At 53.0% G+C, this 131,031-nt stretch overlaps 4 protein-coding genes across 8 annotated transcripts; 3 read left to right on the top strand and 1 right to left on the bottom strand.

Annotated features, from left to right (window-relative positions):
* Nucleotides 1-1,098: 1,098 nt before the first annotated feature.
* LOC115642055 (CCN family member 1-like) lies at nt 1,099-10,266 on the bottom strand. Its single transcript, XM_030545432.1, has 5 exons — nt 10,080-10,266; nt 8,735-8,948; nt 5,792-6,106; nt 3,819-4,018; nt 1,099-2,904 (listed from the first exon to the last, which is right to left on the bottom strand). The coding sequence occupies exons 1-5, from the start codon at nt 10,128-10,130 to the stop codon at nt 2,596-2,598; spliced, it is 1,089 nt and encodes a 362-aa protein (XP_030401292.1). The 5' UTR covers nt 10,131-10,266; the 3' UTR covers nt 1,099-2,595.
* A 31,897-nt stretch (nt 10,267-42,163) lies between these two features.
* On the top strand, nt 42,164-52,744 carry LOC115642053 (volume-regulated anion channel subunit LRRC8E-like). Its single transcript, XM_030545430.1, is given in 6 exon segments — nt 42,164-42,220; nt 47,019-47,161; nt 50,410-50,928; nt 50,930-50,990; nt 50,993-51,229; nt 51,232-52,744. Coding segments are annotated over 5 exon segments (2,388 nt in total). The 5' UTR covers nt 42,164-42,220; nt 47,019-47,023; the 3' UTR covers nt 52,665-52,744.
* Nucleotides 52,745-59,016: 6,272 nt separating this feature from the next.
* Nucleotides 59,017-65,973, top strand: LOC115642054 (volume-regulated anion channel subunit LRRC8D-like). The gene is made up of 2 exons (XM_030545431.1): nt 59,017-59,093; nt 62,239-65,973. Exon 2 carries the CDS (start codon nt 62,241-62,243, stop codon nt 64,614-64,616), a length of 2,376 nt encoding a protein of 791 aa, XP_030401291.1. The 5' UTR covers nt 59,017-59,093; nt 62,239-62,240; the 3' UTR covers nt 64,617-65,973.
* A 5,159-nt stretch (nt 65,974-71,132) lies between these two features.
* On the top strand, nt 71,133-129,654 carry MAP2K7 (mitogen-activated protein kinase kinase 7). Of its 5 annotated transcripts, none has more exons than XM_030545358.1 (13): nt 71,133-71,323; nt 84,248-84,295; nt 108,008-108,149; nt 108,686-108,752; nt 109,483-109,596; nt 110,175-110,294; nt 110,566-110,673; nt 111,206-111,409; nt 112,131-112,211; nt 114,157-114,299; nt 125,748-125,793; nt 128,069-128,202; nt 128,464-129,654. In XM_030545358.1, exons 1-13 carry the CDS (start codon nt 71,200-71,202, stop codon nt 128,624-128,626), a joined length of 1,494 nt encoding a protein of 497 aa, XP_030401218.1. In that variant the 5' UTR covers nt 71,133-71,199; the 3' UTR covers nt 128,627-129,654. The 5 variants fall into 5 exon arrangements, with proteins under 5 accessions (XP_030401218.1, XP_030401220.1, XP_030401219.1 ...); XM_030545359.1 differs by having other exon boundaries at nt 71,137-71,323; nt 111,230-111,409; XM_030545360.1 differs by lacking the exon at nt 84,248-84,295.
* Nucleotides 129,655-131,031: the final 1,377 nt, after the last annotated feature.

Genomic DNA, 131,031 nt, shown 5'->3' with positions numbered 1-131,031 from the left:
GACCCCACTGCCAGCCATATGCACACTAGCGGTGCTCTGGAGGTATAGCACTGGTACAGTGTAGGGGTAAAGTGCTGCAAGCATGAATGTGATCAATCAGTCCAGCTTTGTGCTTAGACCAAGCCTAACAGTCCTGATTCTTCGGCCAAGCTGTGGGCCAGAAGCAACTGCTCCTCTTTCTGCCCTGGGTGCACACTCATGGGGAGGGGGGGGAAGAAAAGAGCAGCAAACCCCAAAACTAGCCCCAGCTGAGTTTTCTATAAAATAAACTTCTGTTTTATTGTGTAAAAGAAAAAACAAAAATCCACCCACCTTCCAAAAACCTTCAGCTCTGTTATTTATATCCAAAAATAAAAAAAAATAAGCTGCTTTTATTGTGATAAAAACATATAGAATACACTGTGATAAATACATATTTATGAACAGGGCACTGTACACTTTAGACACAGAAACAGCTGTGCTGAGAGGTAGCAACTGACCTGGACACAGAACAGACTTTCTATGCCCCCCCCCCCCCGGCTACCAAGCTCAATTAACTCTCTAGTAGCTGTTTAACCTCTCAAGACAAGGGGGAGGCTGCCTCTACTGAGATGTCCCCAGCGGGGGTGGCACCAGAGAATCTAGAAGCAGGAGAATCTACTGACTGCTCTGTAGCATTTATGAGCCTCTATACATGGTTCAGGCATGAAAGGGCGACAAGGCTGCTCAGGGTGGGTTACATGTAGGCTTGGAAGAATTCAATTTCCATCAATAAGTCTCAGTAAACATGAATTGCACCAGCCACAAAAACATTGCTTCGGTACATTTCAGTTATCAGTGATGATTGGCCGTGGCTGAAAAATGCTGCTTCACTCTCCGACTTTGATTTCAGGCGGTTTCCTGTGTATAGTTTAACAGGGGGAGTTGGCCATTTGTGTTTTAATTGTGAACAAGCTTTAACTTTTTGGAATCTCAACAGCTACTGTAATTAATTAAAAGCAGCAAAGAGTCCTGTGGCACCTTAGACTAACAGACATATTGGAGCAGGAGCTTTTGTGGGTGAATACCCACTTTGGATTCACCCACAAAAGCTCATGCTCCAATCCATCTGTTAGTCTATAAGGTGCCACAGGACTCTCTGCTGCTTTTACAGATCCAGACTAACATGGCTACCCCTCTGATACTTGTAATTAATTAGCATCTGACCCCCCCTAGTGTTCCACAACTGGGAAAATTTAAAACTGAAAAAACCACCCCAAACCACCATTATCTATTGAAATTAAAATCAAATGCTGCCAGACTTAGTTAGATGCACTGAAGGGGAGATCCTGGATAAATACCCCCCCCCCCCCATCCCAATCCAGAGGAGTTTGAGAAACAGAGCTACCCTTCCCTCATATGCCATTCCTGTTCTAAGAGAAACTAAGCAGAGAACTGGCCTTCCTGAAGCAGGGAAGAGACAGCTGGTCTGGTGGTGTAGTTCAGAAGACCAGTAAACTTTAGAGAGTTTGGTGGATCCTGATCTGACATTTGCAGCTGGCTATCTAGCCAGGGACTGGAGCAGAAGACCAGCTTCTAAACTCCCTTCCAATTTTTTTTTTTATTTGAGGGGGGCTGGAGCAGGACACAGTATGATCGAGATACAAGTTTGCAGGGTGTCTGGGAATTCCCCTCCCCTCACAAAGCAATTATATCCACCAGCAAGAGAGAAGGGACTTGCAATCATGGCAACAGTCACTATAAACAGTATGGGGGAGGAGAGAAGGGGAGAGAATTAACTATGCCTGAATTTATTTATTTTTTTAAACAAGGTGGGGGATAGATGAGATGGGCTTTGTTACAAAGCCAACAGCCATCGCTCCAAGCTGAGTTTGAATCTGTGTGTCAAAGAAACAAACAATTCTCCCCCTTGTGCAACACTATTGTGCCTGTGGGTATAAAGCTACCCAGCAAGGGGTGACAGAGCAGGCATGAATCCAATGCATCCTTCCCATGGGACTACCAGCCCCTTGCCTCTTGGCATCCAAGGTATAATTAAAAGTGCTTTAATGAGGCTGGGGGGAGAAGAGAGAAGAGCCTTTTGGATTATTAGAGGGTGGAGGCAGCTGTCTATAGCCGCCATGTGGTTCAAATGACACCTACTGTCTTCCACCAGGGACAGAGAGGGTGTCCATGGGACGGCTCACCACCAGGGGGCAGTGAGTGTGCACACGGCAGAGGCAGACAGCACGCCGGTCTGGAGGGGACTCCAGGTAGCAAGGTTGGGGGTGGGGTAGATGTGGGTGAGATTCCCCCACCCCCAGGAGGAAGTGGGGATGCACAGCAGGGTTCCATGGGGTAGGAAGTGGAAGTGGGGGACACAGAGGGGCACAGGTGGAAAGATGTACCATGGGACAGGAAGTGGAGGGCAGGAGTGGACACGGGCAGAAATACAGGCTAGAAAGGGGCTGCCACGTGGGTCAATAGCTTCCCCACTCCTGCCCCCCACCTGTCATCTTAGAAGCCCACAATCTATGGGTGGAGATCCAAGTCCTTAAAGTGTCATTTGAGTGGGGAGCATCCCTCCCCCTACACCATCACCAGGACCCCCACCCACTCTGGGGGTGCTGGCACCGCTCACTCCAGGAACTTGTGCGTGTCTCCATCTAGCCGCTGCTGGGGGTGCATGGCAGCCTTGTTGAGGGGCTGGCAGTGGGCCAGCCCGCACTGACACGAGTGGATCACCATGACGCTGCGTGTGAAAGAGTCCCCATCAGAGCAGCGGAAGGGCACGGCCAGGGTGCGGGTGTGCAGGGGCACGCAGCAGCGCCCGTCCAGGCATGAGCCGCAGTAGCTGGGCTGGTACTTGTGGAGGCTCTTGCACCCGGCGTAGGTATAATGCACTGGCTCCTGCACCTTGTGGGTCCGGAGACACTTCCTGCCCTTCTGTGGGGGGGAAGGGGAGAAACACCCCAGTTAGATGCAGCTGGAGGGGGAGGGAGGGAGGGAATGTGGTGGGGGCTGGAGCTGCCTGTGTGTCAGCCTGATATCTATAGCTGCAGCATGGCATGAGTTTGCCATGTCTCAGCCAGAGAGGGGGATGGGGGACCCAGTTGGATGCATCCAGAATGGAGTGAGTGTGCCAGGCCTCAGCTGCATCTGGGAGATGGGACATGAGGGAATCCTGGGAATGGGTGTGTGTTGGGGCTCAGTTCAGTTTGGCTGGGCAGGAGAGACACTCCCAGCACTGGTGGAGATCCAACCCACCACTCAAAGGCTGGACTAAGGCTCCAGACCCCTAGCAGGGAAGCCTGGATTTCCATGGAGCCATTTAAAGCAGCAGAGGGTCTAGACCCTCATGGCCCCCACCCCCCAGCCAGCTGCCAAGCTCCAGCATGGCAGGAGCCAGCCCAGTGTGACTCTGCATCAGCCCCTTAGTTCGTCACCAGCCCCCACCCCTTAACTGGTGTATTGGGCCCTGGATGCAGCCTTCATGTGGAGATGGGGCCTCAGCAAGCCTCTTGATCTCCATGATAGATGGAGAAATGGAGGCACAAAGGGAAGGGACTATCCCAAGGTCACAGCAAGTCAGTGGCAGCACCAGGGAGAACTTGAGTCCTCCCCCCCTTCTCTAATCACTAGACACCACTCCCCCCAGAGCTGGAAATAGACCCCCAAAAGTCCTGATTCCCAGCCCCTCCTGCTCTAGCCACCCCCTTCCCCCCCCCTAAAGTCCTTTGCTAGGGTAGCAGGCTCCTTGTTCCAACAACTTCCAGGGGCTGTCCCTACCTCCCTTGGCAAGGTCAAGGACCTCCCACCATATCCCTTCACTGCCCCACAGGCAGAGATCACGGCCCCACCTTCAGCTTGGTGAAGTCAGGCTGGCCACAGGGTCGTATCTGACACAGCTGTGTCTCCTTGGCCAGCTTGCACTGGGGGTTGTTGTTGGTGACCCGGGTGGAGGCACCTAGGCCACAGGTCTTGGAGCAGGGAGACCAGTCCGTGTTCTGGCTTAGGCATTTCCTCAGCACAGAATGGGCCTTGAACAGAGGTGGCCAGGCTGGAAAAGGAGAGAGAGCTCAGTTAATACAGGCTCACCAGCAGGGGGTGCTTGCCATCAAGCCAGGACCTGGGAATTTCAGGTAACCCTTCAGTCACTCCCCCACCAAAGCCAGGCATGAGCTGCAAGGCATGCTGGGAAATGTTCTGGTTTCAATCCCAGCCCATTATTCTACAGCCAGGCAGGTGGCTGAGTTCTGCCCCAGATCCATGCTCCTCTTGTTCCCCAGCTCAGATCAGAGCTGGGGCAGGTGACTGTTCAGGCCATTAGCACCATCTGGTAGGCCTGGGTAGGACACCGCCCTCTCGCCCACTAGGGAATCAAGCTATATTAGCTGATGCCATTGTCAGGGTGGACCCATGCTCACCAGTTGGCAACCAGGGGTTGTTCCCCTGGCCCACCAGTCTCCCAACAACCCCAGGTAGCATGAGACCCTCGTATGGCGATGGCAGACTAAACGCTGCCATCTGTCCAACCCCATTCCTGCCGGAGCTGGTCCTAGAAGGTAAGAATGGAAGTGCTGTCTGCTCACCACCCCTTCACAGCGAACACAAAGTCCTGCACTGCCCCAGGGACTCAGCAGCCTGGATTCTGGGTCCAGTTACTCAGCTTCCTCTGCTACCCTGTTGAGCATGAGGGGGTGGGATTTAGCTGGTGGCCATTGGGGCCACCTCTTGAGCAGTGGCCAAGCCAGGATTTGTAACTGGGGGGTGAAGTAGGTCACTCATGGGGGGGTGCTGGAGAGTGAGTCCAGCCCACTCCCATCCAGCTGCAGGAGCTCCTACCCATGGGGCCAGGCCCAGCTTCTTGTGTTGCAGCGCCATGCAGGTTTGGCCCCACCGGCCCTCAGGGATGATGGGGGCACCACCTGACCCTGTGCCCCACATTACAATACCAGGAGCAGGGAGCTGGAGCAAAGCCCAGCCCCGGGGACATGCACTGTTGCTGCCAGGCAAGGGCACTCTCCAGCCCCATGTGAAAATTGGGGGCGAACATCCCCCTTCTGAACATAATCCACTTGAAAAGGTGCCACACATCCCTAAAGGCTGCCATGCCCTGCTCCCCTTGCCCTCCTACTAACTTTGCCACTGCTTCCAGGTAGCTGTGAACTGAGCCTTTTGGGGGCCAATGATCTCAGCATCTGCCATTCCTGGGCACTCAAACACCTAATGTGATTGTCAACTCTTTGGGGCAGGGACTAGCCTCCAGCCTTATGTTCCCACTGCAGCCAGCAGAGTCCCAGTCTAACTTAAATGACCACAGACATATGTGCCTAACCCATGCAATACAGGGAGGACTGGAGGCAAAGAGCTTCCAGCCCAGCCACAGATGTGCAATTAGAGCAGCCTAGAGGCTGCTCTAATTTACACTTTGTGGTCCTTGGGGAGCAGAGTATAGTCACAGCACAACATGCTCTGGCTGTGTCCTGAGTCATTCCCTACCGTGAGAGCAGAGCCCTTTTGCCAGTTGAGGAAGTTCCCTGAAGGTGGGAGAATAGGGTGGGAGGGCAGGGAGATTCTCCCAGAACTGACAATCAGGCTAAACGACAGGAGGAGTTTGAGCATTAGCCTGGGGAGGTGGGGGGAAAGCACCATTTCTAGCCACCCCACCAGGGCAAGTACATCAGACTTGAGCTTGGTGCTAGCTGGTGACAGCACCCTACAAATCAGGGGTTATCCCACCACACCCACTTCTTGCCCAGCCCTGGCATCTCATCCTGGGCTCTTAGGTAGGTGAGCATCCCCTCCCTAGCCCTTCATCAGGGGCACTCACCTGGCAGATTTTTCCAGTGCTGGTCCTTGCCCACATAGATGAGCTCATTGCTTTTGGTCTCCCCGCCCTCAGAGGCCTCCCCAAACCTCTTCACTCCCTTGCCGCACACGAACTTCTTGCAGCACTGGCCAGGCACCTTGAACAGCTGTGGGTCAGGGCAGCTGAGAGAGGCCAGGGGCAGCTCCAGGGGGCAGAGGGGCAGGCAGCCCACAGCACCATCAATGCAGCTGCACTGGTGCTTGCAGCTGGGCTGGAAGTTCTCACCATTCTGGTAGATCCGCCCGTTGTATTCGCACGTCCGGCCTTCCCGTTTGGCTGGGGACATAGCAGGGCCCCCGAGGGTCTTGTTAGTCAGCTGCCCAAGAGGGACCCCCGCTCCCTAGCAGATTCCCCCCCACCCCCTCACATCAAGATATCAATTGTCCTAGGAACCTACTGCTGGGCTGCCTGACTCCTAACCCCTCTCCCCTTTCCCAGCCACATGCTGGCTTGGCATTATGGCCCCAGAGCAGCAAGTGTCTCTGGGTACATCGCTGCTCAGAAGCACTGCATTATGGGAGAGGGGCAGAACTATAGCAGTGGCCAGACAACTTGCAGCATCAGCTGCACCATGTGGAACGGGGGTCAGCAGCACTCTGGCACGGTGCTTGGGCACCCCACCTGGCACAGACCTATGCCCAGCTGGGGATTGTTGTGCAGGCATCAGCTGTGATCAGAGGAGACTTGGGGGGGAGGGGCATCCTGCACTGGGGAATAGAGACAACTTGGGGTTCAAGCCCTTTAAAGGGGGAACACAGCACAGCTCAGGATTGGACCATTCCCATCAGAAGTCCATGGCTGGAGCCCCCTCCTGGGCATGAGTCATTTGGGGGGCACCCTAGTCACCACCTACAAATAAGGAAGGAACCTCACCTCTGAGGTAATTCACAGCCCATTGCCAGAGCATTCCAGGCCCTGGCGAGGCCAATGGGAGCTGCTGATGCAGCATGACCTCGGGGGATGAAGGACCTGGATGGCTCTCAGGGGGTGTGGGGGGAGGTGGGATCCAGGTCATTCATCCTTAGATGGCACAATTGGGCCAGACCCAAGTATTGGAGCAGGGACTGAGGCTGCTGCTCCCCCTAAGGGCCCAGGAGTGGGAAATTTTAGAAAGAGGAGCCCCAGCTTTAAATAGTTTCAGAAAACAGGATGTGGGCCAGGATCACAAGGGCCAGGAATGGATCATTTTGCAACAGCAGCTAAAAAAACCAAAACAAACCCACCCTCATGCTGGATCCAGGCTCCCCCGCCTGCCGGGACTAGGGGGACAATACCTCTCCCCCCCACTCCCGAAAGGGTGAGTGGGTGGGGGCAGATTTCCAAGGATGGAGGGGCAAATGTATAATCCCTGCAGGAGTGTGGCTGGCTCAGGATCCCTGGCCCAACTTTTCACTTCCTGGACACATTTGTGAGCCCTGAGCTCAGAGGCCCCAGCTTCCCCCTCCCCAGACCTGGGCACGAGCCAATCCACACTGGGGGCAGGGGATACAGGTTAGCCATGCTCTCCCACCCCGAGCCAGCAGGGGGGACCCAACACCCCCCTACTTGCTCTGTGGTCTCCCTGTGCTTTAGTGAGCTGCTGGATGCACTCCTCTTTCTGGGCTCTGTGCTGTGCTGCCATCCCCCACCACACACGTCCCGAAAGTTTACATGGTTGAATCCCAGAGAAGCACATGTGTATTGCCAGTTTCCCATATGACCTGTCCCCACTCCTAGGCCAGCCAGCCATTCCCCCCAGTATTAATGACACACATGCGGTCGAAGGAGACAGTTCAATCTGCCACCTTCTCCCCAGGGCTGTCAGCTCTGGCCTGGCAGGGGTGTGTTGGGATGGCCCCTGGAAGGCATCAGCATTTTGGAGACGGGTTTTCAAAACACACTGAGTCCGACTGCCTTCTCAGCCAGTCAGATCTTGAAGGGGGATCCTCCCTCCCCTTTACACCCATTGTGAACTCCTCTGGGGCTGGCACTAACCCATCCCACTGCCCCACAGGGCTGGCTCTAACATGCTCCCCCTACCCTGCCAGCACTAACATGACTTCCAGGTTCTATTCCAAGCAGGGAGAGGAAGTGTCAGTCAATCACTGGGGTTGGTGGAGCATCAGTGACACACATCCCCTCCACCGTCCTGGGCTCCGCTCCTCTCCCTCCTCCTACTGACACACACCTCATCCAGCCCTGCCATGCCCCTGTGCCTCTCACCCTGACCAGCCCCCACACCCCTGCACCTAGAGCACCTCCCTCCCCCCAGAGGGAGTGAGCATTAGATCGCCACTGGAACAGTTTCCCTGTGTAGCCCTGGAATGCCCCAAGCTGGCTGTCCCCAGAGCTCCCTTAATGGGGTGCAGGAGGCAACACATTCCTTCCACTAGCTCTCTGTATATAGATGCCACCTGCCCATGCGGTGCATCAGCTGGACATGGTTATTGAAGAACCTACACTAACACCACGTCACTCTTTGACAATCAGCTTCCAGGAGACACTCCAGGCCCTGTCATTGCCCCAGGGATGGGAATTCCACCAGTTCAGTCAGGTGGACACCTCCCCCTCCCCCCAGTTTGGTACCTCACTAATGCCCTCCCTAGACTAGGGCAGGAGCTAGATCTGTTGGACTTAGGGGGAGGGAGGAGTTCATGGTCCCCTACATTCTTTGCCCCAAAAAATCCTCTCATTTGGCTCAAGAACCGGGGTGAGGGTGTTGCCAGGAGGGTCTGTATGTGGGGGCTCATCTCACTCTTTTGCGGTGGAAGGATTGTCACAAGCAGGGTTTATATTGAGGTGTGGGTATTTGCCCCCCCCCCAGTCTTCTCTGATGATCTGGAGCAAGGGTACCCCCCCAGAGATGCAGACAGAAGGTAAACAAGGACATGCCCCCCCCCATGCCAGTCCCAGCAACCTGCTTACCCCGACAGATGCCCTTGCTGGCCAAGGGGTCTGCCCCAAAGTTGCATTCCAGCCCCCTGTGGGGGTCACACGGCCAGTGCTTGCTGCAGTTGTCGTTCAGCTGCCTGGCACAGACTTTGCAGCACCCGCAGCCATCAGGCACCGTGCTGACCCCGGGAGCACAATGGGGCAGGCTAGGGGGGCAAACACACTGCAGAGGGCAACGACACACCACCTACAGGCAAAGAAACCCCACGGATGAGGGATAATGTTTTGGCAGGACCTAGAAAAAAAATGAGTCACAGCTGGTTTTGAATAGACACCATGTTGGTGGGAGGAATAGGTAAAGAATAACATTTCTGTAGGTCCAACAAAAATGTTTTGCAAGTTTTAAATAGGCAAGCCCTGCCGAGCCCAAACATCCCCCTCCACCCCCCATGAGCAGACATACTGGGCAAGCACTTCAACTAAGGGACTATTTTGGGATGGATGAGCCGGTCCTCTTTTTATAGGAGGTGGCACTAAAATAGTTTCCTAGGTGCAGCTGCATTTCTCAAAGGATCTGCATTCCCCCACCCACACATTAAACCACAACAATAAAAATCCAGCCAGGATCAAAGTCACCACCATGGAGACAGGCAGGGAAGAGAAGAGATAAGGATTCAGGGAAGTAATAGAAGAAAAAACAAACACCTCAGAATCAAATTCTGCTCTCAGGCTACGGCACGACCTACTGAGTTACTCCTGTTCTTGTTTACACTAGTTTAAATCCAGAGCAGCAGCACAGGAAGTGACTCCAAGTTAGGGTGACCAGATGTCCTGATTTTATAGGGACAGTCCCAATATTTGGGGCTTTGTCTTATACAGGCACCTATTACCCCCCACCACCTGTCCAGACAGCAGGTGTGACAAATCAGGTCACCCTACTCCAGGTTTATACCAGAGCAAGTGAGCTCAGAAGGCTGGATCTTCAGCTAGCCTAAACCACTGTCACGCCCACTGATGGAGCAGAGCATCTAGAAGAAAAATCCTCAAATTCAAGAGCCTAAAGTTAGGCACCTAAACGAAAAAAGTCAGTAGCCAGGTTTGCAGACCACTCAGCGCCGCATGAAGTCAACGCGAGCAGGCTCTGAAAGGCCCGGTCAGTTCTCAACATGATCCAGTTCTTTAGCTGGGATCCCTCAGAAGTTACCCCATATGGGAACGTACTTCTGAGACAGGGACGCAGACTTTAGACCCGCAAAGCGAGCCCCCTCGGCCAGTGTAAATCAGCCTCACTGCCGCGATTGATTTACACCAGCTGAGGATCTACCCGTCCATCCCCAAGGGGAGCTGGGATCCCGAAGCCGGAAGATTCCCCACTCACCAGAGCAACGCGCAGCAGGAAAACAAAGCTGAGCAGAGCCGCTTGTTCCATCGCGGATTTAAACGGGCCAGAGGAAAGAACTGCCCAGAGGGGCTCAGGGGAACTGAGTCACAGCTGATCCAAGCAGCCAGCCAATCTCAGCGCCACCACCGCGCAGCAACCCCCACCTACACAAGTAGCACATGCACCATACAACCACACCAATAGCATCTGCACCAGCCCCTTTCGGCTCCCCAGTTATATAGCCACCGTCACCGCCACCGCCAGCGCCCCGCCCACCTGCCTTGGCCGGCCAATAGCAAGGGTGGCGCCCTTCCAGACATTCCAGGGGGAAGGGGCGGGGCCTGCGGCTGTGGGAGGGGCCGCATGAATAGAGTCATTCATAAAACGAGAGGTGCTGCTGCATTCCAGGGCCGCGCGTGGAAAGCGGCGCATTCCGCTCGGAGCCAGGCGCTGCCGCGGAGCCGGCTGAATGCGCAGCGCTGCCTAGCTGCCTTTGCTCCCCGTGCCACACACATACCAGGGCGAGGAGCAGCGCCGGCCGCAACCATCCCTGCAATGCGCGAAAACAAACTCCAGGCGAGCGGGCTGCAGCAGGCGCGACAGAAAACGGAGAAAGGAAAACAAACAGCGCGCCGGTGGTAGCGCGAGCCAGCGCGGCTAAGCTCTCCGGGGGGCGCATCAAAAGGGGGGGTAGGAGCAGGTCTCGGGGTGTCACTAAGGTAGGGTGGGGGGGCATTTGTCTACGCCTCCCCCGCTGCTCGGAAGCACTGGGTTATACGGGCCCGTAGGCTCTGCTGCCGGCCATTGTTCATCGAAGTTAAGGCCCCGAGGGACTACCAGCCCATTGACTGACCAGCACCCTGGAAAGCAGGCCCCAACCCCAGTGTTTGAGCCAGAGGTGCAAGCAGGATTTTCTGCTAAGGATCGGGGCCGAGTTGCCTACCGGCCCCCCCTAAGTTTGAGTGGCATTGTGACCTGGTGCAGGAGGTCCAATGCCACTCAAATCTGGCCCAGCTGCCCCCGTCATGCAATGCCTCCCTTGGGGGCTTCCCCCCCCCCCCGGACTCTGGAGAATGGGGGCATTGCTCTTGCAGCACCACTCAAAGTTGTCCCCCACCCACTGAAATCAGAAACTGCACCCCTGCTCAGCTCCCTGGGTGTAAATCTGGAAGCCAGAAGAGTTGTTTGGGAGCCACCAGACAGAACTGGGAACAATAGGTTTATTCCCAATTTACACCAGGGCAGAGAGGGAGGGATAGCTCAGTGGTTTGAGCATTGGCCTGCTAAACCCAGAGTTGTGAGTTTGGCCCTTGAGGGGGGTCACTCAGGGAGCTGGGGCAAAATCAGTACTTGGTCCTGCTAGTGAAGACAGGTGGCTGGACTCAGTGACCTTTTGGGGTCCCTTCCAGTTCTATGAGATAGGTGTATCTCCATATTAAGGAGAATCAGGCCCCCTGGAGTTACTCTGGATTTACACTGGAGTGAGTGAAAGGGAAATCAGGATCTAGGGAGTTACTCCAGATACACACTGGTGCAAGAGGAGAATCCGCTCCAGCGGGGTTACTCTGGACTCACACAAGGGTGAGCAAGGAAAGGTGAGTCTCCACTCAAAAGCAACTGTTTCTCCTCCTACTGGGTTAGAGGGCTCTCAGCTTTGCTGGTGTGGATCTGGAGTAACTCCATCAGTATCAGGGGAGTTACTCAGGATTTACACCAGCCTAACTGAGAGAAGAAGCCTTCCCACTTCCTCACTGGGTTGCAAATCAGGAGCAGCTCCAGTGAAATCAAGGGGCCCCATTCTCATCTCACTTCATATTAACACTTGACAAACCCCAGCAGACTGACTCCTGATTTGCACCAGGTGTGAGTGAGAGGACACTCATCCCTTGTGCAGGTACACCAAGGATCATCTAGTGGGGATTAGCTCTGTACTCAGGGGCCCAGACACAAAGGGCCAGATCCCCACATGGGGTAAATGGCACTTGCTCCATTGGAGTAATGGGGCCAGATCCCCATTCAGTGGAATGACACTAATTTGCACCAGCTGAGGATCTGGCCCAGTAATTTTTTGGGGGGAGTTGGCCAGTCCTACTCCACTCCTAGGCTAGGAGAATTAATCAGCTGCTGCCTGGCTTATTCCAAAGGTAGCTAAATAACTCTCTGTTCCTCTCAGCTAGATAAGTCCCTAGTGTATAAAGGGAGCATCCAGAGAGGGAAATAACCCACAGCAGGGATTTCCCCCTGTGCCAGCTTCAGAGCTGTGATCCACCAGTGGAATGATTTATAGCTCGACATTCCTGCCTGTTATTTCCTGCAGTGGCTTCTTTGGTTAGCAGGGTCTGGCCGGGGTTTTCACCTTGATCTGTTTTTCACCCTGACTGAGTGGGAGGAAGAGGAGACATTGCTAATATCCCAGCAGCCCCAGGGGCAGGCGTCAGTGGAGTCCTGGGCTCGGACTGGGACCAGGTGCTAGCTAGCTGGCAGACCCTGTGCTAGCTGCGAAGGGACCTGGACATTCGGGGTCTCTGGGCTCCCACTGGAATCCAGACCCTCAAGCTGCAGATAGGAGTTTGCAAGCCCTGTATACTGGGGCCCTCACTGGGATTAAGGCAGCTTTAAACCCCCCATATCTGGGGCCCTGCCTCTCAGTGCTCCCCATCTGGCACATATGCCCCCATCACACCTGCCCACTGCTCTGCCTGAATCTCTCACACAATGCTCAACTGCTGTTCCTTCTGTCACTGTGGAGCCAGGACTCCCCTGCCCTCCTCCAGCCTTGTATAGCTGCCCAATGAGGTTTGGCTCCATGCACACACCCTTAGGAAGTATTAGCACCTGCAAAGTCACTGAAGACATGCAAATTAACTCAGGAGATCATTTGCATAAAATGTCACATGCAGAGCTGCACAAAACTTGGCAGCTATGGGTAAGTTAGAGCTGCCTTGTGGCTGCTCTAACTCATGCTCTTCCTCTTATGGCTCCTGGGGCTCAGAGAACAGCCACAGCTCAGTGTGCTCTGGCTATGCTTCTGATCCACCTCATGCCTGTGCTGGGAGCAGGGTGAGTGCAGAATCCTTGTGCCAGCCAGGCAGGACCCTCTGCAGGAGAGAGGATTGCACCCTCTTTACACTGCCAGAGTGGCCCTTTGGGTCCAGCCACAATGGCGATAGCCCACAGGTTCCTGGCCTGTATCACTGCAGGTGACAAGAGTTGCTCCCAGTAAGTGTGGCAGCAGCTGATTTGGTTCTAGCTGGCTTGCCCAAATCTATCCCACAATGCAGTGCTTTACCCAGAAGACCATGCTGCCAACTGCAGTTCTGGGCCTGGGCACCATTGGACAAGTGTGCTGGTACAAATGCAACTCAAAGTCCCCAGCTCTTAATGACAGACCCTGGAGCCTGGACCCAAAAATCCGAGATCTCACTCCCCTCCCTGAGCCAGGGAGAGAACCCAAGAGTCCTGGCTCTACCCATTAAACCCTACTCCCCTCTCAGAGCTGGGCATAGAATGCAGGAGTCCTGGCTCCCAGCTGCCTGGTTTTACCCACTAGACCCTACTCCCCTCTCAGAGCTGGGGAATGAACCCAGGTGTTATCACTCAGACAGACATTCCCAATAAGGAACAATCAACATGGATTCACCAAGGGCAAGTCATGCCTGACCAACCTGATTGTCTTTGATGATGAGATACTTGGCTCTATGGATATGGGGAAAGCGGTGGCTGTGATATATCTTGACTTTAGCAAAGCTTTTGCTACAGTCTCCCACAGTATTCTTGCCTGCAAGTTAAAGAAGTATGGATTGGATGAATGGACTATATGGTGGATAGAAAGCTGGCTAGATTTTTGGGTTCAACAGGTAGTGATCAACAGCTTGGTGTCTAGCTGGCAGCTGTTTAGGGCAGAGTGTCCCAGGGGTTGGTGCTGGGTCTGGTTTTGTTTAACATCTTTATTAATGATCTGGATGATGGGATGAATTGCACCCTCAGCAAGTTCGCAGATCACACTAAGCTGTGGGGAGAGGTAGATACGCTGGAGGGTAGGTATAGGGTGGAGAGTGACCTAGACAAATTGGAGGATTGGGCCAAAATAAATCTGATGAGGTTCAACAAGGACAAGTGCAGAGTCCTGCACTTAGGAAGGAAGAATCCCATGCGCTGCTACAGGCTGGAGACCAACTGGCTAAGCAGCAGTTTTGCAGAAAAGGGCATGTGGATTACAGTAGATAAAAAGCTGGATATGAGTCAGCTGTGTGCTCTTGTTGCCAAGAAGGCCAACAGCATATTGGGCTGTATTAGTAGGAGCATTGCCAGCAGATCAAGGGAAGTGATTATTCCCCTCTATTCAGCACTGGTGAGACCACACCTGGACTATTGTGTCCAGTTTTAGTCCCGCATTACAGGGATGTGGACAAACTGGAGAGAGCCCAGTGGAGGGCAGTGAAAATAATTAGGGGGATGGGGCACATGATTTATGAGGCGAGGCTGCAGGAACTGGGGTTATTTAGTCTGCAGAAGAGAAGAGTGAGGGGGGATTTGATAGCAGCCTTCAACTACCTCAAGTGGGGTTCCAAGGGGGATGGAGCTCAGCTGTTGTCAGTGGTAGCAGATGACAGAACAAGAAGCAATGGTCTCAAGTTGCAATGGGGGAGGTCTAGGCTGGATATTAGGAAACACTATTTCACTAGGAGGGTGGTGAAGCACTGGAATGGGTTCTCTAGGGAGGTAGTGAAATCTCCATCCTTAGAGATTTCTTGCACCCGGCTTGACAAAGCCCTGACTGGGATGATTTAGTTGGGGTTGGTCCTGCTTTGAGCAGGGGATTGGATTATGTGACCTTCTGAGGCCTCTTCCAACCGTAATATTCTATGATATCCCCACTAAGCACTGGAGTCCCGCTCCAGCCCACTGCGCGTTCCTAGCCCGAAAGGCTCAAGTAGAAAGGACCCTGTGCTGGCCCTTGTGCCCTGAGCGCTCTGCTGGCTGGCATGTCCTTCACTGACCCATTCCTCCTCCCTGGGTGTAACACACGTTGGAGACACAACTCACCTGGGCCACCCTCTGCATGGCCTGCACATTAGCCAGGGCGAGACAAGGGGGCTAAGTACAGTCAGGGGGGCAGCTCAGGGAGCTTCTGTCCCCCTCCCCGGACTGTATAGCTGCATCCTCTCCCTTGGCTCAGGAGACAGTTGAGGTCACAACACAATTATTCTGTCCCAGATGGCTCAGAGCGGTGGGGTGAGGTGGGAGTGCACACACAGGTCTGTATCCTCCCGCACCTATGAGCAAAGCTGCCGGGTCTATGACTCAGCCCTTCCGGCAGCTTGCAAGAGGCCCTTGGCATTACTCACCCTGCAGCCGGGTGGGCCCAGGAAGGACCTGCTCACCATGAGTGAATGTGCTGGCGGGAACCAGGCTGCTCCAGATGTGCTCCTGCATTGGGGTGACCCAGCCTGGGTGATGGAAATGACTCCCCAGTCCTGATCTCCTGAATGGCTGTGCCCCATGCACACTGTGTCTAGTGCAACCCCTCTCTCTGCCTAGGCCTCTATGCACCCACCTACCCCTCCACCTACCTCTCCATCCACCCACACCGCTCTGTGCATCCATCCCTCCACACCCCTCCACCTACCCCTCTATGCACCCACACACCTCTATCCATCCACCGACACCCCTCTATCCACCCACCGCTCCACCTATCCGTCTACCCACCCCACCCCTCTGTGCATCCCTCCACCTACCCCTCTATCCAGCTACACTCCTCTATCCATCCACCGACACCACTCTATCCACCCACCGCTCCACCTATCCGTCTACCCACCCCACCCCTCTGTGCATCCCTCCACCTACCCCTCTATCCAGCTACACTCCTCTATCCATCCATCCATCCCTCCACACTGCTCCACCTACCTCTCTATCCACCCACACCCCTCTGTGTATCCAGCCACACCCCTCTACCCACCCCTCTGTGCATCTCTCCACACCCCTCTGTGCATCCAGCCACACCCCTCCACCCACCCTACCCTTCTGTGCATCCGACCACATCCATCCACCACCCCTCTATGCACCCACGCCCCTCTGTCCATCCCTCCCTCCCTCCACACCGCTCTACCTACCCCTCTATGCACCCACACCCCTCTGTGCATCCACCCACACCCCTCTACCTACCCCTCTATCCACCCATCCCTCCACACCCTTCTGTGCATCCTTCTACACTGCTCCACCTACTCCTCTACCCACCCCACCCCTCTGTGCATCACTTCACACCCTTCTACCTACCCCTCTATCCAGCCATACTCCTCTGTGCATCCTGCCACACTGCTCCACCTACCCCTCTGTGCATCTCTCTCCACCCCTCTACCTACCTCTCTAGCCACCCTACCCCTCTATCCATCTATCCCTCCACACCCCTCTACCATAGAATCATAGAATATCAGGGTTGGAAGGGACCTCAGGAGGTCATCTAGTCCAACCCCCTGCTCAAAGCAGGACCAATTCTCAACTAAATCATCCCAGCCAGGGCTTTGTCAAACCTAGCCTTAAAAACCTCTAAGGAAGGAGATTCCACCACCTCCCTAGGTAACCCATTCCAGTGCTTCACCACCCACCTAGTGAAATAGTGTTCCCTAATATCCAACCTAAACCTCCCCCACTGCAACTTAAGACCATTACTCCTTTTTCTGTTTTCTGGTACCACTGAGAATGCACCCCTCTATCCATCCCTCCACACCCCTCTACCTACCCCTCTATCCACCCACACCCCTCTGTCCTTCCATCACCCCTCTACCTGCCCCTCTATCCATCCACACCCCCCTACCTAACCCTCTATCCACCCTTACCCCTCTGTCCATCCCTCACCCCTCTACCTACCCCTCTATCCATCCATACTCCTCTACCTACCTTTCTACCCACCCCACCCCTCTGTCCCAGTCCCTCTACCTAGTTACTCAGCCATGCAGATCCCACATCTAAAGCCCTCTACCATACCTCTAACTGCCTATCCATCAATCATCTGCCTCTTCCCCTCTATTCCTAGATCCACACCCGTCTAGCCATCCATCCACTCATCCACACCCCTCTAGCCATCCATCCATCCACACTTCTATTTATTTATCCCTCCCTCTGAACTCCTTTGCTACCAATCTGTCCATCCTTCTATTGCCATTTGTCTGTCCCTCTATACAAAGTCCTCTATCGAATTAATCGCAGTGTATCTGTATCTTAACAGGGAGAAAATCCCAGGTACCGAATGGCTCTTCAGTCTAGCAGCGAAAAAGCAGAACAAGTCCCAATGGCTGGAAGCTGGCACCAGACAAATTCCAACTGGAAACGAGGCCCAGATGTTGCCCTGCCCGACTATTGGAACAAACTCACAAAAGAAGTGGTGGATTCACCATCTCTTGACGTCTTCACGTCCAGGCTGGAGGCCTTTCTGGAAGAAACTTTTAGGCAAAGCCAAGTTACTGGGCTCAGTACAGAGGAACTGGGTGAATTCTCCACCATGGGTGGGTCAGACTAGGTGATCAAATGGCTTCTCGCCATAAAACCTACAAATCTATCCCTCTATCCTGACCTCTTCCTAAGTTCCTCTAGGCATGCCCCCTTTTCTCTCTGTCTCAGGTGTTATACGGCTCTTCTGCTCATGGGGGGCCCTGCCCTCAGGCCTGGCAGGACACACATGGGTCAGAGGGCATCACTGCAGGCCACTCCACTGCCCCTTCTTCTGCATTTGGAGAACACCCCTATTTTTTTTCCTGGATCAACCCAGAGATTCTGGTTATCCCCAAGCCGTGCCCTGATCCAACCAACAGCCCCACCAGAATCTGACCCTTACTTGGAACCTCAGAGTCAGGAGCCTGGGCCTCATCTGGAAAGGAACGGCTCACACCAAAGTCCATTCCAGAGGCACAGAAAACCAGCCCAGGTTCCCCTCCTCCTGGGGGATGCTGCTCCAAGACTCCGTTCCAGGGGGGCAGAATTCCAGTCCATGTTTCCTCCTTATTCTAACCCAGTTGTTCCCAAACTGGGGTTCACAAAATGTTATAGGGGGTTTTCGGGAAAAAATTCCCTAATGGTGGACAGAGCTGTTCCTAGGGACCCCGGGCAGCATGGGCCAGCAGCCCAGAGCCCCTGGACTTCCAAGAGCTAAGCAGATCAAAGCCAGCTTCTCTATCACACTGAGGAGAGTTAAACTTCAAGACTCCTTATAAGTAAGAGAAAGGGAGGTGGATATTTGTTGCTGTTTTTAAAATTAAATAGGCAGCTAGTATTGTTTTTAAAATTATTAAGAAGAACAAGTTTAAGCTTTGTTGTAACGTGCGTTGTTTGCCCGGACTGCTCAAGCCCTGAATGCTTGTGTAGGAGGAACTCTTTGAGTTGGCTTCTTAAATCCCTTCTTGCTGTTTCACATCTGACACTCCTTGACAAAACATAGGAGCCTGGTCTTATAACAGGCTTATTCAAAGGATACAAGCTGCGAAAGTGAGATCTTGGAAGAGTGGTGTTGTTTTCACAATGTAATAAAAATACTGTGATGATAAATAAATAATAATAAATAGTGTGTAATAAGCATGTCATAAAAACCAATGTAATATTTCCAAGATCACTGCTTTTAAAACTTATGCTCAGGTAAAGGAGAAAATCCTTGGAAATATTCATTTTTAGGAGGGGGTTCACGAGACTTGACATTTTACTGAAAGGGGTTCACAGGTTGGTGCAGTTTGGGACCCACAGACTCCGCTGATCAATGGCTCCTCCAGCCATGCCCCACAATGTAGGTCTCATGTGGGCAAGTAACTAGCAAATCCTGGCCTGGACTTTTTAGCCTGGATTCATCCATGCACCTGAGCTGTGGCAGTGGGTGCTCTATGCTTTGTGCCTCCCCTGTTCTGGGCCTAGTCCCCTCGGCTGCCTCTGCGGCCTTTGCAGCAGCTGGAAATAGTCACAGCACATAGGGTTGGAAGGGACCTCAGGAGGTCACATAGTCCAACCCCGTGCTCAGAGCAGGACCGACCCCAACTAAATCACCCCAGCCAGGGCTTTGTCAAGCTGGGCTCTAGAAACCTCTAAGGATGGCGATTCCACCACCTCCCTAGGTAACCCATTCCAGTGCTTCATCACCCTCCTAGTGAAAAAGTTTTTCCTAATATCCAACCTAAACCTCCCCCACTGCAACTTGAGACCGTTACTCCTTGTTCTGTCATCTGCCACCACTGAGAACAGCTGAGCTCCATCCTCTCTGGAACCCCCCTTGAGATAGCTGAAGGCTGCTATCAAATCCCTCACTCTTCTCTTCTGCAGACTAAATAGCCCCAGTTCCTGCAGCCTAAGTCCTGTGCCCCAGCCCCCTAATCATTTTCGTTGCCCTGCACTGGACTCTCTCCAATTTGTCCACATCCTTTCTGTACAGGGGGACCAAAACTGGATGCAATACTCCAGGTGTGGCCTCATCAGTGCCCAATAGAGGGTAATGATCACTTCCTTCGATCTGCTGGCAATGTTCCTACTAATACAGCCCAAAATACTGTTGGCCTTCTTGGCAACAAGGGCACACTGCTGACATATCCACTTCTTGTCCGCTGTAATCCCCTGGTCCTTTTCTGCAGAACTGCTGCTTAGCCAGTTGGTCTCCAGCCTGTAGCAGTGCATGGGATTCTTCTTTCCTAAGAGCAGGACTCTGCATTTGTCCTTTTTGAATCTCCTCAGATTTCTTGTGGCCCAAACATCCAATTTGTCTAGGTCACTCTCGACCCTATCCCTACCCTCCAGTGGATCTACCTCTCCCCCCAGCTTAGTGTCATCTGTGAACTTGCTGAGGGTGAAATCCATCCCATCATCCAGATCATTAATAAAGATGTTGAACAAAACTGGCCCCAGGATCGACCCCGGGGCATGCCACACCCTATTCCCCAGACATGCCCCCACCCAAAGGGTCTGTGCCATCTCTCTGCCCCCAAGTGGTGGAAACACACCCACAGTCTGCCCCACCCAACCCTGCTGTGCCCAGGAGTGCTGGGAGCAGGGCCTGGGTCCATGGGTGAAGTCACTGCACTGGGGAGAGTGCTGGGCTCAGACATTGTTCCTGGGGGTGTTGAGAGGCAGAGGAGTAGGGGATGTGGAAGGCACAGAGAGGAGGTTTATAGTGGGATGAACTCCCAGCTCCAATTTTTCCACAGTTCCATTTCTTTGTTCCTGTGAGGATAATGGGAATCAACTGCCCTCTGCTGTAACCATTGGAGCCCACTCGCCTCCGAGCTGGAGCCCCTCTCTCCGCCCCCCCAATTCTCAATCCTCTCCCCAGTCAGATCTGTCCCTAGGGGGATCCCACTGAACTCAATGGCATCCCCATACCCAGGCCCTGAATCCCTGAGCCCTTCCCTCCCTGGGCTGCGGGAGGGGGGCTGGCTGCATGGCCAGAGGGGGAGGGGGTCAAAGCAGTGCCCTGGATAGGACAGACATATGGACAGAATTCTGCTCCCCCCTCCCCGAGTGCTGGCTTCCAGCCCCTTCCCTGACCCATTAGACCCCACTCTCCTCCCCAGAGCTGGGAATAGAACCCAGGAGTCTGACTCTCCCCTCACCCACAAACCATCTGACCCCACACCCACCAGCCACACCCCTCTGTGCCCTACACCCTCGGCAGGGATCTGGTGGACTCAGGCCCATGGACTGAGGCCAGGGGAAGGGAACGAGTGGGGGGAGCGGAAGTGAGATGGAGATGAGGGAATGAGTCAGACAGGGGAAGGGAGGTGGATGGCTGCAGGGTGGAGGGAAGGAGATGGGGGGAAGTGGTGAAAGGAATCTTGACCCTGTGCTTCTGGCCTGGGACCAGCACCCTTCCCCCCACCGCTCCCCCCGAGGCAATGACCGTCCCCCATTGGGAGTGGGTCTGGGCTGGACTCATTGTCTCACTCCTTCCATTACCAGATGATGTGCTCACCCAGAGGGCAGGGGGTGAAGCAGCACTGGGATTGATTTTGCCTGGGACATGGGGGTGATGCTATCCTTTGCCTCTCCCCCCACCTGTCAGATCTGTCCCTCGGGGGAACCCACTGAACTCAAGGGCATCCCCCACTCAGGCCCTGAATCCTGAGCCTTCCCATCCTAGGGTGGGGAGGTGGGGGAGGAGCACTGCCAGAGGGGAGAACAGAGCAGTGCCCTGGACAGGACAGAATTAACTCCCCCTTGCCCCGCTCAGCCCTCCACAGGGGCTCCAGAGGGGCAGCATTGCCACAACCAGGGATAGAACCCAGGAGTCCTGACTTCCAATCCCCACCCCCTGAAAATCTAAAAACGCTGGGCTTCTGGGCGAATCAGATGTGGGGGAGGAGAGCACCAGGGGACTGAGCTCCCCGCTCTTGGGAGATCTAAGCAGCTGGGGAGCCAGGCTCTGCCCCATACTCTGCTCCCTGGAGCTGAAGACCCCCAACAGGCACCCCCTGTGCACTGTGACTGAGCCCTCTCCCTCGCCCCCACAAATCCAGTCCCTGGACACGGCTCCCCACACCTCCAGGAGGGAAAAGCAGGACCAGAGTGAAAAAAGTCACAACCCCAAATGGAGGGAAGTGCGGGGGGAGGGCCTGACAAGGGAATATTGCGCACTGGGAATGAGAAATATCCTTGGTATCTTTCCAGGCCCCAGCACCATCTGGGGCTCCCCCAACCCCTCTGGGCATCCCCACCCCTGCTCATCTCCTCCACCCCCTCTGGGCACCCCCACCCCTTCTCTCCCCCAACCCTCTGCACAACTCTGCACCCACAGCTCCAGGAGTTGGGGTTGGGGGGAAGATGTCTCCCAGTGGCCCCCAGCACATATGACATGGTGTGGGGGAGGTCTGCCAAAGGAGAGGAGACAGAATGGAGTGGGGGAAGGGGAAGGGGTGCAGCTAGGTGAGGAGTGCCAGCAGAAGGCCGTGTCTGTGGGTGGGGACGGAATTGTGAGGGGGGGGCTGTGATGTTAATTTCCACATTTGAATGGGGGCTGGGTGATCAGGGTTTCCTGGGAACTTGGATGGAGCCAAATGCCTCCAGGCTGGATGGCAGCCAATGGAAAGGAACCTGCATCTGGGCGCCACTCCCATGGGTGACTCCTGGAGGGAGGAATCCATTATTCCCCCCTGCACCTTGATCAGACCCATGGGCCCATGCAGCCGCACTCCTGCCCTGGGAGCATCCAGAGGCAACTTGGAGGTTGGGCCCCTCTCCAACTGTGCCTGTATCTCAGCGAAGGGTGGGGAGGAGGTTGTATCTCACCCATGGGGTGAATGACCCACAGGAGCTGATGAGGCAAGGCGGGGGGCGGGGAGCGGGACCGAGCTAGATGAGCACATGGGTCCAATCTAGGTGGGGGCAAGGAGGGGCAGATACAGAGCTGCCTGGGTCCATGGGTCCATGCTGATACCAGAGAGCAGTCCAGTCCCATGGGACTCCCTGGGAACTTGGGTAGGACCCTCTGGGGGCCCTGCGAAGCCTCCTTCTGTGCGAACCCAGACTGATGGGAACCACTGGAGCTTAATCCCTCCTCTCCCCCCTGAGCTAAGGGCAGGGCTGTCCTGGAATTACCCGCCAGCTTCCCTGGAACCTGTCCTGGTGGGTCGAGTCAGAGCTGGCCAGGGAATCCGGCATGACAGTGCCACAGGATGAGCTGGGCACAGCTGGTGGCATGTGATGGGGGGGCGCTGCTGGTTCCAGCTAGTCTGGGCATGTTAAACCTGCAGCTCAGGCTGCTGAACCATCCCCCCTGCCCCAGTGTGCACCCTGCCTGCCCCCTGCCCCGGCCTCCAGGAACTTGACTGCCCTGAAACCATCTGAGCTAACCCCCTCCCCACACACCCTGTGGGGGAGCTGAGCGGTGGGCAGCCCTTGTGGAGTGGGGGACCCTGCTGGGGGCTGGTGCAGAGACACTGGCACCAGGGACCCCATCTGGCTGAAGAGGGAGGGAGCCAGCCCATAAATGCACCCACTGTGGAGAGGGGCTCCAAGCCACAGCGCCGGGGGTTGGGGGTGATGGGGGGAGATGAAAATAGCCCCACAGCTATTCGGGGGCTTTGTAAGTCCCCAGCATTCCCAAGCTCTTCGGAGGTCTAGCAGGTTAGAGCAGGGGGATGAGGAGTCCCTGACTCCTGGGTTCTGTTCCCAGTTTAGGAGAGGGAGTAGGGCCTAGTGGTTAGGATGATGGGGTAGGGGCTGGGAGTCAGAATTCCGGGGTTCAAGTCCCAGCCTCTCTCAGTGTAGCTAACCTTAGAGAGAAGCTCTGGCTCTGGCTGACTGAGCCCCCAAAAATGAGGGGGGTGGCTCAGCCACAAAGGGCAGGGGGGGTGGGGCTGCTCTCCCTTCTCCCCTGCAGATGGAGACAGCTGTGAACCTGGAATCTGGACCCTGGGCCCCGCCCTCCTGCCATTTGGATGCAGATTGGAGGGAAGCCAAGGGTCCTAAACCTTCCGGGTTTAGTCCTGTGATGGCTCCCCCTGGATCCTGCCCAGGAGAAGGGAAGCGACACCCACCCCCACCCCCAGCAGCTGGAGTGGCCTGGCCCAGCAGGGATTCCAGGGATGTTTGTGGAAGCTTCAGGCAGCTTCCTCTAGCCCTGGCTGGACAAAGAGTCCTGTGTGCTCCCCGCTCCCCCCCTCCACACCTCTGCCACGGGGTGCGTAAGCAGTGCCCCCCCCCCATGAGGGTTAGCAGGGGGCTGCGGGTCAGGAGTGAGGGGCACGAGCAGAGCTGGCTTGGGGGGCCCAGGGCTGGAATAGCAGGGGTTGTGGGTCAGGATTGAGGGGCACGAGCAGAGCTGGCTTGGGGGGCCCAGGGCTGGAACAGCAGGGGTTGTGGGTCAGGAGTGAGGGGCACGAGCAGAGCTGGCTTGGGGGGCACAGGGCTGGAATAGCAGGAGTTGTGGGTCAGGAGTGAGGGGCACAAGCAGAGCTGGCTTGGGGGGCCCAGGGCTGGAATAGCAGGGGTTGTGGGTCAGGAGTGAGGGGCACGAGCAGAGCTGGCTTGGGGGGCACAGGGCTTGGACAGCAGGCAGCTGCAGTTCAGGATTGAAGGGCACCAGCAGAGTTTGGGGGGCAGTCCCCTGCATGCTCCTAGTGTTCCAACTCCCACCCCCATGATAAAAGAAGCCCCTGCAGTATTTGTGTTTAGGGGTTTCCTACAAATGGATAAATGGGGTGCGCTGAGATCCCATTACCGGCTCCAATTACATCCCTAGCCCGACACCCGATCCCACCTGCATTAACAGCCCTGACAAACACAGCGCCTATTGCGGGAAGGAACCAGACGCAGACAGCTTGTGTGATCAGGAGAGCGCGCCGCCGTGAGGCGTGGCAACCTTTTTATTCTTTCAGTTACAGCATCATGCATAGCTTACAGCCTTGTTTACTTGTTTCGCATTGGTGGAGGATTCTTTCCTCCCCTCGTCCCCTCACCCAGTGCATGTGGGCAGAGCGTGCGGTACTTTCCAAATCTTGTGATAATATAGAGTCAGCATTCTGAAGCAAATCAGCATTCTGTGGCAAAGGCAAAAGGGGGTTTTGCAGAGGCGGTTTCTGGTGGCCTGCCAGCCAGGACCGATCCCTACATCTCCACCTTTTGTTTTTTAAAAGGAAAAGGCAGGCTTTTGTTTGGACCATGGGCACCCTTGGGTGCACAATGAAATTAAGGAGGGAATGCACTGAATGCCACAGCAGGTGAGCACGAGGAATAAGAGGCAGAGTCCTCCGTAGGTTATTAGCTGATGTAGCCAACCCCATCCTGGCAGCCAGCTAGCCAGCCAGTCCCACCAGGAGGAAAATGGGTCATTGTCAATTTGAATTTGAGCAGTAAGATTCTTAATAATGGCTAATTGGTTTTCAATAGCATGAGAATGATCAGAAATATTAAAACAGCACATATCATTAACTTTTTCACAACCATAATAATGCAAAAGCAAAAGATAATCAATAGCAGCTCTATTTTGCAAAATACCATGGCGTAACTGCATTTATTCCTCATTAAGCAATGCCACGGCAATAGACGTGGCATTAAGAGCTTTAGCTGCTAAACAGGCTAACCAATTAAGATTTTTGCTATTCATAATTGTTAAGCCAGGTATACCAACCAAAGAAGCAGCCAGAGCCACATATTCAGTTTTGGACAGGAGATCGACTTTGGAGTTGCAGTCAGCTGATAGCTGAGTGTGTGAACGCTTTGCTCGTGGTGTATGCTCAGACCGGGGGATAAGAATGAGGGATAGACGGCTAATGCAGCAATAGGTGCCATCAGTAAGATTAGCTGGGATATAGTTAAAGGTTCGGTCAGTGCATGTCCAGAACCATCCAGGGGGCAATTTTATGTGCTTGTAAAGGTAGGAAATATTATATGGCCTGGAACAATTAAGGGGGGTGGCAGGGAGAGTGACACAGGTGTGTGCTGTGCAATTGGTCATACGTGCACAGCTAGCATTTAAATCAGCAACATAAGGGGTAAGCAACTGAACAGCCCCATCTGGAAGACGTTGGGACTGGGGTCCCCAATTATGATAGGCTGAAAAGCCCAAATTCTTAATTGTGGTGTTGCTTTCCAAGCTGGAGTAAAACCAGGTGCTATTTTCTATCTCATTGGCATTATGGCAAACTGGAATAAGACATGTACCAAGTAATTGTCCTACTGCTGTTTGCTGGGAAAGGCAAAAATCAGTACGATTAATAGAAAGAGCCAGAACCTCCCATACATTGGTAGCTGGGGAATAGGGGGAATGTGTTGCCCCGGATCCCAAGGGCAGACAAACAGCAAATATCATTATGCTCAATAAAATACAAGAATTAGCATGCAAACAAGTAATAAGGGCAAGCAACAAGTTTTCTGGGGACTTCTCCTTATCTTGTTGTTCTAGCAGGTGTTCAGCTTGCCGGGAGAGGGACTTTATTTGCCCCCACGTCACTGGAGCATTGGGTGGACCACGGCGTCGCTCGTGAGACAGAGTCACTGTTGTGGTCACTAACGAGTTAAAGTTGGGAATAGGATTGTTAAGGCCCTGGTGCCATGCCATGCTGTGGGTTGCAAGTGGGGTCCTCCTTCCACGGACGTATGTAACGAGCTGGGACCCACACCGGTCCTTGTGGTGTGCTGACGGCCGCGTATCCCCGCCCCCAGGTTATCAAAGGAACTGGGGCACTCCACGTAGTGCCGGGAAGCTGCCGATACGTCACTTTTGGGGCGGGGAGTTCCTCCTTGCACCTAAAATGTTTTTGTAAGCGGGAAACATAATGGGTACCATCAAAAACAAGATTTAAATGATTGATTGTATATAAGACGTGTGCCAACCACTCCTCCTTGTCTGGCAAGGTGGGCGGAATTCCCTCTTTTGTTTTTTGTTGGAGGAGAGCTGTTTTTAAGGTGCGGTTGGCACGTTCCACAATGGCCTGCCCCTGTGAATTGTAGGGGATGCCAAAGGTGTGCACAACGCCCCAGCGGGAGCAAAATGCAGCAAATTGCTGAGAACAGTATGCAGGCCCGTTATCTGTTTTGAGCTTGGCTGGGATGCCCATAACAGAAAAGCAACGAACAAAGTGATTGATAACGTGTCGAACACGTTCTCCTTTATGGGGTGTGGCCCACAGGTAGCCTGAGTAAGTGTCGACAGTAACATGAAGAAAATTCCAAGGGGAAAAAGGGGGAAAACGTGTGACATCCATTTGCCAAAGCTGATTGGCACCGAGGCCGCGGGGGTTAACGCCAGTGGGAGGGTAGGAATGGAGGGAGGAGCACTGTGGGCATTGTTGGACAACAGCCTTAGCTTCGTCCAATGGGATGGAGAATTGGTGTGCAAGCGCTTTAGCATTTTGATGATGAAAGGCGTGGCTGGAGGTAGGGGAGTAAACCCAGGAAATGCGCACTTGTGCATCAGCATAAGCGTTGCCTTCAGACAACATCCCGGGGAGGGGGAGGTGGCTACGGATGTGTGCAATGAAGAATGGATGGGTCCGGGCACGCAACAATTGCTGGAGGGTAAGGAATAGGGCAAGGAGTGACCGCTCCATGAGTGGAGTAACATAACTTCCAGCTATAGCAGTACCAACATTTGCAACATAAAGACTGTCTGTAATAACATTAAGTGGGATATTGGGGAAGTAAGAAAAAGCTAGGCAGAGAGCAGCAAGTTCCGCTCGCTGAGGGCTGGTTTGGGGAGTAGTAAATTTTGAATGCCATTGTGTGTCAGAACGCCAGGAAACCACACCGCGGGTGGGGCTGCCATCAGTAAAAACTGTAAGTGCATTAGCTATGGGGGTATGTTGGCAAAGGTTACAAAACTTAGTGGGAATGTGACGAATGGCATGTAAGCGGGGGTCCTTGCTAGTGTGATAGGAAAGAGAACCCACAAAACCCGCCAAAGCCAGTTGTAGGGCATCAGAAAAAGCAAGGGCTGATTCGGTGCTGCGCAATGGGAGAGGAAGGACAATTTCCACAGGATCTAATGCAAAAAGGGCGCGGCAACGGTGTCGGCCTTTGGTAATGAGCTGGGCAATCATGAGCTCCAAGGGGGACAAGGTATTAGGAGGAGAATGTGGGAGGTAGAGCCATTCAAGAATATGTAGCGGGGCAGCAGCAGGCTCCTGAGCCACAATGGCGCAGGGTTGCAGGGTGTCACAAAGACAGATTAACTTTGGTGGCACATTTTCGCAGGCACGATCCACCCAGCGTTGGGCTAAAAGTTGATTTAATGCAGTTAAAACAGCCAATTGTTCGGTAGAGAGGGTAATAAGATCTGAGGGATGTTTACCCTGAGTGAGGGCCATAAAGAGGGGACGCAGTGTCTGAGTGGTAATCTGATAGTAGGGGCGGAGCCAATTAATAGCTCCCAAAAGCTGTTGCAAAACCACATAAGTGACAGGGTTGGGGATGTGGAGAGAAGGAAGGATTGGTACGGAGTAGGTGGCGTGAAGCTTATGGCCCAAATATTGAAAGGGTTCATGGATCTGAACCTTTTCAGGGGCAATTTGGAGCCCGTAGCTCTTCAAAGAAGAGGTTAATTGACTAAGCCACTCCTTCGGGAGGACAGGGGCGGCAACCAAGATGTCATCCATATAATGATAAACAAGGAGAGAGGGGAACTTTTGCCGAAAGGGGGTTAGGGCAGTGTTTACATAATGTTGACACAAGGTGGGGCTATTAAGCATGCCTTGAGGGAGTACAGTCCACTGATAACGTTGAGTTGGGCAAGAATTATTAAGAACAGGAACTGTAAAAGCAAAATACTTTTTATCTTGGTTTTGGAGTGGGATGGAGAAAAAACAATCCTTCAAATCAATTACTGCCAGCTGGAAACCTTGGGGGATAAGATTCGGATTTGGGGAGCCGCATTGCAGGGGGCCCATGGGCTCTAGGATTTTATTGATGGCTCGCAAATCATGCAGTAGCCGCCATTTCCCTGACTTCTTTCTTATCACGAAAACAGGGGTATTATAGGGACTGGTGGTGGGTTCAAGGTGTCGGGCTGTGCATTGTTCCTGAACTAAGGCATTGAGTGCGGCCAGTTTTTCGGCGGGGAGGGGCCACTGTTCCACCCAAACAGGGGAATGAGGTTTCCATGAGAGGGCTAAGGCGGTGGAAGCAGCTGCCATATGAGGGCAGAGAAAATTACCTTAATTAAATGGGTGGATAAAGAGAGAATTCACGATAATGTTGGTCCAACTGATCCCAGTCGGGAGGTAGGGTACTTAAGGCTTGGCACCAGTCACGGTCCTCGCCGTACTCCTCCTCATAAAACGCCGCAGGCGGCTGGGCGGCCGGATTGGTGGTTATAAAGTATACTTCAAAGTGGCCCCCTATTTGTCGAATATACAGAAATGGGCGTAGGGCCGCAGAGCAGGAGGTTTGTGAGTAAGAGCGTCGGACAAACAACCGGTTGCGGTAAGAGGGGTCACATATTACTCTATAGGCATTTTGTGCAGTTGGATCGGAGTCACCGCAGTGTATGCCATTATTAAGGAGGGGGCTAACAAAAGCCGTATAAACCTCGGTCTCAGGCCAGCTTTCGTTGTAATAATGATTGTGATATGGGTGCATGAGTTTAAGGAAGTACAAGCGTAGCTCCTAACTGAGAAAGGAGATCTCGGCCCCACAAGTTAAACCCAATGGGAAGAATACAGGGTTTAATTTGAGCCACTGTTAGTTGTGTGGCAGGGTCCACCACGGGTAGCCAGTTGCTGCTTCGCTTGGAGGCTTGGCTACCTCCAACACCCCACACCGAAGGGGCCACCTCGGAGGGCCAGGAAGGGTCCCACTCCTTATCTGCTATTACTGAGACGTCAGCCCCAGTGTCTAAGAGCCCCGTCAAAACCTTACCGTGGATCTGATAAGAACAGGTAGGCTTACGATTGTGTATGTGTTGGAGCACGGCGGCGACCTGAGGGTGGTAAGTTAAGTCAGGTGTTACCTTTTCGCCGGTGGTGGGTTGCAGGGGGTCAGCGCGTGTGGAGCCAAATCCCCCTGTGCGTTCCTGTAGGGAAACTGCAGGACAATGGTAAGGAAGCAATAACAATTGGGACCAGGACTCCCCTTTCTTGAGGGACAGCGGAAGCTGTCCCCAATATTGGGCATAGATGGTACCAGTATAATCAGCATCAATGACCCCTGGGACGGTCATAATGCCTTTATAGTGAGCGGAAGAACGGGGGAGCACAAGCCCCACCGTTCCAGGAGGGAGGGGGCCCCGAAGTTGAGTGGGCATTAGGAGTACCTCCCCGGGGAGCTGAGAACTCATGTCTTGTGCGTTTTCCAGATCGATGCCCGCACTGCCAGAGGTGGCAGGGGGAGGGAAACCGCTTGCTCCCTCGGTTAGACCGGGGCCCGAGGGGAGCCCGACTGGGAGTTTCCCGAGGGGGTAGAGCGGCACTGATTAGCCCAATGGAAGCCTTTGTTACACTTGGGGCATTTTTTGTTCGGGCGGGTTCCACCCCCTCCTCCTGGTGGTTGTCCCCGCTCGCGGCTAGCTCCTCCCCCCGGCGCCCGGCACTCTCGGCGAAAATGGCCTGGCTTGTTGCAATTAAAACAATTGCCCAGAGGTTTGTTGCCGGTGCGCAAGGCTCCGGCAAGCAATGCCATGGCGTGGGTTTGTGTTCCCACCTCGGCACAAGCCTGGATCATGTCCGCCAAAGAGTACTGCGCGCGGTGAATGACTGCTTGGAGAATGCGGCGACAATCGGCATTAGCCTGCTCTGCCGACAGCCGACGAATGAGCTCTTCTTGGGCTTCTGGGTTATCAATTTGTCGGGCAATGGCTTCTTTTAATCTATCTACAAACTGGTGGAATGGCTCAGAAGACCCTTGCCTAATGCTGGTAAATGACGACAAGGGCTTGCCAGTCGCGGGGACGCGACGAAACGCTCGCATGACGCAGAGTGCGGTGCGTTGGAAGGATTCTTTTGGGAGTACTATTTGTGCCTCCACCTCTGCAAACTGTCCCGACCCATAAATTTGGTCAGGAATGTTTGCCGCAGAGGAGCAGGCCACTGCTGCAGCCCGGAACTCACTGTCCCACACACAATACTGGGCGGGAGATAAAATCATTCGGAACAGGTGTTTCCAGTCTGTCGGTATCATGGTATAAATTGTGCCTATTGCCTCAACGAGACCCTCCGCATAAGTGGACTTAATGCCGGATTGGCGAATCCCGTTATTCAGTTCGTAAATAACTTTGAATGGCAATGGGCTATGTGTAGCAACGGTTTCCCTGGCCTCGTTTAAGCTATAATTAACTGGATAAAGGGCTGGGAGTTCTCCCTCCCATTCCCCCAACAAGGGGGAATCTCCTGTCGCCATCGCCTGCTGGAGAGCGGCTTGCACCGCGCTCTGAGCCGGCGAGGGCGAAGGGGAAGGAGAAGGAGGCGGCGGCAATGGGGGATCAGAGAGGGTAGGACTGGGAGCCGTCGCCTTAAGGGGAGGACAAGGGGATGTAGGTTCCGTGACCTGGGATGAAGTTGGGGCAGGGGTGGGAGAGGCAAGCGGGGGCGCCTCCTTCCACAAGTGCCCGATTGCCTCTGAGCAGCGTTGCCACAGCAAGATGTGTTGGATGGGCGCTCGCGGCTCTTTTCGAAGCCGTTCGCCTATCTTTTGCCAGTCAGAAACCTCGAGAGACCCGCTCTCGGGGTACCAAGGGCACTTAACCTCTATAACATGGAGTAAAGCCTCCACATGTTGCTGTGCTGCTGTTATGCGACCAGTTACCTTGAGTAACTTAACCAGCTCTTTTGCATGAGCCTTCTGTTGCACGGACAAGTCCCCCCCCATACTCACGAGGGAGTGCGCAAAGACGCACTGAGGTGCACCACGGCTCGACCGGCCGGTGGGTACGGAGGGCTGGAATCACGTCGGGGTCACCAGATGCGGGAAGGAACCAGACGCAGACAGCTTGTGTGATCAGGAGAGCGCGCCGCCGTGAGGCGTGGCAACCTTTTTATTCTTTCAGTTACAGCATCATGCATAGCTTACAGCCTTGTTTACTTGTTTCGCATTGGTGGAGGATTCTTTCCTCCCCTCGTCCCCTCACCCAGTGCATGTGGGCAGAGCGTGCGGTACTTTCCAAATCTTGTGATAATATAGAGTCAGCATTCTGAAGCAAATCAGCATTCTGTGGCAAAGGCAAAAGGGGGTTTTGCAGAGGCGGTTTCTGGTGGCCTGCCAGCCAGGACCGATCCCTACACCTATTAATAGCAGCAGGGAGAGTCTGCCTGGGATACAGCAGCCCCCCAGGAGGGGCAGAACCCAGGAGTCCTGACTCCCCCAATCCTGGATCTACCTGTCTAGACCCCACTTCCCACCCAGAGGGGGGAGAGAACCCAGCCCTCAGCCCCAGCTCTAACCCACTAGCCAATGCTGCCTCTTGGAAAGTCCATCCCTTGGCCAGAGAAAGGAAGCCCCCTCCTCACAGTATAGGGCAGAAGAGGCTGTGGGGCAGAGAGATAAAGAGAGAGCCCTTCTCAGTGGGGCTGTTGGGAGCCTGGGACGGGGAGGGACAGCTCCTCACAGTATGGGGCAAGGAGGAAGAGAAGGAGGTACAGCCCCTCTTGGTATGGGGCAGGGGGGCTAGGGGGAGGAAGGAGAGGGAAAACCACCCCAGTATGGGATGGGAGAGGGCTATGGGACAATTTTGGTGGCCAACCCCACTAGCTCCCTGTGCCTGGGTGGGCTGGGGGATGACATGTCCTCCCCACCTGTCCCTTTGGCCCCGCCTCCTAGCTGCTCCCACTGGGAGCAGAGTGTAAGGGAACCAGCCTTAGGAGTAGCTCAGGCCCGGAGGAGGGGAAGGGCAGACAGAGCAGGCACCATACTATAGGGCCACCCCTGGCCAGGTGGGGGAGGGGCACAGACCCAGGGGCTCCATCCCCGGGTGCCCTGGCCAGGAAGGTCATGATCCCTGGGGCCTGGTCCTTTGCTCAGTTGGTCAGGCCAATTTAGTCCCATTGATTAGAGGGTAGGGGCCCCTACCCTGATCAGCCTGCACTCCCCTCCCCAGGGGATTTAGTGCCCAGAGGGGGCCTTGCTGGAAGGATTCATGCCTTTAACAACCTCCCAGCCTGGAGCTCCCCTCCCCGCAGTATAGCCCACATAGCAGCCGGGCAAGCTCTCTCCCTGACCCCTGTTCTCTGCCTCTGAACATGCCCCTGCCCTGATGAGAACTAGATTAAGACCCAGCACCCCCTAGAGGGGAAATGCCCCATGTCCCATTCCCCAAGCCAGACAGCCCCTGCCCCTATAAGGGCAAGGCCCCACGTCCCATTCCCTGACTTCTGTCTCTTGGCCCTCCCGGATCCATGATGGTCCAGATTGATTGTTCAGCAATCCAAAGAAATTAGGGCTAGGGTGTGTGATGAACTAGGAATGTTCTTAATGTTTTCTCTGAATACTGTCTTGGTGCCTCAGTGTCCCCATGGCAGTTCTTAAGTATCTGGCAGAGCAAAGGGCCAGTGCACCTAAATGCCTGAAACTTTGTCTCCTAGCAGCTGATGGCCTGGGCCCCTCCTCTGCAAAGGTGCCAACTGAAAGTGTTGGAGACAAAGAGATCAGGTGACCTCCTGGCCCGGGAAAGGAACTGAGCAGAGGAAGAGGGGCTGGAGGGGGTTGTTAGTCTGGAGCTGGCTGGGGTCAAGGAGTGAAGTGCAGACGTGGGGGGTCTGGCTCACTGCCCCCCAGAATGGACCTGGTTGAGGGGTCCGGTTCGCTGTATCTACAAGCTCTGTTTTAGACCCTGTTCCTGTCATCGAATAAACCTCTGTTTTACTGGCTGGCTGAGAGTCACATCTGACTGCAAAGTGGGGGTGCAGGACCCTGTGGCTTCCCCAGGACCCCACTGGGGCGGACTCGCTGTGGGAAGCGCACGGAGGGGTAGAGGATGCTGAATGCTCCAAGGAGAGACCCAGGAGGTGAAGCCGTGTGAGCTTCTTGCCCTGAACAAGTCTGCTCCAAGGGAGAGGAGGCTCCCCAAAGTCCTGCCTGGCTTGGTGGGGAGCAGTTCCAGAGCATCGCCCGGTGACTCCGTGACAGGGTGTTATTAGATATGGACCCCACCAGTGAGTAATACTGGGTTACAGCTACCGAGAGCCCTTGGAAAGATGATGCCCTCAGGGCTCTGGCTCTCAGGAGGGTCCAGGCAGGGTTTGCAGGGGGCTCTGGGGTCCAGGGCTGGCTTCTCCCCAGTTTTCAGGGCTTCCTGCTGGCCTCTCATGCGCTTCCCTGAGTACTCTAGCTAAGCTAGGCAGGACCAGGTTAGTGCTTGGATGAGAGACTGGGTGCTCCTGGGGGAAGGGTGCTCAGTAGGGGGCGCTCTCTCCTTGCCATCACTGCTGGCCCCACTGTCCCAGTGCTATACTAAGGGGCACTGTGCTGCAGGGAGTGGGTTGGGGGATCAGTAGGGGCTGAGAATCCATGCATGATGCAGCTTTAATCACCCCAGAACTGGCTGCATTTCAGTGGAAGGGGTGAGATATCCCTATGTGATTTTCAACATCCAAAAGAGGGACTCTGCTGATATTTTTTTAGGGGGTCTGAAATATTAATACAAAAGACAAGACCCCCTTCCCCCAGACACACCTCCACTCACTGCGTGCAAGTGTCACTGCTCCCAGCTGCTGCCTCAAAGTCGGTCTTATATATTTACAGATTTCAAGGTCTGCGTGAGCCATTGGATCATCTGCCCTCCTGTACAACCCAGGCCAGCAGGGGCGGCTCTAGACATTTCGCCGCCCCAAGCAGGGCGGCATGCCGCGGGGGGTGCTATGCCGGTCGCCGGTCCTGCAGCTCCGGTGGACCTCCTGCAGGCGTGCCTGCGGAGGGTCTGCTGGCCCTGTGGCTCAAATGAAGTCGCACGGAACCAGCGGATCCTCCGCAGGCATGCCTGCGGGAGGTCCACCGGAGCCGCCTGCCACCCTCCCAGCGACCAGCAGAGTGCCCCTTGCGGCATGCCGCCCCAAGCATGCGCTTGGCGTGCTAGGGTCTGGAGCCACCCCTGCAGGCCAGAGTACATCACCCAGGCCAGCTCCCTCGTACTGAGCCCGGTAACTTGTCTTCACCTACCGCGCCTTCCAGAAAGGCAGCCAGTCTGGATTTGCGGATGGCGAATCCACCTGTCCCTTGGGCATTAGAGCCAATGGTCACTCGCCCACACTATCATACATTTGTGCCTTATTTTCAGTTAGGAATGGGCTGGCTTCAGCTTCCAGTCATAGGCTCGTGTTTTACCTTTTTCTGCTAGGTTAAAATGCCCTTTAGTAGCTGGGATTTAGGGTGGACAAATTTCCAAGGGGGGAAGATTTCAGCCAGCCCCTAGTGTCTGAATGAGCCGATCATGAAACCCTGAGTTCAGATTCATCCTGCAAAGGGTCAGCTCTGGTGACTGTCTCCTTGTGCTCCTGCATCTGTCTGCACCTGGAGTCTCTTATCTTATACCCAGATTGTCAGCTCTTTGGGCAGGGCCTGGCTGTTTGTACAGCACCTAGCACTCTGGGGGCCTTGGCTATGACTGGGCCAAGGCACTACTGTAATACACCCAATAAATCATCATAATCATAAAGCTGCCAGTGCTGATGCCTGTCCAGATCGCCTCCAGTCCAGATGCTGCCCCTCAGGCTGAACACTGTTGGGCTGTGCTTGCAAACACTGAGCAAGACAGCTTGACTCCAGCAGTTTGTACCCGAGTTCTCAGGAATGGTATCAGTGAAATGCTGCTACAGTAAAATGGCCTTTTTTCCATAGAAACTGCTCATAAAAATTGTCTTTTTTTGGGTTAAACTGTTTCTTTTCCCCCCAACCAAGCCCGAACATTAACATTTTGACCTTTTCCCTATTTTCTGACTTCCCCTCTCATGGAATTGCAGTGAGGAAATGAACGAAGGTGTCGCTATCAATCTGGCACCGGGGCGCTGCAGTGCTGTGAGTGGCATTGAAGCACATAGACAGTGCAGGATAGACAGGGGGGGCTGCTGACCCACACCCAGAATTGGCACAGCCCCCTGCCCTGCACAGCATCTATAGACCAGAGCCTGCAACTGGACCCTAGTTTTGGGAAGGGAGTGGGGCCTAGCAGTTAGAACAGGGGAGATCTGGGAGACAGAACTCCTGGAGTCTATTCCTGCCTTTGTGAAGGGAGCAGTGTCTAGTTGTTAGAGCAAGGAGGAGGACCTGGAATTTAGGACTTCTGGGTTCTAGTCCCAGCTCTGTGTAGGGAGTGGGGTCTAGTATTTAGAGCAGTGGGGGCTGGTAGTCAGGACTCCTGGCTCTATCCACAGCTCTGGGAGGCGGCACAAACGGATTTTTGCAAACACTTCCGACAAAATGAAAACTGTTCATTCTGAACCAACAGAACGAAGCTTGGTTTGGAATGTGCAGGTTTTAAATGCAAACGTTTGACCGTTTTTAAACTAGGCTCGATTTTATCGCTTTTCCTTTTAAAAGCCAAGTATTTTCAGTGTTGCCAACAATAGGGGTTTTATCACAAATCACGCAACATGTGAATCAAGCCCTGGAGTGCCAGGATTAAGGGAGAAACTCTCAGCTTCCGTTGAAAAAAAGCCAGCTTCTAGCCCTCATGGGAAGTAGCTCCTGCCCTTAATTCAATTCAGCAGGCCTACAGTGGTCTGACAAAATCCTTAAAGAGTCAGGGACCCCACCCTACCCACCCCTGACAGCAACCCCCACCCCGAAGTTGAACTGAAACTGAATTTTAAAAAATCTAGTGATTTCTGAAGCCGATCCCATGATTTTTCAAGCTGATCTCGTGATTCATGATTAAGGCTATGATTTTTTCATGGCGGTTGCAGAAGTCACAGAATCTGTGACTTTCAGGGACCTCCGTGACTTCAGTCTGTGGCGGCCAGGAGCTTCAGGGTCCCCCCAGTTGCCCATGGTAGCCAGATGGGGGACCCCAGAGCTCTGGGCCATGGCAGGGGGACCCTGGAGCTCCAAGCTGCTGCTGGTGATGGGGGCCCCTGAAGCTCTGAGCGGGCCCCTGCAGATGCCTAGCTTCCCATTTTGTCATGGATATTGTTAGTAAAAGTCAAGGACAGGTCACGGGCTTCCATGAATTTTACTTTATTGTCCGTGACTTTTACTAAAAATATCTGTGACAAAATCTTAGCCTTACTCATGATCTTTGAATGACTGGGGCCGGCGACGTTCTAGTTTGCTTGAGGAAATGGCAGACCAGGATGTGGAGTTCCCAGGGGGATGTGGGGGGGTGCTGGGACATCGGGTGAACAACTAGACCTGTCCCACGCAAACCAGGACCCTGGGTGCTTTGACCCCTTCCTGAGCTCCTGCGGCTGGGAGAAGGCCTGTGACCATGTGTGTGCTGCGCCCCCTAGTGGGGGTTCCCAACAGTGTCCTCTGTTGGATTACACGGGGGTAGGCAACCTATGGCACGTGCGCTGAAGGTGGCATGCGAACTGATTTTCAGTGGCACTCACACTGCTCGGGTCCTGCTACCGGTCCGGAAAGCTCTGCATTTTAATTTAATTTTAAATGAGGTTTCTTAAACATTTTAAAAACCTTATTTACTTTACAGACAACAATAGTTTAGTTATACATTATAGACTTATAGAAAGAGACCTTCTCAAAATGTTAACATGTATCACTGGCACGCGAAACCTTAAATCTGAGTGAATAAATGAAGATTCAGCACAGCACTTCTGAAAGGCTGCCAACTCCTGGATTACACTGTGACCAGCCAGATCCTCAACAAGGGCCGGTCTGACTCTGTGCTGCTGGAATGAGGGTGACGCGTGGGCGACAGGGAGCCATGAATCTCAAAGTCTCTGGAACATATGGAGAGCACCCTGGACACCCAGCCAACCGAAAACACCCTGTCTATCTCCATCCACCCCCGTTGTGCTATCTACCTATCCCCATCCACCCCCTCTATCTTACCATATATTGCTCCTTCCCCTGGACTCTGATCCCCCTTCTTCCCTTCCCAGCATTGTCTTCCCTCTCAGCCAGTGCCCGGGGTGACCTCTGCCAGCCACAGCCCTCTCCCACTTGTGTGTGAACTGGGAGGGGTCTCCCTGCCCTCTCAGTTGGTAGAGTGGATGGAGGGGGGGCAAGAGGCTTCTTACAGGAAAGGACTAGCCGGTAGCTCCAGGAATCCTGGCCCTGGGGGCTCCTGAGGGGGCTTGGGTAGCTGGATTGGTTTGAAGCTCAAGTGGCCCCACACTGCCTTTGGGCTCATGACTCTGCTTCTAGCCACCACTAGTCAGCCAGAGATGTGTGGAAAGGGGGGAATCTCATCCTCCTTGCTGCCCCTAGGGCCCAGGGCACCTCTGCTGAAGGGAAGAGCACAGCCTCCAGCTGGGGTGCCCAGGGAGGAGGGGCTGAACCAGGACTGTGCTTATGAACTAAGTTCTAGCACCTCCCATGGGTACCCCAATAATGCACCTTCCAGCCACCCCATAAACTCCAGTCCCCCTTCCATCACACTGTTGGGGGATTTCTGGGGCAAGATGTTCTGGAGTGGAGGGGGGAGTGAATAGGGGGCAGAAGCACAGGAGCTGGGGACCAGAACCATCCGTGAGGACTCCACACTCAGCATTGGGACCCCCCACCTGGAAGGCCAACACCCCGCAGTCCAGCTGCCTCCACCAATTCATGACCTGTGTTAAGAAAAACTGGGTTCTCACTAGCTCCTTCCATATCAGGGGACCCAAGGTCTGTACAGCTTGTGGATGCTCAGGCACTGAGATGCAGCCACCTCTGGGGTGGGGCACAGAGGAATTTATACAGGGAACCCTCACCTGGTGCTGAAAGGCAGCCACCTCTAGTGTGGGGTGCAGAGGAATGTAGGATTCCTCGGCTGGTGCTGAGATGCAGCCATCTCTGGGGCACCAACATTGAAGAAGAGTCAATCCAAACTACAGCATTTGTGGCACAGCGCCCCCTAGTGCCACACGGGGCATTGCAGCTGGCACTAAGGCCTGGTTCACACTACGCTGTTAAACCGATTTTAACAGCGTTAAATCGATTTAATGCTGCACCCGTCCACACTACACTGCTCTTTATATCGATTTAAAGGGCTCTTTAAATCAATTTCTGTACTCCTACAAAACGAGAGGAGTAACGCTAAAATCGATGTTACTATATCGATTTAGGGTTAGTGTGGACGCAAATCGACGTTATTGGCCTCATTCTTTTACAGTAGCTACCCACAGTGCACCGCTCCAGAAATCGACGCTAGCCTTGGACCACGGACGCACACCACCGAATTAATGTGCCTAGTGCGGACGCGCACAATCGACTTTATAATATCTGTTCTATAAAATCGGTTTAAGCTAATTTGAATTTATCCTGTAGTGTAGACGTACCCTGAGAGGAGCTCATCCCCCACAGAGCTCCTACCGTGTTCCCTGCAGCACAACGACCCCTGGTGCCACACAGGGGCTCTAGGTTCAGCACCAACAACTCAGGGAATGCCCCAAACTGAGGCCCCACCCCACTCCCTGCATTTCCCCTGGGCTCTCCCAGGCTTTCATATGCAGATTTGGTCTCTGACACACACACACACCCCACTATCCCCACTGGAATGGGTGCACTGGCTCTTTAAATATCCTTGCCAGTCCCGGCGCAGGACCTGTGGGAACCTCAGGAAATGACTATTTCCAGATAATTATAGGCTGTGCTGGGCCCTGCCTGCTGTGGCCGGGTGAGTTAGTTATAGGCATATAGACAGGATGGGGGGACAGTGCATGGAGAAGGCAAAGGAGAGGGGCAGAGACTCAGGTGTTCTCGTCCAACTTGAAGGGGGGGAGTGGAGTCCAGTGGTTAGAGTGGGGGAGGCTGGGGCTGGGCTCCATTCCCAGCTCTGGGCAGGGGTGGGGTCCAATGATTAGGTACTATTATCCCTCTGCAGCCCTGAGTAGATTCCATTGGCCCGTCTCAGCTGGCGCACTCAGCTCCTATCTGTGGTGTTTCCAGCGTGCCCTGCTTGGAGAGGCTGGTACTAGGCACCTGCTGAAGGTTGGCCTGGGTTCCCACCAAAGTGAGACCTTCAGTGAAGGACACCAAGTGACCTCAGGTAGACGCGCTGGCTGTTCTCGAGGCAGCGCACTGGACATAGCAGTGTGGACGCTGCCGCACAGGCTGCGGTATGGGGTTGCTGCCTGAATATACACTCTCAGCTGCTGTGCAGACATCCCCTCCGGGGGTCTTGATTCCCCACACTCTGGCTGTAACCACTGGACCAGGGGTGGGCAAACTTTTTGGTCTGAGAGCCACATCGGGGAATAGAAATTGTATGGCAGACCATGAATGCTCAATAAATTGGGGTTGGGGTGTCGGAGGGAGTGAGGGCTCTGGTTGGAGGTGCAGCCTCTGGGGTGGGGCTGGGGATGAGAGGTTTCAGGTGCAGGAGGGTGCCCTAGGCTGAGATTGAGGGGTTTGGAGAAGGGGAGGAGGATCAGGGCTGGGATAGAGGGTTGGGCCATGGGGGGAGGCTCAGGGGTGCAGGCTCCAGGCGGTGCTTACCTCAAGCGGCTCCTGGAAGCAGCAGCATGTCCCTTCTCCGGCTCCTATGTGGAGGCGCAGCCAGGCAGCTCTGCATGCTGCCCCATCCCTGAAGCTCCCAGTGGAGTGCATAGGAGCCGGAGTGGGGCCATGCACAGCTTCCAGGAGCTGCATGGTGCTGTCCTGACCCTGCACCCTGGCTGGAACGAGGCAAGCCCCAGACCCTGCTCCCCAGCGGGAGCTTGTGATCGGGCTTAAAATACCTCATGGGTGGATCTGGCACCCGTGGCATAGTTTCCCCACCCCTGCCCTAGACACACCACTGTCTGCCCAGAGCTGGGAATAGAACCCAAGAGTCTTGACTCCCAGCCCATTTTGTCTGAACACTCTCTTCCCAGAGCCAGGGCTGATAACAGCAGTGGAAAGGGGGGAACAACTGTACTGCCCCCCCAACATCTGTAACGGGTGAAATGGGAGGGTGTGTGGCCCCAGTGAACATGATGTATTGGAGCCCCAATTTCTCTTGATTGGCCTACCAGGAACAGAAACAAGGAGTCCTGACTCCCAACTACCCTGCTCTAACTACTAGACACCACTTCCCTTCCAGATCTAGGATCAGATTGCAGGCTCTGGGGTATAGATGCAATGCAAGGCAGGGGGCCAGAACGCACAGGGTGAAGCTTTCGCAACCCTCCGGCCTGATCCTGGCCCTGTCACACGGCCCCGTCCACGTCCTCTGTGCATTGGGGGAGTGAGACGAGCAGGGAGCCAGGTCCCAGCAGCCATAGCTGTGGGTATCAGGCACTCATCCCCCCACATGCCCTCCGCCCCGTGAGCACCAATAGAACATGATAGTTCATAGTTCATTTCCTTGCTGTAGTTCCCAGATCCCTGGAACAAGGGGTAGCAGGTTGGGCTTTTTGTCCCTTGGCACTTTCAGTCCCAGAATCTCAGGTCCCAGCACAAGGCTGTGATATCTGAGCGGCAAAGGGGAAGATTTTCCTTCCCAAACACCCGCACCATTGATTCTCATCCAAACATCCCCAGCTCACCCACCCCATCGGATTGTCTCCAGAGTTGGGCTGTGCGGAGTAGCTGAGGGGTAGAATTTCACCCAGACAATAACAGGCTTTGAGACCATTACAGTCTCTGCCTGCTGCAATGATCCACTTCCTTGAGAACATAAACAAGAGCTTTTTAATAAGCCCCTTTCCTCCCATGACAAAACCCTGCATTTAGTACAGCTCCCAGAGGGCTTCTAACCCACCTTGCTGAACATTTTTCAATGCAATGATTGGTTGCACAATTGTTCTTGTGCAGTGTTGCTGTGCGCTGTTAAAAGCCTGCCCTGTTCCACCCTAGAGCTGGCCGCATTTCAGTGCTCCGTGAATGATCCCTGTATAGAGTCACTGCATGCTGTTAAACACCTGCTGCTTCCCACCTCAGAAGTGGCTGCATATGTTTCATTTTCGGGGAACGAAGTGATCCTTATAAGTAGTTTGCAAAGTACCTGGCATGAGAGAAGCTGCAGAAATGTTAGATTGTTATCGCAGACGCTGAAATCTTCTCCGGTCCATGAGCAACAGCCATGGGCTGACTTCAAACCACAATTCCGGTGAGAGATTAAATAATCAAATAATTGTAATGTGCAGTTACCGTTCCTGTCACCTGACGAGCCAAAATCCTTTATAAAAGGTAGTGGCGCTGCCCACACGCACCGCTGGGGAATCGGAGGCGGAGTAGAATGGATGCCCCTCAGGGGGGCTGGTGAGACTCTGGCAAAGATGGGGGAGTCCTGGCTCCCAACCCCCTGCTCTCACCACTAGCCCTCACTCCCCTCGCGGAGCTCGGGACAGAACCCAGAGTCGCGGGTCCCAGCTGTGCCTGGGCTGTTCTGTTTTGTGTGGGTCGCTGCCGCTTTGTGGCTGGTGCTGCTGGAGGAGCTGCATGTTTGCTCAGTCCCGGGTCTCCTCCCTCCCCAAACCCAACCCAGTGCCGGAGCTCTCAGGCAGGGTGAGTCACTCCCGCACCGGGGGTGCGTGTCAGGGAGCCAAGGCAGCAGGCAGCCCTGGAGGAACCCGTCACCGCCGCATGGGGCGGGGGGCGCAGCGGGATCCCCCGGACCGCGCCCCGCTAAGCCCCGGGGAGGCTGCAGGCTGGACAGTGGGAACGGAGAGCTGGTAAGTTACACGGGCAAAGCGGGTGGGGGGAGTGGTCGCCGCCCCCGCGTAACGAGAATCCGGATTCCACACACCCAGGATGGGAGGAGGAAAAGGGGGGGGGAATCTGAATTTACACCTAGCAGGAGGAGTGAGAGAATCCGGATTTACTCCCCAGGAAGGGAGGAGGAACAGTCGGGGCAGGAAGCCAAGAAGAAGTCCTGTGGCACCTTAAAGACTAACAGATTTATTGGGGCATAAGTTTTCATGGGTAAAAAACCCACTTCTCAGATGCAAGGAGTGAAAATTACAGACACAGGCAGAAATCTATATTGGCACATGAAGAGAAGGGAGTCCCTTCTCTTCATGTGCCAAAATAGATTTCTGCCTGCATCTATAATTTTCACTCCATGCATTTGAAGAAGTTGGCTTTTTACCCATGAAAGCTTATGCCCCAATAAATCTGTTAGTCTTTAAGGTGCCACCAGACTCCTCGTTGTTTTTGTGGACACAGACTAACACGGCCACCCCAATACTCAGGGGCAGGAAGGGAACTTTAGTGAGACCTGGATTTGCCCATGGGTGAGATGGGGCAGTTGGGGCTGATCCCAGGAAGGGTGGGGGGTCGGTTGGATCCCCAAGGAAGGGGGAGAGGGGAATTTGTCCCTAGGAAAAAGGGGACAATTTTTTGGGGGGAGGGAAATCTGGATTTACTTGGGCGCAGAAGGGCTGGAAGGGTTTGCACCTGTTGGGGGCGGGGAGGGTAAGCAAGTGCTTGTTTGCCTCAGGAGGGAGAGTTTTTTGGGGGCTGCAGATTTTTCTCTGGGGGTGGAGGAGGAGAACGTGGCATTTCCCCAGGAAATGCATCCTGCCCCCCATGGCCTGTTTGGTGGTACCCTACTTCACTTCCCCTCATCCCTACCAGCCCCCCCTTGAAGAGAGGAGCAGGCCCCAAGCCACATCCTAGAACATATGTGAAAAAGTGGGGGGTGAAAAAGTGGGGGCTGGGGTGCCTGGAGGTTGGGTATGGCTGGGGAAGCAGGACCTGGGTAGGGGTGCCCAGGAATGGGTAGAGGCCCTGGGCATGGCTGGGGGTGTCCAGAAATGGGGATCAAGGGGATTGGTAGGAGGTGCCTAAGGATAACAGGTGCTAGGTGTGCCTGAGCACTGGGCTTGATGGGGGGGCAGGAATGGGGGGACTGAGGATGAGTAGGGGGTGCCTAGGGGCTGGGCATGGCTGGAGGTGTCCAGGACCATGTGGGAGGGGGAATGGGAATGGGAATGGCTTGCTTGGAGCCTGGGCCTTGCCGGGATACCTGGGAGGATGAGGGACCTGAGCTGGGCAGAGGGCAAGGAAGGAAGGAAGGAAGAAGAACTCTCCTCTGGAAGTCCCCAAGTGTTCACTTCCTGGCCCGGGGGCGGGTGTGCGCACAGACAGCCCCTGGGACTCGCTGATCACCCCTGCTGCAATGGTGCCGATACAGGTGACGGTAGGGGTGGCTCCTCCTGGGCAGCAATGCCCCTGGTTGCTCGCAGAATGAACCTCTTGGCTCCTGCATGCCAGGAGCAGCTTGGGCCGTGGGACCTCCTGCTCTGGAATGAGGTTCCCTCAGCCTCCCTTCCTCCCATACCGGCCCCCCGCATGCCAGAGGTTCTGTGTGTATCCTCCCTTGTCCCCTTGCACTGATGCCAGGGGCTGTGTGCACCTATCCCCCCCCCTTTCTATCTGGGAGATCAGGCATTTGGGATGCCAACTGGGTACCTGGGAGGAGGATGCACAGAGATGACTTGGGGTGTTAGAGGGAAAGCTGTTAATGGGGCCATCAGCCAGTTCTCTGAGACAGACAATCACAGAGGTGCTGGAGGCTGTGGCTGTGCTGCAGAGATGGCAGGGGCTGCATGGGTCCCCTCTTTAGGTTTTCTGATCTCCCCAAAATTCATTGGGTTCTGCCCTTTGATGCATTTTGGGATAGTCTGAGGGATGCTCTAAGGACTGCAGTGAGACAGGGGTGCTGGATAAGTCCTGATCCCTGCAGGGCCTAGCAGATGCTAACTGGTTCCCCTGAACTGCCTCTTAGAGGCTGGAGAGGGTGATCATATATTCACAGCTGCCCATGCTGGACAAGGTTTCCGGGGCTGCCCCCACAGGTACTGCCACACCCCACACCCCCTGGCCTGAAGTGGTTCCCATCATATGCAGGGTTTACAGTCTGGTTCAATGGCTCTCAGCTCCCCCACTATACAAATTGTTCCAGGACACCTTGGCTGTCCCAGCTACCAATGCCTCTTCCTTCCCCTGTAGGGACCTTCCCAGTGTCAGGATCCCTGAGAGATCCAGCTGGTTGTAAGCTCCAGGGATGCTGGAGGAATCAGGCTGTTATGTTCTGGGTGTTATTTCACTAGTAACACCTGGCTTAGCCAAACATGAATGTCAGATATAATGACACTGGGGTGTGTGGGATATGGGGTTATACAGGTACACCCACTGCCACCCTTTGCTGAATGGAATCAGGGTGTCATAAGGCTAATACTGTATTGCTAATGGTGATTCTCCTCTGGCAGAGCAGAAGGATCTGTCTCTGCTCTGCAGCATAGTGACTGCCCCCCCAAGCCCTAGTTGGCAGTGGGTTTGTACCATGCTCAGCTCTTTGCCTTTTCCCAGGGGAAGGGAGTTGCCCAAGGCTACACTTTGGGTCAGTGGTGGAGTTGAGAGTAGAACCCCGGGGTTCCCGGTTGTGTGCTTGGGTGCTAGTACCTTGTGCCAGCCCCCCCCCACTCCTAGGGACTTTATATTATAAAAATTAGCTGGGGAGAAGGATAGTACTGGCCCTGGCAGGGGAGTAGAGTCTACTGGTTAGAGTGGGGGGGCAGGACTCCTAGGTTCAAGCCCCAGTTCTGGGACAACAGGGGGGTCTAGTGGTTAGAGGATGGGATAGGGAGTCAGGATTCCTGGGTTCTATCCGCAGCTCTGTGCAGGGCTGCCCAGAGGATTCAGGGGGCCTGGGGAAAAGCAATTTTGGGGGCCCCTTCCATTAAAAAAAAGTCGCAATACTATAAAATACTATATTCTTGTGGGGGCCCCTGTGGGGCCCAGGGCCTGAGGCAAATTGCCCCAGTTGCCCCCCCCCCCGCGGGCAGCCCTGGCTCTGGGAGGGGAGTGGGGTCTAGAGCTTAGAGCAAGGGGGCTGGAAATTAGGACTCCTGGCTTCTATCTACAGCTCTGCATGGGGAGTGTGGACCAGCAGTTGGAGCAGAGAGTTTCTCCCACTAGAACTTTAGTTTTCCCTGGAAAGTTCCAACCCTGCTCTGAAAATTCCCGTTAAGTGTCTGAATTCTCCATATTGCCCCAAGCTGCCTTCAGCTTTCTCTGCTGCTCCCCGGCCTGAGGCCCAGCGCTGTCCATGGAAACATTTACTCCACCATGCAGGCACACATACAAACCACAGGGAAGCAGTTGCCGGGACAGCATCCCCTGTGTAAGAGCTGGCTTGGGGGACGCTCCAGCCTGAGCAAAGGGAAAGGCATTTCCTCTGGGGAGCCGGAGTAGCACCCGACAGGGTTGGAGGGGAAATGTCTAGGCATAGGAATCAGTTTCCCCACTGGTCGTCAGTCCCCATGTAACACCCATCCGTTAGTCAGTGCAATAAAATGACCATGCTCTGCCTCCTGCCTATGGAGAGCAGGCTGACCTGGGGGTCAGGACTCCTAGGTTCTATCCCCAGTTTGGAGGTGGGGGGGTCTAGGGGTTTGTTAGAGGGATGCAGAGGCTGGAAATCAGGATTCCTGGGATAAATTAAGAATTTTTCCCTGCTGCACAACACTGAGGCTGGAGTCTGGATTACCACCCCCAAGTCTGGGTTACTGGGCCAGGGTAGGTAAAACCCAGCACTGCGATCAGCATCGACACATCTCACTCCTGTAACCCTCAGCAACTGTCACCCCATCTCTGTTGCCTGGGGGAGGCCACAGGGCATTGATATGTTGCCTGGAACCCCTGCTCTGAGGTGGCAGGTTCCAGGGCCTGGGCTGGCCGGGGCTCCCCCATTGCTGGGTCGTTAAGCCCCACCGAGCGTCCTTGGTGCCAGGTGATTTGGGCTCATCCTGAGCCAGCAGAGGGGAGAAATCTACAGCTGGCTGTATCAGTTTTCAAAGGGATGCTGGGGGGGAAGTGGGACCCCAGTGTCTCCCCTTGGCCTTCTCCAAGATCCCACTCCCTGCCCATACTGATGTCCTGGATCAACCTTCCCAATGACTCTGTGGGTAGCCCCCATCCAGTGTCTGAAGGGAACAAAGCCAGGCAGGAGGGGAAAGGTGGCTCAGTGAGACCGGTGTGGGGAGGAAGTGGTGTGGGTGACCAGCAGGGAGCGCTGTGCTGCAGGGAGTGTGTGCGGGCAGGGGCCTCTCCTTGAAGTCACTGCTGACCCCGAGGTCTCAGAGCTGCACCAGGGGAGCTGTTCTGCAGGAAGCAGGGGGCTCAGTCAGTGGGGCTCTCCCCTCGCAGTCAGCTCTGGCCCCAAAGCTGCACTGCAGCATGAGACCGAGGCACTGACCTTTTGTGGTTATCAGAATGGCCATTCTTCCCAGGAGTCAGGGTGTGGCTCCTGGTGTCCTGCCCAATTTCCAACATGAGTAATCCCCTTCTGCCTCCTGACATCCCGCCCTGGAAGTTGCACTTTCAGAACAGGGCTCTCCTGTCTCAGGCTGTTGGGGGGCTGTGTCCCACCCCAGAGGTGGCTCCACTGGACCTGAGCTGGGATTTAAACTGGCGTCTCTAGGGAGGAGAGGCCTCCATCAGCCTAACCCCACCTTCTCTCTGCAGACAGGATGATCCCTGTAGCTGAGTTCAAGCAGTTTACGGACCAGCAGCCGGCCTTCAAGGTGCTCAAGCCCTGGTGGGATGTGCTGGCTGAATACATCACGGTGGCCATGCTCATGATCGGGGTCTTTGGCTGCACCCTGCAGGTGGGTACTGGGCTGGGATGTGGGCTGGGACCACCCTCTGTGCGACCTCACCCATGCAACAGCAGGGATAGGACCTGGGACCTCTAGATCCTCCTCTCTCTGGAGCTGAAGGAGAATCTCCAGCAGCAGCAGTAGAAAGTTCTATCCCCAGCAGCCAGGTGATGTGCTCATGCCGGTCAGTCTGGTGCCCATAATAGCATGATGCAGACCCCACAAACTGGCCAAGGGCAAGAGTGGAAACAGAGGAGAAGCCAGCTGGCTGGGAAGAACACCCCTTATCCTGTGCCCCTTCTGCCTGTCAAATCACTGCTGGGACAAATGGAGTCCCTTGTCCACAGTGGATGCCCTGCTGCATTGTAGGAGGGACATCCCAGCAGGCACTCGGCCGTGTGACGTGAGGCAGCTGGAAGATGCACCCCTGGGGAACTGGGAACTTTGGATCAGAACCTCTGGGGTTTGGCTCTGAATGGCTGGGTGGGTGAATGCCACCTTCCTGCTGGGAGAGGAGAGGGTGGGCCCAGGCTCGAGGGAAAGGGGAGCAGGGGGAGGATAAGGGCCATCAATACAGATCCTAAGATGGAGTTTGCACCCTTCCCCCGATCTGGATGTGGTGCCTCCTCTGGAGCTGCCAGTCCTCCCAGGAGATATTGTATCAGTGCAGGTGCTGCCAGCTCACTGCAGGGGATCCGCGCCCAGGCAGGAATCTTGCCCCAGCATGTCTGGATCGTGGGCTGCCCTGGGAAATGGGAGGAAGGTGGGGCGCAAAGGCTGTGGCTCAATAACAGGAATGAAAGGGGCTGAGATGAGATGAGCCCGTCTTGTGTGAGCCTGATCAGAGACAGGCTGCTGAGCTAGATGGGCCCAGTGGGTTGATTCAGGTGGGGAAAAAGAGAGCTGAGAATAGAACCCAGGAGTCCAGATTCCCAGCCCCTCCCCTTATTCTTACTCCCTTCCAAGAGCTGGGAACAAAACCCTGACTCCTACCCTACCAGCTCTAACCGCTAGACCCCACCTCAAAAATGCTGGACTTGAATTTTAGTGGTTAGCTGATGGGCCAGCAAGCTTTGCATTCTGGGGTGGAACAGGGGGAGATGGGAGAATGACCCCCCATCTCTTTCCCCTGCATGAGCTACCCCTCCTCCACCCCAGCCCTGTTTTAGGCTGGGTCTGTCATCATCATTGGGTTGGGGAGGTGCTTGGTCACCCCCCCGATATTATGGAGAGGAGTCTGTCCATACAGAAGCCAAGCAGCGGGGTGCACAAGGCAGCAGTCCTGTACATCATCTGTCTCTTGTGGCAACAGGGAGAATATCCGTGGCAATGAGTCCCATAGGCAAAGCTCCAGGGCCATTTGGGAGGAGGACGGGAGTGAGATTAGTTCCCTGCTGGCCCCCTCTTGAGTTAACCATTCAGGCACCTGCCACACTGCCAACCAGTGAGATGCCAGGGGATGGTGGGATCTGTCAGGGAAGTACATAGAAACCCCCTTGAGATGGTGGCTAAAGCCAGGGGGCTGTGAGCCAGGTCTTCTGGATTCTCTCCCCCGCTCTGGGAGTCAGTGGGGTCTACTGGCTTAGACCAGTGGGGTGAGGAGTCAGGACTCCTGGGTTCTGTCCCCAGCTCTGTGAGAGGAATGGGATCTAGGCATGGTGAAGGCAGAGGAGCAGCAGTAGTGGCAGGCAGGACTCCTGGGTTTCATTCCCAGCTCTGCCATTGACTTTGGAGTGACCTCAAGCAAATCCCCTGTATGCATATGTTCAGACCCTGCTGACACTGGGACCATCAGCACAGCACTCTATTGCTTTAGCTGAAGGAGCAGCTCCATCAGCTGTCACAGTAGGAGGTTGGTCACCCACAGATGGGGAATGTCACCTACACTGCACAGGTGGGTTTGGCTTGCTCAGAACCAGGGACTGAAAGACAACTTCTGTAACAGGAAGTCACGTGGTCCTGGGGCTGCAGTAACCAGGGGCTGGAGGATTTTATTTTGCATTCCACTGAGCCAGCTCGGGCTCTGCAGAATGAGGGGCAATAATTCTTTACAGCACCTTGATCAGCTTGTCTCTGCTTCCTGCCACTTGCCCTCCCCTGCTCTCCTACCTAACAACATCACTGCGGGGCCTGTTCCCTTCAGAGTCAGGACTCCTGGGTTGTGATTAGCGAGGGCCTGGCTTAGCATGGGCCCTGAATCACAGGAGTTCCTCGTGGGATTGGTGTGTGCCAGGTGCAGCGCACGCATTCACAGGCTGAGCTCATGGGACGCTCTTTCTGCTCTCTAGCTGTGAAGTAAGATGCCAGCGTGAACTAGCATCTCATTGCCTTCCTCTAGTCCCATTTGTCTTAGCCTCCCCAGGTGCTTTCGAAACTTGCTGCCTCCCTGGAGTTGGTAAATGCCATTTTATGGAGGTGGAAATGGAGGCACAGATTAAAGAGAGCAGCCCAAGGTCTTAGAGAGAGGCAGTGGTGGAGCTGGGGATAGTACCCAGGAGTCCTGACTCCTCACCCCACTAGTCTGAGCCACTAGACCCCCCTGCCCTCCCAGAGCTGGGGAGAGAATCCAGAAGACCTGGCTCACAGCCCCCCCCCCTCTAACTACTAGACCCCACACTCCTCCCAGAGCCAGGGATAGAACCTAACTCCAAGCACCTGAGCTCTAACTACTAGACATGCTTCCTCACCACCAACTGTGCTTCTTGGACACTGTCTCCTCTGTCCCAGGGGTGGCCAGAGTGGGGCCAGAATGGGTCGTACCCACTGCTGCTCCAGAGGCGCAGCCCCCTGAGACTGCAACTCCCAGCACACCAAGTGTCACTGAACCCATAGCATTCCCACAGTGCAGCACCTCTGCACTGAGGGTGTGCTGGCTGGGCTGCAGCCTGCTCTGGGCAGCAGTTAGTGGCCACCCTTGGCTTCTGTCTCATGGACATTGCATTGGGTGCTGGAGTGTCTAAGCTATATCCGGGGCTTCTGGGTTGGGCAAGGCTTCGGTGCCCCTGTTATCACTATTGCCCTGACATACGCGTGAATGCAGCCTGCAGTCGGTGCTCAGGGGGCAGAACTGTGCATGGACCATTGCATGACATGCAGGGCCAGACCCCCAGCGGGTGTCAATTGGCCATAGCTCCATGGGAGTCCACAGCAGATGTAAATCAGCTCTATTGGAATCAGTGGAGTCAGATCCCCAGCTGGTGTGAATCAGCATCCCCCATGGTCTCCTCACCTGTTCCCTTCTGTGGCCATATCCCCAGGTGACACAGGACAAAATCATCTGCCTTCCCAACCATGCCCCCGCTGGTGCCCCCCTCTCTGACGAAACGTGCCAGAATTTCGCCAGGAAGAGCCTCAATGCCTCTGAGCCAGACACACCCCAGTCCTCCCGGGAGATGAGCGGCCTGCGCAACAACCTGGACATCCAGCAGTACAGCTTCATCAACCAGATGTGCTACGAGACAGCTCTGCACTGGTACGCCAAGTACTTCCCCTACCTGGTGGTCATCCACACCCTCATCTTCATGGTCTGTGCCAGCTTCTGGTTCAAGTTCCCCGGCACCAGCTCTAGATCGAGCACTTCTATCTCCATCCTCGGCAAGTGCTTTGACTCACCCTGGACTACCCGGGCCCTCTCTGAGGTCTCTGGGGAACCAGGAAGGGATGAGCTCAAAGAAGGAAGACCAGCAGAGGAAGGGAATCAAGGACGAATGCCCAAGCCCCACCCTGCTCTACAGCCCGTCCAGTCCATCTCCGAGAAGAAGGTAGCGGAGGACTCCTGCAGTCAGCCTGTTGGACAAGAAGGAAGGGGAGCAGGCCAAGGCTCTGTTTGAGAAGGTGAAGAGTTCCGGCTGCACGTGGAGGAGGGAGACATCCTCTATACCATGTACATCCGCCAGACGGTTCTCAAGGTCTTCAAGTTCCTGATCATCACGGCCTACAATGCCGCCTTGGTGCAGAACATCCGCTTCATCGTGCCCTGCAGTGTGGAGATGGAGGACATGACAGGCTATGACCACTTCTGCTGCAACCACACCAAGGCTCCCCTCTTTTCCAAGCTGGCCATCTGCTACATCTGCTTCTGGGCATCTATGGCCTCACCTGCCTATACACGCTGTACTGGCTTTTCCATCGGCCCTTGAAAGAGTACTCCTTCCGCTATGTGCGAGAGGAGACGGGCATCAGCGACATCCCCGACGTCAAGAATGACTTTGCCTTCATGCTTTATCTGATCGATGAGTATGACTCCCTCTACTCCAAGCGCTTCGCTGTCTTCCTCTCCGAGGTCAGTGAAAGCAAGCTCAAGCAGCTCAACCTCAACCATGAATGGACGGAGGAGAAGCTGCGTCAGAAGCTGCAGCGGAATGCCCTGGGCCGCCTGGAACTCCACCTCTTCATGCTGTCCGGCTTGCCTGACACAGTCTTTGAGCTGACCGAGGTGGAGGCCCTGAAGCTGGAGATGCTCAAGGATGTGACTTTCCCACCACTGGTGGCCCAGCTTGTCCACCTCCAGGAGCTCTCCCTGCTGAACTGCCCCATCAAGCTGCCATTTGCCTCCCTGGTCTTCCTGCGGGACCACCTCAAGGTGATGCAGGCCACCTTTGATGAGATCAAGGATGTGCCGCTGTGGGTCTACAGCCTGCGCGGGCTGGAGGAGCTTCACCTCTCCGGCCTCTTCAGCCAGGAACTGGGGAAGACGTCTGGCTTGGAGAGCCTGCGAGAGCTGAAGAATCTCAAGGTGCTCTCGTTGCACAGCAACATCTCCAAGGTGCCGCCCAGCGTGACTGATGTCTCAGCTCACCTGCAGCGCCTGTGCATCCTCAACGACGGCACCAAGCTGGTGACGCTCAACAACCTCAAGAAGCTGGTCAATGTGCGGGAGCTGGAGCTGGTCAACTGCAACCTGGAGCGCATCCCCCATGCCGTATTCAGCCTGGTCAACCTGCAGGAGCTGGACCTGAAAGACAACCAGCTACGCTCCATTGAGGAGATCCTCAGCTTCCAGCACTGCCGCAAGCTCGTCTGCCTTAAGCTCTGGAACAACCACATTGCTTATATCCCCGAGCACATCCGGAAGCTCAAGGGCCTGGAGCAGCTATACCTCAACTGCAACAAAATAGAGACCCTGCCCTCCCAGCTCTTCCTCTGCATCAAGCTCCGCTGCCTTGACCTCTCCAACAACAGCATCCAGGTTATCCCCCCGGAGGTAGGTGTGCTCCAGAATCTCCAATACTTCGCCATCTCCTCCAACTCAGTGGAGACCTTGCCCGATGAGCTCTTCTTCTGCAAGAAGCTGAAGACTCTGATGGTGGGTCACAACAAGCTCTCCACCCTCTCCCCCCGCCTGGGTAACCTCTCCTTGCTCAGCAAGCTGGAGTTGAAGGGGAACCGTCTGGAGGCCTTGCCGCCTCAGATCGGGCGGTGCCAGGCGCTCAAGCGCAGTGGCTTGGTGGTGGAGAGCACCCTCTATGAGACGCTGCCCACGGACATCCGTGAGAGGCTGGAGAGTGAATGAGAAGAGGGGACAGTCAGCAGCAGGGGCAGGCTCTTTGGTCACCTGCAGAAAGACTCTCCCGGATGACTAGAGCTGGGAAGTGCCTGGTGTGTTCCTCTCCAGTGCACATGTTGCTCCTAGGCTGGAGCTGCAAAGGCACCTGGGAGATCTCACACCAAGTCTTACCAAAGAATCGTCCCTCCTGGCCATAGCTATAGAGTGGCTCAACTTTTCATACCAGTGCAAATGTGCACAGTCAGTCATCCTGTATGGCAGGATTGTTGTACAGTCAGTGATCCTCTATGTCAGGGCTGCCATGTTGTATCCTGGATTGCAGGGGAGAAATGACTCTATTTATACTTATTTTTTAGTGTTATTAACAAGCAGCGTTTATTGCTTTTAAAAAAGGGTAATTTGTGTGTGTGTGTGTGTGTAAATAGTTCATGTTTTAACGTGCTAGATCTCCGGCACACCTTGGTCACTGCCCCATAAACTATACCCCATCCCACAGTCTATCCTACGAATTTCCAGGCCAATTTGATGGGTAATCTAGAGAGGATGCAAATGTGGGTGTTTAACTGAAATTTTGCTGTGGCTTTGACCATGGGAGAGTCTTTCCTCATTCCACAGCTCCACCTAATCCACTGATACAAAGGGATGCCTTTTTGGCATCATTAGCCAGTGGAACTCATTGTCACAAGATGTTACCGAGGCCAAGATCTCATTAGGATTGAATTTCATTAGTGTTTGGTCACATCTCAATTTCGCCAGCCCACACCCACTATGCTGTAACCACATTCCCAAGGAAGGTTGCAGCTGGCTTTGTGGGTTATCTGCCCTGGAGCAGGGAAGGAGTGTTACCGGGTTGAAGCATCTAATGGATTTACAGTACCAAGAGAAGCTGGTTTTGCCACTAGGTGTGGTATGTGCTTATCATACAAATTGAGATGGGTGAGTGTGGCTCCCATTGACCCCTCCCCCTTTGGGTGTGGCTTCTCCTGCTGTGACATGCCTCCTCCTTGCCGCATGGTTTTCTTCACCAATGACATGGCTCTCATGGGCTCCTCCCCTGAGTCCAACTTCTCTGTGGCTGGATTCCAGATAGGTCTTGATTAGGGCACTGATTTCCCCTGTGCTGCATGTATCTGAGTCTGGAGCCCTTACTCAGGCAAAGGTCATGGGAGGATTTCAGGATCGAGCCCTTTTTTTTTATATTAAAGGATGTATGGGGGGAGTGGCAATCGAAACACCTGTTAATAGCAGTGGGCCTGAATCAGGGCTCTGGTTCTGTGCAGCTGGAGGGGAGAGGTTTGAAATCTGACCTGTGCAAATAGCCTTTATCTCTGCACCGAGCTGGGTGCAGCACTCCAAGAAACCCCAGTCTGAGCAATGTCCCAGCCTCCTTCGCAGCTGCTCCCTGAACCGGGGGAGCACTCCTAGGAACTTCAACATTGGACCCTTCTTGCCCGGTAGCCAGCGGCACGGCACTCTGCAGTTATGGGAGAACCTCCATCAGCTCTATCCTGGAGCCAGAGGACATATGGGCCGGACCCGATATCAGTATTATCATAGTAATGGGTAAAGGCCCCAACAGAGCAGAGCCTCCATTGTGCTGGCTGCTGCACAAACACCACCCCCACAATGCGATCGGGGCCCCCTGTGGACCAGCCACTGCACAGACCCCTTCCCCAACCATGATTGGGGCCCCCATCGTGTTGGGTGCTGTCCAGGATCAGAGGCTTCATTGCATCAAGCTCTGCACACACACCTAGTGAGGAAGAGTCCCTGCTCCAACAAGTGCATGGTCATACGGAAAAAGGGTGAGAGAGGAAACTGAGGCAGAGGGAAGGGAATAACTTGCCTGAGGTCACACAGCAGATCAGCAGCACAGCCAGGAATTGAAGCCAGGCTTCCCGAATTCCAGTCCAGTGCCTTATTCGCTAGGTCACACTGAGAGGCATAGGCAAGGCTCTGTCCGAAAACCTATGTTCTCTTTCCCTGTGATCGCTCTGGATATACTTGGTGTATCAGACCTTCCCCTCCCTGAGGCTGGTTGGTATCTAAGGGTACGTCTTCACTACCCACCGTATCGGCGGGGAGCAATCAATTGCTCGGGGATCGATATATCGATCCCCGAACGCGCTTATATCGATTCCGTAACTCCACCAACCCGAACGGAGTTGCGGAATCGACAGGGGGAGCCGCGGACATTGATCCCGCGCCGTGAGGACAGTGAGTAATTCTATCTTAGATACTTCGACTTCAGCTACGTTATTCACGTAGCTGAAGTTGCGTATCTAAGATCGATTTTCCCCCGTAGTGTAGACCAGCCCTAAGCAAGGCTGCATCTGGCAGATAAAACCCCTGAACCCCACTGATGGAAGTAGGGTGACCAGATCACAACACTAAAATATCAGGACACATTGGGGTGCCATCAGCCCTGCCCACAGCCCACCCCTACTCCTCCCAGGCTCCGCCCCACTCTGCCCCAGGTCCCGCCCCCTCCCTGCTCCCCACCACCCCATGCCCTTCATCATCTCCCAGCCCCCTGCGGCCTTGCTGCATCCCTCCTCAGTCCTCCACCCACCTAGGGTGATCAGACATCCCGATTTTATCAGGACTGTCCTGATAGTTACTTGTTTGTCCCACGTCCCCACCGATGTTCGGTCAGGACACGAATTGTCCCAATATTTTGCCCTCTGGTGCACAGGCGGAGGGGGCTCATGGCCCCCCACCCCAACGCCACCCCAGCCCTGCCCTGACTCCGCCCCTCCCTCCTCCATTGGATCCCTCCCAAATCCATGCCCTGGCCTCGCCTCTTCCCCAAGCATGCCACATTCCTCCTCCTCACCTCTCCCTCCCAGGCTTGCACTAATCAGCTGTTTGGTGGCGCTAGTGCTGGAGGGAGGGGGGAGAAGCAGGACGCGGCAGCCGGCTCAGGGGAGGTGGAGGCAGAGCGAAAGCGAGCTGGTGCGGGGGGGCAGGGCATGGAGCTGCCGGTGGGTGCCTAGCCCCCACCAATTTTTCCTATGCTCCATCGGCTCTTGGTTTTTGTTTGTTGCTCCGCCAGCCCCATCACCCATGCATCCCGAATTTCACGTCTCTCATCTGGTCACCCTACACCCACCGCTCACCTTCTCACCCCCCCTGCTTTCCCATCGCTCCCCACCCAACACTCGCCTCTTCCCCCTCTTTGCCCACCACTCACTCCTATGACAGTGACTTCCTCTCTTCCGGGTGGGTGCTCGCACACCCCTGCCTCTTCCCGTCCAAGCATTGGCCCTCGCTTCACCCCCATTTCACCCCCTTTCCCCTAGTCCCTGCCCCTGCCCTGCCTCTTCTCCACCTTCTCTCCTGAGCGTGCTATGTCCCCACTCCTCCCACCTCCTTCCTGGAAAGTGCTAAGTGCCACCAAACAGCTGTTAGGCAGTGGGAAGCACTGGGGTGGGGGGGGGGGATGTGGTGCTCTGTGAGGAGAGGGGAGAAGGAGGCGAGGAGGAGGGAGCTTGGCTGCAATTTTTCCCCGTGGTGAGGAGCCTGAAGAGACCTGGTGTAGAGCCTGCATTCTGGGCTGGGGGTGAGTGTGGGATGACTGACGGGAAGCTGGGACTAGCACTGGTGCCACGGGGTTTGGAATGGCTGTTAAAGATCAATTCAAATAGGTGGCAATTCCCCCTCCCCCCCTAGTGCAGGGCTCCTGAATCCAACAGCCTGGTGGCAAGTGCTGGGAGAAGCTGAAACTGGCCAGAGCCAGGAAGGGAAATTGACCAGGAGTGGGTCTGTCCCCTGCAGCAGGACATGCATGTGAAAAGCGGGGGCTGAAACTAGATTGACTCAGCAGAGCTCCAAAGTCCCTCAGTAGAGCCAGCGACGGCAATGGGATCTTTCCTCTGAGTTCAATCGCAATCAGATTGAGCTTGCCATGCAGAGGTGCTGACTGCCCGTGGTGCCATCGGTCTCACCTGGCCTTTCTCCCTAACCCCCACCATCTAATCCCATAGTTTCAAGGGGGGGGGTCACCAACCTCCCTGCCCTTCCTCAGAGAGGCACAGATTTTCAGGCCAGAGGGGACTATCTAGTCTGACTTCCTGTCTATCACAGGCTACCAGAACCCACACACCAAACCCAACTGCGTAATGAGACCAGAGTACCACAGGAGAGCAGGCTGCTGACTATTGCGTGCCACAGGGCCAGGCACAGGAGAGGAGGGACTGGGGTGCACCAGGGCCCGAGGCCTCCGCGATGGCAGGGAGATGTTTAAGTGAGTTATGCCCAGATAATCCTGGCAAGTGACCTGCACCCACATGCTGCAGAAGAAGGTGGAAGCTCATCAAGGTCCCTGCCAATCTGACCTGAGGGAAAATTCCTCCCTCACCCCACATATGGCCATCACTGGACCTGAAGCACGTGCACAAGAACCACCAGACAAGCACCTGACAAAGGGAGAATCCCTGGCTCACCCTGCCCACTGCCTGTCTCCAGCTCTGATGCATCAGAGGAGGGAGATTAAAACAAAATCTTCCCAGAATACATGGGGGCGGTGGGGAAGGAATCCCTTCCTGAACCCTGCTGGTGGCCAGCTGTAACCCTGAGGCACATGCTGTTAGGAACAATAAGACCCAGGGGTGCTGAGCCCTGCTCTCCACCATCCCCAGCAACCCCATCACACAACTGCCCTTATCAGTGTGTCCAGCTCCCTCTTAACACCAACTCATCCCAGCCCCTGTGGCCTCCCTCCACCCCCAGCCTCCCTTCAGTTATCCTGTTGCTCACCCCAATCCCAGCCCTTCTTCCCCAGTCTTCCTTCCTAAACCCATAGGATACCCAACAGGGGGCATTACACCCCCCTTCCCCTGCCACCATCCAGCCCTGTCTGCATCCCAAATTCCCTTCAGCGGGCATCTGATGGGGCAAGGGGTTCAGCTGCTCGCTCCCCCACACTGCATGTGGGCCCCAGGCCAGGCCAGAGATCTGACAGGAACCAGCCACACCCCACTCGTATGGCAACCGGCCAGGAAACACTCCAGGACAGGGCCCAGCCCCACTGCCTCCTGCTCCATCTCTCACGGCCTGGCTCTGAGTCACCAGCAGGAAGGCGCTGGGGGAAGCTAGGGATGGAGAACTGGAGCTTTAGGGCCAGGGTTGAGGGTGCATCTCAACCTAGGCCCAAGGTGGCTGCCTAGGGGGCGCTTTGCCACTGGCCGGGGGTGGAGGGGGGTTAGGAATTGAGGTGCTAAACCCCCAACACAAGCCATTCCCACCCCTATCTCTGCCTTATAGACACACAAGCTCCCTATCCCCCCAACAACCCTTACACACCCCACACATCCATCTCAACACATACACCTCACCCCCACCCCCTCCCCAATAGACCCTGCCCCCCACTAGCTCTTCCATGCCCTGGGGTGCCCTGGAGATGGCTATCCATCACCATCTGCTGGCCAATGCTGCGCAAGCTGCACCCAGAGCCCCGTCTCCTGTTCCCTGGCGTTTGTGGATCAACTCAGCAGCGGGAGCTCTTCACCGCTCTGGATCCCACCCCCAGGTTTGTGTTAGAGTGCGTTCAGGGATTGGAGTCATTTTTTCCATTAGCCAAAGGACTGAGCTCGTGATCCCAGCAGCTCCACCCCAAAGCACTTTCTACAGTCCCTCAATCCCACTGCCGGCCTCGGCTGAGAATCGTTACCCTTTGGATCTACTGGGAGCTGAGGGCAGGATGCCACAGGCTGTGTCTGTTGTATTATAAATGGGAGGGAAATAAAAACAATCCAGAAGAGACCCTTGGATCCACCCCCACAACAGAGTTAGGAAGAGAACCCAGGAGTCCTGACTCCCAGCCTTCATCCCCCTCTCCTCTGCTCTAACCACTAGAACCTACTCCTCTTCCAGCATTAGGGACAGAACTCAGGTGTCCTGATTCTCCCTGCACTGACCACTGAGGGCCTACAGCTGGGTACAGAACCCAGGAAATCCTGCCTCTCAGGCCCTGGTCTAGTGGCTGGAGAATGGGGAGCTGAGATTCAGGACTGCCTGCATCCTGTTGCCAGCTCTGTCGCTGACATGCTTTGTGATCTTCAGCCTTCTGTGCCTCAGTTTCCCCATCTGTCCAAGGGGAGGAGTGGTCATTACCTCAGCGGCGGGTCTAATGAGGGAAGTGCTTTGGATTAGAGTTGGCTGGATCGTTTAGTTAACACAGCTCTCCCCAGCCAGCCCATGAAACAAATGAGGAAGTCATGCTCCCTCCTTCCACAATCCTTCCCCATCTCCCTGGAGCTGCCATGGAGACAGGAGAGAGAGCCACTCCAATGGGCCGGATGTGAAGGGCTCTGCCTGGGGACAAGCTGGGCCCCTGGCCAAGATTGGGGGGGCCGGAGGAGACTCTTCCCGGTAGAGAAGAGACTTGGTGGAGCAAGGATCTAGGGCAGGCGGCAGCCCCAGGCTGAGCAGCAGGTGAGGGGAGGGGGCCTGGAGGAGGAGAGGAAGAGCGGGGAAGGAAAGGGGTTGAGGTACTCTGGGGCGGTTCCCAGGGCTGGAGAGTGGGGCCAGACCCCCTGCTGCCAGGCAAGATCAGGCCTGAGCGGGTGGGGAGGCTGCTGGGTATGAGTCAGGGGCTCCCCCCAGGACTGGCGTGGGACAGGAAGCGGTTAGCAGGGCTGAGGGGTCATAAAGAACTCAAGCTAGTTAGCTGCCGGGAGAGAAAACTTTGTTTACTTCTGGGTCACGGGCTGTTGCTCTCCTTCTTTCTCTCTCCTTCTCTATTCTCCACCCCGCCACCCCCACCAGCATCCCTGGGCTAACCCCAAAGGGGGCCAGAGCCAAAGTCACTGTTGGAGAGGGTGTCCCAAGGTGACAGGGATCCGGCCCCAGAAAGACACGGATCTGGTTCCGTTTCCCCCGCCACGGGGAGGGGAGGCGCCTGCACCATCCTGGGTGCTGGTGATAATTCCAGCTGGTAGGAGCTGCTGGCTGGTTGGGGAAAACGATCCTGTTCAGAGCACTGGATGTGCCAGGGATCCAAGCTGGTTTACATGCCTGGCCCTGGGTCAGCAGGTGGCCAAGGGCAGCCGTGTGATTAGCGCATTTGTCTGTGGTTCTGGAGTCCTGGCTCTGCCAGCCCATCCCTGTGTGAGGCTGGGCACATCACAGCATGGCTCTGTGCTGCCCACGGTGAGACAGGCGCGGGGATTTGTCCCCTGGCTGGGACACTATCAACTCTTTCTAATGAGAGGGCCAAGAATTGTTAGAATTGCATTTAATACTCTCACCCCCAACTGCCCTTCATGTGGTTTGAAGCAATAACCGTCCCAGCAACAGTCCTGACACGCAGCCCCCCCGCTCTAACCATTAGACACCACTCCTGTCCCAGAGCTGGGGATAGAACCCAGGAGTCCTGACTCTAGGCTTCACCACTCCATCTAAGATCTAGCCTTTCGGATATCAGTGGGTCACACTCCCGGCATGAGACCGAGGTGGATCTGAGTAGGATGGAGGGAAATCAGGGGTCGAAGTGAGTGATCTCCTTCGTGCTGAGGGCGGAGAAGGCAGGAGAAGATCCATAAGTCCAAGGGCAGCCTGGGGCCTAACATGGAGACTGTCAAGGCTCCTTTGGGGCTGCTCAGCCCCACTAGGGAGGGATGGGGTGCGCAGGAGCTCAGACTCTGGGAGGTGAAATACCTTCCTCCATTGGCTGCCTGATGCTGGCTCCGGCTCCCAAGAGACCTGGGTTCGGGTGTCCCACACGAGAGGGGGCTGGTTCTCCCAAGAGGAGCTGGGCACTTCGCACATCCACCTCCTTTGAACAGAGCAGCGATTCACACGCAGAGCCTGGACTGAACCTCCCACCCGACAGCAGCGCAAAGCCAGGTGGCTGCCTCATGAGCTAAGGGAGCCACTCCCAGAGCCAGCAGCAGCAGTAAGTCCTTTATCCCCTGGGTGGGAGCAGTCATGGGACGTGACTGCTCCGCCCTCCCTGAGACATAGAGCTAGGGCACCGCTCCATAGGCAGAGTGCAACGTTTAACCCCTCCTGTGGTGTGTCATTTCCTCCTCTCAGACATTCCTGCTCCTGTGCATTCAAACTGCAGGGTAGCTCTTCCGCCAGGTTTATCCCTCTCTCTGCTGAGCAGGATCCTGTGGGCAGGTGACAGAGAAAAGGGCTACAGCGGCAAGATGGTTATTAAGGGGATCACCTGGTCCAGAGTTCTGAATCTACCAAGCCCAGGAGTGGGTGCCCCGCGGGACTGCAGGCTGGCACTGTTACGCCCCAGCTTTTAAACAGGGCCTTGGAGGACCCCTACAGTGTGGTAGAGCCCCCAAGGGGTCCCACTCTTCCTTTAGGTTAGCCCACATGACCTCCCTGTCTCTGAGACTGAGCCCCTGGCTCCAGCCCTCCTGCTTCACCCCATGAGCTTTGCCTGGAGAATCCAACTGGGACATACGCCAGGCCAGAGACTTGCCCACTCCTCAGCGTCCAGGGCATCCTGGGAAGGATTTGCAGTGACACCACGCAGCCTTTACAAACAGTCAGGTCTATTACACAGCACGGGAAGTCCTTAGGTGAGCACAGAGAAGCAAAGGTTAAGACATATCCACCTTGCCAAGCCAGCACCCCGCCCAGCCAAGTGGCCGTGGGCTCCATTTCAGGCTCGCTCTCTGTCAGACCCAGGTGAGAGTCCTGGCTACAGCACTTGCCCTGCAACCTGCCCCCTTTCTCTTTGCTCTTGAGCTGGGGCCATGGACTGACAAGTGAAGACGTGGGGAACTCCCCCCTGGTTGCTGGCTGTGGACATGCTGGCTGCTGGGGTTCCCACTGTCTCTTTGTATTTGCCACTGATATGGGTTGGTTTCCAGCCAGTCCTTCAATGAGCCTGTCACTCTACCCCAGACAGCAAGGGGAGACACACGTCGTAGGGCTCGAGTGCTGGCCCCTTTCCCCACTAGTATGGAGGGAAACTGAGACACACACAGCAAAAAATTCCCCCTTCATCACAGGGCCCCAGCTGAGTTCTGGGTTCTCAGCTTCTTTGACCAGCAGGCCTTGAAGTGTCTCCTAGAAGACAGAGGCAAGAGGAGAAGGGTGGGACCTCATTGAGCAAACATGGAAGCAGCATGTGGTCCCGCCTCTGGGTTCCTCCCATCTGGGGGGTGGCACAAGGACAGGGGACCCTGGGGAAAGCCCAGCACCCACCCCTCATGTTTCTTCACTACTGTGAACCACCACATTCAAGGCTTTCTATGCCATCATCTGTTTCTCTATTAGGTGTATTATGGGAGCATTTAGAGGCTCCATTGTGCCAGGTGCTGCACAGACACACAGTCAGTGACAGTCCCTGTCCCAGCTGAGATCATGGCTCCGTTGTGCCAGGCGCTGCACAAACACAGTCAGAGACAGTCTCTCCAAAGAACTCACAGACTAAATAGACAAAAGGAGGGATTGTTATCCCATTCTACAGATAGAAAAAATGAGGTACAGGGAGATGAAGTGATGTGACCAATGTCCCAGAGGAAGTCTGTGGCAGAGCCAGGATCTTCCCAAGGACCAACCCAGGCTCAGAACTCCTCTAAGCCACTGACCCTTATTCTTTCCCTCCCATCAGCCATGTTTTCCCTGACAGAAGTGGCCTCCTTGAGTGACAGCCGGGCCCCGTTCAGTACTCTGAAGCCCTGGTGGGACGTCTTCACAGACTACTTGGTCCTGGCAATGTTGGCCATCTCCATCATTGCAGGGACCCTGCTGATCTCCACGGATCAGGTGGTGTGCCTGCCTGTCGGCAGGACCAGCATAGCTGCAAGTGGGTCCCTGGCTCCCAGACCTGCCTTAGGGCCTCTGGATGGCCCAGAACACGACACTACTCTGGTCAGCACCAGGAGGGAACTTTCTGCTGCCAACAGCAGACACCCAACCAAACTTGACTACCAGCAGTACCTGTACATTGGCCAGGTCTGCTACCACCAGGCGCTGCCATGGCACTCCAAGTACTCCCCCTACCTGGCCCTCCTGCACGCACTGCTCTTGATGGTCTGTAACAACTTCTGGTTCATATACCCCAAGACCTCCTCCAGGATTGAGCTGTTCCTCTCCATCCTCCGGAAGTGCTTCCAGTCACCCTGGACAACCAAGGCTCTCTCAGAGACTGCCTGCCAGCCCTTGGAAGGCAACCTTGGACGAATGAAACCCTGCTCTGTCCAGATCTCTCAGCCTGGGGCTGACTCCCAGGTGGAGCAGGTGTCCTTCTCCAATGCCACCATCCTGGACCGGAAGGACGGGGAGCAGGCCAAGGCGCTCTTCGAGAAGATCCGCACCTTCCGGGCGCACACTGAAGCCGCCAGCCTCCTCTGCTGGGTCTATGTGGGGCAGACACTGTTCAAAGTGGCAAAGCTCTTGGCCGTGCTGGGCTATGCCTCCAGTTCTGCTGGCACCATTGCTTTCAGGCACGTGTGCCAGCCAGGCCTGGGGGACCTTGCTGGCCACGCCACCTTCTCCTGCACCCACAGCCTGGCCTACATCCTGCAGAAGCTGCTGCTGAGCTACCTGGCCTTGGTGCTGCTCAGTGGGCTGGTGGGGGTCTACACACTCTATTGGCTGCTCCGGAGGCCACTCAGGAAGTACTCCTTCGGGCGGGCCAGCGAGGAGAGCAGCTTCAGAGCCATCCCCAACGTCCACAATGACTTGGCCTTCCTGCTGCACATGGCTGACCAGTATGACCCGCTCTGCTCCAAGAGGATTGCCATATTCCTCTCCACCGCCAGCGAGAGCCAGCTGCTGGAGATCAGACAGGAGCACCGAGGGGACTACGAGGAGCTGCGACGGCAGGTGAGGAGGGACGCCTGGGGCCGGCTGGAGCTGAGGCTCTGTGCCCTTCCAGCCCTGCCCCAGGCTGTCTATCAGATGGCGGACCTGGAGGTGCTGCGGCTGGAGTGCATGGCGGAGGTGAAGCTCTCCGCCAAGGTCGCCCAGATGGAAGCACTGTCTGAGCTGCAGCTGCATCACTGCCCAGCCACAATGGAGCCCATGGCATTGGCCTTTCTGCAGGAACGGCTCAGGGGGCTGCACGTCCAGTTCACTGATGTCACCAAAATCCCCTCCTGGCTTTACTCCTTGAAGAACCTGCACCGGCTGCACCTCTCCAGCCACCTCTGCTCCAATGTGCTGGCCCTTGAGTCCCTCCGGGAGCTCCGGAGCCTGGAGATTTTGCTGCTTCAGACTAAGCTGACCAAGCTTCCTTGCTCTATGTCCACCCACCTCCGCCAGCTCTGTATCCAGAATGACGGGACCAAGCTGGACGCACTGAGGGTCCTGAAGAAGATGAGCAACCTCCAGCAGCTGGAGCTGCTCTGCTGCCAGCTGGAGAGGATCCCACCAACAGTCTGGTGCTTAACTGGCCTGCGGAGGCTGGATCTGCGCTCCAATGGCATCCGCAGCCTTGAGAAGGGGGCTGACTTCCAGCGTCTGGCACAGCTCACCTGCCTGAAGCTGTGGCACAATCGCATCGCCACCCTGCCCGCTTCCATTGGGGCAGCCGGCAGCCTGGAGGAGCTGGTGCTATCCCACAACGAGCTGGATTCTCTGCCCCACGCCTTGTTTGCCCTGAAAAGACTCAGGCACCTGGACCTCAGCCACAACCTCCTTCACCTCCTCCCTGCAGAGATTGGCCAGCTGGGGATGCTCCAGCAACTCTCCATCACCGGCAACAGGATCAGGGCACTGCCCAGCCAGCTCTTTGCCTGCCTGGAGCTAATGTCTTTGCAGCTGGCGGACAACGCTTTGACCACAGTGCCAGCTGAGATTGGGAGGTTGGTGCTACTCTCCAGGCTGGAGCTTACAGGGAACCCCTTGAAGTCACTCCCACTTGAGCTAGGCTGCTGCCTCCTGCTTAAGGAGACCGGGCTGAGCGTGGACAACGCCCTCTTCGAGACCCTGCCATCTCGTGTGAAGCAGATGCTCGCCACGCCCATCTCTGCTCCATCCCCGTGAGGCCTTTGGCTGCTCCAGAAATGTCCCTGCCTGGCGTGTGGATAGCTGGGGAGCCTATGTGGCTTGTCTGTAGCTCCAGGGCACAGGGAGGAAATCTTGGTTAGCAGCAGCAAGTCGACCAAGCCCAGGCACCGGGTCTCCGGAGAACTTGCCAGTCATGGAGCCCCCTTGTCCAGCTGGCTGCATCTGTACCAAGTACAGCACCTGCTGTGTCATAACCACAGATCAAAATCCAGCTCCCACCCAACTAGGGTAACCCTGGCCCATGTTCCTTGCTCACAAAGGGGCTTGAGTGCAGCTGAATCTGGGGTGGCAACTGAAGAGGGGCAGGCCAGGCTGGGGGGATGGGCACTCCCTGCACAGCTCAGCTCCATGGTGCCTCCCTGGACAATGGGGCTTAGGAGGAGGGACACGGAAGCCACAGCGGCTGGAAGATCAGCTGCCCTGAGCATCCTCAGCTTGTTACACATGCAAAGCCAGGAGATCTGCCTGGAGAGGCTACAGGGCCACCCTGTGGTCTAGAGCAGGAATGACACCTTCCCCAAAATAGCCAGTGCTTCCCCCCAGATATGAGGCAGCAATGAAGATATGACTCAAGTCAGCACAGATAAGCTCCTTACCTCCTCTTACATCATGGGACTCTGGGCCAGAGGGGGCTCCATTAATCAACGTGGACATCAGCCCCTCGAAATCCCCACATGAAACAGGAATAGCCAGACTGGATTGCAGCAGGGGGCCCATCTAGCCAAGACTCCTACAGTGGCCGACACCAGCAGCTTCAGAAGGTGGAAGGAGCCCCCCAGTAGACAGCAATGGAGTAACCTGGCCCTGGGGGAAGATTCCTTTTAGCCCCCAACAGCCCAGGCCCTGTCTCAGCAAATCTGTCCCTAAACTCCACTGTGTTGTAATATTTGCTATTCTAACTCTGGATGTTTCTGTTGCCCGTGGAAACACCCAAACCTGCTTTGTTCTTGGCTTTAGCGAGACCTTGTGGCAGTGAGTTCCACGGGAGCAGCAAGATCTTAGAGCCTCACAAGGCACACGTTTAAAGTGCAAGGGGCAGGGGGATGAGGACAAGTGAGGGAATCTCTAAGCCAACCTAAAAATAAAACGAGTCATGTTTTAGTGCACCGTTTCTCCAGTGCAGCCACTGTGGCCGCACGCAGCACCAAGGGGGTTTCCCTGGGGCCACAACAGTTTCCTGTGCAGCATTAGCCCTTTGCCTTCTGCCCCGTTGCGCCTGCGTGCGCTGCCTCTCTGGAGACACAGGTGGGACAGACAATGGTTAAGAAGCAGGTGAGGCAGCACGGAGGGGGTGAGAAGGCGGCAGCAGGGTGAGGAGGCGAGTGGCAGTGCGGGGGGGGTCCTGCTAGAGGAGTAAGGAAGCGAGTGGCCAGCCAGCAGCAGGGTGAGGAGAGTGGGTGGGGGTCTGGCTGCCAGCGGGAAAGTGAGGATGCAGGAGGTGAGTGGGGGTGGGGCGAGGAGGTGAGTGGGGGTGGAGAGAAGTGGCGGGGGGGAAGCAGGGTGAGGAGGCTAGTGGCGGGCGGGGGTGGAGTGAGGAGGTGGGAGGCGAGCGGGGGTGGGGTGAGGAGGTGGGAGGTGAGAGGGGGTGGGGTGAGGAGGTGGGAGGTGAGAGGGGGGTGGGGTGAGGAGGTGAGCGGTGAGTGGGAGTGGAGTGAGGTGGTGGGAGGTGAGCGGGGGTGGGGTGAGGAGGCGAGTGGTGAGTGGGAGTGGAGTGAGGTGGTGGGAGGCGAGCGGGGTGGGGTGAGGAGGCGAGTGGTGAGTGGGAGTGGAGTGAGGTGGTGGGAGGCGAGCGGGGGTGGGGTGAGGAGGTAGGAGGCGAGCGGGGGTGGGGTGAGGAGGTGGGAGGTGAGAGGGGGTGGGGTGAGGAGGTGAGCGGTGAGTGGGAGTGGAGTGAGGTGGTGGGAGGCGAGCGGGGGTGGGGTGAGGAGGTGGGAGGTGAGAGGGGTGGGGGCGGAGGTGAGCGGTGAGTGGGAGTGGAGTGAGGTGGTGGGAGGCGAGCGGGGGTGGGTGAGGAGAGGGCGAGTGGTGAGTGGGAGTGGAGTGAGGTGGCGGGAGGTGAGCGGGGGTGGGGTGAGGAGGTGGGAGGTGAGCGGGGGTGGGGTGAGGAGGTGGGAGGTGAGTGGGAGTGGAGTGAGGTGGTGGGAGGTGAGCGGGGGTGGGGTGAGGAGGCGAGTGGTGAGTGGGAGTGGAGTGAGGTGGTGGGAGGCGAGCGGGGGTGGGATGAGGAGGTGGGAGGTGAGCGGGGGTGGGGTGAGGTGGCGGGAGGCGACCAGGGGTGGAGTGAGTAGGTGAGCGGGGGTAGGGTGAGGAGGCGAGTGGTGAGTGGGAGTGGAATGATGGTGGCGGGAGGTGAGCGGGGGTGGGGTGAGGAGGTGGGAGGTGGGAGGTGAGCGGGGGTGGGGTGAGGAGGTGAGCGGTGAGTGGGAGTGGAGTGAGGTGGTGGGAGGCGAGCGGGGGTGGGGTGAGGAGGTGGGAGGTGAGAGGGGGTGGGGTGAGGAGGTGAGTGGTGAGTGGGAGTGGAGTGAGCTGGTGGGAGGTGAGCGGGGGTGGGGTGAGGAGGCGAGTGGTGAGTGGGAGTGGAGTGAGGTGGTGGGAGGCGAGCGGGGGTGGGGTGAGGAGGTGGGAGGTGAGCGGGGGTGGGGTGAGGAGGCGAGTGGTGAGTGGGAGTGGAATGAGGTGGCGGGAGGTGAGCGGGGGTGGGGTGAGGAGGTGGAGTGGGAGGTGAGCGGGGGTGGGGTGAGGAGGTGGGAGGTGAGAGGGGGTGGGGTGAGGAGGTGAGCGGTGAGTGGGAGTGGAGTGAGGTGGTGGGAGGTGAGCGGGGGTGGGGTGAGGAGGCGAGTGGTGAGTGGGAGTGGAGTGAGGTGGTGGGAGGCGAGCGGGGGTGGGGTGAGGTGGCGGGAGGTGAGTGGGAGTGGAGTGAGGTGGTGGGAGGCGAGCGGGGGTGGGGTGAGGAGGCGAGTGGTGAGTGGGAGTGGAGTGAGGTGGTGGGAGGCGAGCGGGGGTGGGGTGAGGAGGTGGGAGGTGAGAGGGGGTGGGGTGAGGAGGTGGGAGGTGAGAGGGGGTGGGGTGAGGAGGTGAGCGGTGAGTGGGAGTGGAGTGAGGTGGTGGGAGGCGAGCGGGGGTGGGGTGAGGAGGCGAGTGGTGAGTGGGAGTGGAGTGAGGTGGTGGGAGGCGAGCGGGGGTGGGGTGAGGAGGTGGGAGGTGAGAGGGGGTGGGGTGAGGAGGTGGGAGGTGAGAGGGGGTGGGGTGAGGAGGTGAGCGGTGAGTGGGAGTGGAGTGAGGTGGTGGGAGGCGAGCGGGGGTGGGGTGAGGTGGCGGGAGGTGAGCGGGGGTGGGGTGAGGAGGTGAGCGGTGAGTGGGAGTGGAGTGAGGTGGTGGGAGGTGAGCGGGGGTGGGGTGAGGAGGCGAGTGGTGAGTGGGAGTGGAGTGAGGTGGTGGGAGGTGAGCGGGGGTGGGGTGAGGAGGCGAGTGGTGAGTGGGAGTGGAGTGAGGTGGTGGGAGGCGAGCGGGGGTGGGATGAGGAGGTGGGAGGTGAGCGGGGGTGGGGTGAGGTGGCGGGAGGCGACCAGGGGTGGAGTGAGTAGGTGAGCGGGGGTAGGGTGAGGAGGCGAGTGGTGAGTGGGAGTGGAATGAGGTGGCGGGAGGTGAGCGGGGGTGGGGTGAGGAGGTGGGAGGTGGGAGGTGAGCGGGGGTGGGGTGAGGAGGTGAGCGGTGAGTGGGAGTGGAGTGAGGTGGTGGGAGGTGAGCGGGGGTGGGGTGAGGAGGCGAGTGGTGAGTGGGAGTGGAGTGAGGTGGTGGGAGGTGAGCGGGGGTGGGGTGAGGAGGCGAGTGGTGAGTGGGAGTGGAGTGAGGTGGTGGGAGGCGAGCGGGGGTGGGATGAGGAGGTGGGAGGTGAGCGGGGGTGGGGTGAGGTGGCGGGAGGCGACCAGGGGTGGAGTGAGTAGGTGAGCGGGGGTAGGGTGAGGAGGCGAGTGGTGAGTGGGAGTGGAATGAGGTGGCGGGAGGTGAGCGGGGGTGGGGTGAGGAGGTGGGAGGTGGGAGGTGAGCGGGGGTGGGGTGAGGAGGTGAGCGGTGAGTGGGAGTGGAGTGAGGTGGTGGGAGGTGAGCGGGGGTGGGGTGAGGAGGCGAGTGGTGAGTGGGAGTGGAGTGAGGTGGTAGGAGGCGAGCGGGGGTGGGGTGAGGAGGCGGGAGGTGATGGGGTGGAGTGAGGAGGCGAAAGGCCAGAGGAGTCCTGGGCTGGCCAAAGCCCTGCCCTGATCCCCGCCGCCTGCCTGGAGGAGCCCTGGGCCAGTCGCAGTCATGCCTCTCTTCCCCTCTTTTCTCCTCCCCAGACCCAAGCCATCCAGATATGTTTTTAATTATTATTTGGACTTTTATTATATAATAAAAGAATTTTTAAATTTACTTCAGAATTGTTATACAGACAACCTCTTTTACCAAAAAAAAGCACAAGAAACAATAATAAAAAAGACAAGAACATGCAAAGCACCTTTTTTGTGTTTCTATTCTGTTAGGTCCAGTAAAGAATAGAGATAACGGTGCATGTTTTTATTATTGAGTCTGCATCCCCCACCCGCAAACCTTACATGAATAAATGACAATGATTCGGATGTATATATGTGCATATCACTTAATTAACTTTAGGAAAAATACATAATTTTAGGAAAAAGTGTAAGTGCAGCCACCAGCAAGAGTTAGTGGGCACACTCTAGGCCACCCAAAAATTGGTTGTGAGAACCCCTGTTTTAGTGCATTTTTGGAGCTCCCCTCTGAGTGAGGCGAGCAGCTTAGGCTTGAATCCTGCACCAGGCTCCAATCCCACAAACCTCAGTGCAGGATCAGGGGCTTGTGGGATGCAAGGTCAGATTCAAGTGCCCTTGAACACGGGTGTTTGAGCTCATTTGAAAGTCTGGCTGTCATGTGCCACGATGGGAGCTGCTGGACACTGAGCGGGATAGGGATGGACTGGGGCCCCTATTCTGGGGCAGGGAGAATCTGGGCCCCCAGTTTTGGGCGGGTGAGTCATAGGGGGGAATCTGGGTCCTAATGGGTGGGGAGTAGGCTCCAGGGGAGAACTTGGCCCCTATGTGGGGAGGTGAGCCCCACAAGGGGGGTTAGGGGGAAATCCATTCTGGATGAGGGAGCAGTGAAAGCTGGCTCTTGATGGGACAACCAGCCCCAGCTAGAACTTTCTGTGGCTCCTTGGACTCCCAGATCAGATGCGTGTTGGGGAGTCCCCAGGCGATGCTCTGGAACTGCTCCCCACAAAGCCAGTCAGGACTTTGAGGAGCCTCCTCTCCCTTGGAGCAGACTTGTTCAGGGGAAGAAGCTCACATGGCTTCACCTCCTGGGTCTCTTCTTGGAGCATTCAGCATCCTCTGCCCCTCCGTGCGCTTCCCACAGCGAGTCTGCCCCAGCGGGGTCCTGGGGGGGCCACAGGGTCCTGCACCCCCACTTTGCAGTCGGACGTGACTCTCAGCCAGCCAGTAAAACAGAGGTTTATTCAATGACAGGAACAGGCTCTAAAACAGAGCTTGTAGGTACAGTGAACTAGACCCCTTGGCCGGGTCCATTCTGGGGGTCAGTGAGCCAGACCCCCCACGTCTGCACTTCACTCCTCCTCCCCAGGCAGCTTTAGACTGACAGCCCCCTCCAGCCCCACCTCCTTTGCTCAGCCCCTTTCCCCAGGCCAGGAGGTCACCTGATCTCTTTGTCTCCAACACCTTCATTTGGCACCTTTGCAGAGGAGGGGCCCAGGCCATCAGTTGCTAGGAGACAGAGGGTCAGGCATTTAGGTGCACTGGCCCTTTGCTCTGCCAGATACTTAAGAACTGCCATGGGGACACTGAGGCACCAACACAGTACTCAGAGAAAACATTAAGAACATTCCCAGTTGGTCACAGGCGGAGGCACAACTGCTAGACTGGGGAGTGTTGGGGAGAGGGGGAGTTGGGGGGAGGGGCAGGTTCCCCATGCTGCGGTGGGAGGGGGAGTTGGGGGAAGGGGCAGGATTCCCTTGGGGGGGATAGAGGTGGATGGGCTCCGTAAAACCCAAGCCCTGGAGTCTCCAACCAGCTGATTGGGAGCGCATGCGCATTAAGAGTCGCCCGACAGGCTACCCAGACTGAAATACCCAGGAACAACCACAAGAGGGCACCAGAATCGTATGCGCAGCGGAGTCTTCGAAGGGTTATAGCCGTTGGGGGCCATGGACGCTATGCGCATGCGTATTACACTTTTGCGCCTCCTGCAGTGCAAGACTTTTGCCAGCAGGTGACGCTGCGTGATCATCACGGCGCATGTGGTCCCTTTTCAGTTCGAGGGCCTCGCCTCAACGCGCAGGGGGCTCTGTCGAAAAGCTGCGCGCGGACGCATGCGTATAAAAGCCCCTCGTAGGTGGTGGGTGTGTGGTCGGATTACGGCGGCGCAGCTGGTTCAATTCCACGCCTGCGCAGTCCGGCTCCCCAGGCGGTACGGCGGCTCGGCAGGCTCATGCCGCGCCTGCGCAGTGCGGTGTTTGTGTATTCTGGCTGCGAGGCGGCGCTGGCTCCGGGGGAAGATGGCGGCGTCCTCACTGGAGCAGAAGCTGTCCCGCCTGGAGGCCAAGCTGAAGCAGGAGAACCGGGAGGCCCGGCGGAAGATCGACCTGAACCTGGAGATCAGCCCAGCCCGGGCCCGGCCCAGTAAGGGGGGGGCGCGAGAGGAGGGGCCCTGGGCGATGACAGGGGCCCCGGGGCGGGGCCTGAGGGGGGCGAGGTTGGCAGGGGAGGGGTCTGAGCTCTGGGGGTCTGGGAGGGACCCCGGGATGACAGGAGCGCGAGGGGAGGAGTCTGAGGTCTAAGGGTCGGGGTAGGGGGCCCCGTGGGAGGGGGCGCTTGAAGACTGGGGCTCTGGAGGGGAGGGGTCTAAGGGGGGTTAGGGAGGGGCGGGACTTGAGTGAGGGGGAGGCGATTGAGGCCCGTGCGTAAGGGCTGTGAAGGGCCTTTGGGATGACAGGTGGGGTGGGGGTGAGAGAGTAGCCACAGGGATCTGTGCAGGGAAAGGGGGCAAGGTGAGTTTTGGGGATGGGAGTTGGGGGGTTGGAGAAGGGGGATAGGGAGAGCCCTAGGTGGGGAGGGGGTTGGGAATCTGATAGAGGTGGGCCTGCAGTTGGGATGAGGTGGGAAGGGACTGTTCCAGGGAAAAGGAGGGATCTGGGCTGAAGAGGTTGTTTTTTGGAGTTGAGCAGCATGGTGGGCCATGATGGAGGGAAGAAGGGTGTGGGACCAGCAGATGGGACCCCCTCTTTGTGACAGTTTGTTTGTGATGAAAGGAGGAGAATAGGTGGGACTGGGATCACAATCAGGTGGGGGGGGGAATGAGGGGTGAAGGATGATTGGGAGTTTCTCCATATTCTGGGAGAAGAGGGAATTTTGAGGTGAATAAGGACCTCCCCCAAGAGGCATGGGTACAGTACAGCAGGGAGTGCTGCTGCTGTATATGTGGGAGAGGGATGCTCAGGTAGAGATGACAAGAACCAGTGTTGCCCCCTACCACCAGGCTTATACGAGGAGGAGAAGGGAGAGGCCACTGACTATGCAGGGTGAGTGAGGAGAGAGTGAGTTGGTCAGGTTGCCTGGTATGTGGCATCCCATTTGTTTGGAGACAGGATGAGGGGTTCCCCATATGTGACCTGTCAACATTAATGATGAAAGTGCTTTTGGGGTGGTCATCTCCTGAGGCCTTAGGAGAGGGGTATGTGTGCAAGATCCTGAATTGGTGGGTGTGGGAATATGGTAGATGATCTTATGGGTGGGATAGAGTCTGATTTTTTTTTTTAATGTTCTGAGCATGCAGTGATTTGGGTGTAAATGTTAGCTGTTCTTATCCTGTCATCTGGCACCTCAGCCAGACTTGCAGCATGTGGTGAATATGTCTGTGTCAGTGCAAACTGACTTGTGGCACACTCGAGGCTACCAAAAGGCAAATGTTAGTCCGTTGCATAATCATGTGAGATAGTTAGATGTGGAAATGTTTGTGTCCTTTCTGCTTTGTGTTCAGGCTAGTCAACTAGAGAGGAGGAACAGTGCTTTTACCTCTGAAGCCTTGTGTGAGGCATGACGGGTGAAGAAAGCATGTTCTAATAGTGAATAAGGCAGTGGACTAGGACTTGGGAGACTGAGGCACTGGGTAGATTAAGTGACTCAAGGTCTGTGCCTAAGGCAGTATTTGAACTCAGGTCTCCCATCTGTGATATGTTGATAATACCACCCAGCTTGACAGGGCTTCTATGAGGGTAAAGTCCCTTAATGAGTATGAGCAGCTCAGATATTGTGATGAGGGCTTTTAAAATTATTAGAAAGTGGATTGTGTAATTAATTGATGGTTACATGATTATATGCTCACAACAAGGCTTGGGAGTACTAGATTCTGCTGCTGGCCCAGTTACCTATCCAGCAATAATTTCTGGAGAGCGATTGCAAGGTGATGAGTTTTCAAAAGTTACTCGTCAAGCAGGCTCTTAGCAGCTGCTTCGCTTCTTTTCCTCCATGGCACAGAGTTGGTGTCCATCTCCCCAGTTAATTGTGTATCACCACCTTGAAACTGTTCATTGGATGAGTGCTATCCTGAGGTTTTTTTTTTGTTTTAAGCCAAAAAACTAATAAATTAATTTTAAGCTGATCTATACCAGTCTCAGAAAATCATCATAGAAATTTACTATCTAGTAACCCAATCTACTTGCTCAGCTGTACCATGGAGATGATGAAAAATCAACTATCTACTTGCCAAGTACAAGTAGAACTTTCAAAGGCTGATCTGTATGCACTAAACATGGACTGTGTTTGAGAGAGAGATTTTAATGCTTTCTCTTAGTGACAGTGAGACAGAGAAAGGCAATGAGCATCCTGGATTCCCATTGCTTCAATGGCAACTGAAGACACTTGTTACCTTGGAACGTCAGGCTCGCTGTCGGCATAGGCTGGAATGTAGATGGCTCTAGTGTCAGGAGGACGATGATTCTGTGTTGTGGCATCTTTTGAAATTCATTTTTGTTCCATGTTGGAATACAAGCAAAGTCTTTCCAACATTTTTGTGAACATGAAATTGTTATGTCTGGTTTTGGATCAAAAGTTGAGGTTTTCTATTCAGGGAGGTTTTTGGGTCCATGTAGGTGGAGGGGTGGTGGAGAAGCATGTGAGTGTCTCATGCTGTATAGCTTAGTGGTTAGGGCACTGGGCTGGAATGTGGAAGACCTGTGTTCTAGTTCCTGCTCTACCTGATACAGAGCAGAGTTCTTCATCCCAGATCATTCTAAATCGGGCAAAGTGAGGACTTGAACGTGGGCCATCAGGCTATAGAGTGTGAGGGTCTCTGTCTTTCAAGTCCTGGACCAAAAAACCTTCCAGATGATGGTCAGAACCAATACATGTCCACAAAATGTTTCAGCTTTGATGATGAAAGTTCATTTGATAAAAAATGGTTCCATCCAACTCCAGTTGAACCAGGGCCAGTTCAGCTCTTGTATGAAAAGATCCATGCTGTGGGTGAGGGGATAGGTGCTCATCTTGGATATCATCTCATTTAACGTGGGCATTGATGTCTAGACGCTTAGGCCTAGGCTCCAACAGTTGAGGACTCCTGGGTTCTAAACCTGGTTTACTGTGTTACGCTGGGCAAGTCAATTTCTCCATAATTCAGTTACCCCAGTTGTAAAATGAGGATGAAAATAATCCTTTTTTCGAGCCTTTTGACAAAGTACTGCTCATTTTTTTTGCAAGACCTCAGTTAAGGGGTGGACTTGTGAGTCTATAAGGACTTGAAGGATGTAGGTACCAAAAATTATTATTTAGGATGCTTCAACAGGACATGACTTGGAGGAATAGGCTGAATGGTAAGGGAAGACTTCCTGCCTGTGAAAGCTACTAGCCCAGTGGCTCTCAACCCTTCCAGACTATTGTACCCATTTCAGGAGTCTGATTTGTCTTGCGTACCCGCAAGTTTCACCTCGCTTAAAAACTACTTGCTTACAGAATCACACACAAAAATACAAAAGTGTCATAACACACTATTACTGACAAATTGCTGACTTGCTCATTTTTACAATATAATTATAAAATCAACTGGAATATAAATATTGTACTTCCAGTTCAGTGTATAGTGTACATAGTACAGTATAAACAAGTCATTGTATGAAATTTTAGTTTGTACTGACTTTGCTAGTGCGTTTTATTTAGCCTGTTGTAAACCTAGGCAAATATCTAGATGAGCTGAGGTACCCTTTGGAAGACCTCTGCGTACTCCCAAGGGTACACGTAACCCTGGTTGAGAACCAGTGCACTAGCCTGTGCAATGGTCTTACCAAGGAAATATGGTAAAAGTCCCCTTGACATTGACAGAGCCTTGGAGAATGTACTGTAGGAAGCAATCTTGCATTTGGGCCCCAATGAGTATAGATGAGAAGCACCCTATTGGGGCTTTTATCCTGCTTGGAGATAGTGAAATCTGTGCTTGTCTTAGCTGCTCACTTCCTTCTTGCTCCCACTATTCTGTTGCCCCAAAAGAAACAACCCATCAGCTGGTCCTCAGATCTCTGGCCTTGCTGCCCAGGCTGCCTAGCTTCCTTGAATTCATCTGTTGGGCTGGAAGAGCAGGAAGGCTTTGCTGTGTCCTGCCTTTTTGAAACTCATTGGCATGTTGCTTCCCTGGTATTGAAAATCAGTAACGAGGGTGGGCAGGCAGCTAAGCTCAGGCCCTGATGCTGGTCATTTGGTGCTTGGCTCGGCTCTCTTGGCTTGTTATATGAGGGAACTGGAAATGCCGAGATAGGGAATCACAGTTGTGCTTATTCGAGAAGCTCAGCAAAGAGGGTTTTCATAGAAATGTCTAAAGGGCTCTCAGGAAGCCCACTTAACACCGGCAATGGGTGCATCCATGTCTGGGCACTGTTGATTTGCCATTCGTGATCCGCAGTTCAAGAAGGCTTTATATCCTGGGAATTCTAGAAGCCTGCCAGAATGCTGATCTGCCCACTGAAGGGTTAGTATCCAGAAGAATTGTCCAGATTGGTTCTGGACGACAGCCATGCTAGTGGATTGAGCTGGCACAGTAACAAAGGAGAGTCTGAAGGAATAAAGAAAACTGATCTGGTTTCTAATTCAGTTTTGTAAAAGCAGCACAGTGTTTGGCTTAAAATTGCAGTGGGAACTCTCATGTCTAAACATGGAGTGTCTGCAACCCAAGGCTGAGAATCTGTGAGTGACACAGGCTGTCATTGCCTTTTCATTGCCCAGGTTGAGTTAAATACGAAAACAATCAGCATAAATAGTGACAAGTAAATTGGACTTTAAAAATCATCTCATTTGTTATAAGCACCAGTAGCGTTAGTGACAAAAAAAGAAATGAGCTTATTTACCAAATGACAATTTTTAGAGTATTATTTATATTCCAGTGATATCTACATGCCCTATCCAGCAAGGAGTCTCATTGTGTTGGTTTCTGTTCATACACATAGTGAGGGACAGTCACTGCCCTGAAGAGTTTATCATCTAAACAGCCATGGGTGGGAGGTGAAACAGAAGCATGTAGAGGGTAAGTGACAAGCCCAAGATTACCCAGTAGGTCAGTGGCAGAGCCAGGAATAGACCCTAGATCTCCCAAGTGCCAGTCCATCTGCTGTCCAGTGCACCACACTGACTGGCTGGACCATGCTGCCTAGAGAATACCCTGATGTGGTGTCTGAGGATAAAATACCCCCCCCCTTTTTTTTTTAAAAGGGTTCAGATGGCTTTGTCTATACACTAAACTCTTCTACTGCAAACAGTTTTTAGAGACACTTGTCAGTATGGTCTAGAAGCATTTTTGGTGATCATAAAAAAAAATACTTAACCTGCTATTAAGTGTTGTGGTTTATCTTTAAAGAAAAGAAAAGGGCTATTTTCCTCGCTTTGGATGGCAGATATCTTCCTGTGTGCAAGGCCAACAACACACCTAAGAACCAAAAAGTGAAACCAACTGCAAACAAAAGTGAAACTGACCAGTCTGAAGTTCAGTTTGTGCCAAATTGCGGAGGCGCAAGCGTTGGAAAGAAAAAATTGCCATTAATGATCTCAGGTGTGTGTCAGGAATCCAGCACAGGATGACTCTTGGCTGGCTGTTGACCCTTTAAAATCTGAACAAATGACAGTTCCCGTTTGTAATCAACACGTTGCCTGCGATATCTTACAACCTGGCGCATCAAAAGAAGGGCAAGAAAATTTTTTAGGAATATGGACCAGCTTCCATATAGGAGAGATTAAAAAAGACAGGGGACTGTTCAGCTTCTAAAAGATATAAGTAAAGAGGGATCTGATAGAGGTCTATAAAACCAGGAATGGTGCGGAGAAAGTGACCAAGGAAGTGTTGTTTACTCTTTCACATAACACAAGAACCGGGGTCACCCGATGAAATTAATAGGCAGCAGGTTTAAAACCAACATAAGAAAGTACTTCACACAACATGCAGTCAAACTGTGGAACTCATTTCCAGGGGCTGTTATGAAGGCCAAAAGTATAACTGGGGTCAAAAGAAAAAAATCCGTAAGTTCATGGAGGATATGTCCATGAATGGATATTAGCCAAGATGATCAGGGACAAAACACCATGCTCTGGGTGTCCCAAAGCCTCTGACTCTCAGAAGCTGGGACCGAATGACAGGGGATGGATCACTCAGTAATTGTCCTGTTCTGTCCATTCCCTCTGAAGCATTTTGCACCAGCCATTGTCAGAAAACAAGATACTAGGCTAGATGGACCATTGGTCTGACCCAATATGGTCGTTCTTATGGTTTTAAAAAGATCTGTACGAGTAGACTCTTTTGCCTGTGTTGAGTCCCTTGGATGGATCAGTGCCTTAGAGATGAAAGAGCTTTGCTAAGTCTAATATGGAAAAATTTCCAACTCCCTAGGGAGGCCAGTGGAGGATTGTTCCATGTGGAATTTCGCTAATTTTCAGTTTAAATGTCCCAAGTTTGAGGCTTCTGCTGCTTTCCTCAAGACCCTTCTACAGTCTAATAGCTCTTCTTGTTGGGAAGTTGTGCCCCCACCAATCAAGCTAAATCTTCTTCTGTGTCACCTCATGGCTGCTATGTGCCACTTGAATTCCTCCTCCTCCCCTCTGGCAGGCAAACCCTCTTTCACCCTTCATTATCTTGTAACCAGGCTACACAATTGAATCCTCTGATAGGGACCTTGGGGTTTTTTTCCACCTTTCTCAGCTGTACAGAGTGTGGATTGCCTGCTGGGAACATCTGGGCATGCTTTAGTCTAACCCAAGGTATTGAGTTCATTACAGGAAGTAACTGGATGGAATTTAATGGCTTGTGATAGGTGAAAAGAGCAGACTAGAGGATTGAATTGGCCTCTTCTGGCCTTAAACTCTGAAATAGGTTGTTATTCATTGGACACTAAGGGAATCTGTCCGCTCCAGTTAGAGGGCTCTGGGATACTGATGCTGTCCTCAGAGATGGCTGAGATTCCATGCTGTGAAACCAGGACTGAGAGATGTTTGGCCCATCGGCATTGCCCTCTGGTGACTCATGCAGACTGTGCATCAATAGCTGCTGGCAGAATGCTACCTCTTTATATTTGGGCTAAATGAATCGGCGAGAGCTGTAAACAGCTCTTGTGTGACTATTGAAATGATGTCTGCCTCCCCCAAGAACAGTGTTGCCTGGGATAGTTTGCACAATGCTGATCAGTCTTAGGAGAGACTCCCCCAGAGGTGACTGTGCTTTTTGGTTGCTCTGTTTGTGATGTCTTTCTTCTCAGATAGCCTTGAGACTCTTGAAGTGGTAGATTTAACTGCATGCACTGTGGTGGAGGCCCGAATAGGAGTCTTGCTGCTACAGCCACCAGCATCCTATAGCCTTAGCTGAAGCTGATACTACTTTGCAGGACCAACCTGTTGGGCAGCTAAGCTCTGTTGCCTGTGGAGCATGGTCTATGCTTGAAAGTGAACAAAAGTAACTTGCTGGGCCTAATCCTGCAGCCTGCACTCGGGTGAGTAATCCCATTGAAGATAGCAGGACTGCACACTTCAGTAAAGGGAGGCTTATAGGATCAAGCCCAAATCTTAATGGAAGGATGTGTAGATTGCTGCATTTTAACTGAATCCAGTATTGAAGGGCTTATTAAACCACTCAGTGCTGAGTTCAGTTTTCTATTTCTCCTTCCTCAGCTGAGGTCTTTCTTAAAGCTGCAGGGCCTGAATTCTGTGACCAGTTTGCAGGTGGGGGGTGGAGCACACCAGAGACCCACCCCTCCCATGTAACTTCACAATCTAAAACAGACTTGCTACTGGGATGTTCCCTTGTGCCGTTGGGTTAAATTGAGTAAACGAGAGAGAAATGTGCTCTGGTGAAGAAACCAGAAAACAAAAACCACTTCAGCCCGGTGAATTTCTTGGGTGTTTTAGTTTTTTTTCATTTTTTTTTAAACAGCATTTCCTCTGTGAAGTATTTCTCCTAGCATCAGTAAGGAAGAAATTTGGAAACATCAGGCTTCAATTGCTTTCTGTAAAGGAAAAGTGTCGCTATTTTAAAGGGAAGCTTTGAGAACATTAAGAGAGACTTTTATTAGATCTATTAAGAAACAAGTGGAGAATTATCTGTCAAGAAACATACAGGGAAAGGTTTGAAGGGGTGGAATCGGGATATTGAAGAGATGGGAGTGAACCATTAGTGGGTTTTGGTTTATTAGCATCAAGGAACTGCAAGGAGGTGGATCTGATGATGAGCTTCTGTATGAAGCTAGCCAGCTCATCTTACTTTCTCTGTCATCAGTGCTGAATTCAGGTTGAAGGTGGTTTCGAAGCATAGGACTGGAAGGGTCCTCCTGGTTTGAGAAGTCCAGTCTCCTACTGTCGCAAGCAACGCCAGCATATCATCCTGTTGATAAAATCATCAAGCTCCATCTTAAAGCGAATTAGGTAGTTAGCTCCCTTTACTCCTATTGTAAGACTGTTCCAGGCTATTCTTATTCTGTCATAAATGTGAAAACCACTGATCAGTGCTGCAAATGGATGCTGTAGCTATCAGCGTGAGTTTTCCTGACTGGACCTGCCTAGTATTGAAGGGAAAGGTAGAAAGCAAGCAATCAAAATAGGCTGAAATCACAAAATTTGATCATTCTTCTGAAGTAAAGTGTGAACATTGCTAAGAGTTGTTGAGCAACAAGAGAGAAGGGATTTGTGCCCATCTCTAAAAGACTAGAAAATTGGTTTCTTTGGATTTAAGATCAAATGTCCCATTGAATGAAATTCTTGCTATTGAAATGGATGAACAAAATGCGTGATCCTGAAGCAAGGCATTTTTTGAGGTTGCTGTTGTCAAGACCATAGCCACAGTGATTGTGTAAGTTCCTGCTCTCTTCATTCACAAATGGTCTTAGTTTGCCGTTTGAGACGAGGACGAAGATCAGTGAGTGATTATGGCATAACAACTATCAGATGGCAGAGAATCATTTTGTGTGTAGTATTACTGGCACAAAAGAAGAACAGTTCAAAGAAATGATTGAAGCAGTTTGCCCTGGCTATGCTGCTTCTAATGGATTGAAAGTGGCAGGTCTGTTACTAGACACTGCGAGTGAAGAAACCGGGGGGCAGGGGGAGGAAATGATGAGCTTAAAAGGTTGATGTGAACACTTTTTTCTCTCTCAAACATTTTTGATCCTCCTCGGCATGATACAGCCCCTCTAAACTTGTCTGCAAATCCTGTTTTGCTTCAGATCCCTCCTTGAGATCCAGAGATGCCTACAGGCAAATGCCAGTTGATAGATTCAAGCAGCTCGATATATTTAGTTTAACAAACATAAGGTTAAGGGGTGGCTTGATCACAGTCTGTAAGTACCTACATCAGCAACAAATATTTGATGATGGGCTCTTCAGTCTAGCAGACAAAGGTATAATATGCATAAGGGATAGATTTTTTTTTTTTAAACAGTGAGGGTAATTAACCATTGGACCAATTTACCAAGGGCTACGGTGGATTCTCCATCCCTTTTTTCTTCTTTTAATCCCAGAGCATCTTTGCAGACACTGGGAGCAGTACAGCATTACCATTCATTCCTGTCCCTGGCTTGTCCTGGCCATGACATCCCTGCCATCTAGTGGGTGGTTGGCCTGTAGGTCGGTCTTTCTGTGTCTCTTCCCCCCCCCCCCAATCACTGGCAATTTTAAAATCAAGATTGGATGCTTGTTTAAAAGATCAGTTCTACCCCAAAAGGAATTATTTTGGGGAAGTTCTGCGGCCTGTGTTGTATAGGAGGTCAGACGACATGATCACAGTAGTGCTTTCCAGCTTTGGTACCAGTACATAGAAAGCCAGCAGAGATTTTTGCTCTTGATCTTTTACATTTCTTATTTACATATAAAAGAAATCAAACCAACACAGCGCCTTCCAGCTGTGTCCACATCTGGCCTATGTTAACCTTTGTTCTTATTCCCATTTTTTTGAGCTTGTGGTTTGTGGTACCACCTGCCATAAAAATCATAGGCCAGCCCCACCCCCAATCATGAGACTGGCATAAAAAACATGAGATTTGGAAAAAAATATGAATTTGATGTTTCTTATTTGCCTTCTGGTTTTGGAGCTGTTTTGGGGGTGGGAGGGGTCACTTTTTCAGAGCCCCCCCAACTTATTTTCTTTTCTAAAAATGAAAGAGGAGACTCTCCTGTACACACACAACTCCCAAGAGTGGGGCCTGAAGGAACATTACAGAGCAGTTAAATCAGTTGGCAAGGCTGCATTCGTTGCATCTTGGACCATAAGCTCTTCAGGTCAGGGACTGACCCTACCTAACCCTAAGGCTTCTGCTGCTCATGGAGCAGGAGAAGCTTCAAGCCCCTGAACTACAATTTTGGCAGAGACATGAAAGAGCTGCTGATGTTCACCTTCTTATTTGAAGATGTGAACACATCCACTTAGAGCACAACTGAGAAGTGACTGTCCAAATGGCCCCGGGGAAGGGGGCTATATGTTCATTGTGTCTTAGTGGTTCCCAGTCAGATGGGCGTGGCCGTCCCTTAATTTCCAGTGCTACAAACTAAGCCTGGGGTCTGAGTCAAGCTGGATCCATTCCTCCTTGGGCATCAAGTGACCCTTGGTGTTTCCTGTCCCCTTAGTGCATTTGTCCAGGCATAATTGATTGGAAGTTAAACCATCCTGGTGATACACAAGAAGGAAGTGAATCCAGTGCTCCCTATGGGCTAGGAGGAGAAAAAGCAGGGAAATTTTATTTTAGTTATTTCAGTCAGCGGATCGGACTCCAGCACATATACTCCTCAGGCCTGCCTCTGTAAGTGAAGTTGCTCTTCAGAGCAGAGCTGTGCTTTGTGCCTACGTGTGCATTTGCTACCCGTTTTGGATTCTGTACAGTTCTCTACACTTCATTTAATTCTCCTTTTACAGGACGCTCACTGAGCTGGGAAGTGAGGGGTGATGTGAGATGGGGGTGACCACTTCTGTTGAGGTTGGGGGAGGGGTGGAAAAGTCAGGCATATGCCTTCTGGGGTTGTAATTATGGCGAATGATTTGACAGACGCCTGCCTGCATCCGTCAGAAAGAGTCTCAAGCAAAATTTCCAGACCTGATGAACTTAATGATGAGCTACTGTCTCTTAGTCCTGTCAGGCAACTGTATCAGAAGGGTAGCCATGTTAGTCTGGATCTGTAAAAGCAGCAGAGAGTCCTGTGGCACCTTATAGACTAACGGATTGGAGCATGAGCTTTCGTGGCGGAATACCCACTTTGTGCATGCATCTGACGAAGTGGGTATTCACCCACAAAAGCTCATGCCCCGATACGTCTGTTAGTCTATAAAGTGCCACAGGACTCTCTGCTGCTGTACCACTTTAAGCAGCCAGGAACAAAGTTGAAGCTAGACAAATTCAGGTTGGAAATAAGGTGTATATTTTACACAGAGAGTAGCTAACCATTGGAACAATTTACCAAGTGTTGCGGTGGATCCTCCATCACTGACGATTTTTAAATCAAGGTTGGATGGTTTTGTAAAAGCTCTGCCCTAAGAATGATTTTGGGGCAGGTCTCTGGCCTGTTATACAGGAGGCCAGGCTAGATGATCACAAGGGTCCCTTCTGGCCTTGGAATCTGAGAGACCCCTGCTGTGCTTTGTGTAAGTAACATGTTGGTACTGTATGAAATCAGTGCAGCCAGTACTAAATGGATTGGAAGCTGGCTAATTGCTAGATCTCCAGAAGTAATTGGTCCAATGTTCCTGTTACAGTGCTATTTGTCAGTGATCCTGGAGATAAAATGCGTGCTGGGAAAATTTGCAGCTGACGCAAGGGTTGGTTTAATGGTGAGTAGTGGTAAGGACAGATCAGTTATACAGAGTGGTCAGGATCTCTTGGTGAGCTGGACTCATTTGATCAACATATGTTTTTAGTACAGCCTGATGGAAGATCATACACCTCGGAACAAAGAATGTAGGTCATTGTAATGGCATGGGGGACTGTATCCAGGAAAGCAGTTTCTCTAAAAAGGACTCTGGGTCATTAAAGATGATCAGTTGAACATGAGCTCTCAGTATGGTGCTGTGGCTGAGGGCTATTGCGCTGCTTAGCTTTATAGATAGGGGAATATCAAGTAGGGGCAGGGAGATGGTGTTACCTCAGTATACAGTATTAGTGAGAGCATTGCCAGAGGCTGCATCCAGTTCTGATGTCAACACTTCAAAAAGAATGTTGAAAATTGGAAAAGGTTCAGAATTGGGAAGAGGGTATGGAAGAGACATGAGGAGCACAATCTCTCATAGATTGTCAGAAAGATTAGGAGCTGGCTTGATCATGGTCTGTAAGTGGGGAGATGAGTTCTGATAGTAGAGGGCTCTTTAATTTATCAGACAAAGGCATCGCTTGATGCAGTGACTAAAAGATAAATTCAGACTAGGATAAGGTGCAGTGGAATTAACCATTGGAACAATTTACCAAAGGCTGTTGTGGGTTCTCTGTCACCTGAAGTCTATAATTCCAAGATTTGACATATTTCTAAAAGATCCTGCCCTGGCTTAACCAGAAGTTATTGGACTTGATTCGTGATTGAGTGGGTGAAATGTGGCCTCTGTTGTTCAGGCGGTCAGACCAGATGATCACAATGGTTTCTTCAGGACTTAGATTAATCCTGCAGACTCTGTTGGGAAGGAGGTGGAATCATGAGCCTCTCCAAATTGTAAGCAGCCCAAACAGTGTGGTGGGGCAGAACATGCCTGACTTAATGGGAGGGAGGTAATAGGGACATGGCCCAGGTAAGTTGGCAGGGTGGCTGGGGCACCAGCATAGAGGAATGGCCTACAGAGAGTTTGCTGCAGTGGAAGGAGATGGGAAGGGAACAGCTGCTGCCTGCACATTTGAGACACTTGGGGAATGGCTGCCCAGGGCTCCGAGGTACTTCACTGTATGGTGCATCCCATTTTTTACCTTATCTGTCGCCCTCTGTTGGTTTCTCACCATTCTCCATCCCTTACCCTGGAATCAGTTCGCCCCCCCGCCTGGAATATGATTTGATTTCTTTTGATGACTCGATTGTTTCTGTTGTGATTTATCGTGTTGTTTTTTTTTCTTCCTTTTCCCAATCCAGTTATTGTGATCACTCTAAGCCCTGCTCCCGCTCCGTCCCAACGAGCAGGTACCAAACTTTTTATCATCGTGGCTTGGATTTCCTGCATCATGTACTTAACGCTTCCTTCAACTGCATAGAAATGCCACCTGTCTGACTTCCCTCCTGTCTGTCTCCTCCTCCCCTCCCCCATCTGTCCCATATCCACCTGTTACCACCACCATTGATCCAGCGTACATGACCATTTACAGCTAGGAACGGCATTAGGTAAGGCCTCCTATAGGAACATGGCTCTGCTTGCCCACATGCCTTCCTGGCCCTCCACCACCGGAATAGCTTTGGCCACCGCACCTGCCATCTGAGGCTCTCAAAGCATATTCCAGAAGCAGGTAAGTATTAACCCCCCCCCAGACTATAGGTAGGCAATCCTGGCCTCCACCACTGCTGTGCAGCCACTTCTGGGCTGGAATGCAGCAGCCATTGAACAGCACACACCAGTAGTGTGCTGTCAGCATTGTAAGCTAGCAAGTGAAGAAGAATCCCGTGTCGAATTGAAACTACCGCAGCGATGTTAGGAAGGCAAAATTTTTCCGTGTTGAAATTCGGTCAGGACATTTGGGCTGACGTCCTTGTTCTCCGGGTGCTGTGCACTCCTTGATAGCCACGAGAGGCTGGATTTCTGGGGAAGGCTTAGATACTGTGTCGATGGCACAGGTGTGAATTAAATATGGTGGATGGCCACCAGGTGGCTTAGCACAGAAGCGGGAGGTATTTTGATCTGCCTTCCACATAAAATCCCTGAAACATTTACCTTCCCATTTGAAGAACCACCCGGGACCTCTGGAGGAATCTTAAAGTATGATTATTATTTGTATTAGAGACCTCCAACTGAGTTCCACTGTGCCAGGAGCTGCATACACACAGGTGCGAGAGTCCCTTCCCTGAAGAATTTAGTCTAAATAGCTGTGTGGGTGTGAAAGGAAGGGTTATTCTTGCCATTTCACAGATCACACAGGGAGTCCCACTCTAATGCCTTAACCACAAGACGACTCTTGAGCTGTATGGGCCTCCATATCTCTCTGACTGGAGCAGAGAGCTTCCCCGAGAGTCTGACTCTCAGAGGAGTGAAGTGGCCCTTCCCAATTTTCACCATCCTGGACTGAGTCTTTTGTATCTCCTAAGCTAAACAGAACCAAACCAGGTCAGTACTTGGATGGGCAACCCAAGAAGTGGTGTTAGTGGCTTATTAGGGAGTACTCTTCTACTGAGTCAGTTCTGAACACAGCGTGCTCTCTGCACATGATGTGCTGCTAGAGTGGCCATCTTCTGGACAAATGCCCGTCTGGCCTTGTCCCCAGCGCTTACACTTTCATCCTGCGTCTCACATTATTGGGTGTGTTTCTTAAAGCCTCAACTCTTGGAGTCATGTGATTCCACGAGGATCTCAGCTTTCTTCTTTTTTAAATAATTTTTCAGCCTTTGTGGCTGCAGAAAGAAGCTGAAAAACATGAATCCTAAAGGCTCATAAATCAGAAAGCAAATAAAATGTTGAATAACATAAACGTTATTTTATTCCAAAAAAAAAAATCCTGTGTGGTGTGGTGTGGTTTTATTTTATTTTATTTTATTTTTTTTTTTAAGCCAGTCTCATGATTGTTGGGACCAAACTCATAATATTTGAACACTGGAGCTTGACCACACAGAAAGGAGTTTACGACTTCTTACAGTCATTAAGATCTCCTGTTCTCTTTATGAGATTTGAGGGGTAGTCCTGGTTTCTACTCTCCAGTTCTGTTCATTACATCCAGTCTGCCTAAATTCCCCTTGCAGCTGCATTGGGAACAGGTTTCTTCACTTCCTGCCCTAAACTGTTATTTAGAGATGCTGTGCACTGTTAAGCAGCTCTTGCGTTCCACCCCAGATTCAGCCACATTTAACTGTCATCAGTGAAGCAATCCCAACGTTGGATTGTTTTGCAGTGATTTGCGTTGCTGTGCACTGTTAAGCAGCTGTTGCATTGATCCCAGAGTCAGCTGCATCTGAGAGTAGCAGGTGAAGCAATCCCACTGTTGGGTTTGTTTTGCAGCTGGTTAGTCTAGTGTTCTGGGATCCTTCAGGATGAAAGGTTTAGTTTAAATGGACAATGACCATCTGACATGTTTCTCCTGTGTTTACATCTCTCCCACACACCGATGTCAGATTTTAACACTATGCTGATAGACTTTGCAGATATGTCCTGCAGAATTTCCCAGACAGTGAACTGTGAAATAGTATTTATTTTTATTTAAAAATTTTAGTTGTCTCTTTTCTAGGCCAGAAAAAGAATACAGTATTTGTTGATTCCCAGCCTTGAACGTATTGCATTGAACTGTCCACTCCTGAAACAGTGCAGTGAACACATGATTTCATTGCAGCAGGCAGAATTCGGATGCTAGGGCATTCCCACCTGCATTTCTGAGCCTCCTATTGGTGACCACCCTACCTTGACCCAATCTTTTCGAAGCATCTGTATAGAAAGATATCAGAGGAGTAGCTGTATTAGTCTGGATCTGTAAAAGCAGCAAATAGTCCTGTGGCACCTTATAGACTAACAGACATATTGGAGCAGAGCTTCCCTGGGTGAATACCCCTTTGTTGGACAGGACTCTTTGCAGCTTGTATAGAAGATATCCATTGCCCCCATTACGGCAGCAGTCTGGGAATCCAGACACCTTGGTTCTGTCCGGCTCCGCTCATGTCCTCTGGGGTGACGTTGGCCAAGTCCCTCACCTCCCTGTGCCTCTCTTTCCCAGCTCTCAAATGAAGGTGGAGCTACCCTCCGTCGTTAGGTAGATAAGCATTCACTGCAAAGCTGTGGAGAGCTCCAGTGGCTATTAATTGTATTATTTATACAGCTGTCTCTCTCTCTCTTTTTTAATTTTTATTTTGAATGCTCCCCTGCCACCAAGGTGCTCAGTAGCCCAGGAAGGTTAATTAAAACCTTAGTAATGGAAATAGAACTCAGGAAACCCTGACTCCTAGTGGCCTGCCCTAAGCATTAGGCCACACTCTCCTCCCAGAGCTGGGGATCAGAGAGTTCCTCGCTCCAAGAGCCTCAGACTGGGGTAAGACTAGGCTCAAAATCTCCTTTAAAACCCAAGCCTCTGTGCACTTTTCATGTAGCTTTTTGCCATGGGAAGCAATGCCTTGTGCATCATGCCTATAAGAGTCACATTCAAACCCACCATGTTCACAGTTAAAGGGGGAACTGAAAAGCTTTTCAGTCTGCCAGGGTCAGAGTTCATAACATCCATTGCTGGAAAATCACTGAGCCCTCGTGCCCTTAAGACAGGGAAACCATTTAATTCCCAGTATTGCTGCTGTGGTCACAGAAAATGCCGACTTGGGTCTTGGCAGGTCTGTAAGAACCTAAACGTTTAACAACAGCTGTATGGTGATGAATTAAGAATGACATTCACAACCCACCCACCAAGAAAAAGAAGAAATTAATAACATCTAAAAATAAACAGATCAGAACAATGAGCAGTTTGACTCTGCAAACAAGTGCCAAAGACTCCCCATTGCTATTGATTTAATGTGGAAGGCACCCAGATACTATGGGGATGGGTAGCAGAGTCAGACACTCTAGGTAGATTTATAGGACAGCATGTCTGCGCTTATGTTGTGTCACTGCTTTGATGGGGGCAGTCTATCTTTAGAAAGCTTTACTGATCACTTTTAAATCCCAAATATGTTAGTGTTATTTATTTAGCTGGGAATTAGGCAGCTGTTGAAATTCAGTGGAATATGGATCCCATTTGCCTTGAGCTTCTTGGAAAAATTTGACCTATTTTTATTATACTAGCACCTGCAAGCCCCCAGCAAGACCAGAGGCCCAGTGTGCTGTAGAAACACAGAGGAAGAGAAAGTGCTTTCCCCCAAGAGCTTACAGTTGAAATAGACACAGAGGGACTTTGGCCCTCCTCTAGCGCTCTCCATCCAAGGATCTCAACATGGTTCGTAAACATTCCTCCATTTAACTCTCTCAGGCCCCCTCTGGGAAACAGGTGATGGATGTGTTTGGATTGCTTCACCCAGTATTTAAATGCTGCCACTTCTGGGGTGGAACTCTGCAGCACTTTAACAGCATAATTGTTTGCAGGCAGAAATTACATTATTGTATCCAGCTGAAAATTCAAGAGGAGGATTTTAATGTAGGCCATCTGCAACTACTCAAATTGAAATTTTGCTAGGACACTAGGGTTAAAACAAAACCTCCCTCCTAGGGGAAATGTCATGGAATTTTTAAGGAGTACAAATGGTCAGGATGTTTTCAAATGACAGCAATTTCTGCAGCACAGCACTCCCCCACTGTGGCGTTGGAATTGGTACTGAGCACCTCTGTCATACCCTGAGGCTTCTGGGGTCTCCCATCCAAATTCTGACCTGACCTAAGTTTGTTTGCTGGCTGCAGGCTTGTTATTTCAAAGCAGCTCAGTTACGTCCCATAAAACTTTAATCAGGAAGTCATTCATGCAAGGTGACTGACTGGCAGGAGGGGGAAATGTAATTTGCTATTGAAATTCTAATTCATCAAATAAGAGTTCCCAAAATGGTGAAGACTAATTCCCAGCTCTGTCCTGTTTAGACCCACAGTGACTCTTGTCACCACCCAGTTTATCTAAGAGACAATCAGATTCCTGCAGAAATGTTTATAATAGAGACACTACATATCCCAGGTTGGTTAGCGTAGACCACCCCTGTCAGTCAGGATCCCAGGAATGATCCTTGCTGACTGGGGTGGTCTGATCTGACCAGGCTGGGATATGTAGTCAGTACTGCTGGGTTCTGTGTCCAGCTGTGCCACTGATTTCTGTATGCGGCCTGCTGTCTCTGTTCCTGGATTCTATTTTGAGCTCTGCCACTGACTCAGACAAGTCACTTTCCTATGCTCAGTTTCCCCACCTGGAAAATTGTACCTAAGTCCTTAGCTCACCAGGGTGACTGTTGCAAAGCACTTTGTGATCATTGGATATTAGGCCCAATTGTTTAAAAGCCCTAAAAAGGTACAGTTGACTCCTGTGCAACTTCATAATGGACCTTTCTAATGCATTTGTAAATGTCCCTGTGCACAAATAGTTTATGCACACTATCTGGGCGTGGGGTGAGGATTTTCACAACTGATTTGGGAAGTCCAGAGTAAATTGATAATGCACCCATAACTAAAGGCAGCTTAACCTTTTCTTCTCCACTGACCTAGGGTATGTCTACATTTAAATTACTGTAGCACTTCAGTGTAGACACTACCTACGCTGACAGGAGGGGTAGGTAATCCACCTCCCCGAGAGGTGGTAGCTAGTTTTATGAAGAATTCGTCCATCGATCTAGCGGTGTCTACACCCGGGGTAAGGTTGGCATAGCTACATCCCTCAGAAGTGTAGATTTTTCAAGCCCCTGAAACAGAGCTGTGCTGATGTAAGTTCCCCGTGTAGACCAGCCCTTCTGTGCACACTTTCAGTTGCCATGAGTTTGGGCTTTGTGTAGTAGTGGTGGGGTGAGGAGTGGAGAGAAGAGTTAAGTTATTTTTTTCTGCTCCCTACTGACTCATGCATGATCGGGAAGCCTTCAGCTGGAGCAGATCTGCAATGTAAGGTCAGATCAGACTCTCCAGAACCCCAGTCCTGGGAGGAGCAGCCATGGGAGTTAAGCCATGTCAGCTGGCATGGCTTTATTTGTGCTCAGACTGCGCTAGTCCTGCTGGGGAGGCAGCTCTGCCTGTTGCCACATTCCTGAAGTTGCTGAAGTCAAGGGGCACAATACCCAGTCACACCCCACTTTTCCCTCTGCTTGAAGCAGGTAGGAACTTCTGGTCACTTTCATGGCACTTCTGCAGCTGCAGAGACGTGACCTCTGCTGCCTGCTTGGAGTGTGCCAATTGATCCTAGGAGATACCTATGGAAGTGCAGTTGTAGTCGTGGTGGGGTTACTGAGCCCATGCAGCTCACAAGGACTCTGAGCCCAGCTCTCTGTAGCTTCACTCCATCAGAGAGAGATGCCCCCATCCTGGTATATATATTTTTTTTAATGTCCCCTTTTACTCCTTGTTTGACCTCAGTTTTCTTTGTGTGTTTCTCTTTCATTCCTTTTGCCAGTTCCTTCCTTTTTGTGTTGATCTCAAGGCCTAGCAGCCCTTAGATGGGGGCCCTGACACAGGGTGTGGACATCCCTCAGTGCTAGGGTGGCTGAAGTACGAACAATCTTCATTAATTAAAATCCACCTTGAAAACTAGCTAGCAAATAGACAACACATGGAGCGTGTCTCCCTGGTGCTTAAATGCTGATAATGGGTGATGGGTTCAGAAACTCCCTGATCTCTAAGGAAAGCCATGGCACGTCATCCAGGACTGGAACCAGTTCACTGACAAAGTGGACTAGGAGAGCATCTGACTCTAGAATAGTATCAATGCAGGTGGGCTGCAAATCAGCCATCATCTCCCTCTCAATTCCAATCCAGTATTGAGGGAGCCTGGCTAAGATCGTCCAAAGTAGCTGGTGAATTTGTGTGACTCCATTTGGGGGCAAAGGGGAAGCAACCTGAGTTGTTTTCCACAAAAGGCTGAGCACCCCCTCCCTTCTGAAAATCAGATCCCTTTAAAGATCGCAGAAATTGTGCACTAAAATCACCTTTGAAAAACCCTTACCTCCTGATGTTTTTGTTTCAAAAGCAGCCTCTGATTTTTGTGCCCCCGACAGAAATGGGGGAGTCTCCCAGCACTCAGCTGTCTCTCTCTCTGGTTGTACCTGCAGAGCAGGCAGTGGTGAAGGCTGGGGTTTTGAAAGATCCTAAAGGAAATAGGTACCCAACTTTCACTGAATTTCAGTGGCATTTGGCCACTTTGCTCCTTTGGAAATCCTTGCCTAAACCCTGCAGAACATGGTACAGCCGCTGGCACAGTGGGGTCCATGTCTGGGGCTTCTAGATGATACTGCAATAGACGTGATAAAATATGTCCCACGTTCACTGATAAGTGGGTCTCAAACGTGGGATTTGCACCCAGTGCCCTCATAAAGAGTTGTCTTTCCTGCCTGCTAGAAAAGGGCCCCATCACTGGACGTTAGGAGCCTGAATACTTTGAGGAACTGGCTCAAAATCCCTAGTCAGACACATCAGGTTAATTCCTCCTTGCCTAGTGCAGGATTGTTCCCTACAGGGCCCTTGGGTGATCCCGTTTCAAACATCTCAAACAAAGATTTGTGTGTGTGTGTGTGGGGGGGGGAACAGGAGGTACCATTCCACATTGAATAGGTCAGACTGTCAGCAACCATTTTTCTCAGCATCAGCCTGAATTCCTCGTTAATACATTTCATCCTGTCACTCTCCCTGGCCATGCTGTGTGCTGCTTTGCCAGTGCTGGGGATTTGCTGTGATGCCAGCCACCAGTGGAAACCCCTTGCTGCAAGCCTTGGTTGGCCTTGACACAGTTTGACCTGTGTTCATGCTGCACCAGTGCAAACCACAGCTTTGCCAGCCTGTGCCAGTGGTGGGATTGGGACAAATAGACAAGACTTTGGCTGCCATTGTAACGCCCAAGTGACCTGCGGAAAGATGGCTTCTCTTGACCTCCTGTGGCTGCCTCTTAACGGCCCTCCTCACCCAGAGACCAAGTCTGGTTGGAGCAGTATGCAGCATCCCTCTTCCGCTTTGGGCACTGAGCCCAGCCCATGGGCAATTCCTGCAGGTCTGGGAGTCCCAACAGGCCAAGTTGCCTGCAGCTGTACCCTCCCGTGCGATCAGTCACAGGCTGTGACTACAGGAGTCTGTCTGCTCTTGTAGGACCACCGCCTCCCAAACCATGTTAGTTCTGCCGCCAGAAGCTTCCTTCATTCACCAGGGCTGCATACATACTGGAGGCTTTGTCAGCATAGCTCTCTTGCTGGGGGTGGGGTGGGGGGTGAGTGGGTGTCACCCCCTTGACCAAAACAGCTATTCCAGTATACGTTTTAAGTGTAGACCAGGCCTAAATGGTGGTTTTCTCTCTGCCCTTCTGTCCTACACGTACCCCTTTGGTTTCATGTTCACTGGCAGCCTCTCTGCTTCCTCCTCTGCCTCCTTTCTCTTCCACCCCCACCCTCACACCACTCCCTTTTAATTTAACCCCTCTGAGCATACACTGGAGTGGCTGACCTCTGCCTGCAGCATGTTTTCCCCTCCCTGCCTTGTTGGTTCTCCATCTGACAAACCGGGGAGCTGTTAGATTGCATGCCTGGACCGTAGAGTAGCATGCAGGCTTCGGGAATGGAGAGCATGAGCAAGGCGTGTGCTGTAGAAATGGAATGGGGGAAGGGCAGGTGGGAGGAGTCTGATTTTGAATCCTGGGGAGTGGGGAGGCTGAAGCAACCAGAGGGTGGGGGTGGGATTGGTGTTGGGGTGTTGCACGCTGAACCATATTGTGAAGAGATACTGATGGTAATAAAACCTGTGGGTCACAGGGATCAGTATTATAGACTCTAGCTCAACCACTAGGTATGGGTTGAAGGGAGGGGTGGCTGGGTGAAATTGGCTGGCCTGTGTCGTGCAGGTGGTTGGCTTGTTGGATCATAGTGGCCCCTTCTGGCAGTAGTGTCCCTAAACGTAGGATATCCTGTAGCCAGCCCATGCTCTGTTTTAACATAGGCGATTTAATCAGGAAAATGCCCAACTGCTCTTACATCGGAGCATCCTGGTGGCTCTTCTCTCCATCAGTTACTCTGCAGTTCGTTAGATGGGCAGGAGTGTGGACGTCCACTCCTTCTTCCCTAGCTCCCATCAAGCAGCCCTGCTTCCCTCTGCAGTCACAGGGAACGTGTCACTGGGGGTGTGGCTCTCTGATCCAGAATGATCCCTGATGTGCTCCCTAAATACCTTTGACACATCCCAGCCTATGGTTCTTGGCATGGAGGGCAGCTCCCTCCAGCCCTTGACCTGGGTGATCATTTTAATCCTGAATGTATGTGCAGGAAGCACCTTGGGTTATACAGTATGGACTCCCGTGCTCCATTCACACAGTCCTGGGGGGACTAGAGTCCAGGAAGCGCGGGGGCGGGCAGGATTTGATATATGCCCAAGGGATTTAGATGCATGAGCCCCTTGGAAAGTAAGTGGGAGCAGTGCTGCTGAATTCCTTGGGCACTTCAGAAAGTCTTTCCTAGAATCCCTAATAACCATTGAACAAGTGCATCCTTGCAGCCTTGGATTGGAAACCCCCTTTGTGTGGCTAGAGGCCTTTGCTACGTTTTATATGGAACTTGCCTTCTTAGGGCCAGATCCTCCATTGTGCAGAGTGACGGCAACCCCTGAGGTCATTGGAAGCGGCGAGCGCTCAGCTGCTCCCAGGATTGAGCCCCCGGGGCAGAACTCTCCTACCTGTACAGCAGCACAGGAGTCCTCGGCGTTCCCACTGCTGTGCATGGATGGGGAGCACATATCAGACTCGAGTGCTGCAGAGACTTTGGTCCAGTTTCTTTACTTGTACAAATCTGTTGATTCCAGTGTAGGTACCTAGCTTAGCTAGGCCAGGTTACACCAGCTGGCCCACGGCTTTCAGTAGAGCAACACCAGTTTATACCAGCTGGGGATTTGGCCCCATTGACTTCAATGATTTGAGATGGCTTTACACCAGTTGGGAATCTGGCCTTATTGATTCCAGTGGACAGATTCCAGTTTATACCGGCTGGGGACCTGTGCCCACTGACACCAATGGAAAGTACCAGTTCATGTCTGCTGGGGATCTGGCCACATGGACTCCAGTGGAAAGATGCTAGTTTACACTAGCTAGGGATCCGGATACTTGCCTACATTTTGGTAGTGGAGATCCCTCTCAAGCACATATAGCTGCCTGCAGAGCATTGTGACCCCAGACCTGTCTCCGTTTGCAGTCCCTGGTCAATGATTCCAGTGGGGCAGGACCAAGCTTTTAGCTACGTTAAAGGATCGTGTGAGTCTTGGGCTCTAGAAAGTCTGTCAGGGAATTTAGGTCTTAAATTTGTATTTTGTGGGAAAAACTGGCTCTACCAGCTGAGGTCAAACAGCTGCTTTCGCCTGAATTTCTTTTTCCTTACAGTGTTAAGTTTAGGTTTGATACCCAGTTGTACTGGGTGAAATTCGCCAGCCTTTGTTATGCAGCGGGTCAGACTAGAAAACCTTCTAAAACCATCCCCTATGTCAGACTGAAACACAGCTGTGGTGTGATCCTAGCTCACAATCAGAAAGTGAAACTGACTTAACAAAATAAAAATGCCGCGTGAAACTGACTGGCTGTTTCACTGTCTGTGAGACACCAAAAAAAACATGGACTAAATGGTGAAAAGCAAAATGAGACTGAAACATTCTTTGTTCTAATCAGCTTAGCAACTGTCATAGGGCGACTGGCCCCTTTAAGAGGGGGCTGGTTCCAGGGCACCTGCACTGATACCTGCTTCCCAGTTGGGTGTAAGGTATGCACCTGGGCGTTATAAATGCAGGTGGGTATTGACAGAGGCCGACCGACACTGTGGGGATTAAAGGCTCCTGGACAGACCTGTTACAAGGCCCTAGTGCCTTCTCTTATGTCCAGTTGGGAAGCAAGTATCAGTCCAGATGCACTAGATCTTGCCCCCTCTTAAAGGGGCCAGTCATCTTGTGTCAGTAAACACATGTAAGGGTCCTTATCATGTAGGAAACGAGACTAGATGATCACATCCAGGTACTTTTAAGAACAATTCGTTGTGTCCTCCAGCGGTTCAGTCCTACGAGGTGCTGAGAACTCCATCGGCTTTGCTGGGTCAGATCCAGCATGCTCAGCGCTGGAGCTGGGCGGGAAATGATTTTCTTGTCCTGTGAGAGTTTTCAAGATTTTGGCATTTTTCCATGTTCCAAAGCAGGATGAAAAGTCAAAATTGAGAAAATTTTCACAAATGTTCAGTAACCTGGGGGGAAACAGTTTGATTTGTGTCAATCACAGTGTTTTGTTTCGATCAGTTCAAAATGCTTGATTTTTATTTTAGCCTTTTAAATCTTTGTAGTATAAATTAACTAAAATTTTGAACCAGAAAGTCATTTTGAACTGAACTGTAAAAAGGGACCTTTCAACAATTTGTATTTTTTCCCAAAGATATTTTGAAGCAGGAGATGTGGTGACCAAACCTTTCCCATGCACACTTTCAGTTTTGACAAGAAAACGTTTTGTCAGAAACTTCTCAACATGTTCCCTGGAGGCAGGATTGGGCCCAATGGGTTTATCCTGTTTTGTAACTGTATTCGCTACAATGGTACCTTGTGCCTTCATTAGAATGCGGTGTGTATTAATGGAGCACGTTGGCCCTCTCCCCCTAAAAAAGGAGACATTATTAAAGATGAAGGAATACAGCTTACCCTGGAGAGAGAGAACCCGCTACAGGGGCAAACCTCAGATTCCTAATACTGCCCTGCTTAGAAAAATGGCTGTCAGATTCTCTACATTGTCCCGGGCTGTGTCTTTTTTTCAGGGATGCTAATCCTGCAGGGTCCAGTGCAGTCAGATTGCATGTCAGGAGAAAGAGCCTGCCTCTGTGTTACTGAATACTGCTCCTGTTTCCTTTACAAAGCCAGCCGTGGAATGCATCCCATCGAAACCGATGCTGTTCAGGAGTTGCTCTATCGCGCAGCTATTCCTTGAGCAAATCAAAAGGTTCAGGGGAGGCTGTGAAGCCGGATTACCCAGGCAGTGCATCAAATCCTGTTTGCTAAAGCTCCATTAAAATAGTATAAGCAGTAGGATGTCTCGGTTTTCATCATGGCCTGATTCCTGAGGGATTTGCCCAGCAGCTGCCTCGTTTTTCCTTTATAACCAAGGGGTTTAACAGTTGTCTGCAGTAATGCCACTTGGCAAACATTCCTACTGCCTCCCTTGGAGGCTGGGTTATAGGGCAGCATTATCCTTGTTTTGCTGTTGGGTAACCAAGCCGCCAATCTGCCCAAGGCCATGCAGTCAGGCCAGCTCTTCCAGAACTGACTGGTGGTTTTGGGTGCCAGCTTTGAGATGACTTAGATGAGGGTTATTCTCATTCAGCCAGTGGAGAAGGGGATTTGTTCCATGGTCTTGCAGCAAGAAGGTGGGATGAGAATCTGGAATCCCAGTATCATTCCCCTGCTCCAACCAGTAGATACCACTCCCCTCCCAGAGCCAGGAACAGAACCTAAAAGTGCTGACTGCCAGCTCCCCACCTCTAACCTCCTAGGTCTCATGGCTCCTCACAGAGCCAGGAGATAGAACCCATAATAGTGTGGTACCAGCTTCCAGAGGAAATTAGACAAATGGAGGGGGCTCAGAGCAGGTCACTTGGATGTAGCTCTTTGGGGTAAAGCCTGTCTGTGTTTTCTGTTTGTACAGCACCTGGCACAATGGGGTCCTGATCCCTGAGTGGGGCTGGTAGATGCTGCAAGGCTCCATTGTTAGAGGTGCTGGATGCCCCTAGCTCCTGTAAACCCTAAGTGGAATTGTGGGTGCTGAAATTCAAGTCACATCTGCAAATTTTGGCCTGTTTCAGAGCTAGGCCTTAGATCCCAGCTCTGGTCTCAGGCCTAACCTACTACCGGGTGCCACCCCTCAGAATTAGATCTCCTAGCCAGACCCTCTGTGAGGTAGTATCTTCTCCCCTTTGGACAACTGGGTGAGATGCAATTAAAGGGACAGTTTCAGACCTGGTCTGTGTTTAAAAAGCAGTGATTTTCAGGCCTTTTCCACAAGTGGGGATTTCAGCCATCGATTGGCAGCAGCGCAGCAAACCACTGACGCAGCCCCCACCTCCTCCGTGCCAGGCCGGGTTGACCTGGTGTGAACCGGGCTCAGGCTGTCAACACAGTGGTGCAGTAACTGAGGCGAACCCACTGTGTAGACAGGGCATTGGCAGACTCCCCAAGGCCTCCTGCCAAGTTTTGTGGTTTTATAGCACGTGGCTCAGCAGATCAGCCACTTCCCTGGGAATCAGGACACCTGAGTTTTGTTCCCGACTCCGCCATTGAACTGCTATGTGACCTGTGAATCACTTCCCTGCTCTGTGCCTCAGTTTCCCCTCTGTCTATTTAGAATGTGTGCTTTCAGGGGCAGGGAAAATCTCTCATCGTGTCTGCAGCACCCAGCATGATGGGGGTCCCAAGCTTGATCGGGGACAAGGGGGATCTACAGCATCTGGCCCAATGGGACCCTGATCTCACTGGGGTCTGTGCAGCACGCAGCACAGGCCCTTCCCCTGTTTGTTGGAAGAACCCAGGCAAACAAAGGTGGAAACAGACACCTCTGAACCTGAGCAGGTAGAAAGTGATGTCAGATGCACAAAGCAAATAAACTGGGGAAGAACAGAGAGTGGCATTTTGTCTCTGGTCTCGTAGCCGCAGTGAGCAAGGGCTTTCCCTGTGGCAGTGGAAGGGAGGTGTTCAATGCTGGCAGGAAGCTGTTATGAGTTGCCAACTGTTGCCCAGTAGGTGAGTGGCGGAGCAGGTAGGAGTCCTGGCTGCCCGTCTTCTGTGCTAAGCACTAGCGCTCCCTTTGCCATCTGCACTGTGGTTTCACAGCCCAGCATTTGGGAACCAGGTCTCTTCCAGGCTCAGCTGGGGCCAGAGTTTTCGAGTACCTAGCGCTCCTCTTGAGCTGGGGCGGAAGTGTGGCTGACTGCAGCACATCCTGGGCTGGGATACAATGGGTATAAGTTCTAGTCCCATCTGTGCTCTGCTTTGGGACCTTGGGTGTACCATGGCCCCTCTCAGTTTCCCCATATGTGAAATGGGTATAATACTGCCCTCTCTTGTGATCTACTGGTAGAAAGTGCAATGGAAGAGCTAAGTGTGAACTGCTTGGAACTAGGAGCATTTTCTATGGAGCTCAGAATTAATAATATATATTTATATTACAATCAGTGCCATAGGGCTTCAGTTGAGATCAGGACCCTCATACGCTGGGCACAGCATGCAGAGACAGACAGTCTATGCCACAGAGATCTTATGGTTTAATCAGACAAGACAGGCTAAGGGTGGGAGGGAAAACAGAAGCACAGATAGGGGGAAGTAACTTGTCTAGGACCTTGCAGTAAATCAGTGGCAGAGTTGGCACCAGAACTCAGATCTCCAGCTGCCCTAGCTGCTGCACCACCCTGTCAGAGCCAAAGTCCACTCAAGTTGATTTAATTTAAGTTAATTGGGCTTGGAATCGGATGCTATTGAAGTCCTTGGGTTGTGGTACACTTTGGATCATGACATGGTGGAGGGGAGGTGGTTGCTTGCATAGATGGGGAGAGAACTTTACACACCTTGACAAGCAGCAGTTAAAACCAGAGGGAACATGCCAACGCAGTTTATCATTAAAAACCAGTGGGCAGAGTCCTCAGCCAGTGTAACCCAGCATGGATTCACTAGCATCAATAGCACTACCCTGATTGACACCGCTGGAGGGTTTGGCCCTATAGTTTTAGTGAGGTGGGACCTTTCAAAGTGAGCCTTGAGTGATCTTAAAGGTCCAGGAGGAATTGGATCACTTCACATGGGAGCGGAGCGTTTTCAAGTCCTGGCTTGAGCAGTTTTCCATTCTAGTATTGCAGCACTTGGATACACCAGCAAGTGTGGAAGCAAATTTATAAAGGGAGCATTGACTTGTGGTTAGGAGAAATTCAGCGAAAGAGACTGAGCCAGAACTCTTGGGTTCTACTTCTGGTTCTGCTGGGCAAGTCTCTCCCTGATGGCCCTTCTGTATCAGGTGGATAATACTTACTCGGCTTGTCAGAGCTCATTTGCTGCTGTGTTTTGAGATCCTCTGATGGCAGGAGCGTAAAGTATTTTTGTTTGGTAACTCTTCAAGCTATTGAAATTGACCAGATTCAAGCTGCTTCGGGGCAATGTGGGAAAATGGTTCTTTGACCTGTGTGTGGGAATTGGGTTCTGGGTCAGTCAATGGGCATTAGATGTCTTTGTTTGAAAGGCTCAGGGTCCCTTCACCAGCTCTCCTATCCAGGTAGCTGCAGCCCCTCCTCCCTGGGCACAACATGCTTTGAACCCTCATCTAATAGCCCTGCAGTCTCAGGTTGCCAGCTGTTGCAGTTCCGTACCTGGCCTTGCCCTTGGGGCGAGGGGAGTTCCCTTCAGCCCAGGTTAACAGCATAGGATAGTTTGGCTTGGCCACTGAAAGCTGGCATGGGGAGTTTCTGGAAATTATTTGAGGTGGGATGATTTTAGCAAGCTCCTGCTTGCAGTAAGCTGCATAATAAGTACCGAGGGCCAGATTCCACTCTGCTGAGCTGCGGTAACTCCACTCACCTCTGGGGCGATGCCTGGGGCAGAGGGAGGCCAGAATGTGGCATCAACTTTCTAGCCAAAGTGCAACCCATCGAGTTCTACAATCAGCCTCCCTACCTTCAACAAGGGGGCACAGTCTGTGGGTGGAGGAGGGACTACATGTCCCAGCATGCTGTGCTCCACCTTCAGGGACCTGGCAGCAGTGTATGCTGGAATCTGTGGTCTCTTGAGGACAGCTCCTCCTGCTTGGGCAGTGAGGTCTGGATGTGAGCTGCAGGTCCCTCCTGCAAGCAGAGGCCGTAGCGCTGGGTTCTGGCACGTGAGTGGGAAGAAGTTCAGAAGGGGTGTCCCACGCAGGTTCTGAGCTGTTGAGCGTGTGCACCAGCTACTCTCTGCCTCGTGTGGTTCCCCTTCCCCACTATGCGGGAGGGGCTGTTTTATTTCAAGACTGTGGGAGGATTCGGTCCTTCCCCTCTTCCCCGTTACCAGGGTGGTATCGAATGTGGTACAGCCGGGTAACAACCGCAGTGACCTCCCTGCATGTTCGTGGACTTGCCCCAGTAAAACTTTGCCTCAAACTTCCAAGGCCAAACAATGGGCCTTGGTTTCTCTTCTCATTCTGACAGGTTCCCAGCCTTTCGGTGGCAGAGCTCCCTTGTTAACATGGGGACAAACAGTTTATGTTGAAACTGATTCAGGAAATTGACACACCTGAAGAAGCTCCCTCTCCGAGCACTTCCTTAAATCTCACTCAAGGGACTCCTTATATTTAAGGCATGCTGCCAGCCTGTGCCAGTTGGCTGAATTACAGCAGACCATGCTGTGGCATAGCGGGGAGTGTGGGCAGCAGGCTGGGGACATAACCTTATTCCCAGATTTGGACCTTAGCGTCCAAAATATGGGGGTTAGCATGACAGCCTCCAAGCTTAGTTACCAGCTTGGACCTGGTACTTGCTGCCACCACCCAAAAAATTAGAGTGTTTTGGGGCACTCTGGTCCCCCTGAAAAACCTTCCCTGGGGACCCCAAGACTCAAATCCCTTGAGTCTCACAACAAAGGGAAATAATCCTGTTTCCCTTCCCCCCTCCAGGTGCTCCTGGAGAGATACACAGACACAAGCTCTGTGAATCCAAACAGAGTGATTCCCCCTCTCCGTTCCCAATCCTGGAACAAAAGCCCTTTCCTCTTCACCCAGAGGAAATGCAAAATCAGGCTAGCAATCCAACACACAGCTCTCCCCTTGATTTCTTCCTCCCACCAATTTCCTGGTGAGTACAGACTTAATTTCCCTGAAGTAAAGAAAAACTCCAACAGGTCTTAAAAGAAACTTTATATAAAAAAGAAAGAAAAAATACAAATGTTCTCTCTGTATTAAGATGATACAACACAGGGTCAATTGCTTAAAAGAATATTGAATAAACAGCCTTATTCAAAAGAATACAAATCAAAGCATTCCAGCACTTATATTCATGTAAATACCAAGAAAAGAAACCATATAACTTACTATCTGATCTCTTTGTCCTTACACTTAGAAACAGAAGACTAGAAAGTAGAAAGTACTTCTCCAAAGCTCAGAGACAGCAGGAAGACAGACAAAAGACTCAGACACACAATTCCCTCCACCCAAGTTGAAAAAATCCAGTTTCCTGATTGGTTCTCTGGTCAGGTGTTTCAGGTGAAAGAGACATTAACCCTTAGCTATCTGTTTATGACACGCCCCCCAAATTGCAGACAGTGGGGAAGCTCACTGGCGGCAATTTTCTTCTAGAACTTGAAAATAAACAGATTAATACAACACATGCACCTTTACATATACTACTAAGTATATAACTAACAGACTTTTACATTTTAAGAACACTTGTTAACTACTGGATTCTGGGAAACTCTCACGGGAGAGTGCATCAGCAACTTTGTTAGAAGCTCCTGTGATGTGTTGAATTTCAAAATCAAAATCTTGGAGAGCTAAACTCCAACGAAGAAGTTTCTTGTTGTTCCCCTTGGCAGTATGAAGCCACTTTAGTGCAGCATGGTCAGTTTGTAGTTGGAACCGCCGTCCCCAAACATATGGGCGTAGCTTTTCCAGGGCGTACACAATGGCATAGCATTCCTTTTCACTGACTGACCAGTGACTTTCCCTCTCAGACAGTTTCTTGCTGAGGAACACGACAGGATGGAAGTTGTGATCTGTTGCTTCCTGCATGAGTACTGCTCCTATACCACGCTCAGATGCATCCGTGGTTACTAGGAATGGCTTGTCAAAGTCCGGGGCCCTGAGTACAGGGTCAGACATGAGCGTTGCCTTAAGCTGGGTAAAGGCTTTTTGACACTCATTAGTCCACTTAACGGCATTTGGCTGGGTCTTTTTGGTTAGGTCGGTCAATGGGGCAGCGATTTGGCTGTAGTGTGGTACAAATCGCCTGTAGTATCCGGCCAAGCCTAAGAAGGATTGGACCTGTTTTTTTGACCTTGGGACAGGCCACTTTTGGATAGCATCCACCTTGGCCTGTAGGGGGTTTATGGTTCCTCGACCCACCTGGTGCCCCAGGTAAGTCACTCTGTTTTGGCCTATTGACACTTTTTGGCCTTAACAGTTAGTCCTGCCTGCCTGATGCGCTCAAAGACCTTTTCCAGGTGTAGTAGGTGTTCTGGCCAGGAGTCTGAAAAAATGGCCACATCATCGAGGTAGGCAACTGCGAATTCTCCCAGTCCAGCTAGTAGACCATCTACCAGCCTCTGGAAGGTGGCGGGTGCATTTCGAAGGCCGAAAGGAAGGACATTGAATTCATACACCCCCGCATGGGTGACGAATGCTGACCTCTCCTTGGCAGGTTCATCTAGCGGTACTTGCCAGTACCCCTTGGTTAAGTCTATTGTAGAGATGAACTGGGCACGTCCCAACTTTTCCAATAGCTCATCAGTACGTGGCATCGGATAGTTGTCCGGACGAGTTACAGCATTTAGCTTACGGTAGTCCACGCAAAAGCGTATTTCCCCATCTGGTTTGGGTACCAGAACCACTGGAGATGCCCATGCACTGGTAGATGGGCGGATTATACCCATTTGTAGCATGTTCTGGATCTCCCGTTCTATAGCAGCTTGGGCATGAGGAGACACCCGGTAGGGTGGGGTTCTGATTGGGTGAGCATTACCTGTATTAATGGAGTGGTATGCCCGTTCAGTCCGTCCTGGGGTGGCTGAGAACAATGGGGCGAAGCTAGTGCACAGCTCCTTGATTTGTTGCCGCTGCAGACGTTCCAGGGTGGTTGAGAGGTTTACCTCTTCCACGCCACCGTCTTTTTTTCCGTCGTAGTAGACACCGTCAGGCCACTCAGCATCATCTCCCTGGACTGTAAACTGACAAACCTGTAAGTCTCTGGAATAGAAAGGCTTGAGAGAATTAACATGGTACACTTTAGGCTTTAGTGAGGAATTGGGAAATGCTATGAGGTAGTTCACAGCTCCCAGGCGCTCTTGGACCGTGAATGGCCCTTCCCATGATGCTTCCATCTTATGGGCCTGTTGCGCCTTCAAGACCATAACCTGGTCTCCTACCTTGAAGGAACGTTCTCTGGCATGTCTGTCATACCAGGCCTTTTGCTCTTCTTGAGCATCCTTTAGGTTCTCTCTAGCAAGGGCTAAAGAGTGTCGGAGGGTGCTTTGTAGGTTGCTTACAAAGTCCAGAATGTTAGTTCCTGGAGAAGGCGTAAACCCCTCCCATTGCTGCTTCACCAACTGTAAAGGCCCCTTAACCTCGTGACCATACACAAGTTCAAATGGTGAAAACCCTAAACTGGGATGTGGTACAGCCCTGTAGGCAAACAGCAACTGCTGCAACACTAGGTCCCAATTATTGGAGAATTCGTTGATGAATTTTCGTATCATGGCCCCCAAAGTTCCATTGAACCTTTCCACCAGGCCATTGGTTTGATGGTGGTACGGGGTGGCAACCAAGTGATTCACCCCATGAGTTTCCCACAGTTTTTCCATGGTCCCTGCCAGGAAATTAGACCCTGAATCTGTAAGGATGTCAGAGGGCCAACCTACCCTGGCAAAGATGTCTGTTAGGGCCAGGCACACAGTGTTAGCCCTGGTGTTGCCTAGAGCTACTGCTTCTGGCCATCGGGTAGCAAAGTCCACTAAAGTCAGTACATACTGCTTTCCTCTGGGCGTCTTTTTTGGGAAAGGGCCCAGAATATCCACAGCTACTCGCTGAAATGGGACCTCAATTATGGGGAGTGGCTGGAGAGGGGCCTTGACCTGGTCTTGAGGCTTACCTACTCTTTGGCATACCTCACAAGACCGGACATACTTGGCAACATCCTTGCCCATCCCCTCCCAGTGGAAGGACTTCCCCAACCGGTCCTTGGTTCTGTTCACCCCAGCATGGCCACTGGGATGATCATGGGCTAAGCTTAAGAGCTTCCCCCGGTACTTAGTTGGAACCACCAACTGTTTTTGCGGCTGCCATTCTTCCCGGTGTCCACCAGAAAGAATTTCCTTGTATAAAAGTCCTTGGTCTATAACAAACTGGGATCGATTAGAAGAGCTGAGAGGCGGTGGGGTGCTCCGTGCCGCCGCCCACGCTTTCTGAAGGCTGTCATCTGCTTCCTGCTCAGCCTGGAACTGTTCCCTTGAGGCTGGGGTCACCAGTTCTTCCTCAGACTGTGGACTTGGGCTTGGTCCCTCTGGAAGCGATGTAGGTGATGGGGTTGTTTCCGTTGCTGGTGAACCGCTCTCCGCTGGTGCACCTGAGGGTATTTCAGGCTCTGGCTGAGCCTTTTGGGTATGGCTGTCGTGTGCTTCTGCCAGTTCTGGCTCGCTGGCGCCCTCTGGCGTTGAGTTTGAAGATGTGGTTGCACTTGCTGGTGCTGGTTGCTGTTCCAGTTCCGGGCCTGGGACTGGAGATGCTGTGGCTGTTTCAGTGGTATGCATGGAATCCGGGTCCACTACCTCTGTCTGGGTCTCTGGTAACACAGACGGGGCCTCTGTGGACGGCTCAGGAACAGGAATGGGTCTGGAAGCTTGCCTGGTTTGGCTACGTGTAACCATTCCCACTCTCTTGGCCCGCCTCACCTGGTTGGCCAAGTCTTCCCCCAGTAGCATGGGGATAGGATAATTGTCATAGACTGCAAAAGTCCACATTCCTGACCAGCCTTTGTACTGGACAGGCAGTTGAGCTGTAGGCAAGTCTACAGCTTGTGACATGAAGGGGTAAATTGTAACTTTGGCCTTTGGGTTGATGAATTTGGGGTCAACGAAGGATTGGTGGATAGCTGACACTTGTGCCCCCGTGTCTCTCCACGCAGTAACCTTCTTTCCGCCCACTCTCAAATTTTCCCTTCGCTCCAAGGGTATTTGAGAGGCATCCGGGCCTGGGGATCTTTGGTGTGATGGTGGTGTAATGAATTGCACTCGCATGGTGTTCTTGGGACAGTTGGCCTTGATATGTCCCAGTTCATTACACTTAAAGCATCTTCCATCTGATGGGTCACTGGGCCGAGGTGAGTTACTGGAGACTGGTGAGGTTGAAGAGTAGGGTATCTGTGGCTTTACTTGGGTGGTATGGAGGGTCTTTGGCTGTCCTCGGTTGTAGGGTTTATGGTCTGTGTGCCCCCTGGGGTAATCGTTCCCCTTGACAGTAGCTTTTTTGCTTTCTGCCAGTTCCATCCATTTGGCTCCAATCTCCCCCGCCTCAGCGATAGTTTTGGGATTTCTATCTTGTATGTACCGTGTGATGTCTTCAGGAACACCATCCAAGAACTGCTCCATTGTATGAGGAGGTTCACTTCTTCCAAGGTTTGAATGTTGTTTCCTGTTAACCAGGCCTCATAGTTTTTTGCAATGTAGTAGGCGTGTTTGGGAATGACACCTCTGGTTTCCACTTTTGGGTTCTGAAGCGCCGACGGGCATGATCTGGGGTTATCCCCATTCTGTATCTGGCCTTGGTTTGAAAAAGTTTATAGTCATTCATTTGCTGCTTAGGCATTTCAGCTGCCACCTCTGCTAAAGGTCCACTGAGGTGTGGCCTTAATTCTACCATGTACTGGTCTTCGGGGATGCTGTACCCAAGACAGGCTCTTTCAAAATTTTCCAAGAAGGCCTCGGTGTCATCACCTGCCTTGTAGGTGGGAAATTTCCTGTGCTGTGGAGCAATAATGGGCGATGGGTTGTTAGGATTGGCTGGAGTCTGTTGCTTAGCCTTTTCTAATTCCATGGCCTGTTGGTGGGCTTCCCTCTGGAGTTCTATCTGTCTTCTGTGGGCTAACTCTTCTTCTTCTAGTTTTCTTTTGTGTGCTGCCTCTTGGGCTGCCTGTTCTCTTTGGAAGGCTGCCAGTTTGAGGCTTTCTTCCTTTTCTTTTATCTCCATCTCTTTTTGTTTTATTTCTAGTTCCTGTTTGTGTTTTTCCATCTCTCGCCTGTGTTCAGCTTCTTTGAATTGGTCTTCGGCCTCCATTTTTGTCCTGGTAGACATGGTTCCTGTTTTCTTGTGTTGGGGTGCCCTCCGGTGTTTCTCTTTTGAACTGCAGGCTCTGTTGCCTCCTGAAGTCTGCCTAGCAACAGTGCTTTTTTCCTTTTCTCTCTCTAGCTAATGTTCAATGAAGGGAAACCAGAAAAACCACTTTATTTGCATGCATATAAGTGCTGCTACTTGCCTCCTAATGGGAGGGCTATTGCATGACAAAAGACCCTCAACAGTCTTCTCGCTTAACATGCAAACCACAAACTGCTAGAGAGAGCAGAAAAAAAAAAAATTCTCTCTGGTTCCCTTTTAAAACCAAACTGTTTCTCTCTGCTAAAAAGCCCTTAGCAGAGAAAAGAAAAATATAATATTCCTACTGGCTTCTGGATTCTGTCTATATCCCGCCGCTGCCACTCATGACATAACCTTATTCCCAGATTTGGACCTTAGCGTCCAAAATATGGGGGTTAGCATGACAGCCTCCAAGCTTAGTTACCAGCTTGGACCTGGTACTTGCTGCCACCACCCAAAAAATTAGAGTGTTTTGGGGCACTCTGGTCCCCCTGAAAAACCTTCCCTGGGGACCCCAAGACTCAAATCCCTTGAGTCTCACAACAAAGGGAAATAATCCTGTTTCCCTTCCCCCCTCCAGGTGCTCCTGGAGAGATACACAGACACAAGCTCTGTGAATCCAAACAGAGTGATTCCCCCTCTCCGTTCCCAATCCTGGAACAAAAGCCCTTTCCTCTTCACCCAGAGGAAATGCAAAATCAGGCTAGCAATCCAACACACAGCTCTCCCCTTGATTTCTTCCTCCCACCAATTTCCTGGTGAGTACAGACTTAATTTCCCTGAAGTAAAGAAAAACTCCAACAGGTCTTAAAAGAAACTTTATATAAAAAAGAAAGAAAAAATACAAATGTTCTCTCTGTATTAAGATGATACAACACAGGGTCAATTGCTTAAAAGAATATTGAATAAACAGCCTTATTCAAAAGAATACAAATCAAAGCATTTCCAGCACTTATATTCATGTAAATACCAAAGAAAAGAAACCATATAACTTACTATCTGATCTCTTTGTCCTTACACTTAGAAACAGAAGACTAGAAAGTAGAAAGTACTTTTCCAAAGCTCAGAGACAGCAGGAAGACAGACAAAAGACTCAGACACACAATTCCCTCCACCCCAAGTTGAAAAAATCCAGTTTCCTGATTGGTTCTCTGGTCAGGTGTTTCAGGTGAAAGAGACATTAACCCTTAGCTATCTGTTTATGACAGTGGGCAGCAGGCTGGGAGTCAGGGCTGAGAATTGCAAAAGCGACTAGGGGGATTTAGCTACACAACGCCCATTGTGTGGTTAAATCTCAGGCTAGGATGCCTGGGTTCCCTGCCCTAACTTGCGGTGGCCTCGGACAAATCACCCAGCTGCCTCAGTCTCTCTGCTTCAGTGCCCAGGCTATAAACCCACCCGGATTAGCTGATCTAAGAAAGGGTCAGAATCATTTGCATTGACCAATCTGCAGACCAAACCCAGCAGTATCCTGTGTGTCCGTGTGCATCTAGCACTTGGGATTCCAGCACAGTCACTCCCAACAGCTGTTAACCACTTTGCTGAGGCCTGGGTTGAGCAACCCTAGTATGAGAGAAAACCAGGCATTTGCAGTCTGTGTGGGAAAATCTGCTATATCGAACCATGGAACTTAAATGCCAAGAAGTCCTATTATGTCTTACCTGACCTGTAACCCCATGGAGGTCAGTTCAACATAGTTCCCTACAATCTGCTCCAGGGTGGCATGGCCCGGGCGAGGGGAAGGGTTGGTGCTGTGCTTTCCAGCAGCTAGTGGCTTTGCTCTGTGATGGGCACAGTGTCAGCGAAGGGGCCTGTTGGAAGCCAGGGTGCTGGCTGTAGGTATCACATCCCCCTTCAGCGAGGCCCCCACAACCCCATGCAAGACAGACAGGGATCTGGGGCTATAAGATGCAGCAGGCAGGGGGGTTCTCTGGAGCAGAGTGTGGAAAGGGACCCAGGCATCCGAGTCCCTTACTCTCGCTCACTCCCACAGCCCTGCAGCTCCCTCTGGCGAATGATGGCAGCAGCCGCTCCTCTTCCTCGGAGAACTCTCCCCAGCATCAAACGCACCAGCCGCGCCGCCCCTTGCTGGGCCTGCCCCAGCCATCCTTCCCCATCCCCAGGAGCATGGAGAGGTAAGCAGTGGGAAAAGGCCACCACCTCCCAAGTGGTGGTGATGGGGCTGAACTAAGGAAACCCCTGGGGCTGCAGTTCTTGGCCTGGCCAGCTGGCTCCCTCTCCAGGGTACTGTGTGTAAAGCAGGAACTGCACCAATCACCTATTTTGTGTATATGTCCTGTAAACTGGTGTTGCGGGCCTGCAGGCTCGGCCAATGAGGAGTAGCGGGCCAGCTGGCTCGGCCAGTGGGGTGGAGCAGACCCACTAGCCTGGCCAATGAGGTCGAGCAGGCCACCTGACTCAGCCAGTGAGATTTGCCTGACTTTATTCTGATGGGCTAGCCAGCTCACTGGGCTAATCCAATGCCACAGGGCGGGGGGCACTAGACTTGATGGGCCTGCTGTTACAGGTGGGTTGAGGTCCTCAGCCAGTGCCCAGCTTGGACTCTGATCTGGTCCCCAGTAACTGTCAGGGGAGCTCCTCCTCCTCAGAGCCAGAGTCACTTGATTTGGTATGTTGTCTTCATCCAAACTTTCTCCACTTGTCTCTCTAGTATAGAGATAGACCAGAAGCTGCAGGAAATCATGAAGCAAACGGGTTACCTGACCATAGGAGGGCAGGTGAGTTGGAAGAAGTGTAAAGGGATCGTATTCTCAGTGCTGCCCCATCAGTAGAACTGTAGGTGCCAACTAGTGCAGAGTATCCCTGATTTGTATCAGTTTTCCTGTCCTAAACTGTTGTGTGGAATTGTGCTTTAAAAAGCTGCCAAGTCCCACCCCAAAGGTGGCTGCATTTCAATTTTGGGCAAGCATTCCCTGTTTATTGTTGCTCTGCACTGGTAAACAGCTGCCAAGTCCCATGCCTGAGGTGGGTGTGTTTCACGGCTGGTTGAGTGAGCCCAGTGGTGTTGCCGTGCAGCTATTAAACAGCGCCTGTGCAGCGTCCCAGAAGTGGCTGCTGTTCTGTGTTCAGTTTGGCTCTGGCTTGAGACAAAATCCTCTGCCCTAGAACAGGCTTCAGGAGGGCAAGCGTCCCCCACATCCCCCACCACATGCATATGCTGCCCATGATCGGGATGCCCATCCTGCAGGAAGAGGGGAACTGAGGTTTCCCTGCCCTTTCGATTTCCATTGTGGGTTAGAGAACAGGCAGGTGGGTGCAATGCGGGGCCATAGAGAATCTAGTGTGCTGGTCAGCGAAGCCTGTTACACCACTGGCTGGCATACCTATCATGGAGGTTACCCTGGGGAGTTGTCCTAGCTCAGAGTTGTCTCCTGGTCCCCTGCGTCTAGACGTGGGCTCTGCTGTATGGCCCCTCCTGTAACCCTGTGCGTGTGTGTCTTGGTGCAGCGGTACCAAGCAGAGATCAATGACTTGGAGAACCTGGGCGAGATTGGCAGCGGGACATGTGGTCAGGTGTGGAAGATGCGGTTCAAGAAAACAGGACACATCATAGCCGTGAAGGTGAGCATTGAGGGCAGGGCTTACGAACAGACCGAGCAAGGTGTGAATAGTTCCATCAGGAAGGGAGGGGGTGATGTTTAAGGGGAGAGCAGAAAACAGCGGGTCAGGACTCCTGGGCTCTGTTCCCATTTTTGAAAGGGGAGTAGTGTCTGGTGGTCAGAGCAGGGTGGTGCTGCACATCAGGACTTCTGGGTCCTATTTCCAGCTCTGGGAGAGGGGTGGGGTCTGGTAGTTAGAGCTTCGGGGGGCAGGGCTGGCCTTCTGGGTTCTGTTCTTGCCTTTCACTGGGGGGTGGTGTCTAGAGGTTGGAAGAGGGGGGTCTTGAAGCCAAGACTTCACTGCCTTCATGTGACCTTGAGCAAGTCATGTCCCATGTCTGTGCCTCAGTTTCCCCACCTCCGAGCTGGAGATAACGCTGCCCTATGTGGGTGGGGAATCATCTGCGTTAATTAACAAAGGGTTATGTGGTCCCCTGCGTGGCAGGGCAGAGCAGAGCAGGTGTCACTGTTCACCCCTGCAGTCGGCTCTCAGCCCATAGAGCCGCTCTGTAATCCCCACTTGTTGTCTGGTCCCCACAGCAAATGCGCCGCTCAGGTAACAAGGAGGAGAACAAGAGGATCCTGATGGACCTGGATGTGGTGCTGAAAAGCCACGACTGCCCCTACATTGTCCAGTGCTTCGGGACCTTCATCACCAATGTAAGAGCCCCCTGCAGTCACGCTGCAGCTCTCCATCTCCCCCTTGTGGCTGCATGCCCTGGCTACAGCCTTGAGCTGTCAGAGCTGGGTCTTCCAGTTCAGGCAGCTGAGGCTTGTACTTGTAGAGAGGTCCCGGGTTTGATTTCCGCTGCCGCCCCGAAGAGCGGTGCGACGTTACCCAAAGCCGCCACCTCCTTTCCGCACAATTGTCCGGAAAGCCAAGCGTACGTCGTGCCCCCAGTAACCCGGCCTTGGTCTCCCTCCCACACAGACAGACGTCTTCATTGCCATGGAGCTGATGGGCACGTGTGCGGAGAAGCTCAAGAAACGCATCCAGGGGCCCATCCCTGAGAGGATCCTGGGGAAGATGACGGTGGCGGTGAGTTCTGGTGGAGCGAGGTGGGGGAAGGGCAAGTGGGGCTGGATGCAGAATGATGGGCACCTGCCAAACCTTTCCCCACGTGAGCATCTGGGAGGGACCTGATCCACCACTGGCCTCTCCCGTTTGGCAGCTGGGTTGGCTTTGCACAGACAGGGTCTGTGCTGGAAAGGGGCTCCCAAAGGGAGAGATCTCTCGCCTCAGGGGCTTGTTCCCGCTGATCTCTGCACAGCAGCCCATGCACGCCAGGGGCTTGGTCCTGCAATCCGATCTCATCAGCATGAGAGGGGCTGGCTCCTCCCTTCTCCGGGACAGGAATTCTGGGATTGATGGGCTGAGAACTGAGCTCTCGGTGCCAGGTGTGCTCTCTGCAGAGCTGTGTACAAAGGGGCTGACCTCTCCCTGCTGCATATCGAGCCTGGCATCTCTTTAGCGTTTCTAGCTGGCCCCTCCTTTTGCTGATCCTCCTGCGGTGAGCCCAGGGAGCAGGTGAGTGCAGTGGGCTGACTATGGGAGACGCCATCTCTATCAGCATGGGGTGGCCGTGTCCTTTCAGATCGTTAAGGCGCTCTACTACCTGAAGGAGAAGCACGGCGTCATCCATCGGGACGTCAAACCCTCCAACATTCTGCTAGACGAGAGGGGGCAGATCAAGCTGTGTGACTTCGGGATCAGCGGGAGGCTGGTGGACTCGAAGGCCAAGACCCGGAGTGCGGGCTGTGCGGCGTACATGGCGGTGAGGGCTGGGTCGTGCCATGGCTTGGAGAGGGTGCTGCTGGGCCTCAGGCTGCCTGTGCGCTAATTGGCACCTGTGGGTGGTATCTTGGGATGGGAACCCCTTTAATCTTGCCTGCTGTGTAGGGTGAGGCTTGGTTGGTATTGCGATGGGAGACCTCTGAAGAGTGGCCAGCTGAAGCAGCTCTCCAGAGTGGCTCTAGGGGGTGCTGTCCTGCTTGAGATGACATAAGTGAGCCAAGATCTAAAGACTCCTGCCCTGGATCCTCAGCTGGTGTGAATGGATACAGCTCTGGTGATTCCAGTGGATCTGTGCTGATTTAAGCAAGCCATGGATCTGTCTTTAATGACTCTATGGCCTATTTATACCAGCTGAGAATCTGGCCCCCTCTGCGTGCCCCAGTGTGCTTGGCCTAATTTCAGCCAGGTAATTCCTCCCGTTAGCCCAAACTTTAAACTTAAAATGAGTTAAATGAGTCCTATTGACTTCATTGATATGCACATTAGAAATCTGTACATAGATTCACTTCCCAGGCTACATTGCAGCATTGCTGTGTGGCTGTTATGCAGCTGCCTTGCTCCACCTCAGAGCTGGCTGCATATCAGTAGAGAATGGCGTGATTTTATAATCTCAATCTGTAATAGGCATGTGCTGTAATGTAAGATCCTCTCCTCCTGGTAAGCACCACTGGACTGAGAGTGTATTGACCTTTCTTTTCCAGCCTGAAAGGATAGACCCTCCTGATCCCACCAAACCAGACTACGATATCCGAGCGGATGTGTGGAGCCTGGGCATCTCACTGGTGAGTGAAGTCCCTTCTTTACTTTCTCATGCAAAATGCTACTTTGAACTCGATGCCAAGATTTGCCACTAGGGGCTCAGTGATCTTGAGACAGCCAAAGTCCCTTGGCAGAGTAAGGGCAGGGCTGATCAGCTGCTGGGTTTTATCTCCAGCTGGTTGGCAAGGTTTCACCAGCGTGTTTTTTCTGTCAGAAAATACTGATCCATGGAAATGGAAACTTCCCACACGGCCATGTTGGGCTCAACACACCCCCGCCCGCCCCCAAAAAAATACCCACGACAAAAATGTTTTGAAAATGGCAAAACGTCCCATTTTGATCTTTCAGCCCAAGTGGCTTTTTGTTTCTAAACTTATGTTGTGGTGTGTGTGTGTGTATGTGTATATATATATGTTTTAATTTAAACGGTCCTAACAAAAGTGAAATGTTTCAAAGTTATTTTCAGCTTTTCAGTTTGTGAAAAAAATGGCGATTTTTAGTTTTTTGTCCTGATTCAGGTTCAGAAAAAAATTTGAAATGTTGGTCTGGGAAATTCTAGCCCAACCAGCTCTGCTTTTACCATTGGCCAACTCAATGTCTCTTCATCTATTGAGGAAGATACAAGGACGGACCCATAGCTGGTTTGCGTGGGTGAGGGATGCAGGTTCTCGGACAGCCCTGCGATCTATCTCAAACTTTGGGCACTCCTGTTCTTAAAAGGAATTGCCTCAGCAAGAGGAATGCAGAAGATAGGCTGGTCTTGTGGTTCGAGCAGCGCCATGGGGCTCAAGAGTCCTGGGTTCAAATTCCACCTCTGCAACTGACTCCCTATATGACCTTGAGCAAATCACATCATTCCTCTGTGCCTCAGTTTCCTACCCACAAAATGGGTATAATGACCCTTCCTGTTGTCTGTCTTGTCTGTTTAGTGTGGGAGCTCTTTGGGGCAGAGACTGTCTCTCACTCTGTGTCTGTGCACTGCCTGGCATAATGGGGCCTCAATTTCAGTGGGGCCTTTTGGCACCGCCATAATATTCCTACTAACCTAGTTTTGGAAGTGTTAATATCTTTTTAAGATAAAAAGTTCCCCTCGCATCAGTGAAACCAGGACACACGCCTTTGTCTCTAGGGCCGTAGGACCAGAAAGCAAAACTGACGAGAAATCAAGCTAAACAAACCTGACTAGGGCCAGTGCCAAAGCTAAATAAAACGCAACAGGACAAATCTGTAGGAAAAAGACCAGATATTCAGATAATCTCAGGGGTGAAAAACATGAACCAAAACATTCACACCAGGGTGCCTGAAGCTAGCCTGGTAGGAAGACACCTCCTATTTCAGTGGGAGTCAGATCAGCCCTCTAAATCCCTAGGAATAAGTGAGCTAATGCCAAACATCTGTTTAGCTTAACAAAGAGAAGGGGTGACTCGATCAGAGTCTGTAAGTGCCTGTGTGGGGCACAGAAATTTGACAGTAACAAGCTCTTCTGTCGAACACGGTTCTGACAAGATCCACTGGCCGGAAGTTGAAGCTGGACAAAGTCAGTCTGGAAACAAGGCACAAATGTTTAACGCTGAGGGTGGTTAACCAAGGGAGCGACTTACTCAGGGCCATGGTGGATTCTCTACTGAGTGTTCTTTGGATCTGCATTGGCTTGTCCTGCTCTAGTTCAAACAGGGTTTACTCTGAGGAAGTCCTGTGGCCTGTGTTTTACAGGAGGTCAGACTGGATTCCTTCTGGCCTGGGAGTCTGTACATCTATGAATTACACTAGGCCCCTGTCTGCATTTTAGGCACTTGGATACCTTTGTAATTTCGTAATGATTAGGCCCCTAATTTCCAGAGGTCTGAGCCCCCACAAATCTCATTGCATTTGATGGAAGTAGCACAGGATCGTAGATAGAGCACATGGACTGTCTCTAAGCTCCCTGATTCCATTTTAACCCTTGCTTTCCCACCTCCCTCCTTGCAGGTCGAACTGGCTACCGGTCAGTTTCCCTACAAGAACTGTAAAACGGACTTTGAGGTGCTCACCAAGGTCTTGCAGGAAGATCCTCCCCTGCTCCCAAACAACATGAGCTTCTCCGTGGACTTTCAGTCCTTTGTTAAAGACTGGTGAGTGACGACCACACTGCTGGGGAGCTGAGGCCCGATTCGTGGGCCCCTGAGCCCAGTAGGGGAGAACCAATCTGCTGCATCTATGGGGCAGTGTCAGCTGCTGAGGAGCCATGCCTTGGTCAGAGCTTAAACTGCCCCTGAGCCTGTACTGTTTCAGTAGATGTGACTCAGTGAGTGATCTCCTAAGTAAATGGCACAGGGGCTCCCATACCCTGGCCAGGGGCACCATTTAGGGAGAGGGGCACCTGCTCCCCCTTTGTTTTGTATCACAGCAGAGCAGGGGCACACTTCAGATTTTGGTAGGGGTACCCCCATGCCCTCCCTAAAAGGCACCTCTGCAGGCCAGCTCTGCAACGCAGCATGTCAGGCTTGCGCTGTCAGACCCTGTGCCCCTTCTCCAGGGAGTGGCTCCGGCTAGGGCTGCTCTTCATGGCGGGGTTGCTGATAACGGTGCTACAAGTGCTAGATGGCAGCTGGTGGAAAGGGCAGAAGGAGAATGGGCTGTGTCCCGGCGAGTTACGTGAAGCAGCTGGAGGTATGAGACCGGCTGTACGGAGTGCCTGGGGGGCAGGGGGCATGGGGGCTAGGGCCACGAGGGAATTTAGGGGAGATGGGGATACATGAGCATCAGCATAAGGGGTGCATGAATAGGGCCATGTGACATGCAAAGTGCTGTACGGATCTGTGCCGTAAGGGTCCATGTCGGCAGTTAGCTCAGGGTGGAGCTGTTGCCTTCCCAAAGCCGTGGTCCGGCCGTGCACCACTGGCTTGCTCACACTCCCCAACCCGTGTGCAGGGCTGAAGCCTGGCAGAGCAGTGTCACCAGCCTGGGCCTTGGCCCTTCCCAGCACTGGGGGAGTGCAGGCACCTGGGGTTAAGGCTCTCATTAAAGTTGCTATTCACCAGTTGTACCCACCAGAGCAGTGGCTCTCAACTTTCCAGACTACTGGACCCCTTTCAGGCGGCTGATTTGTCTTGCATACCCTGAGTTTCACCTCACTTAAAAACTACTTGCTTACAAAGTCAGACATGAAAATACAAGTGTCACAGCTGCACTACTACTGAAAAACTGCTCGCTTTCCCATGTCCCCCATATAATTGTTATCCCAAGAAAATAAAAACCAGCAGGATCTTATTCAGGGGGATAAGGCGATATGCCACATTTATTGTGAATACAGGTCCCAAGATCCCATCTCAGACAAGCCCGAGCAAAGACTGTGGAAGTTACAGGGTGGAAGCACTTGGTGCACAGGGATTTGTTATGCTGATGTCAGAAGTAAGAGCTGAACGGCTGGTTCTTCTTCGTATGCTTGCTCATATCGATTCCAATTAGGTGTGCGCGCGCCGCGTGCATGTTCGCCGGAAGATTTTTACCCTAGCAACACTCGGTGGGTCGGCTGGGCGCCCCCTGGCGTGGCGCCGCTGTGGCATCGGCTATATACCCCTGCCGACCCAACCGCCCCTCAGTTCCTTCTTACTGCCCGTGTCGATCGTTGGAACTGTGGAGTGTGGTTTTACTGACCTCCACCTCCCTAGCTACTCGTAGTTCTCTAGTTATTTTTTTGTGTATATAGTTCAAAGTTATATATTTATAGTTAATTTTTATCTTTCATAGTGTATAGTTAAGAGGGGTTTGGGTATTAGCCCCTTCCCCGCACCCGGTGCCAGGGCCCATGCCCGGTTCACCGGATTTCAAACCGTGCTCGGCCTGTCACAAGCCGATGCCGACAGGAGATCCACACGACTCCTGTCTTAAGTGCTTCGGGGAATCTCACCTGACAGACTTGTCGCATTTGCAAGGCTTTTAAGCCGAGAACAAAAAAGGAGCGAGACTTTCAGCTAAAACAGCTCCTCATGGAGGCGGTTCTACCCCTCCGCCTTCGGCACCGAGCGCTGGTCAATCGGCGGGCAGAAGCGCCTCCTCGGCACCGGACCGCACCGGTACTGCCAAGGCCTCTCAGCACCGGCCGTCGCGGGCACCGAAGTTGACTCGGCACCACTCCCTCTCCCCAAGGTTGAGAGAACCTAAGACTCCTGCTGCTTCCGTGCCACCTGCACCGCAGCCAGAGAGCTCGTCTAAGTCAGATTGCCTGGCACCGACACCTGCCGTGGCACCGATGACGTCGGCATCGTTGATTCCGGTCCCACAAGGGTCCTCGAGTCTGGTGCCTGTCAGCTCCCCATGAGCTGTGGTTGAGCTTACTATTCCATCTAGGCCAGAGACATTCTCAACGGCGAGGGATCTGATTGCCATGACAGAATCGATGCTGCTTCAACCCCTGGCACCGCCGGTGAGGGTAATACAATCTGTCGGCAAGCCTGCCTTGATAAGACCATCCTCTGTTGGCACAGCAGAGCGGCACCGTTCACGATCACGGTCTCGCAGACGTTCTAGGTCCCGTCGGCGCTTCCGCTCCCAAAGCCGCTCGCAGTCCCGGCACTGTTCTCCTCCTCGGTACCGGTCGCACTCCTGGTACAGTTCAGTATCCCGTTCGCTGGCCCGCTACTCTCGGCACCGTTCCAGCTCCCGGCACTGCTCCAGGCACCGTGACTCCCGTAGCCGCTCCCAATGTTGAGCCTCGAGATCTCAGTCGACCTCCCGGCAGCGCTCCGGTCCCAGGTCCCAGTCTCGTTCCCAGTACCAGTATGCCTCCTGGTACCGGTCCCCGGTGCTGAGTAGAGCAAGGTCCGCTAGAGACAGAGACTCTGCCCAGGGCTTTTCAGCCCCTCCATGTCCATCCAGAAATGCATCAGTGTCGTCCCACGTGGACAGCTCTTATGCACAGGACCGTGATTCCGATGTGCCCTCCAGAGTCTTCCAAGAGACCCAGGCCCAGGACCAAGGCCCCCATCAGTGGTCTTTCTGGACACCTTGGGCGTACCACCAGGCCCAAGGCGTACCAGTAGTTCCGTCCCACTCTGTCCCATCAGAGCACCAAGTGCCAGAGGCAACAGTTAGCCGTCCTCCTCCGATTGCTACGGAGGAAGCCCCAGTTCACCCACCGGACTCCCAGGTTCCACTGGAGCAGGAGGTCGCCCAAGAGCAAGAGGCCACACAGGACCCGCTCGTCCCCAGCATCTCCTCTTCCTCTTCTCCAGATGAGGTGGTGGCAGGAACATCCTCCTCGGGCCCTCCTCCAATCGACCCGAGAGCCTATCAGGACCTCCTGAGGAGGGTGGCACTCAATATGAACCTCCAGGTGGAGAAGGTCCCGGAGGTAGAGGACCCAGTAGTGGATATTCTGTTGGCGGATGCCCCCACCAGAGTGGCCCTACCATTTATTTGGACCATCCAGGCCAATGTCAATACTATGTGACAGTCTCCAGCCTCTGTCCCTCCTGCGGCCAGGGCAGTCGAGTGTAAATACATGGTGCCCTCTAAAGAGTACGAGTACTTGTATGTCCATCCTCCTCCCTGCTCACTAGTCATCCAGTCTGTTAATGAGAGAGAACGCCATGGCTAGCAGGCACCAGCCCCGAAATCGAAGGAGGCTAGGCGAATGGACTTACTCGGCTGCAAAGTGTACTCGGCAGGTGCCCTACAGCTCCAGGTGGCAAATGAAGAAGCCCTGCTTAGCCGCTATAATTATAACACCTGGGCGGTAGTGGGTAAGTTTACAGAGCTACTCCCTCAAGATTCTCGCCAAGAGTTCACTGCGCTCTTGGAGGAAGGGAAAAAAGTGGCAAGAACTTCCCTCCAGGCCTTGTTGGATGCAGCCGACTCAGCTGCCAGGACTCTGGCCTCGGGTGTTGCCATGAGGCGCATCTCATTGCTTCAGGTTTCAAGCCTCCCACCGGAGCTGTAGTATACCATTCAGGACTTGCCATTTGATGGTAAAGGCCTCTTCTTGGAAAAGACTGACCCCTGGCTGCAAAACCTGAAGGACAACAGGGTCATAATGCGCTCTCTCAGCATGCATACGCCAGTGACCCAACGTAGGCCTTTCCATCCCCAGCCTCACCGCCCATACTCTACGCCTAGACAAAGACAGGACTTTGGTAGGCGGCGCGGCCGAGGTGGTCGTAGATGACAATCAGGATCCCAAGGGGACCAAAATCAGGGTCCCTCGAAACCACCAGCTGGACCAAAGACGAACTTTTGAAGGTGCGCCCGAGAGCGGCGTACCAGTTACAGGCCAGGATCCTTCTCCTCCTTTCCTCCAGCCGTCTCTCCTACTTCCTCCCGGCATGGTCCCAGATAACTTCAGATCGCTGGGTCCTACGCAAGGTGGAGTATGGGTACCATCTCCAATTTATTTCAACCCTGCCCTCCCACCCTCCAACCCCATCCCTCTTCAGGGACCCCTCTCACGAGCAATTCCTCTTGAAAGAGGTGCTGACGCTCCTCACCATGGGAGCTATAGAGGAGATACCAAAGGACGAAAGGGGCAAGGGGTTTTACTCCCGTTATTTCCTAATCCCCAAGTCGAAGGGAGGTCTCAGACCTATCCTAGACCTGCGAGGACTCGACCAGTTTATGACAAAGTTGAAGTTCCGCATGGTATCCCTGGGGACCGGTATCCCTGGAGACCATTATCCCGTCCTTGGATCCTGGAGACTGGTATGCCGCGCTCGATATGAAGGACGCATACTTTCACATAGCCATTTTTGCTCCACACAGGAGGTACCTCCGCTTCGTAGCCAACCGTCAGCACTTCCAGTTTACGGTCCTGCCGTTTGGTCTTTCTACAGCTCCAAGGGTATTTACAAAGTGTATAGCCGTAGTCGCCACCTATCTCCGCTGACGTCGGATACACGTTTTTCCGTATCTGGATGATTGGCTCATCTGAGGGGCCTCTGAGACACAAGTCACCCAGCATGTGGGCATCGTCAAGGACCTATTCACACGACTAGGCCTGATGATCAATATAGAAAAATCTACTCTGGTTCCCACGCAGAGGTTAGACTTCATAGGAGCTATCCTGGACTCCAATCTAGCCAGGGCCTGCTTACAGCAGCCGCGGTTTCAGGCGATGGCAACAATCATCTGAGGTCTACAGAATTTCCTGACACCCTCGGCTCGCACTTGTCTCGGTCTCCTGGGTCACGTGGCTGCCTGCATGTTTGTAACCAAATACGCCAGACTCTGCCTCCATCCTCTCCAAGCTTGGCTGAACTTGGTATACCACCCGGGCAGGGATCCAATAGACATGATAGTCATCATTCCCCTGAGCACCCTAGACTCCCTAGACTGGTGGCCAACTCCCTCCCTGGTGTGTACAGGGCTGCTGTTCCATCCGCTCCAGCCCTCAATGTCCCTGACGACGGACGCGTCATCTCTCGACTGGGGTGCTCACCTCGGACACCTTCGTACTCAAGGCCCCTGGTCATCTCAGGAGCTGGCATTACACATAAATGTCCGAGAAGTGAGAGCAGTCCGCCTGGCGTGCCAGGCATTCCAGCAACATTTACAAGGCCATTGTGTCTCAGTATTTACAGACAACACAATGGCCATGTACTACATAAACAAGCAGGGAGGGACATGATCCTCCCCCCTTTGTCAGGAGGCCATCCAACTCTGGGACTTTTGCATAGCCCACTCGATAGACCTGGTAGCGTCCATTCTCCCAGGGGTTCATAACACTCTGGCGGATCGACTCAGCAGGTCCTTCCTGTCTCACGAGGGGTCGATCCGCCCGGACGTTATTCATTCTGTTTTCCAGAAGTGGGGATTTCCCCACATAGACCTGTTTGCTTCCCACGCGAACAGGAAATGCCAGATGTTCTGCTCCTTCCAAGGTCTCTCCCTGGGATCGATCTCGGACGCTTTCCTGATGCCGTGAAAGAGCCAGCTGCTTTATGCCTTCCCACCGTTCCCGCTGGTTCACAAGGTCCTGCTAAAACCCCACAGGGACAGAGCATGCTTAATCATGATCACTCCAGCATGGCCCAGGCAGCACTGGTACACCACGTTGCTCGACCTGTCAATAGCCAACCCAATTACCCTGCCACTCCACCCAGACCTCATAACTCAGGACCACGGCAGGCTTCGCCACCCAGACCTGCAGGCCCTTCACCTCACGGCGTGGCTGCTGCGTGGCTAAACCAGTCAGAGTTACTTTGCTATGCATCAGTACGACAAGTTCTCCTGGGTAGCAGGAAACCTTCCACCCGGTCAATGTATCTGGCCAAGTGGAAGCATTTCTCCTGCTGGTGCGAAACGCATAATCTTACTCCCACTGAGGTCTCGATTCCCTCTATCTTGGATTACCTTTGGTCTCTCAAACAGCAGGGCCTAGTAGTGTCATCACTGAGGGTACCTTGGCAGCTATCTCTACCTTCCACCCAGGGGAAGATGGCTGTTCCGTGTTCTCACACCCTATTGTTTTGAGGTTCCTCAAGGGCTTGGAGCGCTTATACCCCCAAGTACGCTGCCCAACCCCGACCTGGGACCTCAACCTGGTTTTAACCAGGCTTATGTCTCCCCCATTCGAGCCGTTAGCAACCTGCTTGCTACTCTACCTGTCTTGGAAGACAGCTTTCCTCGTAGCTATTACATTGGCCAGACGAGTCTCCGAGCTTAGGGCTCTTACGGTGGATCCACCGTACACTGTGTTCCACAGGGACAAGGTGCAGTTGCAGCCATACTCGGCATTCCTCCCTAAGGTGGTTTCCGCCTTTCATGTTAACCAGGACATCTTTCTCCTGGTCTTCTTCCCGAAACCACACTCAATGCAATGGGAGCAACAGTTGCACTCCCTGGATGTCCATAGAGTGCTCACATTTTATATTGAGCAGACAAAACACTTTCGTAAAAACACCCCAACTCTTCGTTGCGGTAGCAGACCGAATGAAAGGCCTACCTGTTTCCTCTCAGAGGATCTCATCTTGGGTAACGGCGTGCATCCGCACTTGTTATGATTTGGCTCATATTTCCCCAAGCCACATCACCGCGCATTCTACCAGGGCTCAGGCTTCATCTGCTGCCTTCCTGGCTTGTGTACCTCTCCAGGAGATATGTCGCGCAGCTACCTGGTCTTCGGTCCGCACGTTTGCTTCACATTATGCTCTGGTTCAACAGTCCAGAGATGATGCAGCCTTTGGCTCAGCAGTTTTGCATTCTGCAACATCTCACTCCAAACCCACCGCCTAGGTAAGGCTTGGGAATCACCTAATTGGAATCGATATGAGCAAGCACTCGAAGAAGAAAAGACGGTTACTCACCTTTGTAACTGTTGTTCTTCGAGATGTGTTGCTCATATCCATTCCAAACCCGCCCTCCTTCCCCTCTGTCGGAGTAGCCGGCAAGAAGGAGCTGAGGGGCGGTTGGGTCAGCAGGGGTATATATCCGGCGCCATAGTGGCGCCACGCCAGGGGGCACCCAGCCGGCGCACCGAGTATGGCTAGGATAAAAATCTTCCGACGAACGTGCACGCGGCGCGCGCACACCTAATTGGAATGGATATGAGCAACACATCTCGAAGAACAACAGTTACAAAGGTGAGTAACCGTCTTTTCTGAGGGCCAGCTGTGTTTATCTCAGCAAGGGTGTAATGAACAGGCTGGTGTGTATGTGCACCATGTACCTCTTGTGGTTCCCCTGGCTGTCCTGGGCCTTACACTGCTAACAGATAGCAGAGATTCTCCGTTAACTCAGGCATCACAGCCTAGTGCTTTGGTGCAGGCGACAGGGGTTCTGCCCCAGCTGAGAAGCTCTCCAAGGCTATTGTGTGCAGCACAGGGGCACATGGCAGTTCCAGCTGGCAGTGGGACTGTCGCAACAGAGTAGCACCTCCCTGAGTTATTCCTTCACCATCCCAGTGCCCAGTGAGCTGTTCAGTGCAGTGTAGAACAGGGTCAGGGTATGGCTACACTTACAGTTGTACAGCACTGGGAGTTACAGCTGTCTTCGTACAGCTGTGTAGGGAAAGCACTGCAGTGTGGCCACATTTGCAGCATTTGCTGCGCTGTTGGGAGTGGTGCATTGTGGGCAGCTATCCCAGCATTCAAGTGGCTGCAACGTGCTTTTCAAAAGAGGGGGGTGAGGGGGAACGTGGGGGAGAGAGAGAGAGTGGATTTTTGGATCTGTCATCTCCCTGCCTTGCAAGTTCTAAGGACTGGAACATACACGTCACCAACCTGCAATCAATTTAAAAGTTTCGAGCCCTTCCCCCACCCCTCTCTTATTCACTAAAGGCAAATTATGCACTCCTAAATAGCCTTCAGACCACATAAGCAGCTGTTCAACATGGACTCCCCTCTCCCCCTCTGCCGTGTGACTTCTCTCTTCAAGCAAACAGCTGTGAACCTTCCAAAGCAATTCCCCTGCCTGCCTCTGCTCATTTGCTTGCTCGAGCAAACAGGAGCTGTGTTTGTTTTTTAGATGAGCAGCTTGGGGGAGCTCGGAGTTCAGCCATTCTTCCGGTTTGTTGTGAGCAAGCATTCTGGGATACCTCCTAATACCCTGGAGGCCAATAACAGCGCTTTTGGTGGCCACACTTGATGAGCAGCGCTGCATCACCAGCGCTGCAATTGTTACACCCCAAGCAGACTAGGTGTACAGCCAGCGCTGCAGCCAGGGAGTTGCAGCACTGGATGTGCCTTGCAGGTGTGGACAGTTACTAAGTTGCAGCACTGTAAACCCACCACCAGCGCTGCAACTCTCCAGTGTAGCCAAGCCCTCAGATAGAAGCTGGCCACTGCCATTTGAAATCCATGTGAGTGACGAGGGCTGTGAAAGACCTGAGTCTCCAGACCCCTCAGCTGGAATTCCAGTCTGGGACTCCTCAGTTCCCGCAGGAGTGCCAGGGGTGCTCACTGCCATGTGGGGCTCTAGGAGGCTTTCCCTCCTTGCCACTGCCATGCAGTTGTCAGAATCAAAGGTCGGTCAACAGCCAAGGGGCAGAGGTCAGTGCTGCGTGTGGCAAAGGCCCAGGGATGGCCCTGTGAGTGACCTGAGCTGTGCCCCCGTGAGTGTGTGTCAGTGCGATGTTCAGCCAGGCCTCCCAAGAGCCAGAGCTGTGCAGCTCAGCATGCTGGCTTGTCAACAGGGAAACGCTTACATTCCAAACCCCCTCTAGTGCAGTGGTTCTCAACCAGGGGTGTGTGTACTCCGGGAGTCGCACAAGTCTTCTAGATATTTGCCTAGTTTTACAATAAGCAGCATAAAGAGTACTAGGAAAGTCAGTACAAACTACAATTTCAAACACCCAATATGTTTATACTGCTCTGTACACTATACACTGAAATGTAAGTACAATATTTCTATGTCAATTGGTTTATTTTATAATTATGTTGGACTAGATTGATAACCCCTGGTATATTTCTGATATGGGAAACATGACTCCACAGCAGACCCCAGAATTTGGCCTGAGCATTAGAAAGAAATATGTTTCTCAGCCACCCTGTTGAGTCTGTGTTGATTGAAACTGCCTGTCAGTTTTACAAAGTCAGTGTTAATTGCAGAAGCACATCCAGAGACTAAGAGATTGTTCTAAAAGTAACAAGATAGCAGCTGTTCCTTTATGGCTTGGTACAACTTTGTTTTCCTGAACTCCAGAATAAGATTTGTGAACCCCCTACTCTTGCATGCTTATCTGGTTTGTTTCCTTTTAGATGTAACAAGTGGGATGAATAGACATATTGAAGTCTGCCATGTCCCACTGATTTTAGAATGGTTCTATTGAAGGATGGGTCCGTGATACAATGCAGATGTGACAGGATACACGTTGGAGTGTGAGCGTGATTGAATGAGGAATGAAATATTAAAGATTGAGGTGCCAGCCTTAAAATAATACTGTTGGCTGAAGAATACAGTGGGCGAGATAGCCCGATACCCTGATAGCGTATTTGCCCCAAGAACAGAGGGGCCAAAGAACAAGATAACAACATTCCGGCATTGTTGTGCCATCTGTGTGATTGACTGTCACTTCAAACGTGAGAACAGCATGATGAGGCAAATACACGAGGATGGATCCCTGTAAGAACAGACACTGCAGACCGCCTTCCAGGAGCATCAGATGTGAATCTGACAAGGCCCTGCTCCCTCCTCGTGTCCAGGCCACCTGGCCAGTGGCTTGGCACAAGCAACTCTAATGCTGGTAACTGTGATAACAACCTTGCAGAACCTGCATATGTCTGAATGAATGTGTGAATGAATGTGAAATTGAATGGAATCTTATAGCTATAACTGACTGCTTACTATGTCATTCCCAAATCCAGAATTCTCCTCCGAGAGCAACAGGCCCCTCAGTGACTGCAGCACCCCCTCTTCATATGGGCGTTTTTTCATGGGGATTGAAATGGGCTCCTCCCTGCCACCAGCTGAGCTGGACAAGGGTCTGAATGGTTTAATGGCAGGATGCAGCTTAACAGTTTGACTCCACCTCAAGACTTGGATTGGGAATATCTTGCTGTATTATTCCCTGATTGTTCTAAATTTACATACACACTGAAAATACGGCTTTACGTGGTGTTTGTATATGTGTTTTCTTTCTTTATGTAGGAATTAGATGCAGTGTTTCTGTCAGCTAATTTCTGTTATCTGTAAAAATAAAAAAATCTAGAGTGCCTAGGTAGCCCCTGGAATCATGGTTAAAGTCATCTTCCCCCCCCCTTCTGAAACGATGCCCTGGCCATTGGACGCTCTAGGCTTGCCCCTCCTTGCCTTACCGTTCAGGCCCTCTGTGCGATTACCTTCCAGGAGACTGGGCATGCTTAGCACTGGGGTCTGGGAGGGCCCAGCCTCCTCAGCACACATAAGGAGCCTGGGACTGGTACATCTGGTCAGACAGACTGGCTGTGTACACAAGGGCCAGACAGCTGGAGGGCTGGCTCAGTAGCAGATAAATCCCCATCTCTTCTCTTGGCAGTGACTCTTCCTAGTCAGATGCTTTGTCCGGGGTTAGAGCACTTGCCTAGGCCCTAGGACATCCAGGTTCAAATCCCTGCTCCGTCCCAGCCTCCCTCGAGTGAGGCTCTGGGCCTGCCCTGCATGCTGGGGTAAGAACACTTCCTTCCTCCGGGAGGAGTGTGAGGATAAATGTGTGAAAAGGGTTGTGAGGTGCCCAGCTAAGCACTGGACCTGGAGTAGGTGATGTCTCTGTACATCCGCACTGAACCCCGGCCTGTCCTGTTTGCAGGACGCGGTTAGCTCCCGAATTCCCAGGTTCTTGGGCACTCAGCCTCGTAAGCTGCTCGGTCCCCCTCTCTGCCACCAGGCCTTTGTTTTCATGCCACTGAGCAGCAAAGCCTGCACTGCCTGGCTGGCCACAGGCGAGGTGCCTCCCAAGGGAAATAGCAGAAACCTAAGTGCTTGGGACAGTTCTGTGCTGGTGGGAAAGGCCTGGGCACTACGGAGCTCTCACAATCACTCCGGTGATAAGGGACAAAACAAGTTTCTTGAGCTTGACTGACCCCTTGTGGCTGAGGTTATTGATGGTCCGAAGCCCAGAGGGTTGTGCATGGAGATGGCCAAGACTCTGTATGTGTTTTCTCTCTTTTTAGCCTTACTAAAGATCACAGGAAGAGACCAAAGTACAACAAGCTACTTGTGAGTATCTGACACAGAAATCCAACCTCCCGTCTCCTCGAGCTGCGGGGAGAAACGCCTCAAAAAAGACCCCAGCTGTGATCCCCCTGCCCCATTTCATGCTGTACCAGGGTGAGCCTAGCAGCAGTGATACCACTTACTGCACACAGGGCTGGGGGAGGCCCTCTGGATTGCAGGGAGATCTCAGCCAGCAGTCAGGCTGCAGTGAATCTGTCGGTCTGTTTAAACACTTGCACCACTGCAGCACCTCTACATCAAGCTGAATAAGCAGCAAATATGAAATTTAGTATTTTCCACTTTGAGTGAGTGGGGTCTAATGGTTAGAGTAGGGGGTTGGGAGTCAGGACTCCTGAGTTCTAAGCCCAGCTCTGGTGAGGGAGTAGGGTCTAGTACAGGGATGGGCAAACTTTTTGGGCTGAGGGCCACATCTGGGTGGGGAAATTGTATGCAGGGCCGGGGCAGGGGGTTGGGATGCAGGAGGGAGTGCGGGGTGTGGAAGGGGGTATGGTGTGCAGGAAGGGGCTCAGTGCAAGGGATTGGGGCAGAGGAGGAGTGTGGAGTGTAAGAGGGGGCTCAGGGCAGGGAGTTGGGGTGCAGGAGGGGTGTGAGGTGCAGGCAGGTGGCTCAGGGCAAGGGATTGGGGCAGAGGACAAGTGTGTGGTGTAAGAGGGGGCTCAGGGCAGGGAGTTGGGGTGCAGGAGGGGTGTGAGGTGCAGGCAGGTGGCTCAGGGCAAGGGATTGGGGCAGAGGAGGTGTGCAGGGTGCAGCAGGGAGCTCAGGGCAGGAGGTTGGGGTTCAGGAGGGGGGTGCAGGCAGGGGGCTTAGGGCAGGGAGTTGGGGGGTGGGGGTACAGGAGAGGTTCGGGCTCCGGCCCGTCGCCGCTTACCTCAAGGGGCTCCGGGGTGGCAGTGGCGCACACTCGGGCCAGGGCAGGCTCCCTGCACGCCGGCCCCGGCCCCGCACCCGCACCACTCCAGGAAGCGCGGCCCCTGAGGGAGGCGGGGCGGAGGGCTCTGCATGCGCTGGCCTTGCTGCACCTCCAGGTATCTTCCCTGAAGCTCCTATTGGCTAGGGTTCCCCATTCCCAGCCAATGGGAGCTGTGGGGGACGGTGCCTGGAGGCAAGGGCAACGCACGTGGAGCCCTCTGCCCCCCCACCCGCAAGCCATTTCTGAAAGTGGCGCAGGTCTAGTAGTTAAGGATGGGGGATGGGAAGTCAGGATCCCTGAGTTCTATTCCTGATGTGGGGAGAGGAGTGCAGTTAGAGCTGGGGGGGCTGGGAATTGGGACTCCTGGCTTCTGTCCCCAGCTCTGGGAAGGAAGTGGGATCTAGTGGTTAGAACAGGGGGCTGAGAGTCATGAGTTCTGTTCCCACTTCTCCCACTGAGTTTTTGTAATGCCCTTGGGCCACGCGTGTTCTCTTTGCCTTAGAGTTACTCATATTTTAGTTCTCTTTCTTTAACATGAGCCCCCCTCCTCTCTCCACTGTGCAGTCCTGCGTTCCCTCCCCTCCCCCCCGAACCCGCCTACCCCCACATACTCACTCAGAGCTGCTGCTCACTACGGTGTTTCAAAGCTCATTGCAGAGAGGAGCACTGGCAAATGGCATATTCTGCGTGTCCTCCAGCAGTGTGCGTGGCTGCGTATCCCTGATTACTTGTCTCTAAGGGCGGGTGGGGGGGAATGTGTGTTTGTCTCCTTGATTCCATCTCCTGTAAGGAGGACTTGTGTGTTTTTGACTCTCTCTCTCCCAGGCGGTGTGTGTCTCTGTGAGTCCATCTCCCCCATGGCACGTGTATGTGTGTGTGTGTCTCCATGAGTCCATTCCCCCATGTGGGGTGTGTGTGTCCCTCACTCTTTCCTCCCCCCATGGCGTGTGTGTGCGTGTCTCCATGAGTCCATTCCCCCATGTGGGGTGTGTGTGTCCCTCACTCTTTCCTCCCCCCATGGCGTGTGTGTGCATGTCTCCATGAGTCCATTCCCCCATGTGGGGTGTGTGTGTCCCTCACTCCTTCTTCCCCCCATGGGGTATGTGTGTGTGTGTGTGTGTGTGTGTCCCTCACTCCTTCCTCCCCCCATGGTGTGTGTGTGTGTGTGTGTGTATGTCTCCTTGAGTCCATTCCCCCATGGGGGGTGAGTGTGTGTCCCCACACTCCTAGCGGGCTGTGTCCCTCCTCCAGCCCTATCCTCCCAAGATGCTATGTTCCCCCTAACTCTCCACCATATCCCATTCCTATGGGTGTTTATGCTCAGGGTCCCTCTGGCTTCCCTTCCAGGAACACAACTTCATCAAGCGTTACGAGACACTGGAAGTGGACGTGGCGTCTTGGTTCAAAGACGTCATGGCCAAGACAGAGTCGCCCCGCACGAGCAGCATCCTCAGCCAGCACCACCTGCCTTTCTTCACCAGGTAGCCACACGGCCAAAATGACGAGCCAGGGAGGGGGCCATGCCAGCGAGAGCTTACGGCCGGTCACCGCCACAGGGTGGGGATGGGGAGGAGACCCATGGCAGCCGCCCCCCACAACACCTTTGCAAAACAACTCTTCTGAGGCTTGGTTGAACCGTTCATTTCACCCGCCCTCCTCGCTCTCTCCTCCAGTGTCGTCAGGGGAAGTGGGAGGTTGGTTGTTTTCTCTGGAGTGTGGGTTTATTGCTTCCCTTCCGCTAGAGTCGTTGTGTCTCCGGGCACCAGCGAGCCGAAGAAGACAAGTCCCTCTCTATCTCTGTCCCATGTCCCTGGGATGGGAAGACTCTTTCCAACTTGGCTCTGCATCTCCAGCTGGGTGAGAGAAGGCCCTTTCCAGCCTGGCCCTGCATCTCCAGCTGCTTGAGAGCCTGCAGCCCAGCCAGATGAGAGGCCTGTTCCAGTCCTGGCCCTGCATCTCCAGCTGGATGAGAGATGCTCCCTTCCAGATGGGTCCTATGTCTCGAGCCAGACAAGAGGCCTGTTCCAGTCCCGGCCCTGCATCCCTGGCTGGACGAGAGAAGCCTATTTCCAGCCCTGGCTTGCGTCTCCAGCTGGAGAAGAGAGGACTCTTCCCAACCCTGTCCCGCAACCTCCTTCAGACAAGCAGGCTCTGCTGGGAACCTCATACTTCCCTTGGCCCTGAGAGGTGGCACGTCACCCGTTTATGCCTCTCTCTTCACCCCTCCTGCCCCCCGAGAAACTTGGGGAATGGGGAAGGGAGGCTGGGACCCTCGCTCATGCACTGTGAACAAAGACACACTTTTTTTTTTACTACTTATTTATTAAGTTTGGACTCTGCGGGGCTGCGGGCTCCCTACCATGCCTGTCCGCCAGCCATCTGCGTTGTTGTTTTATGTCTCTTACTTTTCTCTCGTGTTTTGGGATTGTATCAGGGGAGGGATGTGGTGGGGGAGGGGGCACCCGGGGTGTGCGGCTTCAGACTTCACCTAGGAGCTCAGCCCTTGCTCTCTTTTCAGTTACTTTTATTTTTCCTTGGGGGTGGGGCAGGGGATTATTCTTGCCGGAAGCAGCTCAGATGAAATGATTTATGCTGATGATTTTTTTTTTTAATTCTGTTTTTGATCTCAGGGTTTTTCCTGTTTCCTTTATTTTATTTTTTTCCCCTTGGAGTGCGAACAAAAGTTTTTTGTTTTTCTTCTGTCCGCGGCTTTGTATTTACCAAAGTGATCGCTGGGCTGCTGAGCATTGGGAGAACATGGCTGCATATTATTTTTCTTTTGCTATTTAAAAGAAGGGCGTGAAAGTGAAAAAAAAGACGTTAATTCTAGGAGGCAGAAACAAGTGTTTGCAGCCTGCAATCTCCTCCAACCGCGGCAGCTGCGGAGTTGTAAAAATCAAAGACACTAATGAAACTTGAAGTTGTTCTTTTCCCACCTCCTCCTTCCTTTCAGTCTTGTCAGAGCCCTGGGTTTATTCAGGCTTGTCTTCTGCTGGTGTGAAGGGCGTAGCGGCCACCAGTGACATGGTATTGGTTCAGCACAGCTGCTGTAAGCTCCTGTCCGGCTTTGCCGGAGCTAGGCAGGTTTATGCCAGCAGATGTGAATCAGTGCAGCCATGACATCAGCGGAGCTACACTGCTTGACATCGGCTGGAGGAGGTCAGCCTGGCTCCACCAGTCTCCTTGGTTTACGTTTGCTGAGGATTTGGCTGATAATTGGTAGGATGTCACCTCTTTGGAAGCCTGGGGGTGTCTTGGGGGAAGGGAGGTCCGGTCAGAGCTTTTTGGGGGGGTTGTTGATTGTTTGATTTTTCACATTCATTCTGATTCGCTGGGGACGGCAGGTGACCTCAGCAGCTTTGGGAAGCAGGAGGTGGGGAGCGTAATCCTGAAAGCCTGTGAGATGAGGTCCAGTCTCCAACTTCCCTTGACTCAGCCTCCAAACGAGACCGTGCAGGTCACAGGGGCTGCGGTTGATATTCAGCCCATTTTTAGCAGAGATCTCAGTTTTTTGCCTCCAGAAGGACTTGTGTTTGCTTCCTCTCCCAGCCGGAGGGGAACGTGGCATGGGCTCCTCTGCAGCGGGTTTGGGTTAGGCTCACGATTTCATAGCTCCGGGCAGGATTGGACTCTGCACTGCCCTTGCTGCTGGCTGGGGCAGCTGTATGTCGCTCTGACCATGCCCCAGGTGCTCAGACCCTACCATGATGGGCAAGTTGCTTTACAAATCCCAACCAAAAAATAGTGACATGGAGAAGGTTAGGTGCCGAGCAGATTTGGGCTGCAAGGTTCGTTGAGATCCTGAGTCCAGCAGCAGCCGAGAACCATATTGCACTGTTGGCTCCATTCCTCCAGTCCAGCAATAAACAGAAACCTCCTAGAAAGGGGGCCCACAGGCTGCAGGGTGGCAGCACCCATCTTGCCAGGCCAGGTGTTTTCTGTCCAGCACACTGAAACCACTCAGTGCCCATAGTTCTCAGAAAGGGAGGTGGAGCCTGGGTAGGTGGAAACATGGACACAGCTGCCTGGCAGTGCCTTGCACAATGCTCTGCTCTGCCCTGGATGGGGCAGACCTGGGATAGCAGTTAAGCATCTGGGTAAAGGAAAGTGTGTATATTGGGTGAGTATAGGATTGCTGATCTGGCTCTGCTGGTCCAGGACAGGAGGTTGGGCACAGAGACCAGCAAAGTGCCTGCTTTATCTCGGACATCAGCAACGGAGCATTCTGTTGTCCCCGCAAGGTCAGCAGGATAGGGAGGTAGGACGGATCTTCAAACCCAAATGCAAGTTCTGGCACAATATACCCCAGA

Source organism: Gopherus evgoodei, unplaced genomic scaffold (genome assembly GCF_007399415.2).
Source record: "Gopherus evgoodei ecotype Sinaloan lineage unplaced genomic scaffold, rGopEvg1_v1.p scaffold_37_arrow_ctg1, whole genome shotgun sequence".
Classification (NCBI taxonomy): Eukaryota; Metazoa; Chordata; order Testudines; family Testudinidae; genus Gopherus; species Gopherus evgoodei.
The sequence above is the reverse complement of the archived record's forward strand: the minus strand, read 5'-3'. Positions and strand labels throughout refer to the sequence as shown.

Coding starts and splice junctions, on each gene's coding strand:
- LOC115642055 (XM_030545432.1), bottom strand. CDS start 10,130: ATGGAACAAGCGGCTCTGCTCAGCTTTGTTTTCCTGCTGCGCGTTGCT. Junction 6,107..8,734: donor CAGCAAGGGCATCTGTCGGG/GTAAGCAGGTTG, acceptor CTATGTCCCCAG/CCAAACGGGAAGGCCGGACG. Junction 2,905..3,818: donor CTGACTTCACCAAGCTGAAG/GTGGGGCCGTGA, acceptor TCCCCCCCACAG/AAGGGCAGGAAGTGTCTCCG.
- LOC115642054 (XM_030545431.1), top strand. CDS start 62,241: ATGTTTTCCCTGACAGAAGTGGCCTCCTTGAGTGACAGCCGGGCCCCG.
- MAP2K7 (XM_030545358.1), top strand. CDS start 71,200: ATGGCGGCGTCCTCACTGGAGCAGAAGCTGTCCCGCCTGGAGGCCAAG. Junction 84,296..108,007: donor CGCTCCGTCCCAACGAGCAG/GTACCAAACTTT, acceptor TCACTCCCACAG/CCCTGCAGCTCCCTCTGGCG. Junction 128,203..128,463: donor CACCTGCCTTTCTTCACCAG/GTAGCCACACGG, acceptor CCCTTCCGCTAG/AGTCGTTGTGTCTCCGGGCA.